Genomic DNA, 144,179 nt, shown 5'->3' with positions numbered 1-144,179 from the left:
GCATTCCTGTGGGGGTGACCTTCGTCAATCCTTCACCAGAACCCCAAAACAGCAAGACAGTGGGCAGTGCCAAGGGCTTGTACCACCGGTGCTTAGTGCAGTGAACTGTGGCTTGGCCCTGTGTCAACCAAGCCAGCAGAGCAAACCAGCACACTCGACAGGTGTGTATTCATTAACAGGATGTGCAAAAACAGGTATTTGTTGTAACAAAGAGCAGATAACATACTCTTTCTGAGTTAAGAGTATTAGCCCAGGGCCTCCCCGGTGGCGCAGCGGCTGAGCACTGGGTTGCGAAGCTGCCTGCGGCCTCTGCGGCACCGGTTCGATCCCCGGCTGCTCCCCGGCCACCAGAGGAGGGTCCCACATGGTGCGCAGACCTCTCCTGCCGCCCACTGCTCCCCTCAGCAGTGTACTTCGGTCCTTCTGCCTGCTCTGCTTCCTGCTCTGCTCTGGTGAATTCTCTCACCCTCCCGCGCTTCTGACTGTACCCAGTGCATGTATAGACCAAAAACAAACAAACAAATAAAATAAATAAATAAATAAAGACATGCCTCTATTAAAAAAAAAAAAAAGAGTATTAGCCCAAACTTCTCTGTGTTGGTGAACATTATAATTGTTCCTAATAAGTAACATTTTCCTGCAAGGGACCTTGTAGTTTCAATGTTTTTTTTTGCATCAAAATCAAATGCTTTCCTACTGTTTTTGAGCAAAATATAAACATGGAAGGTTAAATCAGGCAAATTAAAGACACTCACAAATGAAAGATTAAACATCACTAGATCTTTGAATCTATGCAGAGTAATTCTCCCATCGGCAAGTAGCTGTGGTCACACTCACCCCCGCACCTCCACTCACTGCCCCCCTGATTCCCTGTTACATCTCCCCCTTTTCTAAGCATTGTGAGAGTTTATAAAGAAACAATACCTAGTTGTAACCACTAACACTTATAACTTTTCAAGGAATTGAGCCAAAGCTATATTTGCATAGTCTCATCTAATCCTTCCACCCACCCAACTTGCTGATAATTTTATCCCCATTGTGTAAGTGAGGAAACTCAGAGGCTAATTACTCTGGGGTCACATTACTAGAAACAAGTCACATCTGAACTTGAACCCAGGGCCCTTGCAAACGGAAAACATACGCGCCTACAACCGCCATAAAAAGTACAGGACTCTTAGGATGAACAAATGCCTTGACCAAAATAAATTCGTAGAAAGACAAGACTGACCGGGAGAGTCAACAGTATGTCTTCTGTAGACCTAAAAGGCAGGTGTGTTTTTCCAGAATAGGAACGAACATGAGCCAAAGGAAATGGTCAGTTTATTTTTTGCCAGACAAGGTATTTAAGTGATGGGGTTTTTTTGTTTTTGTTTTTGTTTTCCCTTTCAGTTGTTTGCTATTTGGGCGGTCCCACCCTGGCGGGGGAGCACCAGGGACGACAGAAAGTCGAGGGCCAGCAGCTCCCCAGCAGGTCGCCTCCTCTGAGTGGCCCAGGGACCTGCCGAGAACTTCCTCTCCTGAAGCCCAACTGGAGTTAATGAAAATCCGGGGGACTCTGCTGGACTTAATTCATGGCTAAGAGCCATGAAAAAGAGGCCCATAAATCTTCTGCCCTTGAAGAAAAGGTCTGCCTTCCCAGGTTGGGATAAACAAATTGAGCATTTCAAAGCAACCTGTTAGCCACTCACCCCAATTTGCATACAAATGCCGACAAACAATCTCCCATTGTGAAATGCAGGCGAAGGATGTTGGGTTTTATTGTCCACCCACCCCTTGAAAGATTTACCCCATAACCTGCTTCACAATCAAGTGTCCGGTGGGGAAATGACCCTTGAAGTTTAACGAGCCCGGATGGATGGACTGTCCCCTTCGGGCAGCCCCCGCCGCCAGCCACCCCAACCCCTCGGCCCCCCAGAGCTTTGGCAACCTGTGAAATTGGTGGCCAGCCGCGGAGACCCCCAAGGTGACCCGGCTTCCACTCCAGCCCCATCCACGCCACCAGGTCTTGCGGGGAAAACAAGTTGTCCACTTTCCTGGCAAAGAAGTTTCCCTTTGATAATGTGGACAACAGTGCTGCTTTTAAAGAAATGGGATTTCTTTTTCCCATGCTTTATTCTGATTTTCATCAAGCACCACTGGAAGCAGGTTGACAATGGTTTGAGCCAGAATTTATGGGGAAATATAAATATATTTTTCATATATAAATTTTTTAATTTAAGTATTTTATTTTATATAATTCTTACATCTTTATTCCATGAAGAGCTGTGTGGAGATTTCTTGAACTACGAAACATAGAGCTTCCATATGATCCAGCAATTCCACTCCTAGGTATTTACCCAAAGGACACAGAAACATCAATTCCAAAGAACACCTGCACCCCTATGTTTATAGCAGCACTATTTACAATAGCTAAGCTTTGGGAACAGCCCAAATGCCCAAAAACAGATGACTGGATCAAGAAGATGTGGTACATATACACAACGGAATATTACACAGCAATCAAGAAAGATAAACACATGCAGTTTGCGGCAACATGGATGGAGCTAGAAGGGATCATGCTCAGCGAAATAAGCCAGAAAGAAAAAGAAAAATACCGGATGGTCTCACTCATAGCAGGAATTTAGAAAACCTAAATAAGAGACCAGGAAAAAGACTAATCAATACATAGTAAAAATCAAAATCAACAAGCAACTATAAACCAGAGACACAGTGCGTGGAGGGGGGTGGGGGAAAGGAAGGACAAGAGTCAAAATAAGGGGGGGGGGGGATGCAATTGTATGGGGAATATAACCAAAATGAAAATGCATATATAAATATTTTTGAATAAATAAAAGGAGTATGTGAAACTGGAAACAATATAAGGATTGGGGATTATGAATTATCACCCACAGGCAAATTTTATGTTTTAATCTTACCTTCTGTTATTTCAAGTTATCTATGTGTAAGTAATCTTAAGAAAAATACATAGTATAATGGAAGAAACATACATAAAAATCTAAATTATCAGACTTTAAATAGATGCATACAAGTCATTTTAGTTTTACAGCAAAAGGTAATCTTTTAATAAAGATGCTAAGCATTTGTGGGGGTAGATCATTTATAGCTTTTGGTATGATCTTGAATGAAAGATACAACAAGCTATTTGTTGCTTTTATTATAGCCTCTGGTCAGAGATTCATTTGTGGGTAAAGAAAGGAATTTGCCAAAGTTACCCTAATGTGGGTAGGAGAAGCTATTAAACGTGAAATACTTAACCTGCTGATTTCAGGTTCTTTACCTTTTGGACAAACAAAACTCTCAGTAACAAAACTCTCAGTAACTTCTTACCTCCTTAGAGAAATATTTGTTGAAAAGTTGGTATATTTTAAAATACCTAAAGTGAAAGCACAACTACAAAAATGAAAGTTTTAATGATCCACTTCTCCGTGAGAATTCATTAGCTGAGAGACTGCACCAATCTAGAAGGTGGGCTGAGGCATTTGACCTTAGCAATGCTTCATTAATTTTCAGACCCAACTGAAACTGGGTCTCCTCAACTCCCTTCACTAGAAACTTATTTTCCTGTAAGCTTCCCATATAAAAATTATAATTGTGTAAAAAATTCAGTTCAGGATAGAGGGACAAACAAGAAAGACAAGCTTTGTGTGTTGACTGACCATCTGAGGACAGATACCTGATGACAGGGCCTTAATCTGTCCTTCATCTCATTCACACATTTGGTTGGATTATTGAAAAGGTGCAAAGGTTATTTACTGATCCTAGTTCCTCCCTACTGGGAATTCAGCTAAATCCCTAAATCCAGGTGAGAAATACCCCATTTTACAAAGACAGCTATGAATTCAAGTCATGGTCTCAGAACCACATTCACTAAATTTAGCTGGGGGTGCAGGAGTGGGCACAGATAAAGGCTTCAATGTGAATTTGTAACACTTCAAAAGTGAGGAACTAAGGTGTGGTGTTTTTCCACTGTCCTCATCAGTTCCCCAGGGAAATTCCAAAGGGAAGAGCAGAGGGATAAAGAGCTTTGTGTATTTCTCTTGTTTTTAACTGCTAAGACAATTTTTGTTCCATTAGGTTGTAATGTGAGATCGTTCAGAGTGAATTTACACAACAGCGCCTGACTTTATTAATTCATCACGGCTAACTGAGTCTTCACATGTCTAAGGACAAATTGCTGACTTCTCACAAAATCCAGCATCTATTTTCCTACTGTCTTAAAAATTGCTAAATGTACGCTCATTCCAGGATTATGGACTATTTAGCTAGCACGGCACATACATATACATATGGCATGCACTTTCACTTGTCAGCTAAACTTTCCTAAACTCTATGCAGCTTTAGTCCAACAATAATGAAATCTGTAAAATATAGGTAGCTTCACACAATTTAAAATAGCCCCTGAGGTTAAGATGCAGCACTATGAAGCTATACGCAGCCACTGCAGCACAAGTTCGATCCCTCGCCAGCCAGGGAGATACCCACATGGTGCAGCAGACCTCCCTTGTCTTGCCAGGTACTGCCCTCAGCAGTGTATTTCAGTCGGTCTGTCTGTCTGTTCCCTGCTCTGTCTCTGGTGTATCCTCTCACCTCCCACACCGCTGGCCTGTATCCCAGTTCTTGTGTGCATAAATAAATAAATCTTTGGGAAAAAAAGTCCCCAAAAATGCCTTGAGAGCGTGTCTAACTGCTTACCCAGAGTATTCCCAAGACTGCTAATCAGTGCCTTTCCAGTTTGCAGAAATATGGCTAGTAGGCCTCCCCTGTTAACAAACAGTGCAACACTCTACAGAGCATATCCACTAGAAAATCTAGTTTGCTGCCTTGCTGGAAGGAAAAAAAAACCTCTCTGGTTAAACTCAGCTGTGTTACCTCCCCAATTCTATCTTCAAATTACCAGAATGGCAGACAAAGTAAATCACACAACTACCCTCTAAAACTATGCAGGGTTAGTAGATTAGCAAGAATGTGTTTAGAGTATACAATAAAAATTAAAAGTCAACATTTGAAAGAGCATTAAATTTCCTCATTTCGTTGAATCTCAAGTTCTCAGATCAACAATCTGCCTTTTAAGGCAGAGTGAGGGCAACATTGACAGGAGGAATTGAATGTAGTGAAGAGTGAGCTGGTGTCAGGAGCAGTTATTTTTTCCACTATAACTGTGACCTGCAGTTCAAGGAACACCATTAACTTCATTGAGGAGAATGAAGAGGATTATTCACAAACTAGAAACCCCTTCCCAGATTCACAAAATCTCCAAAAACTGTTGTGGAACTCTTTGTAACACCTGGGGCTTACAAATTGTAACTGACAGCACAATGTACCCATCAGACAGACACAAACTGAACGAACAATTCTGAAAAATTATCTGTCTTCAAACTTGGCTCTTTTGATGTCCTTGATGAATAAACTGAAACTCTAAGAAAACTTTTCTGCCGAAGACCAAAAAGACAACATAGGCACATAAAATTAAAATATTATCTTCAGTGGCCATCTAGATTATTAAAAAGGAAACAATTATAAACCAACATAATTAATTGATAGGCAACAAAAGCAATATACTGAAAACAAATACTAAAAATGCTAAATCAGTCTGCAGGTGACTGAAGGGCCTGCAAATCTCAAATACGGAAAGATCTGAAATACTGAAGTCAAGGAGAAATGCCCACTCTCTGTATATGAAGCACAAGTTTCAAATTTTGAAACTTCAGCTCAGTCTAGGGTCTTGTGAAGATGAATAGGAATGGTTAATATACCTCCTCACAATAATCTTATAAATTGTCATTATTGGGATCTCCCTGGTGGGGCGAGGGGATAAGCACAGCACTGCAAAGTTATCTGCAGCCTCTGCAGCAAGAGTTTGATCCCCACTGGCCAGGGAGCTAACCCACTTGGCGAAGCAGACCTCTCCTGTCTCGCCCGCTGCTCCCCTCAGCACTGTATTTCATCAGTCTACCTGTTCTGCTCCCCACTCTGTCTAAGGTGAATCCTCTCACCCCCCGCACCTCTGGCCTGTGCCCCAGTTCTCGTATGCATAAATAAATCTTTAAAAAAATTATCATTATTGCCCCCATTTTCCAGGTAACAAAACTGAGTATCTAAGGACATAAGTAATGTGGTCAAGTTCAGACAGCTGCAAGGGACAAGGCAGCATTTGAACTCAGGCTTTGAGACTCCAAAGTACCCTTGCCAACCACCTACATGGGCTGGGCCTCATCACACTGTGAACTTTTGGAGGTTTGAAGTTATTTGGACTAGGAGACAGAGAAGAGGACCAATTAAAGCTTATAAAGGAAAAAAGCTGTCCTGGCCCCAAAAAGGCTAGTTACAAACTCATGATACTAGATGCCACTGCTTTTAAGCTTTTAGCCTATAATCAACCCATATTGAAACCAGATTTATGACTCTTCAGAGGAGAGCTTTGTGATTTTCTAAAGCAGACATGTTTGGTATTTTAGAAGGTCAAACCCCCTATGGTGCAGTGTTTTTAATAAAATCAATTCAGCAGAAATTAGAGACACGCCAGTCAATTTCTAGGAAGTCTCTGAGCCATACAAAATAAGGGGGGAAAAGAACATAAAAGACATAACCATGTACAGATCAATTTTTTCAAAAGGGGTGGAATGTAAGGGGTGTAGATACAGAAACATCGTGGCAAAACAAATTTGGTCCCATTTGTCTCCAGTTTGGGCAAATTTCCACTGAGGAAGAAAAATTACTTTTTGGGGGGTGTTCTATGTCAATGTTAAACCGGGGCTGTTCCTGGTTAACCCAACCTTGTACTGACACCTCAACGAAATAGTAAACATCTCTAGGAGGGAAAAACAAATAAACCAGTCATCACCATTCTTAGGTCACCCAATCAGGTAGGTTTCATGGAGTGTCCTTTATCTCTGCTCTGGGCGACTTCACTTTGAGAGGCAAGCAAAAGTAGAATCTGTCTATTTAGCTTTAGTAAAAATACCTGTGTTTTCATGGATAGGTCCGGTTATATGCAGATCTGACTCTAAGACCGGTGGCAAGGACATGGCAAGGTCATGTGCGCGTACTGCCTGAATGCGGGGACAAGGGGAAAGGCTGTTATTAAAAGACACAGACTCAATCTATTACCTGGCTAGAGCTTGAGCCCCAGAAAACCCAGTCTGACCAGAGCTGGTCCAGTGGCACCAGCCCCACTGAACAGAGAGGCGTCAACAGCCTCATGAATTTACAGTATAAAGCAGCAGCAGGTTAGACACTTTGCTTCCAACTTCCATTCAGTTCCTGTGATTCTAGAACTTGCCCTGATTCAAGCCTTTCCTGAAGACTGGAGTTTACAGATTTCCAAGTGTTTCAAGGCCTATGGCTTTAAATGGCTTCGTTGCTTTATTTCTCAATGAGTTGCAGAGTTGTTAATTAACTGGTATTTGGAAAAATTGGGGTGAACAGAATAAAAACCAGGCAGGAAAATTAACTACAGAGTTGATATAAACACTGTCTACTTAACTGATGCTGTACATGAAACAAGAATGTAGAAGGAACAAGAAATCTTTTGAGTCTTATAGTGCAAAATGACTAACTTGCTCTAGAGTTAGAAAGTGGAGGTGAGTGTGGAAATTTCACCAACTAGTGATGTTCATCAATTATTTGTCAACTATAGTAATTTTTTGACTCCCTCAAAAATCGACACACATCAAACTTAACACCTTTTATAAATCATGTCATGCATATAAGCACTGTTGATCTCAAAAAGCACAATACAAATGTGTCATTTATTGAAATGCATATTTATTCCATAGCCTAATTTGTCTGGGGCTGTGGTCTATTAATTATTAAATAATCTAAGTATTCATTTTTAGACCAGCCGTTTCAACTCAGAGTCTTCCATAAACTTGGCCAATATATCTGTCTTAAGGGATCCAAATTATGCTTATCAGAAAATAACCAAATTTAAAAAAAAAAAAGTTCTAACATTCATTAAGGAAAATCCCATACTCAGATATGCAGGCAATAGGTTAATTTTTAAGCAAAAGTTTGAAATATACAAAAGAATTGAGATAAAAAAAAAAAAACCCTACATGGCAAATTATTCTCACATTTAAGATAACAAACACCCATTTGGGAAGGAAATACACAAATGTGACATCGGTTTAAATTCAGGCTGGGCAGTCCTGCTAGAGCTCTGCAGGAGTGGAGGCACTGTCACTGGACAGATTAGGGGTTGAGAGTTAGTGTTCTATTTGGTTGTGTTAATAAAAGGATCATTTGGGGAGGACACCTCGTAGCCCTGTGTTATTTAAATCTCAATTGGCATATAATGTTACTACTGACAACACTTCTAAAGCTTGAGAAATTTAAAAAAAAAAAAAGTATAACACTGTATTAAGTGAGGAAGGTTTGAAAACCAGGAGCATGGTACAGAAAAGTTTGGCTAATTTTTGGTCCAAAATATTTCATTTGGTTTGAGACAGACTAAACTGTTGATGAATCAATCAACAGCAAAAGTAGACAGTGACTAATTTGAGCTATACAAAAAGTTTCATATAGTACGTCTTTTTTGGTGGAGGTAGACACATTTAGAAAAGTATTCCAGGGCAAAGGGATCAAGGTGATAAATACTACCTTTGCTAAGGCAACTTCAGAAATGGACAGATCCTATCTGACCTGGTATAAATAAGTTTAAGATTTCTCTTAGATGAAAGCAAAAACTGGAATTATCCTAACCAAAAATGTAATACACTGAATGACTGGCAATACACATTCAGAGACTCTCCACACTGTAGAAAATTACACATGTGCATTATAATAAACAAGATCTCAACCTTATTTTTTTTTTAAATCAAGCCCAACCTATAGTTGAGAAGCGACTGTGAGCAACAGATCATCGTTTGTGTAGTTAACAGGTCGTCTCTTACACTTCCCTCTCAGCTTTTAATTTATGACAAGACGCCGCTAAATTTCAGACAAAATATATATATATTTTTAAATCTTTACAATAAATCAAGATGTAGGAGCTTACATAGAGCATGTTTTAGTTTATTTAAGTACTCGGTTCCAGCTCCCTCAGATGTAAATAACCCTGGTAACAATGTGTACATAGTCTTTGCTTTGCTTTTTATAATTTTACCGCAAATAATACATTTGACTGTATGTAAGTCTGTGCAAATAATCCTTCAGAAGAAATATCCAAAATTCTGTTTGCAGAGGTCATTCTATCTCTCAAAGATGATTACATGAGTTTGTTTTTCTTCAGATAAAGTGCTCCTGTCCAGCAGAACTCAAAGACCTTCAAGCGTCCAAAAGTTCAATTCAGATAAGACCCGGTCATACAAATTCCAGCTTCCCGTGCCCACTGTACATGCCCCAGTGAACCAGCGAGAGGATCTTATCGTTGCTGAGGTCTGCTTGTCTCATTTTATCACAGGTCAGACAGCAGTTCTCATGCCCACTCACGGGCACCATGCATTCCAAGTCTAACTTTGCAACCTGCCCCTTTTTAGAATGGTGTCCATGAAAGCTGTAGTGCAAACGTGAAAGCATCTGTTGCCGCTGATCCTGCAGCCTCTTGTTTTCACTTCGCAGCATCCTCAAGGCTAACATAATAAGCAACACTAAAATCAGCCCTCCGGCGATGGGGACAGCAATCACTGCCGCCCGGAACCACAGCTCTTTGGAAGAAGTCAGCTCCTGCACTTTGGTGATGAGGTTTCTGCTACCATCTTGCTGGTATCGGTTTCCTTGTCCTACAGGAGGCACAAACAGAACGATCAAACTCTCCGATCGGTAGATAGTCACAATTATCTATCTATTTTAAACAAGGCAACCCCATGTTTTAAAAGCTTGCAATTAAATCAACAATACTCAGAAATAAATATTGCAAAAGGATTCAAAGAAGCTTACAAAAACGTTTGTTTACAGACTGTCATTACTGAGTAGTAATGGCCTTTTAATATCTTCAAAATGTTGAAAAAGCAAGCAAAACCTATTATGTAGACAGACATCTAATGCTCAAGCAGACATAAAAGCTACTCAATAGTGATGCATCTTTGCATCCAGCCATGCTTCTCCCTCTGGTGTCTCTAATTACATTAACAACAAAATCAATAGCAGACATACAAAGTCACGGCTGTCACAATCCTATAGATCGGGCAAGCATGTGGTCTAGAAAGGGCTTCTACCTACCTGAGGCCTCCCCCTTGGGGGGAGAGAGAACATCATGCAGGCCCCTGTAATTGCACATATCTTCATGACAGCATTCCACTGTGGGCATGGCGGTGCCAGAGTGGTTTTGCGCCTGTTTGGCTTGGCAGATGTCAGCTGTGCTTGCAAGAGAGTCTAGGCAGCCATGGGTGAGTGGGGAATTTGTGTTCTGAGGATCTAGAAGTCTGGAGAAGCAGGCGCTGAGCTCGGATTTACACATGTAGCCGGTCGCCACACAGTGGGCAGCATCACAGTAGCATCTGATTTCACCTGAAAACAATGAGAAACTGAGTCAACTCTGCTGCAGAGACCAGGTAATGCATTGACTCAAGCAATTACTAAAACAAGTTCGAAAGCACCATCTTTTAGACACAATTCAGCTGAGTGCTGGCCACGTTGGTCCTTGCAGCCTGGGAAAGTCCTTCCTGCAGTGTGTGCTTTCAATCGAGCGCAATACAGTTTTAGAATCTTAATCTCAGCAGCAAAGAATCAAAGTTTGATTTAGATTTCTGAGGAATCAGAGTAAGCAAGAATAATGCTGTTGGTTTTTGAAGGAAAATCATCATCGACATAATTTCTCCCATCACCAGGCAAATGATATTATTTATTCATTTTAATCCGACATAACCATACAACATAAAAATGCTAGGCTTTTGATTTTGTCAGTATAAATATTTGATCGGAACTACTGAATTGTTTACTACCTGGAAGGGCTGTGCCAAGATTTAAGAGCTTTAGCTAACACCTTATAAAGTTATTAACTAGAAACACAACAATCTAGAAATTGCTCCAGTCAGGAGGTTTTAAAACTATGAAACTGGGCAGCTATTTGCAACCTCTCTAGAAAAGGCAAACTTTGCCTATAAAGATCTTTTCATGCAGAGGAGCTTTTAGTCAGTATATTGTAAAACAGGAACTAGGCAGTTTACAATTAGTGGTTTGCTTGCCAAAGTCAATTTCTTTCAGCCCAAATGGAAAGTCATAAAACTGAAGGCAGGGGAGGGGGGTGTAAAATTGCAAGGCTAACTTCCCCTCCCCCTAACCCTCCAGTCTTACATGTAATTCAACATGGGGTCTAAAAGGGGAAACACTGAAACTGAAAATCCTCTGCTGGTTGAATGAAAAATCCTTAAGGAAACCTCAAATTTTTCTACAGGAAGTGATTAAAAGTTTCCTTTATAAAATGTATTTTGCGAGTTGCAAGTCACTGTTAACATGTTGTCGCAACAGGAGATCTGAGGCTTTTAACATCAATTTCTCCTTGATACACCCTGGGTCTCGGAGTTATCACCAATAGGCAATCTTAACCCCATGGACTCAGGTCATTGTCACATGTCACACTAAGGCTGCTGCCGATTGAACAAATGCACACACTTCTTCCCAGCTCCCCCACCCTGGAGTTCTGTCTAGTTCTGAAGTCTTGCAGAAATTAAACCCCGGGGACTGATGCTTTGCAAACCTCCTCCCAACTTCACCTTTCCTCCCCCTCTCTCTGAAGGCCTCACTAAGGCGTCTCATTTAATTATCTGTCCAAATTCCAGACCACTGTATGGTATGCTCAGTTTTCACAGGCTAAGGCTTCAGCTATAGAGGAAAAAAAACACCAGCCAACTAAACACAGATCTTTGCAACCCAGTTTAACCATCCCAAACAGGAGGTCTTCTCCCTCATCTGCACTCCCTATCCTGGGTTTGGGCTCTAGTCCCCCAGGGCCGGTCTCCTTCAAGTCAGAACCTTGCTTCAGAGCGCCTTCTTGCCTCTCTCCACGCTCACTGGATTTGTCTCATAAAGCTCACCGGTCTCCTGTGGGGATGACTACATGTCCCTACTCTGACAAATCCCATATACAGATTTCAAATAGAAGTAAAACAGATTAAAAGTCCATTTTGATCCTATTAGCCTCCAACCTGGTACAAAAAAAAGAAAACTGAATACAAGTAAAATACTGCGTAAATGTTTATGAGAACCTATTTAAAAATACTGTATTTTCAATGACCTAAAACAGTCTAATAAAATTTTGACAGGTAACTAGGCAAGTTCTAACAACTTTTTTTTTTTAATTGGAGCCACATTTTCACAAGGAGAATGGACTTTTGTATTACTGTATTAAAACTATATTTCTGTCGTTTCATAAAGTCTCTTCCTGTGGCATGCAAAAGGCCAGCGAGGGGACTGGTATTTTGAAACAGCGAACAATGCGCTTCTGTTTCCCCCCTTTCTTGTTACTGTATGTAGTGATTAAACAAAAATGTCTGCTTTAGTCAAGATGGCTACAGGAGAGTCTGCTGGCTTCTTTTAAAGCTTTTGAAGTCCGCAGCAGTCAGAAATCTCTGATCCCCTAATTATATCATTATCAGGCACATAGTTTCGGTATCTGTGACTTCATGTCAGCCCAGTCCCTCCCAGTTCTGCTGGCCTTTGATAGGGCCAGGAGGCTCCCCTCTGCAGGCTGCGAGGGCTGTTATTTAGGGTTAATTACACCCTTCCTTCCAAAATAAATAAATACTGTAGCACATCATCCTTGCTGGGCTAGCTTTATCCTTTAACCTCATGCCTGCTACATGGCAATTAGAGAAAAGTGGGGGGGTACCGAAGCTAAATAACGCTTCCTATTAAAAAAAAAAAAAAATCTGTTCTCAGAGCAGCAGAGTTCATGGTTGGGGGCTGGCGGGTAGAGGGGGTAGAACCTTGAAATCTACTGGGAGTTTGGTATTTTTCCGACCTAAAGGGTGAATGCCTGCGGGGGAAAAGAGACAACTAACCGCTGCTTTTTTTTTTTTTTTTTTCCCCTGACTAGTGTTTGTAAAGTGAAGGGAGTGAGAAATGGGACCAGACACAGAACCTGTTCCCTCCAGCAGTGGAGAAGCAACACAACACCCTCCCCCGCGCTGAGATACACACCTGAAACCCCTGCACCCTCTGGGAGACTCACCTGCTGGCGCCAAAGACACTCACAGACACACACAGAGACACGGACTCACACAGACACACAAAAACACACAGACGCACACGGGCAGAGCCATACAGCGCACACGCGCGCGCGCGCGCACACACACACACACACACACACACACGCACGCTCGTGCACAGCCCAATCGGGGCACGAGTCTGCGGCTCCGCGGGCCGCCCCGGGGAGGGGAGGCCGGCGGGGAGAGGCTTCCGCCGCGAGCGCTCGGAAGTTCACTGGAGACAGACTTGCAAAAACATTTTGACAACCGCTTGCCCCGAGGTCTGACTCCTCTGCGCGCCGCGCCGCGCCGGGCCCGGGACACCCGAGGGGGCGGCCGCCCAGCCTCCCGCGCGCCTTCTAAGAACTGCAAGTTATAGCGACCTGCGGGCTCCGGCGCGGGGGGAGCCCTCGCCCGCGCGCACAGAGCCTCGGCGGCGGCTGCCCCGGGAGCCCCGCGCGCCCCTCCCCGCGGAGCCCGGCGGGCACCCACCTTTGGTGAGCAGCACAGCCATGGCGCAGAGCTCGAGCTGCAGCCAGATGAAGATGTAGCTGGAATGGCGATCCATTGACGCCCCCACGGCCGCGGCGCCCTGGCCGGCTCCCGGGGACGCGGCGCGGCAGCAGCCTACGGCTCCCGGGGCGCGCGGCGCATGGGGGCTCCCGGGGGCCGGGGCGTCAGCGAGCGGGCGGGGGGCCGCGCGGCGGCCGGCGCATGGGGCGCGCGCCCGAGAGCCACGGACGCGGGCGGCCCGGCCCGGCTCCGCCACCCCCGGGGCTTCGCTCCGCGCCGAGCGCAGGCCGGGGTGGGAAGGCTCAGGCTGCGCCCCTCGGCCGGCTCTCCGCGAAGGCAGACGCCCCGGAGCACGCGCGGACACCCGCCGCCGCCGCCGCCGCCGGGAGCTCCCGCCTGCGCCCGCCCAGGCCGGCCCCGGCCCCGCGCCGTAAATAGCGCCCCGCGCGGGGAGCCGGCCCCGCCCCGCCGCCCCGCCCCGCCCCGCCCCGCCGCGCCGCCGCCGCGCGATTGGCTGCCGCTTCCCGGCCCGCAGCCCCTGCAGCCAGGGGCGGGCCCGACGCCGACGGGGCGGGCCCGGCTCCGGCTCCGGCTCCGGCTCCCAGCCCGCCGGCCGGCGGCGGCTCGGGCCGGGCCACTGCTGGGGCCCGCGCTCCCCCTCGCGGAGACCCGCGTGTCCGTGACCTTCAGTGGGTCGAGCCCGGGCTCTGCGTCTGTCTCTGGCGCGCGCCTCCGGGAACTCGGCCACGGCCCAGCGTCCCAGCCTGTGGCTTTTTTGGCCACCCCGAAACACGGAAGACCCCCCGCCACGCTGCGCGCTTTGGGAGCCGCTGGCACGAGCGGCGGCCCCCCGGGGTGCACAGAAGGCGGGGCCGCCCCTGCCCGGCTCCGCTGGCTCGCTGTGGCCGAGAAGAGGGTCCAGTCGGGAGCCTGGAAGGGGGGCGGCGGGGTGCTGGGGCGGCTTTGGGCTTTCTTCCCTCTCCCCTACCCCCAGCACATCCGCCTCGAGCCGCCCGCCCCGTGATCAATAAAGCCCAGACAGACAGACTGTTGATCTGTAGGAGCCGCTAAGTTCTCCTGGGTAGACAAGGGACGCGTAGCCAGCTAGAGACACTTAAGGAAAATTAGCAAATCCAAAAGCACCCGGCGCCAGTGAGACGACACAGGCCAAGACTGACACTCAATTAACTACCCCGCCCCCCACCCCCAAACAATCGCGGGCAAACACACTGGCTGACCCTGATCAATATCAGCCCAGCAGTTATCTTCTCCCTGAGATGCTAATTCATTTATTAGGACTTGCGGGGCTTGCAACCCCCAACGCACCCAAGGGCCGTCCTGCGGGGCTTGCTGTTTTATTCGTTTATTTATTCATTCATTCACTTACTTACTTAGGAGTATTTAAAATACTTATCGAGGGAATGCTCGCCCTCCCCGCAAAACCTGAGATTAACAAAGGTCAATCATTTGCAAAATTTCCTTTTAGGATTAGCCAACATTTCCCTATTTGATAAAAAGTCAAAAGGGTACAACAAAAAAAGGAAAGGCACGTTCAATGCTTAGAACTAGAGTGCAGAGTGATCCTTAAGGGGGAAATGTGTGTCTGGGGAACTGAGAAATCAGGCGAACCTTGTAATTGAAAGTTGTTGAAGGTCCGCAGAGCTGTAGGATGTAGTTACATACATCCTTTGAAAAATATTTATATGCAGAAAATATAGAATGATTTCATAAACTGATGCTCTCATCATTACTGCACCATGCACATTTGCATCTGAAGGGGGGTGGGGACAAACCCAGCAATTTGAAAAGGAAATTAAACTCGTTTAGGACTAGGGGTAAAGAGGGCTGGGCAGACAGCTAAGAGAAGGAGTGTGATTAGAACTTCCTGACATCTAATTCTTTGACAAGTTAACAGTTCTAAGAGATTCATGCAGACAATGGCATTGATGTAATGATACACTCTCTTAACTCTAGAGAGTCAATTATTAGCTAAAAGAAAACTTTTAGAATAGATTCATTCAACTATTTTGCAGTGCCCACAGCATGCCAGGCTCACATGACTGGGGTTATACAAATGTCACCACCTGAAGTGAATCACAAACAATGGGGTTGGATGATGATAGAGATTTATGTGCCCTTTGTTATGATGCATAAAAAAGTCCAGGAAAGTAGTTGGTAAGTTCTCTTGGAAGCAGTGGCGTAGAGCTTGACTCTCAGAGAGTAAAGGGCATTGGAGGGGGACCATTGCAATCACTGAGAATTACAGGAACTCAGGCAGAAAATCCACGGATGGGGGTTTGGGAGGCAGGGAAATGGGTGTGTAGATGGGATCGCAAACAATTCTTTGTTGCTAGAGCATAAACTGAGGAAGCAAGGCAGAGATGCAACAGAAAATAACTACATTTACCTGTGATGCAGATAATTAATAGGAGAGCACTTAGGGAAATGTGCTCATGAAAGTTGTATATCATACACACTTTCTGTGTGTCTTTCTAGTCCAGTTCAGAGAAGCCTGTCCCCTTGTTATAGAGCAGCCCCGATATTAAACGGGTTCCTGGCTGTGGGTCCTCACCCGCGCGCTTTAAAGGGACTTATGAATACTCTACTACAGACACACACAAAAGGTTAATAAAAGGTTTATTTACAAGAGGAAAGGAAATAAGGAAAATGTACAACTCAGGGAGAAAATAGGGAAATAAAGTCTTTAATGCGTCCTACCCGATCCGACGACCTGGAAATCCAAAGTCACTCTCAGAGCTGGCCAGACAGCTGGCGGAGAGCCAAAAATGGGGGGCCCTCCAAAGCCCACGTGTCTGCCTTTTATATCCACCTGGCTGCTTAACCCCACCCTCAGGTCCCAGCCACCTTCCCTTTGGTGGTGATGGGATTTGGAGTTCCCAGTGTTTTTGACTTTGACCTAGGGTGGGGGTGGAGTCCACAAAGCCTGTATGGAATTAGCTTTGGGACAGCCTTTTCCCCCTAACACCCTTTCAATGTGCAGGTATTAGCAGTCAGACTAGGGGAGTCTGTCCCTATGCCCCATGTTGGGCCAACCAGGTTCTCCCTTCTGGATCTTTGGACAGAGCTTCCCATCAGTCTCTAGAGATCGCTGTCTGAGAGACATACAAATTCAGAGTCTGCCTATCTATAAAGAGAGAAATGACAAAGGTGTGCAGAATGGCAAAGATGTAAGGCAAAATGAATTCTAGCCACTCGACATCACCGCCTGTGCCTAGGTTGCATATTAAGGTTAACTCAGTAACCTTAATAAGTTTCCCTTTTCTCTTATTTCTTTTAATTTTAACCCAAAGTGTCCAACTAAGATACTTGTATTTTACTGAGTTAATACTGGCTTTTATTCTTCTGGGATATATACTTTTTTGTTGTTGCAAACTTAACTCAGAATAAGAACTTGTGATTCATTCATTTTTCAGACAATTTCAACTTTTAAAATTATTATTCATTTGATGGGCAGACTTTTTATTTTCATTTTTTAAAAAGATTTATTTATTTATGCATACAAGAACTGGGGTACAGGCCAGAAGCACGGGAGGGTGAGAGGATTCACCAGAGACAGAGTGGGGAACAGAACAGGCAGATTGACTGAAATACACTGCTGAGGGGAGCAGAGGGCGTGTCAGAGAAGTCTATGGCGCCATGTGGGTAGCTCCCCCTGGCTGGGGATTAAACTCATGCTTCAGTGGCTGCAGACAGCTTCATAGTGCTGTGTCTTAACCCCTTGTGCCACCAGGGAGGTCCCTAGGCAGACTTTTGAAATGGCTAGAAATTAGTTTTAAGACACACAGGCCTGCACTTTTACCTAATCATGTTTGAGCAAACATGGACTTCTCAATTAAGTGAATGTATTTCAATCCATGTGCAAAATCAAAATTATTTTAGGAATTATATGGCAATTATGAAGCTATATCAATAGTTAAGAGATAGGCAATAATTTTAATTCTATTCAAGATGCTTTAGGAAATTGCTTTTTTACAGAATTTTATTTGCACTACATTCATAATTGTTATTACTTTCCTACATGTAGGTTGATGAGAACTGAGGGAAATAGTAAATAGTAAACTTCCAAATTTAAATTAAAAAATAAAATTAATAACTAAAGTTACTCTTAGGAAGGGAATTTTAGAAGTATAAACTCAGAACTAGCTATCAGAACTGAACCTAAGGGCCTCCCTGGTGGCGCAAGTGCTTAAGAGGCAACCTATGAAGCTATCAGCAGCCACTGCAGCACGAGTTCGATTCCCACCCAGGGAGCCACCCACATGGTGCAGCAGACTTCTCCTGACTCACCTGCTGCTCCCCTAGCAGAGTATTTCAGTCAATCTGCCTGTTCTGTTCCCCACTCTGTCTCTGGTGGATCTTCTCACCCTCCGCACCTTCTGGCCTGTACCCCAGTTCTTGTATGCATAAATAAATAAATCTTTAAATATAGATATATTAATTTCATAGGTTCAGTTTTTTTTTAAGGTTTATTTATTTTATGCATACAAGAACTGGAGTATAGGCCAGAGGTGCGGGTGGTGAGAGGATTCACCAGAGACAGAGTGGGGAACAGAACAGGCAGACTGAAACACAATGCTGAGGGAAGCAGCCGGTGAGTCAGGAGAGGTCTTCCTCCCCATGTGGGTTTCTCGCTTGCCTGCTGGGGATCGAACTAGGGCTGCAGAGGCTGCGGATAGCTACATAGTGCGGTGCTTAACACCCGGGAGGCCCCGAAATGAAAATATTTAAAGGTAAATTTTTATTTTATTACCTCTAATGGTTTATTCATAGACATATATGTATGTGTGTATAGGGTCACAGCATATTACTATGATACATTGTTATAATTATCCTACTCCATAGAATAGCTTTTTTTAAAAAAATTTGTAAATAACAACAACCGAAGAAAAAAAAGGACTTTTATGTCCCAACCCATTTTATAATTAAGCTGTAAATACTCAATTTCTGCTTACTAAAATAATGCCAGGGCCTCCCCGGTGGCGCAGCAGGTTGAGCCCAGCGCTGGGAAGTTGTCCGCAGCCTCCGCAGTGCTGGTTCAATCAATCCCTGCCGGCCAACAAGAATCCCACATGGCGCAGCAGACCTCTCCTGTCTCACCTGCTGCTCCCCTCAGCAGTGTATTTCAGTCCTTCTGCCTGTTCTGCTCCCCACTCTGTCTCTGGTGAATCCTCTCACCCTCCCGTGCCTCTGGCCTGTACCCCAGCTCTTGTATAAAAATAAATAATTAAAAAAATAAAATAAAATAAAATAATGCCATTTCCCAGAGTTATATGTGATCTCCATTTTCAGCAATACCTTTCACAATGCAGATGCACAATAACTGTTAATTCATTTTGTTCAGAGAAGAGCCGTTGTGTTCAAGTTCCTGGCTAGCACATAAACAACCACTGCAGCCTAGTGATAGGATCTGACATTTCTTCCTGTTATATAAATCTTCTACCTACTAACAATCCACACAGATTAGGTAACACTTTGAATTCCCAGCAGCAGCTTTTTAAAAAAGTTGTTTGTTTTCAGTGTAAAGAGTTCACATTTAAACTTTACTTTCATTGGAACAAGAGGAAAGGTGAGCGATTAACCCAACCCAAAGAAATGGTTGTCTAGTGATATATTTTCTCTTTTTTCCTCCAAAATGGAAAAGGAAATAAAGACTCAGAACCCAGACTGCAGAACCCAGAAGGGAGTGTAATAGAACCTAAAATGAAAGGAAGTCAAGCTCATATTCCAAATTGCCCATCCTCCCACAGACCAGCAAAAATACTATGGACTCTTAGGAAAAAAACGTAGAGTATCTGTTAAGTTGAGGTTTCTTAAGAATTTTTAAAGCAACTAAGTTTAAAATGTAGAAAATTTCCCTTGTGCTGATGTTAACACCAAGATTTCATTTCTATAGTTAAGTCTGTAAAACTTTTATTTTTTAAAAAAGATTTATTTTTTTATTTATACAATAGCTGGGGTACAGGCCAGAGGTGCAGGGAGGGTGAGAGGACTCACCAGAGATAGAGTGGGGACCAGAACAGGCAGACAGACCAAAAGTTCTGCTGAGGGGAGCAGTGGGCGAGACAGGAGAGGTCTGCTGCGCCATGTGGGAATCTCCCTGGCCAGCCGGGAATTGAACCTGTGCTCCAGAAGCTGCAGACAGCTTCACAGTGCAGCGCCACGGGGGAGGCCCAAGTCTGTAAAACTTTTAGAAATTATTCAATAACTTCCTGGTTTTGCTTACCTGCTGCCAAATAGCCAGTGTGATTGCTTTTGCTTTTGTACCTAAAGTGGTAAATTAATCTTTTAAAACTGAGAAATTACCTTAAACAAATTCCTTTCTCAAGTTCATCCTTAACCCCGAATGCTAGTTCAGTAATGCAATAAATAGTATTTTGAGTTCTATTTCTTAGCTAACAATGTTGGGCTGTGTTTTCCAAGGCTTGAAAAAAATGAGCACAGGAGCCTCCCTGGTGGTACAAAGGGTTAAGCGTCAGCACTAGGAAGCTACCAGCAGCTACTGCAGCACAAGCTATCCCTGGCCAGGGAGCTTCCCACATGACACAGCAGACCTCTCCTGTCACCCACTGCTCCCCTCAGCAGTGTATTTCAGTCAGTCTGCCTGTTTTGTTCCCCACTCTGTCTCTGGTGAATATCCTCTCACCTCCCATACCCCCCTGTACCTCTGGCCTACACCCCTGCTCTCGTATGCATAAATAAATAAATATTTTTTTAAAAAAGAGTGCATATAAACCATTGAAATTCAGTAAGTTTCATATTTTTATTGAACAACCAACATTTAATTTCTTGCTTAAAATTGCTTGAAGTGGTGTATCTTTCCCCATAGCCCAATATTGACCTGAGTATTCCAGTGGTCTGCCTCTATCCATTCTTCTTCCTTTCATGGCCCAATAATGACTTACTAAGCCATTCTCTTATGGTAGTGGATATTCCAACTAGAATGTCACTGACAAAACAAAATGAGGTGGAACTTTGCAGTGGAAAGTTTTCTTTTGCAGTGGAACTTTGAAGTTCCTTCAATTTGCCATCATTTTTTTTTTTTTGTTACTGCCATTGTTTTTATTTCATAGTAATTTTGGAGAGAATAGCTACAGAGTAGTTATCATTTACAAAATATCAAGATACACATTAATTTGACATGTAGATTCAGTCCACTAAATGAAATGCCAGATGAATGACCTTATCTTCTAATACATAATGTATTTCAATAAAATTTATTCTATGGACAGAGATTGTGAAGAGAGCTACAGAGTTGCACTGAAAACATCAGTGACAGAATTCTTGTCCTTACCCTTGACATTATTTTATTGAATTACTTTTTATTGAGGTAACATTGTTTTACAATATTGTATATGTTTTAGGGATATAGGTTCATACCTCTTCAAATGTATATTAACACACCACACCTACCACAAAAGCACCCATAATCCCACATCAGAGTTCATTTGTCACCATTACATCTGAGCCCCTCACCCCACACCCTTCCCACTCTGGCACCAAATTTCTAGCTTATTTTGGTGTAATTTTGTCTGTTTCTTTGTTGTTGTTGTTTGTAGTCCACATATGATTGAAAAGACCCAGTGTTTGACTTTCTCCTTCTGATTTATTTTGCTAATTATAATCCCTTTGCCCTGTTTTTGCAAATGGCAAGATTTCATCCCTCCTTATAGCTGAGTAGTGTTCCATTGTGTATACATGCCATCGCTTCTTTATCTACCCATCTGTCACTGGGTACTTAGGTTGTTTTCATAACTTGGCTGTTATAAATAGTGCTGCCTTGAACATAGGAGCTTATTTTGATATTAAGGGAAGAAGTTAAAATGCATTTTCCCATATTCAATAATTTTGCTCTGTTTTATCTGGTCACCCAACAAACTTTTGTTCTGTTGTGAGTTCATTTAAGCACAAATAATCCTCTACTGTCTAAACGCTTATCATAATGTAGCATCATTTATCTACATTGTTAGCCTACCATTTCAAAGATATCATTTAAAATACGCACAGTTATAGTACATTGCTCAGTCAGACTTGTTTAATTAAAAGGAAGAGTGACCTGCTTAAGATTAATTAATTTAGGAGAATTTCTTGTGCAGATGCAATGGGTTTATTGTAAGGATACAACTAACGGGTAATTTATAATCATTGTTTATCATCCTAGAAAAACAGCCTTCCTAGAACTGAAAACTAGAAGATTTAGGTCTCTTTTTCTGAAGGTGGTCTTTGCGCCTTACCTGTCTGACATTACCACTCATCAAAGTTATAGGACAGGGGGCTTTCCCTGGTGACGCAGGTGGTTGAGCGTGCCGCGCTGTGAAGCTGTCCGCAGCCTCTGCAGCGCCAGTTCGATCCCAGTCAGCCAGTGAGGGTCCCACATGGCACAGCAGACCTCTCCTGCCTCGCCCGCTGCTCCCCTCAGCAGTGTATTTTGTCAGTCTGCCTGTTCTGTTCCCCGCTTTGTCTCTGGTGAATCCTCTCACCCTCCTGCGAATCTGGCCTATCCCGGTTCTTGTATAAATAAATAAATAAATAAATAAATCTTTCAAAAAATGTTATAGGACAAGAAGAATATGTGGAAATGGTTAATGCCATAAAGCATGTCACCTACAAGAAAAATATTCATGTGTGGAATTACGATCAGCCCTTTAAATTGCTTAGTGTATGTGAGTTCAGCACTTGAGTTTTACTGTTATCCAAAATAAATTTTTTTTTTAAATGTAATATATCTACCATTGTCCTTCTGTTTCATTTCTTATTGTGGGAATCTTTTTTTTTTTTAAGATTTATTTATTTATTATTTATATAAGCACTGGGTACAGTCAGATGCGGGGGAGGGCGAGAGAATTCACCAGAGCCAGAGCGGGGAGCAGAACAGGCAGAAGGACCGAAGTACACTGCTGAGGGGAGCAGCGGGCAGCAGGAGAGGTCTGCGCACCATGTGGTACCCTCCTCTGGTGGCCGGGGAGCAGCCGGGGATCGAACCGGCGTTGCAGAGGCTGACAGGCAGCTTCGCAACCCAGTGCTCAACCGCTGCGCCACCGGGGAGGCCCCAAAATAAAATTTACATAACCAAAAGATAACAGCCCATCTCATACAGATTAAAGACTCAGAACCTTTCCAGAGTCAACTAAGAATTCACAGGTTATTTTATTTTATTTTAATTTTTTAAAGATTTATTTATTTATGCATATAAGAACTGGGGTACAGGCCAGAGGTACGGGGGGTGAGAGGATTCACCAGAGACAGAGTGGGGAACAGAACAGGCAGACTGACTGAAATACACTGCTGAGGGGAGCAGCAGGTGAGTCAGGAGAGGTCTGCTGCACAATGTGGGTGGCTCCTTGGCCGGCTGGGGATTGAACTCATGCTGCAGAGGCTGTCGATAGCTTCACAGTGCTATGCTTAACCCCTTGCACTACCAGGGAGGCCCTCACAGATTATTTTAAATAAAATAAAAATCTTGAATAGCCTTTCTTTGTAGTCATCTATGGCAACTGAAAGGGTTTTCTCTGTTTGTTTTTTAAAGATTTATTTATTTAAGCATATAAGAACTGGGGTACAAACCAGAGATGTGGGGGTTGAGAGGATTCACCAGAGACAGAGTGGGGAACAGAACAGGCAAGACTGAAATACACTGCTGAGGGTATTATAGGACAGCCCCGATATTGAACGGGTTCCTGGACATCCTTTTCCCCCTAACAAGGGGAGCAGCAGGAAAGACAGGAGAGGTCTGCTGCGCCATGTGGGTATCTCCCTGGCCAGGGATGGAATTCATGCTGCAGTGGCTGTGGGCAGCTTCACAGGTTGCGTCTTAACCCCTTGCGCCACCAGGGAGGCCCTAAAAGGATTTTTTTTTTTTGGTATCAATTTCCTGAGAAAAATCATTATTTGGGTAAATAATTATCTGTCTTTCCACTTGTAGTTTGACTATAGATGTCTAAAATCTCTGCCCATCTCTAAGCAAATGACATTGTTTGCCCGTCTATATGTAATATCTGAGCAAATTTTATCAACTTTGCAACCAAAAAGTCAAAGTAGCCACTTGCCTACTCAGACTTCCACCCTCTTTGCTCCACACACACCACTTAGGTGTGCCTCATGAAATCACAGCAGTACAAAAAGAGATCTCCAAAGAAGCAGCATCGTTTACATGGTTATTTAACTTTTCTCTCTGGCTCCCCAAGGAGACTCTAAACCCGTAAAGACCAGAAATCATCTCTATCGTTCTTTCTCTTCCCTTTGATGCCTTTCACATTGTTGCCCTGGATAACTTTTATTTTTAATGAATATATGTCCATAAGCGAATTTTGAATGTAAAAGAAACAACTTTGTAGATGAGGAAATTTTCCTTAGAAACAAAGAGTTTAATCAAATTACTTTTTAAAATCATCTGAATATGTTTGTGGTAGCTTCAGGACTTCCTAGGTGGTGTCAGGATTTTCTTCTCCCTGGAGCTGAAGATTTGAAGCACAAACGATGCCTTTGCCAATCCAGCCTGGGCAGGGTGATACTATCTCTCTAAACACCGCATGAGTCTTGCCAGCAAAAGTCTGCTTGCATGACTAGTGATAGTGCAAGAATCAGCCAAGACAAATTGGTCAGCTAACTTATTATGCAAGACATTTAGCTGCTCACAAGGAACCATTTCCTTCATTTCTCTAGTCTTCTGGGAAATAGAAGTACCTTCCACCCTGTAACAGGATTCCCTTAGATTACCCATCTCAGACTCAGTAGCATTTTTCAGAGAAGAATGATGTTGATTACTCACTGCCAGAGGGAAGTATTTCCCAATAAAATCCTGACTGATTATGGATGCACTTGCCATGAACCGTACTTGTGACTCATACTCTTGAATCTTGGATCAGTAAGATTACCAGAGTTCCCTGCCCTCAAAATGCTTATTATGCTACCACCCTTCTTTTAAGCCACTGCCTAACTTTTAACTAAGCTTTTTAGAAAGCAGAGGGAAGAGGATGCCATCATTTCCTTTTTTTTCCCTGGTTCTTTGAGCAATTCTGCGAACACCTTTGGCTTTTCTAGAAATAGGTGAGTTCAGGACCTTGATGGATGCGGAGTATCCAAAGAAAGTGTCTGTTATAATTTTGTGAGCGGTCATATCTTGAGATCCAACCTTCCCAAGTCTTTTTTGTGTCCATCATGCAGAAGTCCTGCAACATCAGGGAATAAATCAACAGATCCTGGAAGTTTCAGGAAAGTTAACTCCCAGCTCCACACACACAAAAACAAAACCAAACCAACAAACAAAAAACAGCCTCTGGGGCCTCCCGGGTGGCGCAGAGGTTGAGCGCTGGGTTTGTTATAGGACAGGGACCACCCTGTTACAGGTTGAGAAGCTACCCACAGCCTCTGTAGCACCGGTTCGATCCCTGGCTGCCAGCAAGGGGCCCGCATGGCGCACAGACCTCCAGACCTCTCCTGCTGCTCGCTGCTCCCTCAGCAGTGTACTTCGTCAGTCTACCTGTTCTGCTCTCCGCTCTGGCTCTCTGGTGAATTCTCTCACCCTCCCGCGCTTCTGACTGTACCCAGTGCTTGTATAAATAAATAAATAAATAAATAAATAAATAAATAAATAAATAAATCTTAAAAAAAAAAAAAACCAGCCTCCGGGTTTAATGAGATGGAAGCAGAGGCACCTGGAGCTACTAAGTATGAAATAAATGCTCATGCAGGCCTAAGTTTCCCTTGGAATTAGAAAAAGCAGCAGCTCCATTTCGACCAATCAACGATCTATCCCTGTCTTTCCAGGCGGGCCTGGGCGGGAGAAGCCCCCGAAGACCAGACGGGGAGGGAACGAGGCCGCCAGGGGCGGACAAAGGCAGAGCTGGGCCGAGAGCGGGGGAGCGCGCGAGCGAGGCAGAGAAATACTGAGAACAAGCAAGGGAGCCCTGCGGGCGTGGGGCGGGGAGGCAAACGCTGGAGAGAGGCACCAATTACTATAATTGAGGGTAATGGTGCCCAGGCGCCGAGGCGCTCCGCTCTGCTTTCCATCATTCAGCCCCAACCCAGGCGCGCCCGCGCCCGGCCCCGCCCCTCGCCCCGGCCCCGCCCCTCGCCCCGGCCCCGCCCATCGCCCAGGCCCCGCCCATCGCCCAGGCCCCGCCCCCATCGGCGCCGGGGCCGCCCCGGTCGCCAACAGCAAGTTCAGGTGCTCGCCGGGCTCACCTGCCCGGCTGCCCCGGCATTTCTCCGCTCCGCCCGCCGTCTTCCCCTCCATCGCTTGTGACACTGACGAGCTCCACAGTAAAACACGGGCGAGGCAAACACTCCAGTCTTGACAGATTCCCTCCAGGCTGGGGCACGGCGAGGTGGAGACCACGCTGTCCCCATCCGGGGGCCTAGCGCCCCTGCCCTGTTCAGGCTTTGGTTCTCAGTCCCATCATTACCCCTTTTCCTTTCCCCCTTCGTTTACAGAACTTCAATACAAGCCGCGGAGCCTCAGGGGACTGGATGAATGGACTAGACAGAAGAGAGCTTTATTATTGTTTAACTTCTGACCAAAATGAGATCCCAGAATCTTTTCAGAGGCCAAGGGCGAGAGAGCGGCCACTGACGGACACTCTACTAGTGCAGACACAATGCCTAGGAAGCTACATAGTAGGAGAGTGAGGAGTGTTTTTAAATCCACTATTGTGGTTTTCTGCTCTGATGACAAAAGTAATGCATCATTGCAGAAAACATGGAAAGTACAGAATGAAGTGTGAAACTTCTGTGCTGGGTCGGGTGTAGCTTCTAGTCCAGATCCCCTGGTGCCACCAAACAGCCAAGATGGGGGTGGTTCCCTGTGCTGGGTGCCAACATTAGCTTGGGGCTCAGGCACTCAACAGTGTGTGATTTTAGCCAAACATCTTTAAATGTCTCTAGATATGTTTCATCACCTATAAGATGACTTGTAGAACAACCTCTCAATAATTCTATGAATGACACAGAATGTCTCCATGATTACACAGTGTCTAATGCAGAATAATTCTGTGAAAGTCCTCAAAAGTGAAGTGAGAGTCCAAAGTGAAGCTAATACAACTGGCCTTAGCTTCTCCATCAAGTCAAATGCAGTGGAGTCCCTGCTTTTCAAGAAAAGAAAACGTTTAAAAACTTTTTCAGAGGTGCTGTCCCTGAAAGACATGCAAATAATAACACAAGTGCTTGATAGGGCGATTCAGTGTCAATACACATTAAAAAGTCCAGCACAAAATGATTATTCTACTGAAAACAGCACTTGTCAGACCATTCTAGAATGTTGAGCCCACGGAGTGGCAGTGTGGCATCTTAAAAAGGTCTTGGATGAAACAGCTATCCAGTGGTAAAAGCATTTCATGCCACTTTTAACAACAAACGTGAAGGAAGGACTTTGAATAATTCAGATTCTTTTTTGAAAGGACACTTGCTTCAAAATTATGTTTTCAGGGATCATTTCTATCGTTCGTTACTGGACAAGTTTTTCTGAACGTGCAGAGGCAGAGAGATTTGTCCTGAGCATGATACCGGCTGAGTGTTGCTTCTGCAATTTCTCTGCCATGGATGTGGCTTCCGCTCTTCCTTTGGAACAGTAGGAGGGAGAGAAAGCAGTCTGAGTGGCTGCTGAAAAAAATAAAAATAAAGGAGGCTTCTTCTATCACTGCAGAGGGTGCAGCGATAATCAGTGTTGCCAGTTCAAAAGGATTAAAATAAGGACGGACTTCCCAGCGCAATTGCTGTCTGGAGACAAGCGCCCACCTGCAAAGGCTGTGGCGGCCAGGAAGTCCTGCGACAGGCATGGGAACTAATTGTGGGAGCGACGGACACTTTAAAGTCCCCCTCAATGCTGAGACACTATCATTACAGCTCCAGCTTCTGGTTATCATTTCCTTTAATATTATAGGTGACAATGCCATGTAATTTTCAAAAGCAGAGAAAACGCTGGCTCTGGAACTCATCTGCAGAGTTAGGACCTCAGGGTCAACCCAGACCCAGACTCTTTGAGGCCAAATGATGTCCAGCTGAGGGCAGAAGGGAAAACAGGCTTTCAGAACAGGCTACATACCCTGGAGCTGCAGTGACTTTTGCAAGGGGAGAATGTTTTCTAATTCACACACCAAAATGACTAGTGTGGGCCATTGCCCCTCCTGTGACCTGTGGCTTACTCACCTAGCAGCACTAGTCCGTGGGTAGGAGTGAGAGCTGGGGCCGGCAAGAGCAGGTGGCCCACATGGAGACAGCAGGTAACCGAGATCTTAACTCAGGCTTGGGTTCCCTACAAGACCAAGGAGAAATTTCTCCAAACCATTTTAAGCTGTTAAGATTCTCCCCGACCTGTACTGCATGTTACCAAAAGGTACTTCCTTTTTGTCTTTTCTGAAAGGCGTCTTAATACCTTACGTCCATCTTCTTTCCATGGACAACTGGACAGATTTAACTTTCTATGGGAATAAAGGCAACTCCTGCTTGGTAGGCTCAGAAATCATTTCATATCATGTCATAATTTCAGACCCAAAGAGGCAGGGGAAAGAGGAGGAAGAGACCCCCAGCCAGTTCCCTAACCATTTTCACTTCTTTGTTAAGTACCCCTTGAAGTGCACCTGGAAGTGGACTCCCCAGAACCAGGAACAGAATCTCATCACCCAGCCTGGCTGTCCTTCTCTTGAAAGCACTGTCCTCCCTGTAAATTTCTCCAAATGTCTTGTACTTTACACAACCTGGAAACAAGAGTAGAAACAGGAAGTGCTGGGAGTAGGGCCTCTGTTCCAAGGCCTCAGACCCGGTTTTATCACACCTGTGAGTTGTTACACATGCATCGTTAAAGTTCTTTAACTTACAGTTCATTCTCTAGAGAATAACCACGTTTAAAAAACAAACAAACAAACATCAGGGCAGCCCTTTTTCCTAAGTCAACACTGCAGCTCTCACATCAATTACCACTCCTAATTTCTAAGGGATAAAATGCATTACTCTTTGCAGCCCCGAGCTCTCTCCACTTTCAGGGTGTCACCACTGCCACCCGGAGGGAGCGGCCCTTTGGCTTGTCTCTCTCGCCCTCGTGTGGTGATCCGGAAGCAGCACGCACCTGGGAAGACAGAGCAGTGGCTGTTTGCTGTGGATGCACGACGCCAAGGAAAATTTAGATTCAGTACTTTAATGACCGTGTCCCCATGTCATGGGGTGACCTCAGTAAGAGGACTGTGAACCTTGTTCCCAGAATCTTTTTAGAGTTTCAGACAATAATGAACAAGTTCTTCTCTGTGCGTAAGGCCAGGGGAAGGTGGAGGTGGGGGCAGTCAGGCTGTGGAGCACAACAGTGGCCGTTGTTCTAAATAAAGCGCTCTTGCCTGAGACTGTGTCACCCGTGGCGCACCAGGGCTTCTCCCAGAGAGGTGCTCATCTGCGGGGGGTGAGAGGGGCCCTGATTTGTCCCTTGGTTTTGAATCTTCTTGAAGGGAAACCTGTTAACAGAACCACCACAGGGCTTCGCCCCTGATCTCTCCTTTCTAAATGTGTGTGGTGTTTCTTCAAATCCACAGTCTGTTTTGACAGACTTCAGCTTTAAAAAGCAAACAAGCAGAAAGCCTCCAAACAGATAAATTATTTTTTTAAAGATTTATTTATGCATGCAAGAAACGGGGTACAGGCCAGAGGTGTGGGGTGGTGAGAGGATTCACCAAAGATAGAGTGGGGAGCAGAACAGGCAGACTGACTGAAATACCCTGCTGAGGGGAGCAGTGGGTGGCAGGAGAGGTCTGCTGCGCCATGTGTGTAGCTCCCTGGCTGGGGATCGAACTTGTGCTGCAGTGGCTGCAGTTAGCTTCATAGTGCTGTGCTTAACCCCTTGCACCAACAGGGAGGCCCCCAAACAGATACATTAAACAAAGATCCCCTTTCTTCCTGATCCACATAGCACCAAATGGGTGGGTGACTGACATACTCCTTGAACATGGCAGCACCCTGTCTGTCTGGTCTGGGGCTGGACACACACACACACACACACACTCATGTGACATGATGATCTGACTCTTATCCAGGTCAAGATCAAAGCTGAGAAACTAACAGGCTAAGTCAGCCCCCCACTCCATGTGAGCTTCGAGTCTAGACTGATCAAATGAATCAAACAGCTTCTCTGTGCACTAAGAGCTACGTGAGGCTGCGTCAGTCACTCTTTAAATTAAATCACAGTATGATTACATCTGTCTCTGGCTTTTCAACCCAGAAGAGATTGAGTGGCTCTCCCAGGGTCACGCCGGTGGCGCTGAGACGCTGGGTTCAGTGCATTATCTTTCTGGTCCAGATCACAGATGAGAATCTGTGGAGGGTCGTCACATTCACTGGTAGATAGCGGCGGGTTTCTTCTCGAACAGGGACATGAAAAGAAAGTCTCTTGGAGCTAAGATTTCTTGGAAATATTTTGGCAATTTTTAAAAAAGATTTTATTTATGCATACAAGAACTGGGGTACAGGTCAGAGGTGCAGAGGGTGAGAGGATCCACCAGAGACAGAGTGGGGAGCAGAACAGGCAGACTGACTGAAATACACTGCTGAGGGGAGCAGCGGGCGAGTCAAGAGAGGTCTGCTGCACCCTGTGGGTAACTCCCTCGCTGGGGATGGAACTTGTGCTGCAGAGGCTGGCGCTAGCTTGATAGCGCTTTAACCCCTGCGCCACCAGGGGCCCCCCCATTTTGGCGATTTTGTAAGGTAAAATGACCTGTTGATAAGTGGAAAGATTTGAGGGAGAGGGGAGAAAGAGAGACAGAGACAGAGACACAGAGACAGAGAGATTACTGCTGAGGATAAGGGCTGTTTATAAGTTTATGGAATCGCCCACACTCTGAGACATCTCCTGGTTGCTACGAGCATGAAGATTTCTGGGAATGAGTTTTTGGGTCATTCTGGGATTGACACTTGTGTTGCAGGAAGCAGCTGCCCAGGTAGCTGGCGGTGATTGTGTCCCCAACATTTGATCTGCAGGCTCCTTCTCCCAGTGCCCAGCCTGCTCTTGTGGAAAATGCTCTAGTGAATGTCCTGATCCTGAGGGTCAGGGGTCGCTGGGTACATAAATAGGAGTCACAGCCTACACCGACTAGGATCCTCACACCGGTCAGGGAAATGGCTTTCCCAGAAGGGACACAGCAGGGCTCCTGAGGCTCATACCAGGTTCCATTTTGAAGACCAGGGATGGGAAACCCACTAATCACAAAGAAGTTGGAGAGAATTTTGCCTTCTGGTGGAACAAGAAATGTAGCCGAGACTTCCTTCCCGTGGGGAGTTGCCCTCTGGGCTGGAGGTATGCAGGTCTACAAAAACCCAGCTACTCCAACTGACCTTGCCGCTCCAGGCTGTACCTCTTTCTCTGAGTAGCAGCTGCCTGGTGCCTCGTGATCTGGATAGAGGAGAAGCCGCGGGCCACAGGAGAAGAGCCCTGGACTGAGAGTCACCTTGACACCAACTCTGGGCTGGGTTTGCATCACGCCTCACTTAGCCTCTTGGGGTTGCAGAATTCTCAGCTACAAAATGAGGCAACCTGAAAAACGGGCTCCTCAAATCTCACCTGGTTCTAGAATTCTAAGCTGTTTTTGTACTGCTTGTCCATATTGTAGGAGGAGAAGCCAAGTGTTAAAGGCGGCCCTTGTTCTTGGTGTCTGCAAAGGCTCCAAAGACCTAGGCAGTGGTTCTCAAACTCGAAACAGATTCAGCATCATCTGGGGAGCTTGTTAAAGTACTTCAATGGCCTCCACCTCCAGAGTGTCTACTCAGTAGGTCAGATGTGGGGCCTGGGTATTTGCATTTTAATAAGTTCCTATGTGGTGGTGCTGACACTGATTGGGGACCACAATTTGAGAACCTTTGGCCTGTCCCCAAAGGACATTCCGAGATGTAGCCAGAGATTATAAACCTGCTCTGCTGGCAAGAGACAGACACCTGGACCTGGGTTTCTAGATAACCCATTTCCCAGGGCTAGCCTCATGGAAGAGCGTACCTGATAACCAATATTCACCTAGCACTTTAGAGTTTTCAAAGAGCTTTGCCTTCTTTGTCTGTTGGAATCAGTCCCCAGCGTGTGGGAAGGGAAGACAATATTACCCTCAGCTTTGGAGGTGTGGGTTGCTGCTCCCACTGAGAGATCTTTGCTCAGCATCGCACAGCTGAGAAGCAGGGAGGGGGCATCGGTCCTTCCCTGGGTCATCTGAGACTTCTATGTCCTTCCTTCTTCTCCAAGCCGCCCCTCAGAATACTCTTCAAGGTAATTTCTTATTGTTTCTAAGCAAATAATTATTGGGGGCATGCTAATTAGGTATCATTTTCATACACGCAAGGCCATAGTATTCAGAAAGCCATCTTCTCTGGCTTGTTATAACCCAGTAGAAACATGAGCTGGAAGCTGTAAGTCTTGCCTTGGAAGGTGGCTTTCAAACAGGCTAGTGAAATCATGAATTAATTTGTACTGTATTTCAGTCATCATCATTAGTGGTATAAAATATTTTTCCGCACTGTCCAATATACGAGTGAAGGGCTCCCTGAAGAAGATTGTCAAAAGCGAAGTTCAATACTTAGTTCTCATTTTTTATTTTTACTTTTTTTTAAAGATTTATTTATTTATGCATGCAAGAACTGGGGTACAGACCAGAGGTGTGGGGAGGGCGGTGAGAGGATTCACCAGAGACAGAGTGGGGAATAGAACAGACAGATCAACTGAAATACACTGCTGAGGGGAGCAGCAGGTGAGTCAGGAGAGGTCTGCTGCACCATGTGGGTAGCTCCCTGGCCGGGGATCGAACTCGAGCTGCAGTGGCTGCGGACAGCTTCATAGTGCTGCGTCTTAACTCCTGTGCTACCAGGGAGGCCCCTCATTTTTGATTTTTAAAATCTCTGGTCACTTTTTTGATTCCTTTCTGTCTTCAGTTAGTACATTAGCAGCAAGTCCCAGGAGCTGGCTGGCGGACAGGTGGTATAAAGTGACAGCTGCCAGCAGATGGGAGAGGCCAGCCTCTGCGCCACCCCTTCAGAATCAACAAGGGGGAGCTTCCAAATGATGTGATCTAGGTGCAGTGTCAGGCGTACTCACCTCCAACCTCCTAAGTTTAAATTGAGATGTTTTAGACTCACTGCCCCCCCATTCCCTGGGTTGGGACTGACAACACACAGGTAACCCAAAAGAGCCAGTGCCGGGGCGCACACAGCATCTGCTCAGGTGGTACAGGGTCTGCACTCCTGTGAGAGCCTCCCTTTTAGTTCATCACCGCAGGAGAGAGGAGGCCAGCTCAGGGGCGATCATGACCAGTGCCCTAAGGCACTTCCATGACACCAGATAAAGTCCTCCCCCCAAGCACACAGTCTGTTTTACAAAGGATAACAGCACTTGCTGTCCTACCCAGAGCTGACCTTTGAACACACTCAAAAATGAATAAACACAAAAGAGGTCGGTTATCACAAGGTTCCATTTCTCTCAAAGTAACAAAAGTCACAACATGGTGTGGAAGCCTGACATCCTCCCTGTTCCTCCCCCGCTGCAGCCTCCTTACTAATGGCCTTATGAGCTCAGCCTGGAATGTCAACTTGAACTTTAGCATTTATGGCTCAACCAACTAGAACTCAGTTTAACCATACTTTTTTTATTTGATTGAGTGTTTCAATTTACTATGTATTTCCTGAGGAGGCCCTTGGGTTAAAACAACATGATCTAATGCAATGAAAACCAACAAAAAATACATTCTTTACTTCCAGTAGCTCAAGGCCAATTGAATCTACCCAAAGCATACTTTAGCAGTGTTAATCAGCCTTAACACTAGATGGTTTTTTCTCCCCTTTTCTTTGGGCCCACATATTCAATTCAGAAGCCCCTCCGTCTTCTGATGGCCTATCAGTATACACAATTTCAGGATTAAGCAAGCATCCCCAGGAATGAAAATGTAGTGTTAACAGTGAGTGCCCGAGGAAGTTCCAGACTAATTTTGAGGCAGATCAGGATAAGGAGAAAAGCAGTTTAGTGCTCAACAATTAATTCTACTTCTATCATCCCTGTAGAGAGTGCAGGGTATAAGAACTTTAGAATATTCTTGAGGACACAGAACCATGAAGGGGACAGGGAAGAAGCTGGTACTTACTTGGACTTTAAAGCAAGGACAGTACTCCGTGGATAACGAGGAAAAGGATGTGCTGGTAAATGGAACCACATAACGAAGGCAGGTGGATGTTAAGCAGGCACAGCACAGGGCACTCAGCAAGTACTAACAGGCATCCGCTGGGTGCCAGGAGCTGGGCTGGAGGCCGGGATTCATCCAGGAACACAAATATCTGTTGGAGGGGCCTCCTGGTGGCACAGGGAGCACAGCTCTGTGAAGCTGGCCACAGCCACTGCAGCACGAGTTCGATCCTCAGCCAGGGAGGAACCCACATGGCGCAGCAGACCTCTCCTGTCTCGCCTGCTGCTCCCCTCAGCTGTGTATTTCAGTCAGTCTGCCTGTTCCACTCCCCGCTCTGGCTCTGGTGAATCCTCTCACCCTCCTGCACCTCTGGCTTATACCCCAGCTCTTGTATGCATAAATAAATAAATCTTTAAAAACAACAACAACAACAAATACCTGCTGGAGCTTACATTGTTGTGAAGGGTGACAGATACAGAAATGTGCCAAATAGTAATACTTGCTGTAAAGAAAAGAGCCCAGAAGTGGGACCGGAATTCCTGAGTCACCAAATTGCTCCTTAAGATTGAATGACCAAGATTTGGCTCTTTGATAAAGTGATTATCTTAGCAAGACCTGGAGAAGTCGAGAGGGTAAGTCATAGAGCTCTGCAGGGGAAGAGTTTCTAGGCAGAAGGGACAGCGAAGGTTTAGACCTTGAGGCAGAACCATGTGCAGAGAAAGCAGGCATTGCCAACAGGGAAGCATCATCCTAAGCAGATGGAAATTCATTCTGGAGAATGAAAAAATCTTACTCTTGTACAAAAATATACACAGTAGATAAACATACATGGTATGTGGATGGCATTAGAATTTCATGGGGAGTAGAAAAAGGTGCTTAAAAGGCATCATCCCCTGTGAGGCAATAATTTAAAAAGTTGAGAGCCACTAAGAGGAGTGGTAAAAGGTCCAACCCAGAGGACTTGAAATGTCCAGATACAATTCATTCCAAGGTGATTGAGCACCACTATTTTATGAATCAAAAATTAGAAGGCTCCCATCAAGTGACTGGAGCTACAGCTCTGAGGCCCAGGCTGCCCAGTCCTGCTCTCAACACATGGGAGCTGCCCAACTACCGACACTGTCCCACAACACCCAGGTATGGGTGGAAACTTGCTTGGCTAGAGCCCAGGCAGAAGGTTTTCAGGAGGATAAAGCCGCCAGCGCCTCCGTGGTGGAGCCAAATGATCATGATAATAGCAACCGCCTCAGGTGCTGTGCTACGGGCTCCTCTGCGTGCCGCATGCGCCCTCCCAGCAGTGTCCCCAGGATCCAGCAAAAGTGACCTTCCAGGGTCTCAGCGAGGGTTCGAGGTAAGTCACCCCTGAAGGGGAACAACCTGGGTTTGAATTCGGTGGATCAGACTTCCAAGAGGGCGCTCTGCATATCCCTGCAAAAGAAGTATGTTCATTAAAATAAGCTCCGTTGTTGCCCGCTGCCTTCCCAGTTCTTTGGGAGTCTGCTTGCAGCGCTGACGTTTACTTTGAAAGCGAACCCTTCTCGGGTCCCAGCCCTAAGTATCGGGGAGCTTCCCCCGAGTTTGCATTTTCTGGCCGCATGTAGCCCAACAGCGCCACCTGGTGTCGGAAGTGGGTGGCACAGCCCGGGACGAGCCCCGTGGCCTCGCCGCCGGGGAGCCGTCTGGCTGCGGCTCCACGTGATTTTTTTCTGACTGCATCTGTTGTAACAGAAAGATTGAGGTCCAGATTATGACCTTTGAGGCTGCTGGCCTGTTTTCCCCGTTTTTGAATATTTACTGTTTCTACGCCAATTTGTTTTATTTTGTTGTATTTTTATATTCCCCATACAATTGCAACCCCCTTATTTTGACCCCAATCCCTCCCCATAGAGTGTCTCTGGTTCATAATTGTTTGTTGATTTCGATTTTTTCTTTCCTATAGTTATTCTTTTTCCTGGTCCCTTATTTAGGTTTTCTAGATTCCTGCTATGAGTGAGACCATCCGGTATTTTTCTTTTTCTTTCTTTTTCGCTGAGCATGATCCCTTCCAGCGCCATCCATGTTGCTGCAAATTGCATGTGTTTATCTTTTTTGGATGCTGAGTAATATTCCATGGTGTATATGTACCACATCTTCTTGATCCAGTCATCTATTTTTGGGCATTTGGGTTGTTTCCATAGTTTAGCTATTGTAAATAGTGCTGCTATAAACATAGGGGTGCAGGTGCTCTTTGGAATTGATGTTTCTGTGTCCTTTGCGTAAATACCTAGGAGTGGAGTTGCTGGATCATAAGGAAGCTCCATCTTTAGTAGGTTGAGGAATCTCCACACAGCTTTCCATAGTGGTTGGACCAGTTTGCACTCCCACCAGCAGTGCAGGAGAGTTCCTTTTTCTCCACAACCACCCCAACATTTGTTGTTGCTAGTTTTTTTAATATGTGCCATTCTTACTGGTGTGAGATGGTATCTCATGGTAGTTTTGATTTGCATTTCCCTGATTACAAGTGATGTTGAACATTTTTTCATATGCCTGCTGGCCATTTGCATTTCCTCTTCAGAGAAGTTTCTTTTTAGCTCTTCTGCCCATTTTTTGACTGGATTATTTTCTTTGTTTTTGTTGAGTCTCATCAACTCCTTGTAGATTTTTGTGATCAGTCCTTTATCATTAGTGTTGTGCACAAAATTTTTCTTCCAGTCTGTGGGGTTTTGGTTATTGTCTCTTTTGCTGTGCAGAAGCTCTTTAATTTGATGTAGACCCAGCTGTTTATCTTTGCCTTCACTATCACTGCTTTGGGTTCTACGCCAATTTGAAATGTATCCTTTACCACATCATAAGTTCCTATTTTTATCTTCCCTCTTTTCTGGACTATTCTGTTCTGTTATCTTGCTTACTATTACGCAATTTGTGTGTTTTATGTAGTGTTAATGTATAAAATATATGTAACATTATAGTGCTATGCATTAAGATGTGTTTAAGATACCACCCATGAGCCTTTAAAAAAGGATTTTTCTAATACTATGTGCATTTATTTTTCCAGATCAACATAGGTAGCATTCCAGCAAACGCCAGTCAAAAAATCTTGTTGGTACTTTCTTGGAACTATATTGAATATATTGAGGACTTTGACACTTTTTAAAATATTGAGTTTTCCAATCAAGAACATGCATGTTTTCTATCTAAACCATATTCTATATCCCACAGAAAAAATTTAAATATTTTTCACACAAACCCTATACACGTCTTTTTTTTGCCAGCTTTAGTGAAAATAATTGACACCGATATTGTAAAAATTTTGTTACAGAGCAACCCCAATATAAAACGGGTTGCCTTATGGTGGGTCCTCACCCATATACTTAAAGGAGACTTAAACTGTAGGCACACACAAAGGGTTAATCAAAGGTTTATTTACAAGCAAAGGGGAAATGAGGAAATGAATAACTCAGGGAGAAAAAAAAGGGAGATAAATTTGTAAATGTGTCCTACCAGTTCCGCTGTGAGTCCCAAATGACCCATAGAGAGCTGGCTAAAAGCCCAGTGCTGCCTGGCCAAGAACACGAGCCCCACTCACATGGCTGGTTAAATATCTTAAACAGAAAACATGGCTGCTTAACTCTGCCCTCAAGTCCGGTCAACCCTCCCTTTGGTGGTCATGGGATTTGTAGTTCCCAGTGTCTTAATGCAGTGGGGGTGAAGTCCACAAAGCCTGTATGGAGTTTGCTCAGGACATCCTTCCCCCTTAACAGTTTCACTATGTAATGTGAGGTTTTTATACATATATATTGTAAAACTGTTATCATAACTAAATTAGTTAACATCACTTCACATAAGTAACATTTTTTTTTGTAGTAAGAATATTTACTGTCTTAGCAGCTTTTAGCTAAACACTGGAATATTGTTAATTACAGTCACTGGCTGTGCTATAGACCCTCAGTACTTACTCTTCTTATAGCTGGAAGTTAACCCTTAGACCAATGTCTCCCTTTTTCACCACCCAGCCCCTGATAACCATTGTCTGTTTCTATGAGTTACATGTTTCAGATTCCACATATGAGATCAGACAGTATTTGTCTTTCTCAATCTGGCTTATTTCATTTGGCATAATACCCTCAACTTTCACTCATGTTGCTGCAAATGACAGGATCTTCTCCCTTTTCATGGCTGAATAATATTCTGATTTATATATGCCACCTTTTCCTTATCCATTCCTGTGGTTCCGTGTTCTGTCTATTGTGAATAATGCTGCAATGAACATGGGGTAGAGCTTGCTTCTGCTGCTCCTCTCGCTCCTTACGTGGTCATTTGTTGCAGACTTGGGACCTCTTGTGAAGTGGCAGCTGAGGACACTCTTTATCTGGCTGAAGAAAAACCTAAGGAAGGAGTCTGGACTGAGAGCAATGATCATATTCAGTTGATCATATTCAGTCAGGGTGGTTCTGTGGTAGAGTTTAAGATCAGGTTTGTGTGTCTTAGTAATGGGAGCCTCTTGTGAACAAGAAGGTTTGTCAATGAGGCAGATTAGATTGTAATTTGACAGGCAGTCAATAAATGAACAGACACACCTGAATAGTTGGAGATGGAGGATCAAGATACAATCGACCAGTTCCCGCAGCAGACAGGAGGTATCTACTAAAAAAGGAACCTGCAACTTTACTTCAGATCTGTGTCCTTCCAGACCAAGAAGGCAGTTTTAATTAGACAGATGCAGTTTGGTTCCACCACATCCTGCCTACTGCAGTGTAGTTTTCTCTGTGCTTTCATTTTCCCCTTCCCCCAATTCCTTTTTTGAACATAAGCTACCTGCTATGTGTGCAGGAGCGCATTTCACTTAAACTAAATGGCCAATGGTATGTCCTGCTTGACATCAGATGCAAATGGAATGAGGGAAATGTTGTTTCTGTGAAAATATCCCCTTTCTCCATGAGAAGATGGCCCTTCAGCTCTTCTTCTTTTATTTCAGGAAGTTATTTTGCTCTCAATGTTTAATGACAACCAAAGAATAATAAAATTCTCACATACCTTGTAAAAGAGGTGGAGAGGTGCAGATATCTCTTCAAGATACTGATTTCGTCTTTCCTTCAGATAGATGCCCAGAAATGGGATTGCTGGATCAAGTGGTAGATCTATTTTCAAATTTTTGAGGAACTTCCATTTTGCTTTCCATAGTGGCTGCACCAATTCACACCCCCCAGAAACAGTGCACAAGGGTCCCCTTCTCTCCACATCCTCACCAACAGGCATTATCTCTTGCCTTTTTGATGAGTCATTCTGAAAGCTGTGTGGTGACAGCTCATGGGGTTTTCATTTGCACTTCCTTGCTGATGAATGTCGAAGAGCACTTTTTCATGTGATTCTTGGGCAGTTTGTGTCTTCTTTGGAAATATGTCAGTTCAGAGCCTTGATCCATTCTTTTATTTATTTTTTAAAGACATTTATTTATTTATGCATACAAGAACAGGGGTACAGGCCAGAGGTATAGGGGGTGAGAGGATTCACCAGAGACAGAGTGGGGAGCAGAACAGGAGGATCTACTGAAATACACTGCTGAGGGGAGCAGCTGGTGAGACAGGAAAAGTCTGCTGTGCCATGTGGGTCACCTCCAGTGCTGCGGATTACTTCATAGTGCTGCGTCTTAAACCCTTACACCACCAGGGAGGCCTTGATCCATTCTTTTAAAGAATGGATTTTTCTTTCTTTTTCCTTTTTTTTGCTATTGCATTGTTTGAATTCCTTATATATTTTGGATATAAACTTCTTGTCTGCTATATGGTTTGCAAATAACTTCTCCAATCCCATAGGTTGTCTTTTCCTTGTTGATTCTTTTGCTGTGCAGGGTTTTTTTTGTTTTGCTTTGTTTTGTTTTGTTTTGTTTCCTAGCCAGACCATCTATTCCACAAATAGTGGTTGAAATCATTAAGAGGAATTGGATGCTGGGCCTCCCCGGTGGCGCAGTGGTTGAGCGCTGGGTTGCGAAGCTGCCCGCAGCCTCTGCACCGCTGGTTCGATCCCCGGCTGCTCCCCGGCCACCGGTGGAGGGTCCCACAGGGCGTGCAGACCTCTCCTGCCGCCCGCTGCTCTCCTCAGCAGTGTGCTTCGGTCCTTCTGCCTGCTCTGCTCCCCGCTCTGGCTCTGGTGAATTCTCTCACCCTCCCGCGCTTCTGACTGTACCCCGTGCATGTATAAACAAAACAAACAAATAAATTAAATTAAATTATATTTAAAAAAAAAAAAAAGATGAATTGGATGCTGCCCCAGCTACCCTCAGGGTTGTGTTGTTCCTGCACAGAATCTATGTCTAAATCTGTGGTTTGCCGTTTTTAGGTGCCTCATTTCATTGGTTCTGGGGCTTCTATCCCTCGTCCCTGGCACTCATTAATTATCTTTGCTCTTCTGCTTGGGGTAACGTTTGCTCCTGGTCAGTTGGGAAAGAGGAGCCCTCAGCACCCCAGTGCACACGTAGCCCTATTGATGCACATTCCAAGTGACAATGATCGTTGTCATCTTGCTTTTGTGATTAGAACAAAGAGAGCCACTTCCACTGCATCCACAGGAAAATTTTAGATTGATCTAGTGCCACCTGTGAATTTTTGCTTTTGTTACGGTGTCAAATTCAAAAAGGCCAATGTCAAGGAGCTTTCCCCACATTGTCTTGTAGTTATTTTACAGTTTCAGGTCTTATGTTTAAGTCTTTCATTCATTTCAAGTTAATTTTTGTGAGAAGTTTAAAATAGAGGTTCGATTTCATTATTTTGCATGTGTATATGCAGCTTTCCCAGCTCCATTTACTAGATTATATTAAACTTCATTGCAATAGTAGATGAAATCTTTGCTTCTATTTTTTATGTGACCAAGCTATTGTTTTCATGCTAACCGTATAATGAGCCCTCTCACTGACTGCTGTTTTTTTGTTTCCTTCTTTATTTACTGATACACATCGCTGAAAATAGTAATAATTTCCCCCTCCTCCTTTCCATTCTTTGTAGTTTCTTTTTCCTGTCTAAGTGCATTGGTATTTTCCAAATTGTACTGAAAATAAAAGCGCTGAAAGTTTGTTGTTCTTGAATTTTCTGGGCCTGCTTCTAGTCCTCTGTCATTCCAGAGGTATATGTTGTGCTTCGTGTGACTGCCTTGTACCCAGGTCTCAGCTCAAAGGTCTTGTCTCCAAAGAGGCTTTTCCTAAATGCATAATCTAAAATCCCTCAGCCCCACTCCCTGTCTCTATTTTATGTTTTTGTTTTATTTTCTTCACAGCAATTACTTCTCTATTTATTGTGCATTATGTAATGCATTGCTGACTTTTTGTGCATTTACTTTTCAGATTTTGTTATCATTTAAATTTAAGCTACACTCGAGCAAAAACTGGATGTGTCTAGTAGAGTCCTTTCTAGTTCCTGATCAAAGAACATTGTACCTCCCCACTAAAAAAGAACTATACTCATGTAGCACATTTCCCATCATTCTGACCATTATAACCAACGGTACTTTTGCTATGATTCTCCATTTCTATATATTTAAAAACTAACAGTAGAAGCACAATGCATTTTCTTAGGACTTTGTAGATAAGTGCTCTGCTGTCTTGTCAGGAAATGCTGTTCATTTTGGCATACTCTCTCCCCTCGTTCTGATATTGGGGTCAACAGTTGTGCTAGTTATTTGCTTGTTTGTTCTCAGATTCATTTTTCTCCCTTTTCTTTTTTTTTTTTTAATAATGTGCTCATTTTTTTTTTTATATATAGAGGCATGCTTTATTTATTTATTTTGTTTGTTTGTTTTGTTTATACATGCACTGGGTACAGTCAGAAGCGCGGGAGGGTGAGAGAATTCACCAGAGCCAGAGCGGGGAGCAGAGCAGGCAGAAGGACCGAGGTACCCTGCTGAGGGGAGCAGCGGGCGGCAGGAGAGGTCTGCGCGCCATGTGGGACCCTCCTCCGGAGGCCGGGGAGCAGCCGGGGATCGAACCGGCACCGCAGAGGTTGCGGGCAGCTTCGCAACCGAGCGCTCAACCGCTGCGCCACCGGGGAGGCCCCATTTTTCTCCCTTTTCTTCCCTTCTCGGTATTGCAGGGCACGTTCCAGCCATTGCTTTTGTTAGTTCTGTCAGTGTGGGCAGAACCCTTAGGAGAAGACAGAAAACCTGTCCCTCCCTCTCTGCCAGATGGCATCGTCGTCAGTGGCTTGGTCTCTGCCCCGAATCTAGATCCCCCCCATGGAGCCCCTCTGTCCAGATTCCCATTTCTCCCGTTTCCTCCCATCAGGCCTGTCTTGGTTCCTCCACCAGTTTCACATTCTCTCCTCTTGAAATACCTATGGTGATTTCCACTTCCTGACTGGATCCTAACTCAGGATGATTTCGATGCAAAATTTTTATCTTCCCTTCTCTCTGGCCATTTCCTTTCAAAGATCATTGAAGAGATCTTTGCCTCTTTCATTGTTTTGATGTTTGCGGAATAGTATTTTGGATTTTCCTGTTTGTTCAGAATCGGGGGTTATTTCATAGGTATCTAACACTGCAATTCCTTTATCAGAATCTTAGTTATCGTTGAACGCCAGTACTTGTCAAACAGGTACAGAAAGGGAGGCTGTGACTATGCACTGGCATTAAAGAAAAAATTACAGCTCTTGCCAAACATGGCTATTATTTTATCAGTTTAAGCTTTAGGTTATAAAGACATCATGGCATCAAGATTTGAAAAGGTGACATTAGGGCAAGAGGTTACTTGAAGTTTTAGTCACCGCTCAAGCTTGTATTTTTAAAATTTTGAAAACATTGTTTAAACATTAAATACGTGTTTGCGCAGTCATATTTAAAATGTATACTATACTTCATTCCTTCATGCAAAACTGTATGTCCAGGACCCACTCTGTGCTAATTTGTTTCTAGGTGATGGGGATATACAATACTCAAAAATCATTGTCCTTGCAGTCTGCCTTAGTCATCCAAGGTAACATCCAAGGCAGTCATCCAGTCTGCCTTAGTCATCAACTAAATAGGGTAAGAGAGGGCCTCCCCGGTGGCGCGGCGCTTGAGTGCTGGGCTGCGAAGCTGCCTGCAGCCTCTGCAGCGCCGGTTCGATCCCCGGCTGCCGGCAAGGGTCCCACATGGCACACAGACCTCTCCTGCCGTGCCCGCTGCTCCCCTCAGCAGTGTACTTCGTCAGTCTGCCTGTTCTGCATCCTGCTCTGGCTCTGGTGAATTCTCTCACCCTCCTGCACTTCTGACTGTACCCAGTGCTTGTATAAATAATCTTTAAAAAAAAAAAAATAGGGTAAGAAAACCGACCCTCTCTCCCTCTCTCTCTCTCACACACACACACACACACACACACACGTTGATCAAATTGGGCAAGAGGCATAAAAAAAATGCTGTCCAAAAGATATATAGCAGGGCCAAGTGCCTGTCCAATCTTGATCTGCCCATGCACCACAAAAGCTGGGAGTTCTCACATCCCATCCACCGCCTTTAGAATAGATACATGTAGCACAAATGCTCAGTAACACATCTTAGAATGTTACTCTTGAGTGCTTCCTGCCTACAAAATCCCTGTCCTAAAAGGCCTGGTTGGATGTCAAGGTACCATCTGAACCAAAGAGATGGACTGATTTATGTCTACTTTGTAAAGCCAGGACACAGCCTAGTCCTGCTGGCCCATTTCCCTGAGCTCATCTCATCAGAAGTAGCATCCTGCTTTTTTTTTTTTTTTTTTTATAGAGGCATGCTTTATTTATTTGTTTGCTGGTTTGTTTGTTTGTTTTTGTTTATACATGCACTGGGTACAGTCAGAAGTGCGTGAGGGCGAGAGAATTCACCAGAGCCAGAGCGGGGAGCAGAGCAGGCAGAAGGACCGAAGTACACTGCTGAGGGGAGCAGCGGGCGGCAGGAGAGGTCTGCACGCCATGTGGGACCCTCCTCCGGTGGCCGGGGAGCAGCCGGGGATCGAACCGGCGCCGCAGAGGCCGCGGGCAGCTTCGCAACCCAGCGCTCAACCGCTGCGCCACCGGGGAGGCCCCAGCATCCTGCTTCTTAATGACTTATTTACCTAGTACTAAAATGTCTTCACAAAAGGACAATTATCAGTAATACTTAAACTTGCTTCCTAGAAAGATATACTGATTGTTAGGTTTTGACAACCAGTTGTAAATTGCAATTATTTTAAGTTATTCCCTTCCTGTCTCCCAAGGTGAGAGGACCAAACCCAGAACTTCAAAGAAAACTAAGGAATAGCAAAAGTGGTCTTTAGTTAGGTGGTAAGACAAAAGCTTCTTGAGTTCTCATTGAGATTTGAATGGGGAGCAAGCTGTGCAAGTCTCTTGAGGAGAGCGCTCAGTAGAGAAAATGCAAAACCCCTAATAGTCCAGGGAGCCAGGTAGAAACTGGTAAAGGGCCTTGGTATTTGAGGGCTTGAACATGCAGCTTTTGATTTTGTTCTGAATGTGAAATGGCTGCATTAGAAACATGATGCAATTTACATCTTACTGACTATATGGAGAATAGATTGTATGTAGAAATTGTGGTATGAAGTTGTATGAGTAAGTGGGTGGGTTCAAAAATCATCGTGGATTGGAGTAATAAACAGATAGTGAAAGCTCACAGAGGCAAAATACATTTTGAAGGCAGAGCTTGCGGTCTTAAGGATTAATTTATATAGAGAAAAAAGTAATTCCTGAGTCTCAGCTTAATGGGGAAACAATGGTGTCAGTTACTGAAAATGGGAAGACTGGAATACAGGCTAATTGGACTGTAAATTGGAATTTCTCCTTTTTAGAGAGCTTGCTATGTTAAGGCAATTATCTAAACTATTATTGGAAGTTCAGGGAAGAAAGGACCGGAGGGAATTTAGAAAAAATTACTTAAAAGTCTGGGTTTTCTCAAAACTAAGGGCCTGGATGAGATCTAGCAGGCAGACTGCACTCTACAGCACCCCCAAAATTTGGAAGTCTGGGAAGAAGAGGTATGGCAAATTAGAACAGGACCTAAAGAACTCTATCCCAACTCTAAGCCAGAGTTTTCATTGCAATAATGCAATTAAGATGATCATAGTGAGACAACAGAGAAAAAATGGCTATAAAATTTTTAGCTGGACTCTGGTTTCCTTACTCAATTGCATTAATTATGCACTCTGAAGGTTTCTGAAGTTCTGAAATAATTGCACAATATAGTCAAAACATATTTATTACTTTTAAGTGTCATTTTGTACACTCCAGTACAAATACAAGAATATAGCCATATTTACAGGTATTGAAAAGAAATCTGTATATTCAAACCCCACATCTAAATACAGTAGCTTTAGTTCTGAACTACAATAGTTTGCAGTGGAATTACTTTGCACCCTGTGCCCTGCCCCCTCCCCGTGGAAATCCCTAGAAGCTAAGGTTGTGTTTTAACAGAACAATAGATTGCTTTTGAAATGGGTTAACATGGGTTAACAATTCACTCTGCAATATTGTAAGCCCTCCTTTCCAAGATCTTACAAGTTTGAAACAAAATTTAGAAGATAAACCATTTGACTATTAAAAGCACATTTTTAAAACGGGTTGAGCATGGAGTTATAGCCCAAGTTTCAAAATTCAGTCAAACTGGTTTAAACAGAAAGCAAAGGGGAAAAAAAACGGTAGGCAAGCTGGTTCTTTAGGGTAGACTTTCTAACAGACCCATCTTCACAAAATACATTTTATTACAGTATCCTGGTTTTAAGGTTTGAATATAAGACTTAAAGTCTCTTTTAAAACAAATACAAAAAATAAAGCCCCTGAGGTTTCCTAGGGACAATTTGTATTCATTTTTTAATTATCTGAACCAAGGTGCCCACCAAAATGAGATACATGTCATGGCAATCGGCCAACTAGGTAAGAGAACTGTTTTGGATATTATATCATGCCTCTTTAAATAAATATCCCTGGCTACCTAAAAGTTTAGTAGCTGGACACCGTATCTGTATTAAAGTGCACTACAGAATAAGTGAATCAAATATTGTAAAAATATTTTCCACAAAAATTTTAATTTTCTGTTTAAAAATTCAAGAAATTTCAAATTAGGCATCTTCTCTATATATGTGGACGATTATTTAAGTATGTAAACATTTTTTTAAAGTAAAGGAGTAAGGTGACATAGAGCAATAAACTATTAGCAAATCAAATCCAAGTTTACCTTAAATCACAAGTCAAGTTGCCATCTGATTAGGAAACATTTGCCTACTACATAACAAATCGCTCACTTCTTTCCAGGAAACATACAGGACCACAGCAGTAAGGGTTCTCACTTAACACAGCTTGTCAGAATTTCATTTACATGCACTAATCAACTCCAGCAAATGTTTGTTAACAATTTCACATAGGAACATTTCATGATGCTATAATTAATGACGTCTTTTCTTACATTTTAAAAGTATTTTCAAGTTACAATTAAAAAAATCAATTTCCAGTAGATTTTAATACCTTTTAATTACACTGGAACATTGTTGTATTTTAGAAAATATTGCCCATACTATTGCTTACAGTTTGTGTTTAAAAATTTATTGAAAAGTCTGTGTGTTATCTTTTATATTTTAAATGATTAAAGCATAAGAGCAACTTCAAAATTTTAGTATCCCAGAGTGTAATAATATCAACGTCTAACATCACAAAATAAGCCCTTGGTGCTGGCAGTTCTGAAAAGCAAATGAATACATCTGCCTCAACAGAAAACAAGTCTCTAAATTGAGTAAGATTTTGAAATTAAAAGATTTTAATGCATAAAGAAACCCTTGTGATTTGATATAATACTGGCAGTGTCATGTTTTTTGGCCATGAGACCAATATTTTAGCAATGAAAAAAAAAAGCCAAGGTAATTTTATAGTAGCAATAGTTTCTTTTTTTATTTTAATATACTTTAGGAAACAATATACAAAGCTGAGCTTTCCCACCATTCCAGATAACAGCAGGAAGCTCCAATTACACAAATTTAGCGTTTTGTGATGGCTAAGAACAGCAGTCAGCACCAGACTTGAACAGTTAGCTACAACACAAACATCCTTCAAAATGAAATGTCATAATAGCAAGACAGGTAAACCAGGATTTAACAAATGACAACCACTTGGGAAATGACTTAATCATTCTTGTTGAATTTCATATTTCATTAAATATCTTATAAACAATTTCCTGTTACTATGCTTTAAACAAAACCTCCCTTAAGGAATTACTTCAATTAAGTGTAAATATTCAACAAGAATAGTTCTGATAAAGAATCCCCAGGTAGTTAAAATTCTAATAATATGCACTGACCGAAGGAAAGGAAAAATAACAATTTTTGTTTGTTTTAACATGTTTATTCCAACAGGTACAATTCACATCTGACTAGCCTCGTTTCCTTTCTTCCCACCCACAACCATTTTCATTGGGCCATTTCCATATATTTGAGCAATCAATGTACTTTCAGCACACATGCCCAGCAGTACTTTTAAGTCCATTCTTACAGGGTGCAAATGGATTTCAATAATTTATACAAACAAGTGGGTTATGCTCAATCACTGCAATTTTCAGCTACTGTACACAGGAATGAAAAGGTTATAGAAAAGTGCCATAGCAACAGTGCCTTAAGAAAGGAGAAAAAGAGGAGCCTTAAAAAATGGATAAAATCAGATCAAGGATTTCAGAGGGAAATGGAACACATGGGATATGGAAAACATTTTTCTGCAAAACAAATGGAGAAGCACTGCTCTTGATCAGGTGCAAGTGTGGAAACAGTTGTTTCATGATATTTTGTACACTGCCCATATGGTTCAAAATCGTATCCTTAGACACAGATCGCCTGGCGCTTGCACTGAATTTTTGAAAATGCAAGATTTCTGAATGATAAATTAACCCCCCCAAATTTTTTTTAAAAAAGCTAATTTTGCAGACAGGTTTACATGTAAAAGGCTAGGTATTTAGCCACCTCAGCATTGATTAGTTTTGGATGTCTAAGCTCTGTTACACATGGCTTCCCATGGCTTCACTCTACAAAACATATTTACAACGTGAAGAATACATCTACAAGAAATCTACATTTCAAGGGTTTTACAAATCAATCTTGTATCTTTCCCCTGAATTGACTCTTACAGATCCCGTCCCCTCGTCATTTCCTTTGCCCAGCTTAACGGTCCAAAGTCTACTTTAAATGCAGCTCAAAAATGTTAAGATTGGGCAACAGATTTACAGTTCCTGTACTCAAAACCATGTGCAATTATTCACATCTTCACACCATGAAGGAGTTCTGATTTTTTAGCTTTTCGAGTTCCTTAATTTGTTGTCTCAAAAACAGTATCCTGAAAAATAAAAGAAGGGATCAGAACTGGTATGTTCAAATAAATGTCACAGAAAAACCAATACTTGACTAGTTAAGACTAGGTTACTAGTAACATAATTACTAGTTAAAACTAAATTAATTAAAAATGAATTAGTCTATAGTTAAGACAAAATAACCACTGAATATGATACATATTGAAGTACTAAGGTAACAAAAGTTAGAATGTTTAACAATTTCTCAATAATTTGAATATAAAAAACGATTTAAAATGTTCACTGCCTTTGAAAAAGGCAGTGGATGGCAGTAGATATTAAACATGAAATAAACCATATTACAAGTTTTCTGGGCCAGAGTTAACTAGGTGCAAGAGGAACAATTTTCGATATAAATATTGGTTTACATCGTGCCAAATCAAAGTCCCATGGACATGTATTATTTAAACTGAAAGCAAAATCAGTACTCTTCTGACCCCTTCTCTCCCATGAATGACAATACTTATCACCTGTACCAGTGACTCCTGCATAATCATGCACTGGGCTTAATATCTCACGATTTATACTTGCAGTAAGCTGCACTAAGAATAGTGCAATTTCCTAAAAGTCAAATCATCTGTCAGGAAAGCCAAAAAGTAAGTTTTATGTCTGCTAGAATTACTGCCAGACGAAAAAATCCCAGGCAATATTCTAAAGTATCTCCGCAGAGTTTAGTAACTGAAAGGTTAGATGAAAACTCAACTTTTCCAAGTTTACTATAAACCCCAACTTAGTATTCACTAAATATTTATGGTTTCCTAACAAGATTAACAATATCCCTGACCAAGTAATTTATACAGAAAGTCATTGAAAGTTTGTCCTCAACTCTGCAATAGGTTTTTTAAGACATCTATACAATTAATTGGGATACAGAGATCCCATTTGAGTGGAATAGAGGACTACAAATGAGACATTAAGAGCTTAGGTGAAAACAATTAAGAAAACAAGATACATGATTAAACTTGCTGAATAACTGAATTCTCACTGTAATTTCCAAGGGAATCTACTGGTGATACAGACAAATTAAGCAGTAATCTGAAATTTCAAGTTAAAGAAGTACCCTAGTAATAAAGAGAGTGCTACCATCAAGAAGGGACCTTTAAAATTAGCAGTCAACATTTCACTTTTTAAAAATAATTTATTACCATAACCATATAAAGTTATAACCTAAGGGGTAAAAGTCTAATGAATCATTTATCATAGGTTAAGAGAAAAAATTTAGGATATCAGTACCATGTCACCATGTAATTAAATTATGAAAACAGCCACAGTATTATGGACTGTATCAAAGTTAACTTTAAATTTCAGAAATTAAAATTTATGTTCCTTAAGTTCATTAGGATATTTAATACTAAAAAACAAAAATTTCAGGGAAAAATTTACCTTTGCTCTCGCAAAGTTGCTTGAATTTCACATACTCGGACTAAAGATCTTAAATTTTTTAATTCAGTACAAATTTCTGACATGTGAACACTTCCCATGTTATGGGCTTCTTCTCGCAATCTTGAAGCCTATAATTAAAGAAGTGAAAAGCACATTAAACCTATCATGTTCACATACAAAAAATTAAACATTAAACTTCTGAGGACTTTATCAAGATTACAGAATAATTCTTTTTCCTTTAATTCACAAAAATGGAGCCTCCCCTGTGGCACAGCGGTTGAGCACTGGGTTGTGAAGCTGCCCGCAGCCTCTGCAGTGCCGGTTCGATCCCCGACTGCTCCCTGGCTGCTCCCCGGCCACCGGAGGAGGGTCCCACATGGCGCGCAGACCTCTCCTGCCGCCCGCTGCTCCCCTCAGCAGTGTGCTTCGGTCCTTCTGCCTGCTCTGCTCCCTGCTCTGGCTCTGGTGAATTCTCTCACCCTCCCGCGCTTCTGACTGTACCCAGTGCTTTTATTTATAAACAAACCAAACAAACAAACAAACAAACAAATAAATAAATCTTAAAAAAAAAAAAATCACAAAAATGCTGGTGAACCTTAGGAGGAATTGTTTCTAATAGTAGAAGGTATTTATTTCAAGATTTGCCTCCAGGTCGATTAAGAAAACAGTTATCTCCAATTTCCAGATAGTAGAACACTAGAAGGACTCATGATTTGCAGTTAAATAAAATAAGCTGAGTTAGCCAAAGCCCAAGTTCAGGTATACAGTGGCATAAGGTTTCACTGCATTCCTGTATGATGAGATACACGACACATTTCAGTGAACATAAACTTAACGTTTCAGATGGTCATTTATCTGATAAATGGGAGATGTTAATGGCAGTAATCTAATTGTTCTAAGGTTCCTCATCCCAAAGCAAAAGTATTTTCTAACTTCTAATTTCTCTTCTAGTGGGAACGTCATGAGATTAACAGTACTAACAGATTCTGAAGCTATCAGAGTGGCTGAATAAGTAGAAAAAACACACTGGCTATGAGTCACATCATTGCATTAAACACACCCTGAAATTATCTATTTGGTTTTAAGGCCTCTTTGGTAAAATGGGAAAGCATCATCTATACTGGTTAGCAATTTTAAGAGGAGAAAATAAACATTAAGCACTGAGAACATAGCTATGTGTGAAAAATGGTAGGTAATATTAAAACCACAGGTACAATTCACAGTAAGTATAAACCAAATATTTAAAAAAAAGACTATAATCTAATTAGATATTAGTTATTGTAAAAGTGGTCCAGATGAGATTTTCTACTAGGTAAAACATCTGCCTGTGACTCCTGCCACACACCTGTTTCTCCGCATGATCTGCAGGCCATCCTTGAACATGTTTTATGAGATTTTCATTGAAGTGTGCTGCTAGCGTAGGTGTTAATGAACATGTTGGTCGGGCAGATGAATTCTGTGGTACAACTGTTGCATTTGATACATTACTACTAGAAGTATGATTTGGACCAGGTGATGGACTTCTCTGGCTGCTGGAAAAGAAAACAAAATTGAATGTGTAGTATTTTCCAAAGTAGTTTCTTAAGCAGCCTAGAAATTATCAATACCTTCCCTTAAAGACATCCAAATGCCCAAAGAAAATGCTATTTTTAACATCAAACGAACAGAATTTAAAATCCAAAGATTATAATGTATTTCTTAAAACACCTGTGGGGGTAAAAAGAATTCTTTTAGCACTATTTAAAATAACACTGGCCTCCAAACTTGACAAACCTGATTACACAAATAAACAAAAGAAATGGTCAGTTTTTAAGTTGCAGATAAAAGACACACTTGGATACTGTAACTTAACTACATTTAGATAAAGAGAGGGAAAAAATTATCTCTCTCCAACATATGAACAAAGTGTTAAATCAAAGGGTAAATAATGTGTGAAGGAAGCAAAATACTGATCGGCATGAATGAGTCTAGTGGCAAAATAAGACCAAAAAAGGAACAGTCTGAGAGTGCTGATCTCAGATGTACGGTTTGGGTAGGTTTCAGCTGGTTTTCTACCTGCTTTAGCAGATTTGGCTCTGAATATTTGTTTAGTTATTACCAAAAGCTAAATCTCCCAAAGGATGAAAAGTTGTCATCACTGAGAATACTTATATAAATAAAATACTTTAGACTCTAAAAACAATTAAAAAAAAAAAAAGAATTTCCTAAGAAAATTCTGTGCAGTGACAACACTGCTGGAGTAAGTAGACAGCTTCCCAAGGTGATTATTTTGAAGGGAACGATTCTCATTTGGATGTATAAGTCCTGGAATGTTTGTTTAGAAAACAAAAGGAACAACAGTTGAACTATTTTCCCATCTCACAACATGAAATAAAAATTAGGAAAATCAATCAATCAATCAATCACTTTTGCTACAAAAGTGACAACAAAATACATCTCAACCTATTGATGAGCAATCTATCAGGGTCTGAACTGAAGTTATTAGAAAAGCCTGAAACATGTCAGTGGTTAGTTTAAGATGAGATTTTTGACATTCAAATCTAAAACTGCTATGAGGTTAAAAATAATGTGATTTGGGAGCCACCCTGGTGGTGCAGGGATTATTAAGGCTCAGCTCTATCAAGCTGTTGTGACTCACTGAGATCCATCCCCCACCAGGGAGCTGACCCACATGACCCCATGGACCTCTCCTCTCTTGCTCACTGCTCCCTCAGCAGTGTATTTCAACAGATCCACCTGTTGTTTCTTGTTCTGTCTCTGGTGAATCCTTTCATGCCCCCTCCCTCCCAAACTCTGGCCCACACCCCAATTCTTATATGCATAAATAAAAAAAAAGTCTTTTAAAAAATATAATTTTCCATAAATAAAGTATGAAAAAAATCACACACCCTCTACATAGATCACATACCAGGACATGCGACCAAGACACATCACATTCCACTATGTAAAGAGCCACTTTCTTCAAAATAATCCAGGTTTTACCTCTAGAGACAATGAACTACTTGTTGTAAGAACTGCATATATAATTTATATAACCATAAAAATAATCAACTTACTTTGAACGTTGAAGACTTCGAGGAGAGACAGGTTCGTGACCTTGTTGCTTGTCAGCAGTTACAGGCTGCTGTGTGGATGACTGTGAAACTGGTCCTTGCTTAACTACTGGAGTACTAACCTGAAATGTCAAAATCTGGTGAGATTAAGATTTCCATCTCATAGGCACACAGCAGCAAATCTAGATAAAGGCCAAAGTTCTACCAATGAAACTTTCCCATGAGTCCTATTTTTTAGTGATTTTTAAGATAACAAGAGTTAGTTCTAATTCTGTTACAGAAAATTAGTATTAGTAATAGACATGTTTGACTATGTAAATTATTTTTAGGTCCCCAAATCCACACTCCCCTTAAACACTGAAAGACTGTATCTTAAACCTAAAGAGTAAAGAGATGAGTCAAATGAGTTGTCAAACGTTGTACAGTTAGAAGAGAATCAAGGTTTGAAAGTTAGATTTAAACATGGCCCAAGCCCAAAAAATCACTTTCTTGGCACACCAGCCTAAGTGATTGGTTCTCTTGATTTTCAGCCCAATTTCTTTCCAATACACTATAATGCCTCTTCTGATTTACTCTTACCACATTGTACAAATACAGCTGTTTAATTTTCAACCACATATGGACAGAATATACAGCCTGGTCTAATAAGAGATGAGCTCTGACCCATACAAAATTAAGCTTAAGTGGTCTTTAAAGAGATGTTAATGTTACCCTATAGAGATAGACCAAGAGGTCCATGATGCCAGTGAGGATACATATACTGTTTATATTCAAGTGTCACACAGAGAAAACAAGCAGTTCTAAATATAAGCCCTAAATTAAGGCACAAAGGCAGCAAGCTACCTGTGATTAAGTCACATCCTCCAGCAGCAGTTTTTTAGGGATGTGCATGAAGGAGTTGGGAGATGACTAATACTCTCTCAAACACATGTGGACTGCACTGCTACTGCTGAATACTAGGCGCCAACCAGTTCTTTCATAAAGAATATTTTCACAAGGTCTCCATAAGACCAACTAGTTTTAAAATGTAAAAAAAACCCTGATAACCATCTCTTAAGGCATCGGAAACGCTAATTCTGTAACTATAAAACCAACATTACCACTTATTTCACTTTTAGTTATCATTTTTGGTATCCTCAAAAGTTTTAAGAGTAAGGTCTCTTGCTGAAAATCACGTATTAATTCTTATCCCATCAAAACATAGGCAAACTAATGAACTGAATAACAAACTCTAACAAACTGTTACTTAGAATTCAAACAAAAAAATCAACCTAGATTGTAACCATAAAATATGTATAAATAGTCAAAGTAGGGAAGGGTAAGCAAAAAAGAACTAAAAGCTGCCTACCATTGATTTCAAGCCATGCTTCAATGCCTTTTTAAACTTCACCTTATGGTTTTATTAAAGAATTCTTGGAAGAAAAGCTTGACACAGTCATTGTTTCACAATAACTTGCAAAGCAGTCCCTTCTACATTTACCATTAAGAATTTAAAAAGAAAAAATGCAGAATTTGTATGTACTGACTTCCCCAATCTGTTTTTTGCTGGTGGTATGCTACAAAACAATGATGATTAAAACTGGGGCTTATTAATGAATTTGTGGCTAAAATTCAAGCGATACGATACAAAATTTGAGCTCAACAGTGTTGAGGTCCTGTTCATATTCCAGTAAGAATAGACCATCAATTTTGTAGCTGCCCTGAGGAGTCATTCATGTAAGATTCTGCGCAAACATAAATAGTCGAGTTTAGTAAAATGGGTTCTGGGTTTAAAAAACAAAACAAAACAAAACAAAAAACCTAGACTTCAAATTCTGACTCCAAAACAAAAGCTAGATTTAACCAAAGATTTGATTTTCTTAACTATTAAATGAGGCAAATAATTGATTTCCAGGATATGAAAGTTAAATGTAATGCATATATAAACTCTTAGCACAGAAACTGATTTGTGAAGTAGAAATATGGGGAAAAGTCACTGGAAAACATTCTCTCATGTTTTAGAGTCTGAAAACTCCACACATTATGATAATTAGTGCTCTTTTTTATTCAGCTATCCATGTTATAAATCCCAAAGCCAGTAAAAAGAACAGAATTAAATGCATAAAAGTAGCACAGATGCAATGCTCTTCTCCATCTCACAATTACCTGAGAGATTCTAACCTGCATCTATCCTCACATACCTATCATTCACTCCATACTACTATCTCATTGCTCAAAGAGGGTTTTTTTCTACAATACAGATTCTAAAACATATTCAACTTGCTTTTCCTAAATGTTTTCTAAAAGTGGCTTCTTTTCGAAATTTCCCTCAAAGGTGACATACCTTTGGCTGTGATGAAACAGGAGGAGTACTAATCAAAGGTTTGATAGGGACTGTGTTAGTTTGAGGTGTGCTTATTCTTGGAGACACATATGATCTTGGGGATGATGCATCAGACGTTAAAGACATTGGAGACTGATTAGATGGTTGAGCTGTAGAAAAGTGAAGGAATTAATTTCAAATAAACCCAAAATCTTTTAAATATATGTGGGAGAGACTGGGGCATTTCTCCACATGCTCCATGTACTCCCCTACCAGAAACATTTATCTGAATAAGTCTGAGATAAGAACCTGAGATAGTCACTGGGGCACACTGACTAAATGTGCTGTGTGTTAGAGATAAGCATATCCAGTGAGGCAATCTCTATGTAAACCTGAACCTATTCTCATATGGAAGGCACCCTTGTTTTCTTGTTATTCTAATTTTAGGCCTGGTTATTCCCTCCAGTCTCCTGCCTCCTCAGGCTAACCAGAGGCTTTTAAAAGTCTTTTTACTTTTACACTTTCACATTTCACACTAGTATATCTCTATCAGCTTTAATTGGCCTAGTCTAACAATGACCCCTCATTTCCCATTTGCTCTTAATGTGTTTCTTTCCACTGGATGCCTTCAGGGAGAAGAGAGATAATCAATTCAAGGCAGGATTTGAGCATCTCCATATCCTCAGGTAAACTCCTATCTGACATCAACCTAAACCAAACAAATTATATTCAATGCCTCACAATGACTGAGGGTATGTCAGACTTTACTTTCACAGCTCTTGAGTAAAACATCTCATTAACTACTAAAATTCTGAATTAAATATGTACCCTATTACGGACTAGACAGTAACACTGAAAATGTCAGAGCAGGCATACATCTAAAAGGAAGTGGTAAATAAAAATATTATTGTATATATTTAAAAAAAAAACAGAAATAAATTATAGCTAATCTCGTCAAAAACTTGAAAAAAGATAGTAATTTAAAAAATCAAGATACAATTTTGGCGATATATCCAACAGTATAAATACCTTGTGTGGAAAGCTGAGCAGCTTGAGAAATCAGAGAAGTTATGTTGAAAGCAGATGGTCCAGCAGTAAGAAATTTATGAATTATAGACTGCAATGAGGCTTGTGTCACAGCTGCTGTAAGAACTAAAAACATAGCGTATCTTAAATTCCAATAAAAACTAAGGCATATGTGGCAACTATAACAACTTGAAAACTCCAGAAAAAACCTGGAGTATTTCAAAAGAGGACTATATGTAATGGGCCTACAGATTTGAAATTATCTCAAGCAGAGCAAAATAAATTTAACAGGTATATGACAAAGGAAAACAGAAGTTTCCTTTATACTAAAATTATGGTGTTCAGTTAAAAAAAATACCTCCATTAGACTTTCGAAAAACATTTAAATAGTGTCCATTAGGATTTCCAATTAATCTAGAAACCTATCCATGTATAGGTAAAATGCTCAGTGTATTACCTGGAATTAAATGGATAATGATAGCTCATTCATGTAATTACTTTTTATATAGCTGACAACTCAAATCCTACATAGCAACACAACTCCCCAACAATCTTTTTTAAATGGGTATTTAAAAGTTGGTGAGCACCTCCCTGGTGGCCTAGGAGTTAAGTCTCAGCACTATCACCACAAGGTCCCCAGCCAAGGGGGCTAAACCACATGGCGCAGCAGACCTCTCCTGACTCGCCCGCTGCTCCTCTCGGCAGTGTATTTCAGTCAGTCTGCCTGTTCTGTTCCCCACTCTGTCTCTGGTGAATCCTCTTACCCCTGCACTTCTGGCCTACATCCCAGTTCTTCGCAAAAATAAATACAATCTAAAATAAATAAATAAATAAATAAATAAATAAATAAATAAATAGGCATATCATCTCTTATTATTTTTGGGGTGTTATTCCTTTCTTCAAATTGCTTTAAAAGCCCTACTTTGCCTAGTAAAACATTTACCTAGCACACACAAAAAAGGTATGAGTAGCTTTGAAAATAAAACTAAAATACAGGAAAGGTGAGGACAATAAAAACAGAACACTAATGATCATCTGGCCTCAGAAGCCAAGAACTTTACACTTATACTATTAAAATAGCATTATGTGAAAATACACACAAACAGATGTTCTAAAGAGAAAACTTCATAATGCTCTTAGGACTTAATGTTTCAATCTAAATGGTTTGCAAATTAAAACTGTTAACTTTTATTAAGACTTCTATAAGGTTGGTGCGTAAAAATACTTTAGCAGCATACTGAAAAGCAAAGTTGGAAGTAACAAAGCAATTAACCAAGAAAAATAGCAAAATGTTATCCATCATTTGCATTCTCAAATTTTCGTCAAGCATTGAAAGAACTGAGTGAATTTCTGCTCTTCCAAGTAGTAATAATTCATTCACATACAGACTTTTGGAAATAAGCCAGAAACCAAATACTGCGTGTTTTTATCAATTTTTTTTAAATTATTTTATTTATGCATACATGAGCTGGGGTGAAGGCCGGGGGGGGGGGAGAAGGGGGGGTACAGTGAGAGGATTCAGAGACAAGAGTGCAGAGCAGAACAAGCAGACTGACTGAAATACACTGCTGAGGGGAGCAGCGGGCAGGAGAGGTCTGCTCCGCCATGTGGGTCAGCAGCCTGCTGCAGTGGCTACCGACAGCATCACAGTGCTGAGACCCCTTGTGCCACCAGAGAGGCCCCATGTTTTCACCAATTTTAATAAATACTTTGTTTCTACTTCAAAATACCATATATATATAAAGCAGACAGAACAGCTTATCTCTAGGTACATAGCAAGTCTGGAAATTACACAGGAAATCCAACTATCATTAACTCAATTACAAAACCAAGTCTTAAACTTTGGAGGATGTAACATTCTGATTTTGAAGTTCAAAAGTTCCAAAGCAAAGTTCAATTTGAAATGAAACCAAAAACATGCAAATTAAATTAAAAAAATTGTTAGTATAAAAACTTACCTTCATTTATTTTGGATATATCCACATTAGAATTATTAAGTTGCAGTGTGGCTTGCAAAGCAGGAAGCAACTGTCTAAGAAGATTTGGGTCCTGAAGTAATGGAGGTATTGGTGACTGTGGAACAGGAGAAACAGGGATCGCTGAAGCAGATGTTGGAGGTGCAGATGTGGGATTCAGCCCAGACGCAGAAGACGTGGAAGGAGTTGTGCAATGTGATACAGATTTGTCTCCTGATGTAGATTCTAAATAAAAAGATTATAATAGGGCTGAAAAAATTTTCTTGAGTAGAGGTGACTGAAACCAACATCAGACAAGCAACATCCATATGCCAGGTACTTAACAGAAGTAGTCTCACTGATTTTTTACAAGGTAACAGTTGGAAAGGTGCTCAGTAAATATTTCAGTGACTAGGAAGAGACATTTTTTTTTTAAGATTTATTTATTTATTTGTATGTTTATTTATACAAGCATTGGGTACAGTCAGAAGCGCGGGAGGGTGAGAGAATTCACCAGAGCGGGGAGCAGAGCAGGCAGAAGGACCGAAGTACACTGCTGAGGGGAGCAGCGGGCGGCAGGAGAGGCCTGCGCACCATGTGGGATCCTCCTCTGGTGGCCGGGGAGCAGCCGGGGATCGAACTGGCGCCGCAGAGGCCACGGGCAGCTTCGCAACCCAGCGCTCAACCGCTGCGCCACCGGGGATGCCCGGAAGAGACATTTTTGTATCCCAATTTCATAGGTAAGAAAACCGAACAAGACAAACTATGAAACTTGTTAGAGTTATAAAACCTAGTCTGTTTCTGCAAGTACTTTGCTATAAATTAGAGTGTTATTTCAAACCAGTATGTATACTAACTACACCTTCTAACAAGCTTCCTTTAGGATATAGGGGCAACATAGTTCTCCAATGCTTAACTTGAATGTCTGATAAAGTAAAATGGAAAATGTTTATGAGTACAATTACAACCTACCTCAATATGACAATGGCCTTCATACAAATCAGGATAAAGCCATGGTGAAGAGAATTACGTACTTCCCTTTTAAAATTAAATGTATAAGGCAGGGACTCCCTGGTGGCACAGGGGTTAAAGACTGCTATCAAGGTGCGCAGACCTCTCCTGCCACCCGCTGCTCCCCTCAGCAGTGTACTTCGCTCCTTCTGCCTGCTCTGCTCCCTGCTCTGGTTCTGGTGAATTCTCTCACCCTCCCGCGCTTCTGACTGTACCCAGTGCATGTACAAACAAACAAACAAATAAATAAATAAAAATACATGCCTCTTTAAAAAAAAAAAAAAAAAAGACTGCTATCAAGCTATCGCAGGGAGCGACCCACAGGGCACGTGCAGCAGACCTCTCCTGTCTCACCTGCTGCTCCCCTCAGCAGTGTATTTCAGTCAGTCTGCCTGTTCTACACTCCACTCTGTCTCTGGTGAATCTTCTCAACCCCCACACCTCTGGCCTGTACCCCAGTTCTTGTGTGCATAAATAAATCTTTAATAAATAAATAAATAAATAAATAAATGTACCAGGCAGTGGGCTATCCCTATTTGTGTCATTAATAGCAAAACTACCACCATCACCAAAAAAACACACAGACTGACAAAAGACACCCATAAAACCCTACCATCTTTTTTTAGAGAGGAAAATTGTGTAAAATATACACGAAAAATTATTAGAAAGTCGTCATTACAAATATAAACCCAATAAAACTTCCATCATAAAATCTCCATAGCAGGGCCTCCCCTGGTGGCACAGCGGTTGAGCACTGGGCTGCGAAGCTGCCCGCAGCCTCTGCAGCGCCAGTTGGATCCCTGGCCACCGACGAGTGTCCCACATGGTGCAACAGACCTCTCCTGCCACAGCCACTGCTCCCCTCAGCAGTGTCCTTCGGTCCTTCTGCCTGTTCTGTTCCCCGCTCTGATTCTGGTGAATTCTCTCACCCTCCCACGCTTCTGACTGTACCCAGTGCTTGTATACATAAATAAATAAAATCTTAAAAAAAAAAAAAAAATCTCAATAGCATTTTTGGTGGCACATGTCCAGCTGATTTTTAACTTACTTGAAAGAGGCATGAACCTGTATTAAGCACAAAATTCTTAGGGTAAAAAAAGAAAACACAACTTAAATTGTGTTTTGAAACTTAAAATTTAAACCAAAACCAATTAAAGGTAGATTAAACATGTATGTCTACCTTTAGAAGCAGCAGAGGAAAACAGCAAGATGTTTTTGACATCAGAATGCAGAAATTTGTAAAAAATAAACAAATAAATAAATAAATCACATCCAAAGTATCAATAGAAAGAAAGTATCAATAACCAAAGAAAGTATCAATAACCAAAGCACAAAGTATTTTAAGAAACTTCTATTAAGCAAAAAAGAAACTACACAGTAGAAAAATGAACAACAAAAGATGTGAAATGATTAATCATGATTGTATGGAATGAAACAAGTTCTGTATTTTTACTTCCTGTGTGAACTTTAAGCACTTATATCCCTGAAATAATCTTTACTCTTTTTATGTTGCTTTTACTGTGAGGTAAAAGCTTCTCCTGTGTGAGGTATTTTCAAATTTGTTTTGGTGCTACTAAATCTATCCACAGATTTGAAAAATTAACAGACTTGAAAATTCTCCAGATGTTGTCCTTCAGTGGAAGGAAAACACCTCAAAATAGGAAAATGATATATATTATCATAAATAAAATTAGAAAAAACTAAGCATCTGTAACTTCTAACTATAAGTGGTTTTTTTTTAACTCTCAGGATAATTTCCTTTTGTGACATGATTATAGAGTAACAACCAGCTGATACTACTTAAGAAACCCTTGAGTTCAGTGCCCTCTCTAAAAAAGGTCAGAATCGATTAAAAGGCTTGATTTTGGATATTAGTTCTCAACAGAATGCTTACCATCCTCCAGTACTTGGAAGATGACCAAGTGTATGCAGAACTTGTGGCTAATTCTGGCATCCTTGCCAGTTATGAAAAAATAAGATTAGAGAATTGCCGAAGTTCCTTTTCAATTTGAAAAACAGAAAACAAAATTTCCAGGTAGCATAGTGTTTTTAAACCATTTTCAAGTCATTTCATTCATCAACACTTCCAAAATATGTAACATGTCAAAATTTTTTCTCCTATACAAACTAAACATTTGACGTAATTTTACCTGGAGGAACAATTCTTTCCCCATTATACCCCTTTGGCCCTTTCTCCCTCCCCCCTCCTTAACCTCAGAGCCTTTATTTTTTTTGGTAAAAAGCATTTTGCTTTATCTAATTACCACTATATAAACATCCCTCTCATATTTGTCTTTATCATTCTGATTTGCTTTGCTACATGTAATTCCCTTGAACACCTTCCATTTTGTTGTAACTTGGCAACATTCTTTCTTTCCTTGTGGCAGAATACTACTTTGTTGTGTGAATAAAGCACATATTCTTAATCCAATCCTCTTATCAGTGGGGATGTCCTAGCTATTATAATAATAATGCTGTAAAGTCAGCTACATGCCTAATTGACAATAACTCATTGAGTTTATTAATTAATATAAAAAGCTATCCTGAAAGGTGTTCCACCATGGAACACCATTTTATTTAAAAAAAAAAAAAAAAAAAAAAGAGTGGATGCCCACCTCTGGGTTTAGAGTACCCTAATACAGTTCTATCAATATTACCCAACATTTTCTAGAGTATGACTTGGTTTTCTTCTTCCTATCAGAATATGAACTCCCTCAGGAGAGAAACTCTGTGGTATTTATACCTTGGTGCCAATAAAGGACTTGGCATCAAGACAGTATCAACATGTATTTGTTGAGTGATGTCTCCACAAAATATAGGCCCAGATAAATGCACATGTGCTCTCATCCTCAGCCTCTAGATACAATCTCCATAATTAACAAAGCAGATAATGAACACCGTGCTTTATATTATTTTCATAAAGCAGAGTAACACTATATAGTCTTAGAGACAAATGTATTTCATCCGCAATTATTTTAAGTAACTTCATAAAATACAACTGTGTATTACACCAAAGACAACAAAACTACTATTTAGAACAAGTAAACAATTACTGAGGGTGTTTTTACAGATATTTTAATTAACATTTTTATTTATCTGAAATCTTTTAATCCGGAATGTTTATCTGTGAGGATGTGAAGCTAATTTAACATGTCTATACAAATTTGTCAAATAAAAAATGTGGATCTTTGAAAATAGCTGATGGCAAGAAATTAATTTTTAGAGAATAAATGTTGTTTTGAGTTACAAAGGCATTTCAACAGGTCTGCTTTTCAAGATTATCAGCCTCAATGAAGGGCAATGAGTGCTCTGATATTAGGTGTGGTGTGGTGGCATACACAGAAGGAGGGGAAAACCCATTACCTCCAAATCATACAGTGTTGTAAATCAGTGTTACATTAATTAAAAAGAATTAAAAAAAAAAAGATTAGTAGCTTCTTGTCTCATTCCTTAAATGCCAACTTTCCCAAGTTCAAGAGGCTTTTCAAAATCAGTCTCTGGCAACTGAGTGGTTATTTACTTTTGGCTCTAGCATTTTGATTTTTTATAATAAGGATATTGAGGAATCCCTTCCTACACTATTTTAAACTTAAGGAACTAGGTGACTTTTCCATATGATACTTCTATAATTTCTATTCCTCTTCCACTCTAAGTAATCACAATAAGTACATAACCCTTTGGTTTTAATTGAAATTATATATGTGTGTTTTGATAAAATCTTTTTCTCTCCCTTTATGCTTGCTTATTCATTTGTATTTCCAAATTTTACCAGCAGGGGGAGTAACCTACCAAAGACTAGACTTCACATAGAAATGTTACTAATTTAACTTTCTAAGGTTTAAAGTACTATCACTTCTCTTTTCTAATTATAGCTACCCTGTCAAAACATGCAAGGAAACATAAACCAAAGTCAGAACTTATTTCTAAGCTACATTTTTCTGATATGCCAAATAACTCCTTTCTGATCTACAATAAATATAAGATACTGCGCTTTGTAGAAGTAGTTGTATAATTTGCTATGATGATCCTGTGACAACACTAAGCAGTCCATGTGAGCAAAGCTCAACTTACCACTGCAACAAGGGCTAACTGCTTGTTCTATTTTGTAGTTGGGATATTATAAGGGAGAGAGAGTACAACATGGAGAAATATAAAGTATACACTGTAGCAGAAAAAAATAATGTACCTAGGTGACAACACCTGGTATAGAATCTGTAACTTTTCATGAATATTTAAAATTATGTTAACTGTCCAGAACTTTTTCTATGCATTTACAAACATACATACACAAATACGGTGTTACTACAAAGATATATTTTTGCAAATTGCTTTTTTTAATCAAGAAAATATTTATTAGTATAAATAGAATATTTTAAGACTTTCAACAGATTTTACTAAAGCAACCTCTACAATAATAGCACTAATTCACATCCACCAACTGTTTCCCCATATTCAACTTTTACAATGTCACTAAAATCTCATTTCAATCTTAATTTCTAATATGTAATGATAATCTTTCTCTTCAGTTTTAGACTGATAAAAAATTAACCATTTATAAGCATACAATTTATTGGGATTAAGTACATTCACTGTTACACGACTACCACTGTCACCATCTCCAGCAGTCTTATACCTTTCCAAACTGAAACTTTACACCCAATTAAATAGCAGTTCTCCATCCCTCCATTCCCTAATAACCACTATTCTTTTCTGTCTCTCGGAATCTGCCCATTCTAGCTACCCCTTGTAAGTAGAATCAGACAATTATTTGTCATTTTGTGTCTGGCTTATTTCACTTAGCAATAAGGTTTTCAAGATTGATTCATGTTGCAGATTTATCAGAAGTTCATTTCTTTTTAAGGATAAGTAGCACTGCATGAAGATATGTATCATGTTCTGTTTATCCTTCATCTGTTGATGGGACACTTGGATTGTTTCCACCTTTTGGCCATTATGATAATGCTGCTATGAACAGCGTGTCTGATTCTCTGGCTTTCTGTTCTTTTGGTTATTTATCTAGACTGGTAGGTTCTATGGTTCATTTTGTTTAAGTTTTTTAGGGAACTGCTTAAGTATGCTACACAGGAGCTGAATGATTTTACACTTCTCCCAGCAATGTTAAAAGGGCTCCAATTTCTCTATATCCACCTGTTATTTTCCATTGCTGTTGTTTCTATAATAGAAATCCCAGGGGATGTTAAGCTGGTATTTCATTTTGGGTTTGATTTGCTTTCCATGAGGACTAATAATGCTGAACATCTCTTCATGTGCTAATTCACTGTTAGAAAATCTTCAGAAAAATGTCTGTTCAAGTCCTTTGTGCTTTTCTGTCCTGGACTGTTGCATTTTGTTGAGCTAGAACTTCTATATATTTTGGATGCTAATTCCTTATCAGATATGATTTACAAATACTTCCTCCCATTCTGTGGGTTGTCTTTTCACTGTCTTAAGTATCCGCAGATGCACAAGTTTTTCATTGATGAATTCCAATTTATCTATTTTTTATTTTGTTGCCTCTGCTTTTAGTCTTACATTCAAGAAATCACTACCAAATCCAGTGTTATGAAAACTTTCCTATTTTCTTTGAGTCTTGTAATTACAGCTTTTAAAATATGTCTTTGATCTATTTTGAGTTAATGTTTTTAACTGCAATAAGACAAAGCTGGTGATTTTAAATTCCCTTCTCTAACTGCATGTTCATATCCCTTGCTCATTTTTTCTAAGGACTGTCTTTCATATTGCTTTATATGATTTGGTATTTGTCTGTCAACCTTTATTTATTGTACCTCTCTCACAGAAATTTTAAATGTCTTATGTAGTCAAATTAATCAACTTTCTAAAAGGTACATGTGCTTTGAATTTTGGTAAAAAAAGGCCTTTCCCACCCTTCAAATTATAAATTCAAATATTTTCCTAATATTCCTTCATCTAGTTATTTCCCCAACTCACAGTTCAAAATACCATCTTTATTAAGTGGACTGAAATTTAGTTTTAAACTTTTTTGAATCTTCTAAAAAAAAAAATCATCTAAGACTACCGAACCAGCAAGAGTACTATGTGCATATTAGACATGCTAATCTTCTGAGAGCCGCTTGAAGTCACTGAATAGGAAGGTGTGCTCTTTGTGGCTACTTTTAGTTTTAAAACTGACTTAGGGGCCTCCCTGGTGGTGCAAGGGGTTAAAGCACCACACTATGAAGCAATCCGCAGCCTCAGCAGCATGAGTTCGATCCCCAGCCAGCCAGGGAGCAACCCACATGGCGAAGCAGACATCTCGTCTCGTCCGCTGAAATACAGCAGTGTATTTCAGTCGGTCTGCCTGTTCTCTTCCCACTTTGTATCTGTTGAATCCTCTCACCCCCCACATCTCTGGCCTGCACCCCACCTCTTGTATGCATAAATAAATAAATCTTAAAAAAAAAACCCTGACTTTAGGCTATCAAATCATAAGTCTAAATTACTAAGAAATCTGTTGATTAAAGGCTAAAAACTCTGATTGGCAAAAGCAAAAAAACAAGGACCCACATCTATTTTGTCATTTTACAAATCTGAAAGGGATGGCAGAGTTATTAGTCAGTTAGAATGGTCACTGAGGCGGCCAAGTAAGAAAACCAATTTAGATTTTTAGCACAGTAAGAGTTTCACTCTGTAACTTTGTTATATAGTTGTCCAATTGGCAAGTATTCTTGCCAATAGATACTCAAATATTATCCTAAAGGGGCACTTGATCCTCTTGCTTTGCCCGAACACCAGAAATGTTCTCTACAAAACCCAGGAGAGTTTCACCTTTTCTCCACACTGTACCTCAAGCAAACACAGAACTCTTTGAGTTCATCTTAGGTTCCTTTTCTCAAAAGACACATTGGTATTAAACAGATTAAATCTATTGCTGGTATCCTTTAATTAGATGTACAACACATATAACATTCTTCTTTTTCTCCAAATACATTTTTAAAACCATGACAAGTATAGGTACTTCCCCAACCATCAAGACATTCATTACCATTTTTTCAGTTATTTACCCATCCACAACAAATACTTACTGACAGCCTATTATCTGCCAAGCATTAGGGATAGAGCAGTGGTTACAAAAGACAAAGATCCTGAGCTTTTCTATCTGTATCTGTAATACAACAGCATACTGTTGATGACATCCTTAGATATAGCTCAATCACACTACGAACCCTAAGCATCAACCTCTTAATATAATTTGTTAAGGAAAATTCAAACAAGGAAATCAGTATGTTGATGGGAAGAGTCAATAGAAGTTCAATTTAAATAACATAAATGTCTCCGAAGAGAAAAATGTCATTCAAATTAAAGAACACAGAGTTAGACTAACTATAAAACAATCTGAAAAGATTCAAACTATTAAGCAATTCCACAGTAACTATGTTTCTTTCAGTTAAAAATTACTACAAATAAAATTTTTACATAAGACTTGTCATTAGCAAACATTGTTTAAATTTGATCACCAATGACTTGTTAGGAATTTTGAGATAGTAAAATCGAAATTAATAATCACACATGGCTTTACAGATAGAACAAAGATTTTGAAAAAGCTGCCTTTCCAATTATGAGGGACAATATCTTGCCTTAAAATGTTGTTTTAAGGAATAAACTAATATAGAATAAAACTTAGTACAAAACTCTGAACAAAACTTGGTACAGTTAATTTTTAATTCTGTTAAGTTTGTCAAGAATACTTCTTGAAGCATAAACCAGATTTGGAGAGTTGCCTTACTATTAAAGAATACTGAGTTTAACACTAAAGGGACAGAGAAAAAAACCTGAAAGAACATAAAGTGCTCTAGGAATTTTAAGTTTGCAACAAATGCGTTACAGGGAATGCAAGAGTGCAACGTTGGCGATCAAGTCAGTAAGACAAATTGCAACCAGAATGTTAAAATTCCTACTATAATCTTACTAAACTGATGTAATCTAACATGTATGATCTTTTATCCTTTGGATAATGGAAAACCATTAGAGGTTTTACTTAAGCAAGGAAGCGACACAATATGATCTAAATTTTATGAAGACAGTATTAAGTGAATCGACTAGGTAGATAAAAGCAGAGCAATAATCAGAATTTATTTCACAGGAGATGATCCAAGTTTCAATAACGGCAGTGACAATAAGAAGAAAAATAATATACACAAATAACATAGAGGAGAATGCAAGATTTGTAAAAGGGTGATTAAGGGTAGGTGTGTAAGATCACTAAGAACAAGGAAAAGTTGGGGGGATGGTGTTGTCAATTACTGAGAAATAAATTGCAGGAAAAGAACTGGGACATACTGCTTTCTGAGGAAATATAGCCAAGTACTAAGTGCTTATAGAAATTTTTTTTTTAAAGATTTATTCTATTTTATTTATACAAGCACTGGGCACAGTCAGAAGCACGGGAGGGCGAGAGGACCCACCAGAGCCAGAGTGGGGAGCAGAAAAGGCAGACTGATGAAACACACTGCTGAGGGGAGCAGTGGGCGGCAGGAGAGGTCTGCGCGCCATGTGGGACCCTCGCCTGGTGGCCGGGGATCGAACCAGCGCTGCAAAGGCTGCGGGCAGCCATGCAACCCAGCACTCAACCGCTGCACCACTGGGGCGGCGCAGTGCTTATAGAAATTAAGTAGACGTGTGAGTTAGAAATAAAGATCTGGGCATCAACTGTGCAGACAAAGTAATCACAAAGGAAAAAAAAAAGGATAAAGAATAAAATAAGAAAAAAAGACTAAAACATTAGTATAAAGCATTACTAGTTTAAAGGCTAAACAAAAATGATATTTAAGGGGCAAGAAAAGAACTAGGATACTGGAGATTAGTGGCATCCCGGAAGCCAAAAAAGGAAAAAATTTCAAAAAGGAAGAACTAAGAAGTGTTAAATGAATGAAAGATAAAAGAAGATAAAGACTTTTTAAAGAGCCATAGGATTTTTAACTGATAGCATTTTCAAATAAAGTTGTCTATGATGAACTGAAAATCCTTTAGAGAGTACATCTTTTAGAAAGTACTATGGTATTAACAAGTACTGCATTAATTCAGATTTCACCTCTTGAAAATTTTCTTCGTACATTTACCTCTGCATCAGGCAAATGATTTCTACATAAAACATCTAGGAATTTGACAATCCTTAGAACAACTTGTTTAATGTATTATGTACTACATGATAAAAGTATGTGGCTTTTGGGCCTCCCCGGTGGCGCAGCAGTTGAGCGCTGGGTTGCAAAGCTGCCCGCAGCCCCTGCAGTGCTGGTTCGATCCCTGGCTGCTCCCCGGCCACTGGAGGAGGGTTCCACATGGCGCGCAGACCTCTCCTGCCGCCCGCTGCTCCCCTCAGCAGTGTACTTCGGGCCTTCTGCCTGCTCTGCTCCCCGCTCTGGTGAATTCTCTCACCCTCCCGCGCTTCTGATTGTACCCAGTGCTTGTATGTATAAATAAATAAATAAATCTTTAAAAAAAAAAAAAAAAAAGTACTGGCTTAGCAAGATGTAAAATGCTACAAAGGAAATTCAAATAACATGAGAAAAAACTAGAAGCAAAAGAATAATAAGAGAAAAAACTAGAAGCAAAAGAAATCCAATTATATGAACCCTTTGTCAACAAATTAAATCAATGTGAAATAATGAATGACAATAGAACAAAAGTTTAAAAGGTTCATCAGGCCCTTGTAGCATCTCCTAAACCCACAGGGCATTTATAAATTCCTGAACACTTAAAGCTGAAGATTAACAAGTCAGTCTACCCATGACAATTTGTTTACTTATTACTTTTTAATTTTAGTTTCTTATGAAGTATATATTTGGGACTGAGTAGTCTATGGTAAAATGTTTATTTCATCCCTCTGCCTACATCGTGTCATCTCCCAATTATTTGTTTTAATTTTTTTCTAACCCTCTTGAACAGGTAACATAGTTGTCAACACTGAGTTGATTAAATACAATTTGGGTTGCAAAGTTTAATTTCTACTCCTCAGACTTAAGTTCTAATTCAAGACTTTGAAATTGCTTATCTTGTGGCCCACAAGTCAGTTTTCTAATTGACAAGTTAACACCAAAAGTTGGGAGCAAAAGTCATAGGTCTACCTGGTGGCCTAGAGGTTACCTCTCAGAGCTATCACCCCCACAGAGGCGAAGTTAGATCCCAGGCCAGGGAACTAAAAAAAACCACATGGCTCAGCAGACCTCTCCTGTCTCACCCACTGCTCCCCTCAGCCGTGTATTTCAGTAGATCCGCCTGTTCTGCTCCCCACTCTCTGGTGAATCCTCTCACTCCTCACCTCCAACCCCGCAACACCTCTAGCCTATGCACCCCAGTTCTTCTACACTTAAAAAAAAAAAAAATTGCATGTTACGTAAAATGACAAGTTTAAAAATGTCCCTTCATGTTTAAATTTTAATTAATAGAAAACTGAGACAATTTCTAAACTAAACCATCAAGACAATAATCACAAAACCAAAGATGGTACAGATATAAAGGGATAGTCACTTGACCCTGATATGTTAATCCAAACCATTTAAATTTGCTATATATTAAGCACTTGACTTCAAATTGTCAAAGCCAAAAAACAGTTCTGAGGTTTCATAATTAAAAATTAAAGAAAGAGCAAAATATGGCCAACTCTGCAGTAACATTCTAAAAGTCTTTTAAAAGAATTTATAATTCTTATTTAAGCTACAGGAAATAATGTAATATAATAATAAAAAAAAAAACTCAGACACTATAGTTCAACGTGCAGCATCTAGTAATAATGGCATACCTTTTCTTTCTGTTTTCTGTGCAGGGACAGAAGATGTGGGTGTAGGCAGTTTTGATAAAGTAGATGCTCCATTAGCATCAAAAGATTTCTTTGGCTGGTGATCAGACTGTAGCGTAAATGGACTAGAAGGAACAGTGCCTGGGGTAGCAGTTGGATGAACCACTGGTTTGATGGGGTGCTGTACTGGCGTAGAACTACTGTGAGTCTCTGCTCTTGGCAGTCTGTAGTCTCTGTCATTGTGTCTGCTTGTTTGAGACAAAATATTCTGTGGGAGCAAACTACTGGCATCACTGGAATGCTTGTCTTCCACTTTAGTTCACAGTTCGAAAAAAGAGATGTTGGAATGACGGAAGGGGGAAGAAAAAAGATTAAGTTAGAATCCTGTCTTTAACACCAGCTAATTTAGCAACATACTGTACTTATATTTTTTTATGAAACTGCAAGCCCAGTTAGTTAGTGTCTGCAGTTTTGCTACTAGAATATACAAATAATGGAGAGGAGTTTCAGCTCAACTATAAATATTAATCTATATTCAGATTTCAAAGTGAGCTACTTGTTTGGGGGGTAATTTTTAGAAACACACCATAGTTCAAACAAAACATTAAAAAAAATCACTATATGGAGTTATAACATTTTAAATAAAAAGATTAAAAATATTTTAAGAGTAGAAAAAGTAAATGGCTCATTCTCTTAAAATATGGACCATAAGTTCTAGTATGACTGAATTATCTTTCCACAGTGGTTCAACTGCAAAGGAATTTAAGAGTGATCAGCCTGATTTTTTCCTGAATACTCAAGTAGCTAATTAGTGGGCTCTAAAAATAGTTTGTACCAGGGCTTAAAATGACCTCCTTTTAGGATGGATGAATTATGATGAACTGTGCATCTGATAAGCAAATCAACTGGTATTTTAAATAATGGTAACAAGAGTTCTCCATAAAATCAAGTTATAGATAATACTATCTGAAAATAGAAATCCTACATCACAGCATAGTCAGAAAAATGTACTTGCTATTAAGTTACATTAAAAACAGATCTTCCAATTTAAAGCCACATAAGTATTTTAAACTCAGCATTACTAAAATCACTATATTCAATATACTTCTACAAGACTACAAAGGAAGGAAAACTTCAACAATACCACCAACTTAATATTCATCTTATTTCTAACCTCAATTACAACACTCTAACAAGTAACTAAAAAATTAATGCAACCACTAAGTAGGAAACATCTTAAGGTTCAAGCACCCAATGTGTGAGGGTAATGTTAGCAAAGGCTGTCCTCTGTTGAAAGCTTTTTTTTCCCCCTCCAAATTCATGGTTCTCCTGAGCATAGAGACCAAGAAAGCACCAAAAAGGATGCTTAAACTGCAAGGCAGTTTCAAGCTGCTTCATGTTGCACCAAACAAAGGGTACTAGGTACTACCACAGTTTTTAATATCAAACACAAGGCATTTTGACTTAATAACTTAATAAATGAAATTCAGTGCCATAAATTACACATGAGAAAAATAGACTGAGCTATCAAGAGAATACAAATGTCTATTGATACTAATCAGGAAACGATCAATTTGTGTGCACATAAAGCAAGTTTTTAAGAGTTTCTTCCCGGAAAAAAAATTACTATAATAGAAATCTTTAGGGATATAGCTAATAAAAACACCATGCTCAATTTCCCCCAATCCCTGTCACCTGGTTATCTAGAATCTTTATCTCCTTGACCAAGAAAATTCCTTTCAGCTCCTTTTCACTAGTCAAAATATACCAAGTAAGCATATCTGGATGAAAATTAAAGATGACGTTTTTACCTTAAAAAAAAAAAAATTGACAAAAAACCAAAATAAACTATAGCAGCATGATAGCAACTGAGAAACTTACAGCTGCAATCACTCATAACTCTAGACAAACCATGTAAGTTTTGATTCTGCTGCACCCCTCCGCCGCAACATAAACATTTAGCAAATTATCTGTAGTCATTTTTGGTTTGTCACAACTGGGGAGAGGGAAGGTGTGTAACTGACATCTGGTATGTAGAGGCAAGGCATGGTGGTCTACATTCTACAAGGCAGGACAGCATCCCACAACAAAAACCTAACCCTATATTATTTTTTTATTGTTGAGAAAATCCAAATTATGGTTTCTCTAATCATAGAGCAATCACACTCTGAAGCAGATCAAAAATGACCAAACAAAACTAATACCAACAATATCAAATTAGAAATTGTACTCAAACAAATCTTTGATGTTAGGTGTGGATAACATTATTTGCTACATGTTTTTATTATTGCAAAAAAACCAAACATGCTCTAAAATCAATCTTTCTACCTTTATTTCTTGTCATGTATCTTCCCAGTCTTCCATGCCTGCCCCCCGCAACCCCCACTTGCATAGGTGTCTCTCCCTCCCTCCCCCTCTCTTGCGTGTGCAAGACACACACACACACACACACACACACTCTCTCTCTCTCTCTCTCTCTCTCTCTCTCTCTCTCTCTCTCTCTCTCTCTCTCTCTCTCCAAAGCTTTAAATCTTACCAGGCATGAACACCAACATACTGTAAATAAGGGAAAACTCTACAAACATCTTTCCGGATAAACAAAATTAAGCACTTAAATGGCTTAATGACTTTATTACTACCACACGAAGTATAGCTCGGTGACCAATTTTACAAAGGCAATATAGCCAAGGTCCTTTTCCAAATGTTACTTAAAATTCAAAACAGAGTGATATATGACATTCAGTACACAACGTCTGTACTGTGAGCCATCATATGTATATCTAAGTAATTAGCTAAATGGGCAAAGATAATATTCATAACATTGTTTACGGTAGGAAAAGAGTGGTACCCACTCAAGCACTCATGGATAAATTGGATTATTTATAAATGAGGGCATACCAAAAAATGGAATACCAAGCAGTCAAGATAACAAATGTAGAATTATAAGCTAACATGGAACATATTATTTCTAATATTACTGAACAGAAGAAAAGTTTGAAAAGTTATAATCCCATTTTGGGTGTAAAATACATACACGTGTGATTTTTGTACATTTATATGGAGATAGAAAAATTTCATGTCCTCAAATGTTCCTGTGCCCTAACAGCAAAAACTTTTCCCTGTGATTTGTCAATAACATATATGCCTTACTTTTGAAATCCAGAACAAAAAAATCTTTCATTTTGCAAAGGAAAGGCTGCGCACAGATAAATCACTAAAAAATATAAAGTAATTATTTCCTTAAAAAGGAACAGTTTCACTTCTGTCAACTTTTTTTATCAAATCGCTACTACTCCAATTCATTTACTCTACCATGAGGAAGGCTACTTTGGAAAGAATAAAGCAGATGTATGAGGTAATCTGATCTTTTATCCTCTCTGGGAACCCTCATTCACTAAGTGGAGAAGCCTAGCTTGGAAACGAGAACACACGCTCACTTTTACAACATATGCCACTCTTTCCCAAGCCCAACTCCCACTCCCCAAGTTGCTGCAAAGGCTCACAGAGTGCTACCTATTTAGCCCTTTATTTTATTTTTATTAGTGAAATGGTACTGTAACCCAAGTCCTTTGTCCCAAAACACAACATTCATAATTTAACTTCAGAACTTTTTATTTTCTAAGAACGGAATACAATTTTTCTGATATAAAAAATTAAATGTTCCAAGGAAAATTATCTTAAACATTTGAGTCTTACAGAAATGACAACACTATTTTTTCCATCTTAAATTGCCCCCATCAAAACAATTAACATCCTTTGCTGAGACTAAATACATCCCCTACTTGTCTGTTTTGCGTTTTAGAACGTTTCAAACACTTAAGTCTAAGAATTCCCAAAAACACATCTAGAATTCTTCTCAAAATTTCAAAATCTGATAAAGAGCCTAAGAACTTTATATGGCATTCAAATTTTATTCCAAGCATGGGAACCCACTGGGAACACAATACCTTTAGTAATAGTTTCAAGTTCAATTTTAATTTAACAAACAAGTGTATATTACCCATATTGTCCCACCTGGACAAAATCTGGCCTTAAAACAACATAAAGGTATGCTTACAGTCTGAATTATAGATGAAGACCACCTTAGAATATAAAGGCGTAAGTTTTCCAGTAATTCAGTATGGATATGTTATACAGATTGCAGTGAAGTTAATCTCTAAATATGAGGATAACAAGCTTCTCACTGGTAACACAAAACACCAATAAATACTTGGACATTATTGTGTGTGTGGCTATCATTCAATTGTTAGATTGAAACCCAGTGCGTTTTCTAAGGGATTTGAACATTCAGTTTAATAGGACAGAATTGGGGATGGGTGTGTGTGTGTGTGTGTGTTTTTAATCAACCCAAAAGTGTGATTTTTTTTTTTTTTTAACCAACTCATCTGCACTACACCTATTATAGGAAGGGATGAATACATGTGCAATACATCACTTTTCAGAAACAAAATGACAGAATAGGGGACAGTCAATATTAAAATAAACCTTTAGTTTTCTATTTACTTTAGTTTACATATAAATGGCTATAACCATGTAAAGTATATAAATTACAGGACGAATCAAATATTATACTGTTTCAGAGAAAAAAATTAATACTTACTTCCACTGGCAAATCCACTAGTGGCTGTTGCTTGCATCACCTCTCTTCTGTAATCTCTGTCTTTTGGGAAGCTATTAACTGCCATCTTGTTTGCTTCTTTTTGTCTCTGTTCTCTAAAAATAAGAAAAAATTTCAAAAAATCGTAAAAGTTACATCAAGTACAGTAAATCTACATATAATACTTTTGGCCAAACACTTAACAGAATGGCATATAGAAAATAAGTATACACAGTCATTAATATTATTAGCTGGTGTGGGAGATGAGATATTTTTATGCTATTAACTCCACAAACAAAATTGTGCATTCTGAAAATATAGTTTACATATATAAAGGGAACATATTTCCCTGTAAGAATTATAAAGACTGTGTTATAAAGAAGATGCACAAATGTAGATATACTAATTTTTCACAAGGCCCTTATAGACAACAGTTCATTTGTCCAAGTTTTTTTTTTTTTTAAGGAGAAATTATGAAAAACACAGAAAATGGGCCAACCACCGCAATTAAAAAACAGAGTGATGAGTATCACTATAAGGAATAAAGAATATACAGAATGTTTAACTACCTTTCAAGCCATTCTTTTGGTTTTTCCCATTGTGAAACTTCTGTTCGACAGTTGTAGTAGTATTTTTTCCCAGAAGAGCTAATATGCTCAGACCAGTCATCTGCAGAATCATAAGGCTTAAAAACATTTTTAATAATTAGAAAATGTTAATACTATTTAATCACTTGATATGAAATACCAGGAATGTCAAAGTATACATATGGGAAAAGACTTATATGTTATCAAAGGTGCCCTAATCAAGGATGTAAAATATCTGCATAGCGTATTTTAGGAGACCTTCAAAGATAACAATGAAATAACCCTATAAAATGTCAAATTAAACAGATTAATAAACAGTAGTTTATTAGGCACAGGAAGAAAAAAATGAAATTAACAACGACTTTATATAAGAGCATGATTAAAGCTCTCATTATCGTAACTTTAATAGCTGAAATGCAGTCACATGGGGAGGAGCAGGGAACTTACTCTCAACTAACTGGTTTGAGGACATGAGAACGCATCAGCTCTAAACTCTTTAGGGCACTAAAATAATCACATATAGTATAACAGAGAACATCCTGCATGTATTTACTGCTAGTTGGTGGAAAAAAGCACAAAAAGTTTTTACAAAGACAAAGCTATTTAAAAGCTGAGAATCTGGGGCCTCCCCTGGTGGCGCAAAGGTTGAACGCTGGGCTGCGGGGCTGCCCGCAGCCTCTGCAGCACCGGTTCATTCCCTGGCTGCCAGCGAGGGTCCCACAAAAAAACAAAAACAAAAACAAAAAAATACCTGAGAATCTGTTTTACCTTCAAAGTCCTTGAGATGGCCAAGTATTAAACAGAATTTTGTTTCACATTGTAATATTTAAGATCAGGGGCATCACTCATTTTCCAGGAATTAAAACTGGTCTTTCAAAAGTTTTCAGGTAGAGTGCCTTGTAGGTATTTTATAGGCACTATAAAATTATAATGAAATTAGGAAAGTCAGGGGCCTCCCCAGTGGCGCAGTGGTTGAGCGCTGGGTTGCAAAGCTGCCCGCAGCCTCTGCAGCACCGGTTCGATCCCCGGCTGCTCCCCGGCCACTGTAGGAGGGTCCCACATGGCGCGCAGACCTCTCCCGCAGCCCGCTGCTCCCCTCATCAGTGTGCTTCGGTCCTTCTGCCTGCTCTGCTCCCTGCTCTGGCTCTGGTGAATTCTCTCACCCTCCCGCGCTTCTGACTGTACCCAATGCTTGTATAAATAAATAAAAAATAAATCTTAAAAAAAAAAAAAAAAGGAAAGAAATTAGGAAAGTCAGAATGGCCTAGTTTTCATTGAACTGATTTCAGAAAGTAAAGTTTTACATGCCCACATGGGCCACAAGAAATCTGGTAGAATCTTAAGTATACTTCTCGATAAATTTCTTTACTATTTTTTCAAAGGAGTTCATGCTACATTTTGGCAGGCTATCCTTCTGGGTTCATCATGTCTATGGAATGGAACTCTTATGCCCCGCCTGTTTTAATTTTACCAAGTATGGAACAAGCTGAGAACTCACAGGCAGTCCTCAGGTGACAAAACTAATCAGTGGTAGAAGAAAACATTAAAATCCGTATTTCCACTAAATCAACACCAAATCTGGAAGTGACATAATAATTGTGAGGGCAGCTGAACAAATATTGCCGGTTTGTCCATATATGTTCTCATGTTTATGTTTCAAAATAATGACAGTATCAGAAATTAGTCATATGCTGTCAAACCTCTACAACCAGTGGAGAGTTAATTCTCAATCTTCCTAGCTTACTACAGTAGGCTGCACCAAGTTGCAGGTACCCAGTAACAGAAGGTCAAATTTTAAAAGTTCTCCACTACCCACTAAACCCAAATTAATAGGCAAACTGAGTTGTTCTACAAATGTTTCCGGAAGATTTGGTTTACTTTGCAAGTACTTATACGGGATTACTGGTTTGGTATGAAGAGGTGGAGACTGGAGGTAGGTGGACAGAAGACAACAGAGTAGATCAGAGTGGTCTAGAACTATACGTTTCTAAAGTGATGACTTGTGAACAGCTGGTATTATCTGTCCTGGAGGAGATAAGCTGCTTTGCATCAAAATATTTATCAATACACTGCTTCTTCCTTTTACCAAAAGTCTTGCTTAAAAAGAAATATTCAGCTCAACTAAACAGTGTATTTAATAACACTTCTGGCACACCCAACCAATGTGTCCCCTGTACAACCTGTCTCTTGCCCCTGCCACCCGTTTTACTGAAGTGTAACTGACAAATACAACTAAGATATTTCAAGTGTACATCATTTTTCACTAAGAAACATACAAAACTAAATCAAAACACAGCCTAGAATCCAGACTGTGGTATTGAGGATACCAGAGAAGAAGCGTGGGAATTAAAGAGGGGAGGAGGTCTAATGGATTATGGTGGACAAAATTATGGGTGTTTTGGTGGCTGGGTGTGGGTATGGTAAGATACAGTTGAAGAAGTACTTCTAAATTATATACAGTGGTATAAACCGTTACACCTCAATAAAAATACAATTAAAACAAAGTGTACACTGTTATTTTCTATGCACATACATTGTGATAGAATTATACCCATCTGCTGTAGCTAATTACCAGATCTACTACCTCACTTTTTCATGGAGGCAGACCAAGAACATTTAAATTCTACTTTCTTAGTAAATTTCAATTACATAATACAGTGTAATCAACAATCATCACTATGTTATATATTAGAGCCTTATTAAATCTCTTGGTTTTAAAAAGTATTTAACGATAAGAGTATTTAAAGAAAAGAACTGAACAAAGGGCCTGGAAAACATTTAAAGTTTTCTAAATTAGGCTTGATGTGGTTGCTAATAAATGCTCTAAGGCAGCAGTTCACCAAACGTTGTCCAGGAACACCTCAATATCATTTCACAAGATCTAACTATTTTCATAATAATACTCAGACAACTTTCTGGTTTTCTTTTGCACTCTACCACAAGAACACAGTAGGGTCTGCCTAGAGATTGTATAGGTCACTTGGTACGGTGACTAAATGCAGAGCAGATACCAAATTCAAAGTGTCATCTTCTACTCAGTCAAGCATTAAAAAGATGTTCAGGAGCCTCCCTGGTGGTGCAAGGGCTGTTAAGACGCAACCTATGAAGTTGTCTGCAGCCACTGCAATATGAATTCGATCTCCAGCCAGCCAGGGAGCAACCCACATCGTCCACTGCTCCCCTCAGCAGTGTATTTCAGTCAGTCTGCCTGTTCTGTTCCCCACTCTGTCTCTGGTGAATCCTCTCACCCCCCACACCTCTGACCTGTACCCCAGGCTTTTGTATGAATAAATCAGTCTTTAAAAAAAAAAAATGTTCAATGACTTTTAGAAAGTTATTTTTCATAAAAATTTACTAAGTTGACATGTAAAGGGGTTTACAACTGATTTTTAAATGAGTTACGTGTTTTTCAATTTATCAGTCCCTATTTTTTGTATGGTGAATATTAATAGTCATAAACAAAAAACTCCATTTTCATGAATGTAGATGGATCTTGAGAACAAAACAAATGAAAATGACTGCTCTGAAAGAACAGCACTGGGAGTTACTGAATTGTAGTAGCTCCCTTTCTTAAAAAGTCTCTCCTCTCTCATTCAAGTTCCCACTCATCCAAGCTAAGCTATGAAATGCAACAGTTAATTTTAGAATTAACTTATGAGTTGTCAATAAAGGATAGTTTATTAAATAACATCAAAGACAGCATTTACTGTAACAAAGAATTTCCTAAGTATTCTGGTAAATTTCTTTTTTAAGTAGAGTATCTTCAGGTGAAAGCAGTTAACACAGAACAGGTCATGAGCCTCAAACAAAACAGTTCCAAATATGCATAAGGTATTTAGTTGATATTGACAAGAAGCATTTTGATATGAATGCAAAGTCATCTAGGATTGAATCTAAACTGTTTTCCAACTAATCAAATTTGGTGAAGGAAGATTCAAATTATGTCCTTAAAGAGGAATACTTTTTCCCCTCTAAATGGAGAAATTGAGAACTATGGATAACTAATGTATAGCAGTCTACACAGTCTACATCCTATAAAGATTTAGATTAGGAAGGATGAGGCATTCAACAAGCTTTTCCTAAATACTTACATGGACGAAGCACTGTGTAATGAAACATTACAACGAATGTTTATCAAAGAAGTTAGCAGGGAATTACATGAAATAGTATAATAGTATAATACATAATAAAGTAAGAAATTTTCATTTTGACTTGCAACATTAGAAACTCTGTAGATAGAACTGTAAATAATACTGTTCACGATTTTCAAAGACAGGTTTAAAACTTAAAAACCCCAAAGAGGGAAAATAACATATCTTTAAAACTATTCCATATTTTAACCTGAATTAAAATAGTATGTCAATGCGTTAACTGATATTCACTTGTTTCCTTAGTTTTTCATTATGAATATATTATATGAAGATTAATTTTATGCTTTACTTGCTCCTCAAAAACTTGCTTTAGAAGTGACTTTAAGGCAAAGAAAAAGTCAGTTTGCAATAAAACTTCAGAAATATTTAAATGTCAACTTTTGGGGTAAGGTTTGAATTTACAGTCTGGAAATGACAAGTGCCATGCCCAATGGGTATAATGAAAGAGACCACTGCTCCAAGGTTAATTACACAGCTATAGTTGAAATCTACCCAAAGGGGAATCATGACTATGAAAATACCTAACATGTATTTCCATTATAGTAATGATCTTTCCATTTCCACTCACATAATGAAATCCCCTAGCCATCACCCCCTTTTTAATTTGGGTCTTATCTGACGCCTGTTACTCATTCTTTCTGATTTCACTATGTTAATCCACTTCTTGAAAATGCAAATAATTTTGTTCTCCTTGAATAAGAAAATTTTTTTTTTAACCAAAACAATGTCCACATGGGCTTCCACTATCCTAAAAGCAAACAAATGGCAATAAACTGTCAGTGATATAGAAGTTTAGTGCTACTTTGTAAATTAATGGACCCACTTTACACAATAGATTCATTCTAAAATCCTAATTATTTGTCTTATTGACAATGACTCAGCACAATAGTTTGATAACACCTGTTAAGATTTATCAAGCTGTTGTCAGCCTCAATAGAAACACTTCTCTACTCAGTTCTATGGTGCTAGGAGAGGGACAATGCAAATTACGCTGTATTTAGCCAATTGGCTTTGTTAGTTTATGCCAATAGTAAGCATTAGGGGGCCTCCTTGGAGGCCTAGGAGCACTGTCACCATAATGGCCCAAGCACTGTCACCATAATGGCCCACCAAGGCAGCCTTAGTTTGACACCCCCCTACCAGGGAGCTAAGCCACATATGGCACAACAGACCTCTCCTATCTTGCCTGCTATTCCCCTCAGCAGTGTATTTCAGTAATTCTGCCTGTTATGCTCCTACCCTCCCCAATCTCTGGTGAATCCTCTCACCTCTCCATACCTCTGGCATACACCCAAGCTCTTCTACGCAAAAATAAGTAAATAAAATTTAAAAAAGCACTAGAGGACAGTCCGAGAGGCAGAAGAAAGAAGTCTAGTAGTCAAGTCACAGTTGGTTCCAGTTTCTAACTGTTATCTCCCCCAAACCAGAACTAGCTTCGACAAACCACTTCAAAGTACTAACACCAGTTCTTGCAGGGCTCATCCTCTCAGTTCTTAGGTTCCGGTAACTCCTACCTCTTCCTTTTCATTCTCCTTCAGCCCAATGGGGTGACTGCTAAATATATGCTAAATATATGTTACCTCACTGATCCTTTTTAGTCCTCAATATCTGTAATATCTAATTTATTATTGCCTGTGTCATTTTCTGTTATAAAAAAATAACTACCATGAACTCTATTTTCCTAAGTAGACCCAGACTAATATGAAACTATTCTAAATTTGCTTTTATGAAAATATCATTACTGTCTCAATTTTCTATGGAAATGAACTATCCACACTGTTTTAACAAGGGAGAAGAAATAATAAACCCTAAGGGTCTTTCAATACCAATGACATCACCCAAACATCAAGACAAAAATCTACGGGATTCAACTACACTTCTACAGCCTTCTAAGGTATACATTCTCCCTGTAACCTGTTTTCCACACCAATATCTAATCATTTTTTTTTGAATTTCAAATATGCTGTTACTTCCTTGATTACAGTTAAAGGTCTCACTTAGCATTGTCGATGGGTTCTTCGAAACGGATTTAAGCAAAACTACATGTAATGAGGGCCTCCCTGGTGGCGCAGTGGTTGAGCGCTGGGTTGTGATGCTGCCTGCAGCTTCTGCAACGCCGGTTTGATCCCCGGCCACCAGGCGAGGGTCCCACATGGCGCGCAGACCTCTCCTGCCGCCCGCTGCTCCCCTCAGCAGTGTACTTTGTCAGTCAGTCTGCCTGCTCTGCTCTGCTCTGCTCTCCGCTCTGCCTCTGGTGAATTCTCTCGCCCTCCCACACTTCTGACTGCACCCAGTGCTTGTATAAATAAATAAAATAAAATCTTAAAACAACAACAACAACAAAAAAAAACCTACATGTAATGAAAGGAGTTCCTCAAATACTGATGTCTATTATACTATAGATGAGGGGGAAAAACAATCCTAGTAACATTTTTCAAAGACATGCTGTATATTCTCCAGTCACCTCCCAAGGTCTTGACATAAAACTCAAGATTCCTTAAACAAGATACATTAACTCTTTATGATCTGGCCCCTACTTATTTGCTGTAATCTTAGTTCTTACCATGCTTCCACACTATAAAAAAATCCTTGTAGTTCTCCAAGCATGCCAGGCTATTTCTCACATCTATGCATTTTAAGTGGAGTTCCTTTGCATGCTACACATAAACCTCTTCAACTAGCACAGTTATATGTAATCTGTTAAGCAGCATTGCTTGTACTTTCATATCATCCACACCCAATTTAGCAGTCCCCCCGAAAGTGCTCACAAAGCAACTTTAACATGCACTGTTCTGTTTACTTTTTTGTTTCTAATCATGTCCAAAAGTTCCTTTAAGATTGAACTAAGTTCCTTTAATATTAAATTTACAACTCAGCATATATGTGGCAAACTGAAACTTTATTGTGTTTTTGCTGAATGTATTGGAAATTCAACCTTGACTTAAAAAAAATCTGAATTTGTTGATTAATAATGACATCTTTTTAGAAATATGTAAAATCCCTTATTGAATTTCATGCCCTTGAAGCATAGGGACTTTTATATCACTAGTATCTAATAGAGAATCACATCAGATGCTCAACAAGTAAATGCTATAAAAATGCATATGATGAACAGAGAATGAATTCAAGTTAAACTACTTTAACTAGTCTCAAAATCTGAAGTTCTGTGTATCTCAGATGCTGTAGCAGTAAAATTTTGCTCTATAGGGCCTCCTTGGTGACACAAGGGTAAGTCACAGCACTATGAAACTGTCTGCAGCCACCGTAGCACGAGTTCGATCCCCTGGCCGGCCAGGGAGCAACCCACATGGCGCAGCAGACCTCTCCTGACTTGCCCGCTGCTCCTCTCAGCAGTGTACTTCGGTCAATCTGCCTGTTTGTTCCCCACTCTGTCTCTGATGAATCTTCTCACTCCCCACATCTCTGGCCAGTACCCCAGCTCTTGTATGCATAAATAAATCTTAAAAAAAATTTTTTTTGCTCTATACAGGAATGCTGATAAAATGCCAAGATGCCGTCTTCTGACCACCTCACTACTATCAACAAGGTTTAAGCTCATTAGTTCAAATACATTAAGAAAGTATCAACTTTAAAAATTCATTAGATTTTACAATGATGTCTCTTCTTTGTAATATATTCAACTGCCCCTCACCCCAAACAAACACCAAAACCAAAATTAGGTATGTTTATATACTTACTGCATCTGAAGTTTTGCTTGGATTATTGCTTGGATTAGAAGAATGTGAATTTGAACTATGAAGAGCACTGTGGTTGTGTGAATTTTCTTGTGGAGAGTAACTGGTCCCTTAAAAATAAAACAAGCAAAGTGAATTACAAATAAGTTGTCTTTTACATTTTATGTGTTTCTCTCATAACACAGACCATTATATATCCCCCAATCATCATTTTTTATTATGATTTATATAAGCATCAGGAATAAATACATGTTCACTCACATAAAGTATTTGTGAGCCTAACAGATGTGTCTTAAAACACACTATATACTACACGGCTGATATCCTATGGAACAATCTTATGGGCAAAACGTCATCTCCATTATTTCTGGCAGTTTTATAATAAAAATTTTATTAGGAAAAGACAACATAGAAAACGGCACAAAAACTCTGTTAAGAGCTGTACATCACAATTACCCTATTTTTACCCATTGATTTTCAATTCCTTAAATAATCCCCACAACTTGCTTTTTAAGTTTTTGGTCAATATTTTCAATGAAAAGTTATCAAGTTGTCAAAAGTCTCAGCAAAGGTACTCCCTTCAAGATGATGATGGCATTAAGTCTCCTAATAACAATTAACTCCGCCTTGAAATTGCTGAAGTAACTCATGAATAACCTACACATCTCAGGGGTCATCAGAGATGATCGCTTTTACTGTTTTAAGTAAAGTCAAGGTATAAAACTCCATAGTTGTGGGCCTCCCTGGTGGCGCAAGGAGTTAAGCTGTCCACATCCCAGGCCAGGGAGCTACCCACATGGCGCAGCAGACCTCTCCTGTTTCTCCCACTGCTCCCCTCAGCAGTGTATTTCACTTAATCTGCCTGTTCTGTTGCCCACTCTGCCTCTGGTGAATCCTCTCACCCCCACAGTTCTGGCCTGTACACCAGTTCTGGTATGCATAAATAAATAAATCTTTAAAAAAAAAATCCATAGTTGCAAAACCACTTTTATTAGTAATACAAAAAGTTTTACCACAAGTCTAATTCTTAGTATTTTTTTAAATTTATTTTTTAAAACAATATTTGCTTCCCCCCACCCCTCCAGACTGAGTCCCCATAGAAATTTCCTTCCCCAACGCACCCGTGCCCCATCACCACAGTCCCCTGTGCTCCTCCCTGCCTCCCTCTGATCCCTCTCCCTCTTCCTCTCCTGCAGTATGTCTCTGATTTATAATTGTCTGCTTTTGCTTTGCTGTGTTTTGTAGTTTTTGTTTTTTTTTTAAACACTGATGTCTTATTTGGTTTCCCTAGAGTCCTGTTATAAGTGAAACCATCCGATATTTTTCTTTTTCCTTCTGGCTTATTTCACTGAGCGTAATTCCTTTTAGCTCGATCCACGTTGCTGCGAACGGCATGAGTTTATCTTTTTTGATTGCTGAATAATATTCCACTGTGTATATATACCACATCTTGATCCAGTCCTCTATTTTTGGGCTAATTCTTAGCATTTAAATTTCATTTCACAAGTTACTTTTCAGCGACAAGTATCTTTTTTTCCCCCAACTCTTTTTTTTTAAACTGAGCTGACAATGGTGTAGAGATCACACTATGATGAACAAACACTGAAAGTGTGAGGAACTTAAATGGTCCAGTGGTTCAAGGATTAGGGGTCATAACCAGAGTCGGTAGAGGAGAAATGAGTCAAAAATTTAACTATTTCATAAACTTACACTGATAAGAGAAAGCTGATTTATGACAAATGAGGTAAAAGCAAGCAATGGAGAAAAAGGAAACTCTCTTCAACAAATGGTGTTGGGCAGTCATATGCAAAAAGATGAAACAAAACCACTATCTTACATCATTTACAAAAATCAATTCAAAATGGAATACAGAAAACAAAAAACAAACCAAAAAAAAAAAAAAAAACCCAAAACAAAATGGAATACAGACTTAGATATAAGACCTGAAACCGTAACACATACAAGAATACATAGGGAAAACACTCTACAACCATGACTTCAGTGATGTCTTCAATGACTCAACTTCATCAGCAAGGCTAATGAAAGCTAAACAAACAACAAATTGGCCTATGTCAAACTAAAAAGCTCCTGCACAGTGAAAGAAATTCATTAAGAGGAAAAGATATCCTACAGAGTGGGATAAAACAGCCAACTTACAGTAACTTCCTAAGTGCCCAAGGACAGAAAACAAAGATGTGGTAAATACACACAATGGAATTCGACTCAGTATAAAGAGGAAACAAAAAAAAGATGGAATCTTGCCATTTGGGACAAACAGATGAAACTGGTGAGGATTAAACTAAATGTAGTTAGGAGAAAAACAAATACTGGATGTCTAAATATAAAGAAACAAAACAGGAACAGAAAAAAAAAAAAAAAAAACCAAACCACCACTGGACTCTTGACTGCTGAACTGAGGCTCCAAGAGGGGGGGTGTGAGCAGAAAATGGAGGGGGTGCAATGAATTGTGGTGGAAGATTCACTGGTGCTTTGTGGAGGACACAGTAACATACATTTGAAGAAGTGGGAACCTATATTCCTATAACACATACTTTCAGGTTTTAAAGAAAATCTTACCAAGATCTTTGCAGAAATCTTTATTTTTCAGATAGAAAACTCATAATAGGTTTTAACAAAAGAATTTTTTTTAACATCTGCATGGCCTACCAGAATAACACATTTATATACCATGAATTGAGAAGTCCATGGAAATGAACATAAATGTCAGCAATAATGGAGTAAAGACCAATCTCACTGACTAAAATGAACCCAAGTAATCTATCAAGAAGCCTGAATTACATGCCCTATCTGACACTTATTTGCATCCATCTTGAGTAAGATGTTCCTTGCTTATTATCTACAAAATAAAAACGTCAACATTGATTTCTTAAAATACACAAAACTGCTATAGATAAGTAAATTAGGGATGAGGTTTAATGATTTCTCTTGAGGTTAAGATCTAAAAATTCTCTCTACTGTGGTGCTATTCCTAATATCAGTAAAAACACAAATATTGACAAACACTCCAATTAAATAAGCTTTTACCTCTGAAGGAATGGTATGTCTTCCACCAGCCTGATAGAACTTATCAGACAGCTTTTAGGTCTAGTAGATATGTTTTCAGAGGACGTGACATCATAATTACAAACTACAACCAAAAGTATCAAGGCAGACTAGTCAAAGATGACAGAAAACTGGACCAGTTATTAAGAAGGAAATCATTCTCTGAGGCAGAAACTTGTTGAATAGGGACTGAATACCACATTCTATGGAAAGGTTTACCTAAGTCCACTTAAAAAGCTAAGGAACGGAGGAACAAGATAAAGATATTTTAGTATAAGGCTAAGCATAAACTGACTTTATTAAACAGAATCCAAAACTGAGAAAAAGGTTTTATAGATAGTGTGGTATGGTAAGCAATGTCTTTACAGATTCCAGACTGAATGAAGGATAAACTTAATAAATCAAGGCAGGGCAAATTTGCCCCTGAATGACATGACTATAATAAGCTACACAAAATTAAATCTCTGTAAAGAAAGATACAATTAAAATTATCTTCCAAAGCACTCAGGGAGGTGGAGCTCTCATCTGAGACTAAATTTCTCCACAGTTCTTTCCAAAAATGAAGTAGCAAGTCAACAGAAAAGCATAGTGGGCACAACCTCCCCAGGGTCAGTCAGCTATACCTACAGAAAGTGCTACAATGCAAAATTTCTTGGAAGTCTTCTATTTTACCTTAAAAACTCACACGAATTTTTGTATCCTATTCTATAATGAATTTATGTTTCTGGATAAGAACACAAGTTTTTTAAATTAGTAGTATAATGCAAAGTCTAAAACTGAAATGCAATTGGTGGATGTAACATGTTCAAGAAAGTAAAGCCAAGCATAAAACTTGAACTCAGTATTGCAATGCCAAATTCAGTGATTGATCAACCACATGCTTAAAGGGGGAAAGGAGAAATAGTGCAGGCGCTTCTGTTTAGCCCAACCAAGAATATAAGTTGTTTACATGCTCCAGTGACCTTTACGCTCTGTATATTATCAAGAACAAGTCTCACTCCTTGGAAAAAAAAAAATCTCCTAAGGTAGTATTCCACCATAAATAGGTTAAAACTGGTTGAGGATGATATACATTTAAACCTTGAGAAGTTAGGCAAGTATTACATGCTTCTAAGAAAGGATTATTACCGAGAATTACTTGGTAAGGGGGCAAAGGGAAGAATAATAGGGTTTCTATATTCAGGCCCACAATTTGAAGAATCTAAAGGTACACAAAGTTTTCCTTCCTGTGCTCACCTAAAGGCAGGTGTGAATGAGATATATAGCTTGTTAGAGATGCTAATATTAGACTGAAGTCCAAGGATTAGCAAACTACAACTTTCTCAGTGCATGTTTTTAAAATAAAGTTATCAGAACACAGCCACAGCCAACCATGTAAATGTCTACTTGAAACTCTTAATTATGACAATAACTGTGTGGCCTACAACACTAAATTATTATCCAGCCCTTAAGAAAAAGTCCACCAAGTCCTGAATTAGACATTACTCTGAGATGAGTAAATAATACAATTCCAGATAACTTTTTCCCTGAATCGCCAACATTTAAAAAGACAGAATAATATGTACTTGGCATTCTCTAAAACTTTACAAGCTAGATCCTGAAAGGTGAGAATACAGCCTCCAGAATGGATGAAAATGGAACCCTCAAAGAATACTCTGGGGAATGGGCAAAAAATTAGCAAAATATAACAACTGTCACAGCAAGAAATGGACATTAAGCAATGAGACATCTCATTTGGAAATGGGAACTTGAATATTAAAGGGATGTGTATACAGATAGCTCTAATGGCCAAACAAGCTGGCAAATGCAGCTTTTCAAAGGGTAGAACAATAGTCATTTACTCTGCTAAGAGGCAAAATATTATGGTTATTTGTTATTGTTGTTATTATTTAGAACATGATAACCACTAGAATTCACTACTAGATCCTTAGTCTTTGAGATTAAGTAATTGCCTTTTCCAAATATCTAGAAGAACAAGGAAGGTATACCTGTAACACTAAAGATATCAAGGTTATCTACCACTCCAAACTGCTCTCCAAACTAATAAAAGTTAATAGCAGGACTAAGTTTCAGCAATGGACCTCAAACTTCAATATATTAGAAAATGTGCAGTTCAAGGTTGAATCTCACAGAGATTCTGATTCAGAATATATAGAAAAGACTGAATTTCTAATAAGCATTCCCAAGGTGGTACTGGTGTGGTCAGTACCCAGGCCACACTATTGTTCTCCAGTCTAAAATTGCACATTTGCAACTTGGGTCTTCTGTGGGCTGAAGAAACCCCTCCATTACCAATCCCAGCTACATGGGTATAATGTGCCATAGTCTGGTTGTCAGGTAGGGGGTTCAGGTCAGTGTATGACTGGCCCATGAGTCTGCACTTCCTCTTTAAGGCAGGGAGCTCAGACTGTGACTGTACCTGTACTACCACAGCCCTCACACAAGGACATGTCATGCTGAGTGGTCAGCAGTCTAGAAACTATCTGATCTTGTTAAGCGCAGGGCCCCAAATGCAGGGGTAAGGGGCCAGTGTGGGTCGGAGCCTGCCGATTGGCTAAGAGGGTGGGCTTTAAAGCTTCCCTGAAGGCTAAGGTCCCACAGCCATGTCCCACAGCTGAGCCCATGGATACTAACTACCATATCTATGGAGGTCTTCTGTGCCATGAAACCCAACTGGCTCAATGGGGAGCAGGACCACCATCAACGGTGGTAGTTGAGGAGGCTGGTGGGGAGAGTGTGCAACACTGCAGTTGCTGGCCACTTGGGGACATGGTGGTGGCAGTGAAACCTGCTAACCTGAGTTTGAGAAAGCAACTATTCACACTTTATTACAAATGTTTTATTTCCTCCCTCCTCCTATTCCAGAACCAGGGACGACAAACATTAAAAAATAAGATTTCACAAAGTCATATCTGTAATGAGAGTATCTGCTATAACATTAAGTATCTTCCTGAAAAACCTTGACTTCCATAAAACTGTACACTGAAATAAGTTTTATGGTTATGGTGCAAAAGTAAGTAGGAACAAACCACTAAAAAATATACAACTTTATTATAACCAGACAACTAACAAAAACTTGAGTAGCACAGGCAAGGAGCTTAGCATAACAACAGGCTGCTGCAGGGGATATTAAAAAAAAAAAAAAAAAAAGGATAGAAATTTGGCTTGCTGGGAAACAATTTCCCATGGAAATGAAGTTCTGAGCAATGATGAGGTTACAGTTAAAATGGACAGGAGAAAGCAGAACTAGCACAGAGAGCCATGCAAGCCTAGGGGCAAAGAGCTGTATTTTCTTTAGGGACCTTGCTTGTGTCATAGCTGGTTGAGGATCTTTTCCTATATGAAGGTTAACCTTTTCCTGCTATTCTGATTCTCCTTGCCTAGAGAAAACATTCATGCATGAATCAACTTCAGTTTATAATTAACCAACTGTATGAGAGTTAACCAGGAGTAAAAAGCAAAAATTGTAGCTAACCAGACTATGTCTCTGGGGGAAGGAGTAAGAGATGGGAGGCTTGCATCTGACAACCCTCTGTAGTTGAATTACTCCCCTTAGACCTGCGCTAGCCAAAGACAGTCACTAGCCACAAAAAGTTCATCTAAATTGAGATTTGCTGTATGTGTAAATGTGTAAAATGCACAGAGTTCAAAGACTTAGTAAAAAAGAATGTAAAATACAGCATATTAGTATTTTTATATTGATTATGTATTTTTGACATATTAACGACTAGTAAATTTACAATTGCATGCTTGGCTTACTGGACAGCACTACTCTATATAAAAGTGCTCAGTGACATCTAGTGAAAGGGGGCCAGAGATGCCTAACTCTGCAGAGTACATTTTCCAAAGAGCTATCCTATCCCATGCCTGAAAAAACCTACTTATATTTAACTGAGCCTATAACCTAATCCTCTTACTATAATATCCTGAATATAATTGCTATGAAAACTGCATCGCAGAGTACTGGTTTTGTTTTGACCTTTTACCAGGATGTTCACCACTTGGAAAAAAAATCTCATCATCAGGGCCTCCCCGGTGGTGCAGCGGTTGAGCCCTGGGTTGCGAAGCTGCCCGCAGCCTCTGCAGTGCCGGTTCGATCCCCAGCCACCGCGTGAGGGTCCCACATGGCACGCAGAACTCTCCTGCCGCCCGCTGCTCCCCTCAGCAGTGTATTTCGTTAGTCTGTCTGTTCTGCTCCCTGCTCTGGCTCTGGTGAATTCTCTCACCCTCCCACGCTTCTGACTGTACCCAGTGCTTGTATAAATAAATAAATATATAGCTTAAAAAAAAAATTCACCCTTAAAAAAAAATCTCATCATCAACAATTACACCATATGTACACTTCTATCTATTACACCAAGGAGATTCCTTTAAAGAGTTAGGATCCAAAATTATCAAAGCAGCAGAGATAAATGTAAGCAGCTCTCATTTTCATAACTAAAGCTTGTTTAAAAAAAAAAAAACCCACAGTACTGCTTACATGATGATTGTAATTGCTGACCTCCCCCTTAGAAGTATTAAGATGTTTCAACTTGTGCTTTTGTAGACACAATCTTCTGTTTTAGTAGAGGCACTGACTTCAATTAAGAATTTTAAGAGTACTGCTATCCTATATGTCTATCCTAAATGAATATGCTAAATATTTTTAGCAGTTACATCAGTTATTTTGTAGAATTATGTATTACATTATATCTTTTGGAGCTAACCCATATCTTTGGTACTCGGCACATATTATTTAAGTACAGGCTAGGCATGGAGATTGTAAAAAATATTTAAGGGAAGGTACACATGCAAAAGAATGAAGTTGAGTGAAACCCCTTCCTCACAGCATACACAAAAACTAATTCAAAATCAGTCACAGACTGATTTTACCACTGCAAAGTGGTAAAACTCTGACAAGAATACATAGGTATAAATCACCACCAAAAGTAGAAGCTAATAAATTGGACTTTGTCAAAATCAGAAACTTTTGTATTTCAGAGGACACCATCAAGAATGTGAGAAGACAATCCAGAGTGGGAGAATATATTTGCAAATCATATGTAGAAGACTTTTATCTGTTCTATTAATAGGAATTCTTACAACTCTTAGAAAGGAGAAATACCTGAATTTTTAAAACGAGTCAAAGATCTGAACAAACATCTATCTCTCCAAAGACATACAAATGGCAAAATGTACATGAAAATATGCCCAATAACATTAAGCCACTAGGGAAATACAAATCAAAAGTTGCAACATGATACCATTTGACACCCATCAGACCAGCTATAATAAAAAAGATGAACTATAACAAATGTTGGTGAGGATGCACAAAAGAGGGAACCCCATACACACTGCTGCCATGAATGTAAATTACTCATTGCTTTGGCAAATAGTGTGGCAGGTCCTGAGAAGGTCACTTTTGTCCATATGATCCAGTTCTATTTCTTGGTATACATCCAGGAGAAATGAAAACAAATGTATACACAAGTTCAAAGCACATTATCCTTAAGAGTCAAAAGATGGGAACAAATCAAATATCCATTAGTTAACAGATGAATAAACCATGGTACACGGAATTTTTTTTCAACAGTACAAAGCCCTCAAAAATAATATGCTAAATGAAGTCACTCACGAAAGAGCACAAAAGATTCAGTTTATGTGAACACCTCTAACAGGCAAATTTAAAGAGACAGAAAATACTTCAATGGTTGCCTAAGGCTAGGGGCACAGAGGGTGGTTTGGGATAGCTATAGGAATTTTTTGGAAAGACAGGTGATAAAATTGTCTAAAATTGCAGTAATAGCCATACAACTGTGAATACAACAGCAACTACTTAATTTACAATTTAAATTGTAAGCAAAGTATACAAGAATAAAACTATATCACAACACAAAAAACCTACCATAACTTATTCTTAATCATCTCAAATGCTAATCCCATGAAATGCTTTGTATAAAAAATGTTACATGATCATATAAGTCTGGAAAAAACCTGTATGATGATATTCTCTTACTGAAAATGTAAACACCCTTTATTATATAATCCATTTACAGGAAGTGTCCAGAATAGGAGTATCAGACAAAAGCTCAGTGGTTGGGGAATGGGGAGTTGAGGTAAAGAAACAAGAGTTTAAAGTATGGGCTGATGAGGAGGTGGAATATTGTAACTACATGGTACGTGAACTATGGGTCAATTTTTAAAAATAGCAGTATAAAATATTATTAAAGGGTTTGGAGGCTGGGTCTAACCTGTGACCAATCAAGCTATCTGACTTCTGTGGTTACCATCACTGTCAAATAAGGCTTGGGTGTCCATGTATGATTGCAAACATCACAACCACATCTGAAATGCTATCCTTATGAATATGAATGTTACTAACCTCTTTGACCCATGCCATGACTTTTCACCAAGGGATGAGTGAAAATTTTGCAATTAAGATTTTTATCCTTCCTTTAAGTGGCACTCGGTGAGGACTATATTAACAAAATAACCATAGATGTCTACATGGTAGCAGGTGAACTATGGGGACTACATCTGAGAGGAGAAACCAATTACTGTACAAAAAATGAAAAACAATATAAGAAAACAGAAAAAAACAACACAAAAAAGCATAGAGTATTCTAATCGCCTAACCCAAGATCTAGAGGAGGATACTCCTATTTGTTTAGAAAAATGATCAAAACACGATCCTTGACTCTTTAGTGATCTTAGGTTTGATTCAGATCCACACAGAGCAGTCAGTTATCATTACAGGGCTATGTAGAATTATTCCAGGAGTAAAATCTCTCTGTTCTTACAGACTCCAGTAGAAACTCACTGGGCTTCATCCAGTGAACCTACCTCCTGTCCCATTTTAATACTCATTCTAACTCAGCTCTGGCATTCATTCTCATCTCCATTTCAAACACTCTCCAAGGAATAGTCAAAACAATAATTTGAATATGTTTGGACTTTTAATGAGTATGGAAGTGGCCTCCACTTACCTTTCAGTCTCAGCAAGCAGCTCTGAGCACCTTGCTCCCTACACTTCAGTTACCCTGGCCTCTTTTATTCTTTGAATACACCTAGTTCTTTCTACCCCTACATCCTTCAAAATCCTATCGTCTCTCCTCTGTCTTCTAACCACTGCCTCCCCATTTTATTGTCTTCAAGTCTCAGAATAAATGATACATCCTCAAAAAAAAGCCTTCCCTGACCCCAATCTAAAATAAAACCCTATCACAGTACACGTCTCTCCGTAAGAGTTATTTTTATGCACTGTAATCAGATTACATTCCACATTGCCCCCTGTGTTTTTAAGAAAAAGTTTATCAAGTAATCATAAGATACTAAAAGACTGAGTAGGAAACATTAGACAACTTGTACTCAAGTCAATCTGCTTTTACCATAAGATTGCAATAACTGTTTTTATCTGATATTTAAAGATAAAGAACAAGTATCAATATTATAACCAAAAGCTATAGAAAAATATCAGGAAAGACTATATCCTACAGGCTTTTTCCACATGCGCATATAGCACTCAAACAAGGAATCATAAGCTTTACAAATGGGTTTTTTTCTATTTAATATCCAGGAACATCTTCCCAAATCAGTAAGGCTAGTTCTACACAATCATTTTTAATGGCAACAATATACTCCACATTGTATGCATATATCATAATATGTAATCAGAGGAACAGTAATGTTCTCTATGTATGACTTAGTAGGTGCTGGAATTTCCAACCCATATAAAAATGAAATTAGTAATACCCAACACTGACAATAACCATGTAAAAGTTATCTTAGGACACTATTTGTAAACTTATTTCTAAAGTCATTAATTTAACAATTGGAATGATAAATGTATTTTAGCAAATAGCATTAAATGATTCAGACAGCATGAAAATTATGTTGAAAGCAGATATTCAGCAAGATGACAGCATAAGAATGTTTTCATACTTGCCCTCTATAAAATCTACCTAATTAAAAAAAAAAAGGAAATTTAATCAACTCCAACAAGGGTATAGTCCCAACCAATGGTACTGGTACTGACAAATAGTTTCAAAAGAAAATTATTCCACACCAAGTGTAGAAAAACACTAAAAAGTATATAGATATATATCCAGTTCCTTCCTCTAAACAGAGGATCCCAACATCCTCTGTCAGGATACATATTTTGAAAACCGTGGCACACAGCAGAGATAGACGGGAAGGGCTGTTTGGTTCAATAAGTTGACCTTTTTTGGGCCTCCCTGGTGGCACAAGGGGTTAAAACGCAACCTATGAAGCTGTCTGCAGTCACTGCAGCAAGAGTTCAGCCAGGGAGCTGCGCACAAGGTGCAGCAGACCTCTCATGACTCACCCACTGCTCCCCTCAGCAGCGTATTTCAGTCAATCTGTCTGTTCTGTTCCCCACTCTCGGTGAATTCTCTCACCCCCCACAACTCTGGCCTGTACCACAGTTCTTGTCTGCATAAATAAATCTATCTTTAAAAAAAAAAAAAATAAGTTGACTTTTTGGGCCCTTAATTAAGCAAAGAACTACCTGAACCAGAGGAGAGCCCTGTGACTCTTAAATCTTTGCCTGCACCTTCAGATGTAATCTCTGCATTGAGATCACAAATACAGCGTTTGCTCAGAGAAAACATAATGAACTGCTGGTAATCCCCACATTACCAGCTCCTAAGAGACACCTTCCACATCTCTTCCCTCTCCTGGACTTAGATAAGACCACTAACTTCTAAGGTTACAACTGAAATAGTGTCAGGAGAAGAAGAAACAGAATCAAAGAGACAGTAATCACAATTACGTACACACATGCATGCACATACGCTATATGTATATATAAAAAATATTACATACATGTATTTAAAAAGCCCAACAGGTAACTTTGCTCAAGGCATATATATACAGAAACCAACCCACAGTGTTGCAAAAATCAAAGTGGGGGTGTATATAAACATAAACGGGTGTAAAAATATTCTGAAAGCAATCCCAGGACATCAGTAACTTTTTAAACAAATGCTGTACTGTTCTATCTCAAAATGTCAATTGAACACAAATTCTATGACACAACAACAAAAATGAGGTAAGAAGATACAAAAGTGGATGGAGGGAGGTGGAAGATCAAGAACTTAAGAAAAATTTGAGATCATCAAAGAACCAAAAACCTTATTAGAATAAAAGAATCAACACTGCTGAAAGCAAAGTCACCATAACACAGAATTGAGAAACATCATTGCATATTCAGGACAAAAGGACAAAGATCAAAGCACAAAGATTAACACGCCAGACATGAAAGAAGAAAACTTCAACATATACATAACATTTATCAACATCTAAAACTGGAGGTCGTAAAGAAGAGAACAGAAAACAAAGACAACATTCTAGAGTATAACAAAAGATAGCTTTCATGAAATAAACATCTCAATCTGGAGAGTGATAATAAAACTGGCACATATCCTCATGTTCTCATTTTAAGCAGAAAGAATTCTTAAAGCATCCAGGCAGCAGAATTATGTCACTTTAAAAGCAAAAAAGGGTGGACTTCAGACTTACATAGCATGACCTTCATGACCCATAGCAACACTAAATGCTAAACGACATGTAATGATGTTTTGTAAGAGAAAAAGGATTTGACCCGGAAATTATTTTTTCAACTAACATGACATTCATAAGTAGCAACAATAGTAAAGAATTCAAAATTTAACATATTTAAGAATTAAAAATTAAAGCACTCATAACTTGGAAGGATGGAACAAACAGATGAATATAATGGTAAGGTAAATCAAAATAAATTAACCAATGGAGAAGCTCCACGATATGAAAGGTAGTTTACCCAGAAAAGTTGCTTGTATTATTTTCTGAGAACATTTTCTGGTACATTTACTACCACTCCACATCAGATACAAGTATTAAAACACTAAATTAGTATCCAGTAATTAAAGTTGCTTCCTTAAGAAATTTCAGTATAATGAAAAATTTGTGTAATGACCTGCAGAAGAATGATTTTTTTGAGAGATGACAATAGATGAAGAATCAATACTGGCAGCAATAATAAGCTATAATAGTTTAATGGTTGATGATAATATGCAAAGATTCTTCTGCTTTAGTTATTAAAAAGTTGTAACTTACCCTATGATTCCAGCAAACATACCATACAACACTACCTGGCCATTCGTAGTCACATTAATCTACTCAGGGTAAGATTGCAAGTGAATACCACCACAGTCAAAGCACAAGACAGATGATCGCAATTCCTTGTGCTACTTTCTATAGGCACAGCCACCCTTTACCTTTCCATTCTTCCCTAACTCCCCACAACCACTAATTTGTTCTTAATCTAATTTTGACATTTCTAAAATGTATACAAATGAAATCTCAGTGTGTAACCTTTGGAGACTGGTATTTTTCCAGTCAGCATGATTTCCTTAAGAACAAAGAAAACATCTATCAATAATGTGTTTTCACTAGATCACCTAGAAGGAGGTACCTCGGTTTTCTTTTTTTACACCCAAGGATATTTGGGTTGTTTATAGTTTTTGGTTACTATCAATACAGCTGTACATTTGTGAACAGGCTTCAATGTGACATAACTTCATGTCTTTGTTATAAATGCCTAGGAGTACTAATAGCTAAAATCATGGGATAGGTTGGCTGCTTAACTTTTTAATGAGATCAGGATAGGATAGGGTCAATGGATTGTGTAAATGTCAATTTCCTGGTTGTTACAGAATATACTACAGTAATGGCAAGACATTACCTTTGCAGCAAACTAAATAAAGGTTATCTGGATCTCTTTGTAGAATTTTTTTTTTTTTTTACTAAGGTATGTAAAGCTACCATTAGCTCAAAAAGAAAAAAAAATTTTTTTTTCTTTTAAGATTAACCAGCTAAAATCAAATAGCTGGGACATAAACCCACGTGACTCCCTGCTCCTTCTAGTGCTAGCAAGTACTAGAGATGTGGTTTTGCGCTCTCACTGCCCATAATAAAGTCAGGTCTTGCTAAGTGTTTGTTGTCCCTCACTAAATTTCCATTAATGTATGTTAGTCACTCCAAATTCACCTAACCTCCGCTTTTCTCTGATTTTTCTTTCAGTTCTGTCATGAGGACGTAAGCATCCAAAACTTCTCCAAAACAATCATTCTGCCTTCTAGAAATACCACCATTTTCAATCACGTCAATGAACTACAATTTCTGTTCCTATTGTTCTTGCTCCTTGATCCCCCCCCCCCGCCTTTTTAAACACTTTGGATGTGGTAATACTTCAAAAAACAGTCAAATGTTTACTTAATTCCTAGTGGAATTAAGTGGCGCAAGGGGTTAAGCACCGCACCATGAAGCAATCTGCAGCCTCTGCAACCAACACAAGTTCAATCCCCGCCAGCCAGAGACAAACCCAGAGGGCGAAGCAGACCTCTCCTGTCTCGCCCACTGCTCCCCTCAGCAGTGTATTTCAGTCAGTCTGCCTGCTCTGTTCCCTACTCTGTCTCTGGTGAATCCTCTCACCCTCCGCATCTCTGGCCTGTACCCCAGCTCTTGTATGCATAAATAAATAAATCTTAAAAAAAAGTTTACTTAATTCCATTAGAAATATAGTAGAGTTTCTTGTGTGTTGCTATCATTAAAGTGCCCATAAATCTGAAAAGGTTAACCCAAGAGGTGTAAGATATTTCATGTCAAGATACCAACCCTGTTTTCTTCCCGAATGTCCCAGATCACTATCACTGAGCATGGCTATAAAACAAAAATGAAGATATGAATACTAAATATTACTAAACATCCCAAGTATAAGAAAAGAAACTGAAAAGAGTGACGCTGAAAGATTCTCCATGTATAAATCCAAGTATTTTTACTCAAACTGGTAGAATTAAAAAGAGAGCAAATCAGAACCACCAGCACAAAATACATTATCAGGTACATAGGCTGGGGGGTTTAGCAGGAGCGTTATTCCATGTTATCCTCAAGCAAATCTTAGTAAAAGTAGCTCTTTTACAGTTCAAGAAATTGAGGAAAAATTTCAACAACAAGTCCAAAGCTATAGAGTTAACAAGACAAACTACTATGTGCATGGACAGTATACATCAGACCAAAAAATGATGCTGTTAAGTGGTCAAATCAATCACTACTAGAATCAGATTTTTTGTTAATGTCATTGCCCTTCAGGAACCAGAGGGGAAAAATAATTCAGAACATCTATTAGAAAACAGAACTCATTTCAAGTGTCTGCTGCATACTGTCTATGAGAATCAGCTCCTGTCTCTCTGCAACATATCCCTGCCCTTTTATCCCAAACCACCCTTCAAAAGATTCTTATTCTGAGCCTCCCCTGGTGGCTCAGCGGTTGAGCGTTGGGCTGCGAAGCTGCCCGCTGCCCGCAGCCTCTGCAGCGCTGGTTCGATCCCCGGCTGCCAGCGAGGGTCCCACATGGCGCGACAGACCTCTCCTGCCCTGCCCGCTGCTCCTCTCAGCAGTGTATTTCATCACTCTGCCTGTTCTGCTCCCCGCTCTGGCTCTGGTGAATTCTCTCACCCTCCCGCGCTTCTGCCTGTACCCAGTGCTTGTATAAATCTTAAAAAACAAAACAAAACAAAAAAAGATTCTTATTCAATAATTCAGAAATGAGAGACATAATATTTTGCCCACCATTCAACTGAATTAAAGAAACTTTAAAGTTATGTAATCTTTGTTCTTCTTGTTTTAAAACACCTTTTGAAAGTGAACTTTGTTTCTGCAGTTAAATTTTTTGTTACACAAAAATCTATAAACACAAAATCAAAGCTGAACAAATACTTGGCAATGACAAACAACAAAATCAGGCCAATTCTGGAGCTGGAAGGGGAAGCGATACAGAGTATTACCTTACCCTAGTGTTTTTTTAACTGACATCAATTCATGTTAGCAGAAAATATTTTGAAAATATTTATTTGAAAAAAACTTTTTTTTTCATTTTTTTCAAAATGAAATCTTACTGGAAAGATATAGAAAACAGATGAAAAGAAAACTGGTCTCACCTCACTGCTCCTAACAGTGGCCTTGCAAGTACTTTTACACTACACACAGCACTAAAGGCTGAAGTCTGAGAGCAGTAGAGACCCATTTAACAACTATAGTTTCAAATAAATCTTCCTATGTTTAACTTAAAAGCGTTGCTGCAGATCTCTCCAACTATAATTAAGTGGCAAATAATCAGTATATACACTGTAACAGTAATAAGTTGCCTTCTTACTTATTATCAATTAAATGTTAATGCTCAAATCTAAAGCCAACCCTTTAATTTGTACATTAAGTCTCAATACAGCTCCAGCAAGTGCCCCTCTACAATTTTTTCACTCTACTGAACTGTTTCCATCTGTATACAACATGCTTCAGTAGCTCCAGTCTTTAAAAAAAAAACAAAACCCTTTCCTTTAACACACAACCTATCCTCTCCAGCTCTCTTTCATCGCAAAACTACTCTATAATTTTTGTTATACTCACGCTCCACTTATTCACTTCCTGGTTACCAACTCTCTTAAATCCACTGCAATCAGAAGTATTTTCCCAAAGCCACTGAAACTGCTCTAAAGGTTAATGTTCTTTGGGTCACCAGTACTCAGATTATTCAATCAACTGATAGAACTAGACAAGTAGTCACTTATTCTGTAAACACGTTTTTTTCACTTAGCTTCTAGGACATACCTTCTCTCTGGGTTTTCTACCTATTCCACTGGCTCCTCCCCCTCAATCTCTTTTGCTGAAACCTTGATTTCTAAGTATCAAAGTACCACAGATCAATCCTCAGCTATCTCTTTCTTTACTCTCTGAAGGAGTGGGCAAATTTCCTGCTGATCAAATCTGACCACACCCATGCCTTTACACAATATCTAGGGCTACCATGTGTACTACACATTGGCAAGAGTTGAGTATTTACAAGACTCACCATGGCTGCAAAGGCAACATGTTATCTAGTCCTTTACTGTTAGCCTGTAGACCCTTGATGCTTACTCATTTTTTCAGTCTGGATGAAATATTACATAATTTAGTCTCATGATTTTTTTTTTTTAAAGATTTATTTTTATTTATACAAGAGCTGGGGTACAGGCCAGAGTCATGGGAGGGTGCTCTCAGAGCAAGGAGCAGAACAGGAAGATGGACCAAAAGCACTGCTGAGGGAAGCAGCGGGCAAGGCAGGAGAGGTCTGCCTCACCATGTGGGATTCTCCCTGGCCGGCCAGGAATCGAACTGGCGCTGCGGAGGCTGCAGACAGCTTCACAGCGCTGCGCTCAACCCGCTCCGCCACCAGGGAGGCCCGTCTCATGATTTTAAATGCACTTTATCTGCTGAAGACACCGGACAATATCTTCCTTAGACTTCAGGCACACATCTGTACACTCAACATCTGGTGCCTAAATAGGATCCTCAGATGTAAGACAGTCCCCAAACGAAACTTCTGATTCTTGTTATGTACCAAACCTTTTGTTCTATAGTGTTCATCTCAATAAATGACAAATTCAGCTTACAAAAACTAAACATTTTATTTTAATATTGTAAAATCACACTCCCCCTTAATATTTTCTTATCTTTTTACAGATGTTGAAAATGCATTAAATTATACCTATCAGCTTAATTAGTTGATTATTACAGGTAGTTACACTATTTTCTAAAATATAAGTATGAGGTATAACTACCTGCTTTTATTAAAGACTTTAAGTTAAATAAACTTGACTTAAGCAGTCTTTTCAGAAATGTAACCAAAGTATACAATTACCAGTATCAGATGTTTAGGGCAAATGCCATCTTAAAAGTGTTACATGTTAAATGGATTAAAGCATTTAACAGACCAACAACTGCCACAGGCAGGAAAACAGCCCATGTCAACCCATTCACATCCAGGTTAACAAATGAGTGCTAACGTAAAACAGCTCACCTTATCATAACCGATACCTAAAATTTTTTGATGCAACCAAAGCAGTAAATGAGACATCTCCTCAGAAAACAGAGGTTTGGAAAAATCTTTACTATACTGCACATATATTTCCATGGTCTCAATCAAAGGGTATTTCTCAAAGTTCTCTAGTGCAATCCCTAGTGCCAAAATGTCACTTGTCGTGAGTATTACTGACAACTAACTCCAAATAGATTATACTCAGTGCCAAAATACTTGTCCCCCAAGCCCCCCAATAAAGAGAAGGCTACTTCTCCAAACTTAAAGGCCCCACGGCCCCATAGCATCCAAGTTTTCAGTTATTTTTTTTTTAAAGTTTTAAATAAAAATTAATTTTTCTAAGGTTTGTAATGAATGTCTACTCCAGACTTTGTGCTACTAAGGGATTAGTGGGATTCTTAGTTCCTCTATTCCATTACAACTCCGGCACAAAACAGTAGTTGTCAAACATTCTTGTGAGCCACAGGACTTAAAAAAAGTGTATTTTAAAAAGTGCAGTGCAGACTTCCAGGTCTTATCACCCAGAGGCTGATGATTCCACCGTACCTAAGAAGAACTGAAAGGCATTATTAAACACCCCAAGTAATTCTGAAGGAGCAAGTGGCACATGAACTATACTTTGAGAAACAATATTACATGGTTCTGACCATGAGGGTGTGTGTGTGTGGGGTGGGGGGGCAGCAGGGAGACAAAGTCAGCCAATTTCTCTGAAATTTACTAAAGTGTTTGTTGATTATAAAAAGAAAATCTCTACAAGCCCAAAATACCTGAAATAGATTTATTCTTTCAGATTAGCTATCGAAGGAATGATTTATGAGGAACAAAGCATTTGAACAAGCTGCTGCTGTTCAAAATGGTAAGAACTACAAATGTCATGCAATCCTTCTGACTGTGCCATTTCAAATTATTTAATATATTATTATTACTCTCTTAGTAGTTATTCTAAATCACACATTTTATGTATCGTTTTCAAGCCACCTAACTGATAAAAGCGGAGATATCTGATAAAAAGGCGGAGCAAATGAGACGCAATGTGCCTGAAATGATCAAGGAACTTCAAGGAGGTCAGTGTGGCTAAAATTCAGCAAATGTCTAGAGACCTAAGATCAGAGAGGTAACATGGGGAGTAACAAATTACACAGGGTCTGCAGACCACTCGAAGGACATGGGCTTTGAGCACAGGAATAATTTAATATGATTACGTCATTGAAAATACACTGAAGAGGGCCTCCCTGGTGGTGCAGGGGGTTAGGCACCGCACTATGAAGAAACCCGCAGACTCTGCAGCACGAGTTCGATCCCCGGCCGGCCAAGGAGCAACCCACATGCTGCAGCAGACCTCTCCTGTCTTGCCCGCTGCTCCCCTCAGCAGTGTATTTCAGTCAGTCTGCCTGTTCTGTTCCCCGCTCTGTCTCTGGTGAATCCTCTCCCCCTTACCCCCTCAATATCTCTGGCCTGTGCCCCAGCTCTTGTATGCATAAATAAATCTTTTTTTTTTAAAGATTTATTTATTTATTTATACAAGCACTGGGTACAGTCAGAAACGCAGGAAGGTGAGAGAATTCACCAGAGCCAGAGCGGGGAGCAGAGCAGGCAGAAGGACCGAAGTACACTGCTGAGGGGAGCAGAGGGCGGCAGGAGAGGTCTGCGCGCCATGTGGGACCCTCCTCCGGTGGCCGGGGATCGAACCATGCTGCAGAGGCTGCGGGCAGCTTCGCAACCGAGCGCTCAACCGCTGCGCCACCGGGGAGGCCCTGCATAAATAAATCTTAAAAAAAAAAAAAAAAATACACTGAAGAGTTGGAAGGCAGGAAAAGCAGAAAGATCATTTAGGAGCCTCAACATTGGGTTGAGCACTGGAAGGTTGTAGTTTCTACTTAACAATATGCGGGAGACTGCAATAAGCAGGTGTGAGTGGGGGAAGAGGAACTCAGTTTGGGACACCACAAATTCATCACCATAATGAGTGTTGCATGTGGGAACAGATGTGCTAGCTAGTCTAAACTGAGGGGTAGGAGAGTAAAGGAAGTAACTCCCAAATGGAAGCCTGAATAAAAAGAAGGAATTAACGAAGCAAAAGAGGCTGGAGGAGAGTGTGTTCTAGAAGGAAACAGCATGAGCGAAGCCCCCTAGCATGCCCCCCAAGTCCGAAGCACAAAGGATAGAAAGAGATATAACTAGCTGCACTTCATCTTAAGAGCAGTGGGAATATGCTGAAAGATGTTTACATAAAGAATGAGCAAAATGCTTTTCTTAAAAAGCGGGTCTGACTGGAGTGCAAAGGAGGAGCTATGGAAAGGCAGCCGGCAAGGGCTCTGCTCTAGTGAGGGGAGAAGCTCATGGTCTGAGCGAGAAAAACAAAGTTACGATTCAAAAGCTATGTCAGAGATTCAAAAGCTATGTAAGAGATCCAACAAATGCATGTAGGGGATAAGGGAGATTAACTGCATTAAGAGTCAAGAACCAAGGAAGGAAACAAGGATACAGGGAACTGAGGGCTCATAAAAGCAGTAAGTGGACAACCAGAATGTTTCACCCAAACCTCAATGGATCATTGCAGCCCACAGCTACAAAAACTTGTAACATTACAAGTATTTTCCCATTCTGAATTATTTGCATTAAAAATTTCATTTTCGCCAAATAGAAGCATAAAAATTATCAAATTACTAACACCCTACTTACGTACTTTAAAACACAAAGAATACATAAGAATTTCTGGAGTATGAAATCAGTAATCTCCCATTTGGGGGAAGGGGGATCGGAAACTGGTATTTGACCACAGATCAAGTTTAAAATGTTTAATACTCAGCATTTTGAGTCACAATGAATACAAATATAATATTTGGTGGATAGCTGAAGACTTAATCAAGTGGAAGTTTACTGACAAATGGTACAAACCAACCACTTTGTATATAAACAAAACTGATCTTTACAGTTCATACAGGAAATAAAACCTTAGGATTCTGATTTTTCAGTCATGAAAATTGTGGATCTTATTTCTCAATTTAAACTTAATAAATGCAGAGAAAATGACCACACTTGTTTTATCCTTTAAAAATCTTTTTTTTTTTTAAAAAAAAAAGATTTTTATTTATTTATGCATGAAAGAGCTGGGGCACAGGCCAGAGATGCTGAGGGTGGGGAGAGGGGGTGATGGTGAGAGGAGTCACCAGAGACAGAGTGGGGAACAGAACAGGCAGACTGACTGAAATACACTGCTGAGGGGAGCAGCGGGCCAGACAGGAGAGGTCTGGCTTAGCAGTAAAAATCTTAAATGAATATTGATAGGAAATATTTCAAAGGTCACACAGAAAAGAAACCAAACATTCTATACTACACTTCTAGCAGGGAGTTGTAGTTACCATGGAATGGAAGGACATACGACAAATATATGAAAGCACGCACACATAAAATCAGAAGGTTCTCATCTGGAACACACCTCAAGCCATTTATTTGGAAAGGATCTTGGAGATAATCAAGTTCAACCTTGTTGAGAAAAGGGAAATAATTTTTTACTTAAACTATCAGAGTTATATGATTTGCCCTGGATAAAAAGCCGTTAACTAGCAAAACAAATATTACAACATTCACATCAAGGCTGGTGCTCTTCCCGTTTTACTTTTTCTCACCTTAATTCTTGTTACCAATAACCTGTCTCTACATTTGCTTCAATGATGTCTATAAAAAATAAAAGCAAACAAGCAAAAATAAATGAGATTACACCAAATTAAAATGAAGACACTCTACAGAATGGAAAATATTTGCACATCATACATCTGACAAGGGGTTAATTTCCAAGATCTACAAAGAACTCATACAAGTCAACAAGAAGACTGAATAACCTAACCCCTCTCGCCCCCCCCCCAAAAGCCCCTCATGACTTAGCACCAGGGAAGCAAATCAAAACCACAAAATACCACTTTGCACACCCGTGAGAATGCTCCTTATGAAAAATATCTGTAACAGGTGTTGGTGAGGAGCGCGTGGTTAAAAAGGAACCCCTGTACAGTGATAGTGCCCGTAGGAATGTAGACAGGTCCAACCACTATTGAGAACAGTATGCAGGTTTCTCAAAATAGTAAAAGGAGACCACAACCACATGATCCAGGAATTTCACTCCTAGGTATCTACCTGAAGAATACAAAAACACTAAATCAAAGGGACGCATGTACTCCGATGTTTATTGCAGCACTAATTGCAACCTAAGCGCCCAAGCCCAGATGAATGGATAAAGAATACGGTACCACCATGGACAGATGGTGTGGCATGCACAACACGGATGGAAATGGAGAAAATTATGCTAAGTAAAGTAAGTCAGAGAGAGACAAGTATTAGATGATTTCATTCATATGGAATATGAAGAAACAAAACAATGAAACAGACAAAACGAAACCAAAACAAACCCTGGAAATCTGACTGCATGACTGAGACCACCAGAAGGGCAGGGTGGAGGAGAGGGTAGAGAGTAAGTTGGGGAGGGATTTCCAACTGTGGTGGAGGAATATGGGTGCTCTGGCAGAGGGTGTGTGTGGTAACATCCATTTGAAGACGTGTAAACCTATTATCTCTAAATTATATACAGTGTTGTTAATCGACACACCTCAATAAATGCAACTAAAAAACATTTTAAACAAAAAACAATCTATCTGCATACCATCCTAAAAGATACAAATACCCAAACACAAAAAGGAACTTTCTTAGAGACAATTAGAATCCAGTCACTATTCAGACTTTTCACTTTATGGCTCAACATTTTCATTTTGTAGATTTTAAATTTTATTTGATAAGTTTTCCTTAACATGATGCTTTGAAATGTGTACTAATAACCCAAAGGGCAATAAAGGCCTTCTGAAATAACACTGCACACAAAATACAACTTTTTACATACGTGCCCCTGCCTTCCTCCATTGATAGCAAGCCTAATGACAGTGAAAGGATTACAGAGGGGTAGTGTGTATTAGGTCATACAGAAGAGAGTGAATGGATAAACAAACAAAAACTTAAGTACCAATGACCAGCAAGCTAAATCTCTCTTCCTAATCTTGATCGACTCTGCATCTATATAGAGGAAAATCCATCATATATTCCACCCCAATACCTACAAAAATTTATCAGTGTTTTGTTAAAAAAAAAAAAAACCAGAAGATAACAAACTAGAACATTGAGGTGGGGGAAAGAAAAAATGGAAAGGTGAAAAATAACATGATTTAAAAAAAAATGAAACATCTCACACAAAAAAGAAGAATCCTTTTAAAGTACTACTTACCTTTAAGAGGCTCCAATGTCAATTCTCAAAACATCTACTACTCTTTGAGAAAACCATTTCTGAGTCTATTATTGACTCAAATAACATAATTCTTTGAATCATTAAAGATGGGTTGACTATTTAAACAATAATTCAATTAAATTACTGGAAATAAGGCTGAAAGCCAAGGTGGCTAACACCATTTCAGATCAAAATAAAACCAAAATGAGATAGAGAAATTAAGAATAATCTACCACTGTAGCTCTTGGATTTTCAACAAGTTTTAAATGCAGCCCTGAAAGACGAAGTCATTGCTAAACTAGAATACCTCACATACTTTCCATGAATTTACTCTTAAAAGTAAGTTTTTCTTTCAAAATGCCTAAGCGCAACCAAGTTATAGCTGCATTTTTCCCCCCAAGCCAAAATGATCTCCAGTTAACATTACATTCATTTTTAGGAATAACATCACAACACAATGAATCACTAAAAATAATTAGAGGAGTGATTCTCAAGGGTGATGGAAATAAAGCACCGCATGTGAGAATTTCCAGGGAAATTCTTAATTTCACTAAGTTCAAAAAACCTTACTGTTATATTTGGAAAAGAGACTAACACCACCACCACCAGTTATTCTTCTTAATAAACTAGAAGTCTAGCTAAAATCTCTTTAGCTAGTGGGATATGAATTTAAGACTGAGAAACGATGACTCACGAAAAGTAAAAAACTAGTAAAAATGATTGAATTTAAAACATAATTTTACTTTTTCCAAATTACATATATTACAGGATTATAATAAAGCAAGTGATACTAGTCTACCAGTCAAGGCTACTTACAGGATTGGTAATGTGTTGGAAATATATTGCCAATAACGTACATTATTTTTAAAAATTCTGTAACTCATTGTTTATATATTTTCCTGGAAGTCAGAATTAAAGTCGGAATTGTTTGCTTCCTTCATAAACAGTAAAAAGCAACTTCAACCAATACAGAGATTCTAGTAAATGAATAAATTCTTATCTTACTGTTAACTATACCTACAATTAACATTCAATTGAAATTAATTTTCTGACATGTCAAATAGCATGCAAGACATTTATTTCACATTACTGACCAGTGATAAAATAAAACTGCATTGTGTCAGACCCTAATACAGTAAAAATTATAAGTGTCTTCTGAGGGCTCACAGTATAGCAGGTAAAATCATGTATGTGAACAATCACAATTCACTGTGAAAGGAATCAACAGAAATAGGTTTAAGAAAGACTTCATACAACTGATATCTTGAAGAATTAAAGAGATTCGTGGGGGTGTGGGGAGGGAAAGGTGGTATAGGAGTAGAGGGAAAACAGTTTTGACCAAGGAAACATAAGAAGACAAGTGTTTGATATTCTAAGACTGGTTAAGTGGTTTCATATGCCTGTGGCATAGAGAAGAGAGAATAGTTGAGCAAAAAGAAGCTTGGGCTCCTGGAAATGCAGAATCAAAAAAGTTTTAATTCCTCAAGTTTTCAAGGTGTATTTGTAAGCCAAAAATATCAATTAAAGTCAAGTAAAATGTGAAAGGTTTTCAGCCAGAAAGCTGGCATGAATATAACAGTGTTTTCATTTTCGTGTCCTCTGTGTACACCAGATATGAAGATTTCTCAGAAAATTATATAAGGAAGTAGGTGGAAAACATTCAGATAATTATGTTGTCAATGCAACAGTGAAAACCTATAAAATTTAGGCTTTAACAGTTAACAAAGAGAATGTTTTAAAATGTTTTGCTGAGCAGGAATAAAGAAGAGGTCTGTTGAAAGGATATTGGAGTAATTAAATCCATTTTAGGAAGTTATCTATGGATGATCATATGGAACACACCTCTTGTGGATGAAGATGTGCAGACCTGGCAATCAAAGGACAGGATTTGAAGAATGAGAAGCAACAAGGACAGAAGTCCTCAGGGAGTACTAACTTTTCAGGGACAGATACATGAGACTATGAAATTGAAACAATAGCACAGAAAGGAAAACCAACATTATGAAATATCAAATAACTCTAAATACAAAAGGAGAAATCACTTCAAGGGAATTAAGTTAAAGAATGAAAGGTTTCTTGGTTCGAGGAGCGTGTTCCTAGATCCAGTGAGGAAACCAGTAACCATTTAAGAAAATCACTAACCAACTTGCTTTCCAATTTCAATCTCATGTACTTTATACATTCAACATGGAAGTGGATTCCCAGTCTCCAGCCCCCAACCCTTCACCTGGGGGGTGGGGGGAGAATGGGGAGAGAGATGCAATTCTGAGTTTACTTCCTGTCTCTAGACTTTCTTTACATTTCAAAAATCTGTACATAGGGGCAATATATACTTATATTTATAGCACATAATATGTAATGGAAAGCAACGCAAGTAAAATGTGAAAGGTTTTCAGCGTACTTGGTAACCAAGATAATTAGTAACTGCAAAAAAAAAAAAAAAAAAGGTATCTCAGTAGTAAATAGGTAAGAAGCTTAACAGCAAAACAGCAAATAGCTACATTTAAATTAACCGGAGAACTTGAATTTCTTAGTTTGTCTAACTACATTATAAATGTCCAATTGGCAGAAGTGGTTACCATATCTGACGGCTCATACACTGAATATTTTTAACTATACAAACATTCTGTTGCACAGTATAGCTCACCCAGTATCTCATTTACAAATAATTACAAACAGCAAACACCCAAGGAACTCACTAACAAGAGCCACACCAAACTCAAACAGAAAAACTGAGGAAAGGTACTTGAGATAGAAAAACTGAAAATATACTGAAAAATCTCATTTTCTATTGAATCAGATTCATAAAATTACAAGATGTCCAAAGGGGGGGAAAAAAAAAAGTACAGGAAGTCCAAAATAAAGCCTTCAGTAAGTAGATGGAATGAAGCCCACCTTTTAGTATAATCAGTGCACTGGAAGAAGATGCCAGGGTATTAGGTATTCTCACTCAAAACAGTATTCAAATATCTACTATTTACCAGGTGAAATAAGTAGAACAGAACCAAAAGACATCGAGGAAAGGAGTCAAAAACAATTTTAAAATGAGGGGGAAGGTACCAGGAAGAGGAGTGGGGTGGGGCGACGTTTTCTACCAGCTACTAACTTCAAGAAAAAAGACCTACCCGTAACATCCTTGCAAAAAGAGAGATTTAAAAATATACAGAGCACCTTTCAAGATGGATGGTAGGAGAGTAAAGCAAGAGACACGTCCACCATAATACCTGTAAGAACTAGGTCGATCACACTTCTCACCAATGAACAATCATCATCAGGATTTCTAATAGTTATGTATTACCTAATTAAAAAACTTGTTCTAATAAATCTGAAGAAGAAGAAATCAAAAAAAACATCCCTTTTGTTATTGAAACAAAAAAAATCAAATATTTGGGAATAAATCTAACAAAAGAGGTAAAGGACCTATACAAAGAAAACTATAAAACACTGTTAAAAGAAATAGAAGAAGACACAAAGAAATGGAGAGACATCCCCTGCTCATGGATTGGAAGAATAAATATTATTAAAATGGCCATCCTACCGAAAGCAATATACAGATTCAATGCTATTCCAATCAAAATTTCAATGTCATTCTTCAAAGAAATAGAACAATTATTGATGAAATTCATATGGAATCACAAAAAACCCCGAATAGCCAAAGCTCTCCTGAAAAAAAAAGGGAATGGAGGCATCACACTCCCAGACTTCAAACTATACTACAAAGCCATAATCATCAAAACTGCATGGTATTGGAACAAGAACAGACATACAGACCAATGGAATCGAATAGAAAATCCAGAAATAAACCCACAGATTTATGGTCAACTAATCTTTGACAAAGGAGCAAAGAATATGCATTGGAGCAAAGAAAGTTTGTTCAATAAATGGTGCTGGGAAAACTGGGTCACTACATGCAAAAGAATGAAGCTTGACCACTACCTCACACCATACACAAAAATCAACTCAAAATGGATTAAAGAACTAGACATAAGACCTGAAACCATAAAATATATAGAAGGAAATATAGGCGAAACACTACGTGATTTGCACATCAAAGACATCTTTACAGACACATCACCCAAAGCAGTGATAGTGAAGGCAAAGATAAACAGCTGGGACTACATCAAATTAAAGAGCTTCTGCACAGCAAAAGAGACAATAACAAAAACAAAGAGAAACCCCACCAACTGGGAGAACATTTTTGCACCCAACACTAATGATAAAGGACTGATCACAAAAATCTGCAAAGAGCTGGTGAGACTCAACAACAACAAAGAAAAGAATCCAGTCAAAAAATGGGCAGAAGAGCTAAAAAGAAACTTCTCTGAAGAGGAAATGCAAATGGCCAACAGGCATATGAAAAAATGTTCAACATCACTTGTCATCAGGGAAATGCAAATCAAAACTACCATGAGATACCATCTTACACCAGTGAGAATGGCACATATTAAAAAAACTAGCAACAACAAATGTTGGCGAGGGTGTGGAGAAAAAGGAACTCTTCTGCACTGTTGGTGGGAGTGCAAACTGGTCCAACCACTGTGGAAAGCTGTGTGGAGATTTCTGGACCTACTAAACATAGAGCTTCCATATGATCCAGCAATTCCACTCCTAGGTATTTACCCAAAGGACACAGAAACATCAATTCCAAAGAACACCTGCACCCCTATGTTTATAGCAGCACTGTTTACAATAGCTAAGCTTTGGAAACAACCCAAATGCCCAAAAATAGATGACTGGATCAAGAAGATGTGGTACATATACACCATGGAATATTACTCAGCATTCAAAAAAGATAAACACATGCAATTTGCAGCAACATGGATGGCGCTGGAAGGGATCATGCTCAGCGAAATAAGCCAAAAAGAAAAAGAAAAATACCGGATGGTCTCACTCATAGCAGGAATCTAGAAAACGTAAATAAGGGACCAGGAAAATGAATATAAGAAAGTGAAAATCAAAATCAACAAAAAACTATGAACCAGAGACACTTTTAGGGGGGCGGGAGGGGAGGGATTGGGGTCAGAATGGGGGGCTGCAATTGTATGGGGAATATAACAATAAAATTTATTAAAAAAAAAAAAAACAACTTGTTCTGACAGAGATCAATGTACCTAAGAGAAAAGTATTTCAATTACAATACTTAACAATAATGAACGAAATATTCTAAAATAAGCAAAACTCAATTCCTAAAGGCGAATGAAATTCAAATTTAGCAAAAGAAAGTCAGTATTTTTTTTTTTTAAAGTATTTTTTTTTTTTTATAGAGGCATGTTTTATTTATTTATTTGTTTGTTTCTTTGTTTATACATGCACTGGGTACAGTCAGAAGCACGGGAGGGTGAGAGAATTCACCAGAGCCAGAGTGGGGAGCAGAGCAGGCAGAAGGACCGAAGTACACTGCTGAGGGGAGCAGCGGGCGGCAGGAGAGGTCTGCGCGCCATGTGGGACCCTCCTCCGGTGGCCGGGGAGCAGCCGGGGATCGAACCGGCACCGCAGAGGTCGCCGGCAGCTTCGCAACCAGCGCTCAACCGCTGCGCCACCGGGGAGGCCCGAAAGTCAGTATTTTTGAGTAGTGATTTACAAAATCCATTTAGATTTTTAAAACACATTTCTAAATACTGAAATCACAGGTAGGCTTGAATGAAAATGAAATCATTCTATCACTGCATCAAAATGTATGCAGTAACAACCAAGCAGCAAAGTATAGAAAATGTACATGTTTAAATGTTATCACTAATTATTCCACTGAAGAATTTAGGTCCAAAAAAAGAATCCGATAAAAACCTCAGGTAAATGAAGTAAAAAAGAATTGTTTCTTTAAAAATACCAATCAAATGAGTTTGCTTCTTAAAAATGGAGGGTATCGGAGGCACAAAAAAGAGCTAAACTTGACAGATTTAATTATAAATTTTGTTTCGCACTGATAAATTATCTAATAAAATAATAATCAATGAGAAGGGAAAAGAAATCAACAGCCATAGGGAAAATGGGAAAAGTCAAAGTTATGACTCAATAAAGGCAACAAACCACCAGAAATTTTAAAGTAAAACTCAACCACATTTTTCAGAAGCAAGTAATTCCTATCTTATTTAAACTAAGAAAAGGTTTTTTTCCGTTTCAACATCAAGAAATCTATTATAATTTATTACATTAATGAACTAAGAAAAACCGTATGACCATCTTTCTTAATCACAGGGGGAAAAGCGTAAGAATCAACATTTATGCCTGACAAACACTCCTGGCAAAATAGGAAAAGGAAGAAAGTGCCTTAACTTGGCAAATATCTACTAGAAAACTCAACGAAATATTCCTAAAGTGAAAGCTCTACAACTATGGCCACTGAAGTCAGGAACAAGGATGCCCATCTCTGGCAAAAAGCTTCCACTTTAAAAAAAAAAGGGGGGGGGGGGCGCGAGAGGGAATTGTCCAAGCAAGAAACAGAAATACGCCCTAGATATTCTGTTAAGATCAAGACTTGTCCTGACAAGAAGCAGAATGTGCTATATATAGACTTATAACTTAGGTTTTTGATAAATGATGATTTTCTAACCCATGGAAACAGCAATTTCATATGCTCTGCACCATAATTTTACTATGGTGAGGAGCTGCTGTAGAAACATGCACTCTCTACCTTTCATAAATGTCACCCTTCTTACTTTAATAAGGTAGGAACCTTGATCATGTTTCCATTGTTATGAAAGTTTGTATTCTCTTCGGATACTTACTGATCTTATTAATAAAATTTAATAAACCTTTCTGTTTTTAAAATAGAAAACGTAAGATATTTTTAACTCAATCCATTCCACATTACCAAAGTAATTTTGAAATGGTTCCCATGTAGCAAAATTCCTAACAAGATTGTAACAGCAATAAAGAGGTCATCCAGTAACAGACATAAGACCAAACTCCCCATCCTCCATACCACCCCCTTTCTTTGGGATTCCCCCATGTTATGGGATTCAAGCTTGTTTCAACATTTCTAATCATTCTGATAGTAGAGTCTGTTGTTCCCTCAAAATACTCACATCAAAAAAAGACACTTCTCCCAAGAAGATACGCAAATGGCTAACAGGCATATGAAGAAATGTACATCACTTATTATCAGGGAAATGCAAATCAAAACCACAATGTGATACCACTTCACACCATATTAAATTAGAAACAACAAATGCTGGAGAGGATGTGGTAAGAAAGGAAGCTTCTTGACACCACTGTAAACTAGTCCAGCCACTATGGAAAGCTGTGTAGAGGTTCCTCTAAACACTAAAAATGGATCTATCATATGACCCAGTGATTCCATTCCTAGGAATCTACCCAAAGAGAACAAAAACACTAATCTGAAAGGTAACCTGTAGTCTATTTACAACAGCCAAGATAAGGAAACAACTTAAATGCCCCAAAACATGTGAGTAGATCAAGAAGATGTGGTACATCTGAGGCACACAGCAGGGATAATGGAAAGGGGTCAAAATGGGAGGGAAGAGCATAAAGGACGGGGGGGAAAGAGTAACAGGTGCAAAGGTCGTAGGAGAACTACAGAGACTACAGCTGGAGGGAGAAATCAAGTATGTCCAAAAATTAACAATGATGTAAGAAAAAATGAAAATATTTCTATCAAGAGCAATTCTCTTTAAATTCCAACATCTTAATATGAAGCCTAATCACTTCAAATGCACAATAGTACCTGCACTGTATGGTTTTATGTGACCAAAGTTCAGCTAATATACCCTAAATCAAGATTCAAAAGGAGAATTTCAAAGCCTAAAATGCAAAATGTACTAGTGCAAGGACATAAAAATGAAAACTACTAATAGTGTATCCCAAACTGTCCTAATAAATGATGCTAATACCATAAGTATTCAATAAAAATTCAAGAAAATCACATTAAATTTAAGTTACAAGTAATAGCACCCAGTAGTTCTTCTGCCCTAGACTGATCACACTTAATTTTCATGTACTATTTTACAACGAAAATGTCAATTAACTAATATACTAAATTAAGCAATAAAATGAATCTTTCAATTCTCTGTGTTGGTACTAAATACAGCATCACCATTTAAATACCAAAATGAGTGCTACATTTTGAAACCCGTTCTTCCCAAGAACCAAGAACATCACTTCATTATGCATTAGTATCGGACTGTCACCTACTCCTTGTCAAGGTCAAAGAAAAAGGACCCAAATAAGATCAACCCCTTTGTTCTACTTTTCCAAAATAATCAACAGTGGCATTCAACTTAGATAAAAGCAAACTATCATAATTACACAAAAACACAAAATATAATTGTAATTATATAATTTTACAAAGTATAGCCTTGCAACTTAAGCCTTACTGTTCTTTATAATGAGACTCAGATAGCTGTGCATACAGCACTAAATACAACAGCTTCAAACCCTGATAAGGAGCCAATGGATAGCAGGTACCAGACGAAACCAGACGAACTCACCACAGAAAAGGCTTCCGGCAACAGACTTCCCAACAGTCTTTCACACTGTGTTCCAACTTCCACGGCTTTTCTCCATTTGTAATGAATGTTTTCGAGCACATTTTTATGTACTTGAAAGACTACAAAATTATCCTTCACAAACCATGAAATTAATATTAATTAACATTAATAACTTATCCTCATTCTAGCCAAAATTATTCAAAATCTTACTAGTAGAACATTTGGACACCAGAAAGAACTGGTTATATGAGTTACCAGTTATATGACTACAGGTCAGAATCTCTCAGAAGACATCAAACAATTCAGATGCAAAGATTAAAATGAAAGACTAGCATTATCTAAATACATCAACCATCCTCATCTTAAATTTCTTTTTAAACACAATCATGCCTAAGAGTCAATTTTAAGAAAACTGTTTGCTGACATGTGAAGTCAGCCAGAGTATACCATACTCTGGTGAAGTATTTTTCAAACAGACAAAAAAATGCAACGAGGTTTACCACTGAACTTTCTCAGAAGAGCCTGGTGGCTTGGGGAGAGGCTGGAGATAGTGCCCGAGACAGTTAAGGCAACAGCAGTGGCTCCAGATACTGCCCACATTATTCTTACTGGCTTTTTCAGTTGCTAATACTGGTTAGAAACTTCTCTACTGTTTGGCAGTAGCTCTACTCTGAGACATAAGGGATCCTTGACACAGGACGGTAAATTAACGATTTAAAATTTAATTGTGTATCTGTGGATCAGCAAGCAAGCTGACAGAGGAAAACAATTCTTTAAAACTCAACACATACATTAACTTTGCAAATAACCACTCTTTCAGATTCCTATCTGAACTACCATGAATCAGTGCAACAGGGGACAGAAACAAGAAAACTTAAATTTTTAATTAACACTTTTAATTTAGTACTTACAAATTGAAGATCTTGGCAAAGTACACACAAGAGGAGGAGAAAGAACTAACTCTGAACTGGACAAAAAAAGAATGTGAATTCAAGGTAATTTAGAGGGCATCAAGGAACAGGAATTTTTAAAAGCTTCTCAGGTAATTCTAAGACGCAGTCAAACTTGAGGAAATTGCCCTAAAACCTGTGTGTGTGTGCTTGAATCCATCTATACTAAAAATATCTGAAATGCAAAGTCCTGGGTGTGAGTGGAACCAAGTTAGAACTGCCCTGCAGACCCCCTCATGTGGCTCTCTCCTTAGATTCCTCAGTTGGCAATTAAAATACCTAACATTTTCTGTCCTAACTCAGAAGGGAGCACCAGCTTGAGCACCTAGGGTTGCTGATCTGACCCTCTTAACCAGTCAAAAGAGTAAAGGTAAACTAATGGGTGACAATTCAGGTAAATTTAAATGCTTTAGAAGTATTTCAAAATACCTAACTTAACCCCAAAATTAACACAGTGGAGACAAAAACTCGGATTAGTGATTAAGGATAACTCACTTGTATTACAGTCCAGATTCAACAATCCCCTCAGATTGATATTGTCACAATGGTCTGTAGAATATTCTATAAATGTTAACTACAAGCCCCCTGCTCCCAAAAAGGTTAACACAACATGAAGTCATTTTAATAAAAATTCTGGAAAGGTTATTTATATAATCATTCTATTATTAAACTCATGATTAACTCCAAATAATACGATCTGAGGCAATTCTATTTTCCCCCTTTCTCTGTACTTCCTATTTTTTTCTATTAACAAACTTTTTACTAACAAAGAGAAAGTAGTTCAAGGATCCATTTACTCCAACCTGATCTTGCAGAAATATGATATTTCAGAAATAAGTCATATAAAAAATTTTCTTCAGAGAACCAGGAATGGGTAAAGTTAGATAGACCAAGAGTGATCACATTCTCCAAAACAGTGCTGTCCACTTTAGTAGCCACTAACCTTATTTGCCGCTAACGTGTGTGGCAAATAGGCACATGAAATGTGGCTAAACTGAAATAAGCTATAAATGCAAAATACTGGATTTCAAAGATGCTGGCACCAAAAAGTTGTTATAAAATGCCTTATTAATTAACAGTTCTTAAAATATCAAATACATTGAAATATTTTGGATACACTAGGTTATATAGACTAAAACTAACTTAGCTTCTTTTTAATTTTGCTACTAGAAAACTACATACGTATTGCATTTTCCTTTTCATTTCCATTGGACAGTGCTGCTTAAGAATCTTGTTACTCATGTACAGTCAGCAACAAGGACACCAACTGGGATCTTGTTAAAAAGGCAAACCTTTGGCTCCACCCCTCTCCCCCACCCCAAATCACTGAACTATGTATTTTAACAAGATCCCAAGGTGGTTAGTATGCACACTCCAGTTTGAGAAGCACAGTCCCCAAAAAGCACAGTCTCATTTCCCTTAAATCACAGTGACAACCCCAATATTCTTTTATCTACTTGTTTATTTGCTACAGTGTGTTAAGCACTGCTCTAGGCAGTAAGATACAGGGGGGTAAATTTGTTAAAAAAAAAAAAAAAAAGTAAACTCATTCCCTGTTCTGGTGGAATTTTTTTTCCACAGAAGACAAGCAAACAAACTAAAATAAGGCAACCCTGCTGTAACACTTGTTATAAACACAAATTTGCTTGCAGGCTTTTGAGATATCAGAAAACTGAACATAACACATATCTCCCACTTTCTTATGAGCAATTTCATCTGTGAAAACCACTAGTAGCATCCAGCTGAACAGGAACTTACGAAGAACACAAGCATACACACCTCAAACATCTATCATCTACTTCAGTTCATCGTATGAGTTATGTATGAGTCAAACCCATCCACAATGGTGTTACAACTTTCAGGTTATTTCATAATAACTCACAAACTACAGCCCTCCGTAAGTTAACTTCAGATCTATCAAGGCAAGTATCATGTACAATGGACTGTCAATATATTCCTTAACTATGTAATAATATAACAATATTTACAGTATTTAAGTTCCTCTATTTTTAAAATGTGTCATTGACAGTGTTTTTTAATGCTTTGCCCCAGCCACATTTTTCCTAAGTCTTGTGGTGCAATTTTGCATAGGAAGGTGACTTCCAGGAACACGTCATGTTTCAGCAGAATGACTTCACATAAATGACATTAGGTCATTTTAAGTACAGAGCGTGAAGAGAGACAGACATGATAGTGACGGGTATTTCAGATTGATCAGGATGCAGGAGGGAAGGCCTCTATGACAGGGTGACATTTCAGCAGACATGTTATTGAAGTGAGTATGCACCAGGAGGACACAGACAGATGGAACATCCCAGAAAGGAGCATAACTTCAAAACCTTGAAACAAGAACAAATTTCTTACAGTAGAGCCAGGATAAAGAGCAGTAGAAAAAAGGGGAAGGGTAGCAGGTGAAGAGTAGAAAGACAAAGACACTAAATTATATTGGGTCTTTTACAGGCCATGGTTAAGTAAAGAATCACTGGAGGGTTTTGAGCATGAGAGTGATGTTAGCTGGCATTTTAACTGGATCACTCGTGGCTACTGTATGGCGAATACTGAGCCAAAACTGAAGCAAGAAAGGAAGCAGACACCATTTGGAAGGCTACTGCAAAGTCTGGACAAGGGCTGGCACACTGTTGGCACAGTGCTGTATTCTAAGTACTATGAAGTAGTTATATCTGGATTAATTTGAAGGTATTCTATATAGCAAAGAAACTTGCCTTCCAGTTTCAACAGGAGGATGTTAAATACTTTAATTTTCACCAGTGAAATAGGAATAATTCTAATCAGCCTATTTCAAAGTGTTGTAATGGAATCAGATGAGAAATAATGTAAAGAGGCTATGAAAATTATGAAGTGTAACAGGATATACTTTCAAACCCTAAATAATTGGTTTGGAAGTGATTAGATTGCCAAATAGTATCCCTGTACTTAGTATACAGTCCCCAAAGCAGAATTCAGTTACAGATGCGGTCCCAACTACGGAATCCTCATAAAAATGCCCCAGTTCATTGTTACCGTCACTGTTGACAGCATAACAAAATGATACACTACCTACACTAAAATCAAGCTGCACAAGAATAAGACAATAGATAGATACTTAACAGAAACAACCTAGAATACAGACTTCCTATAAAATTTAAACAGAAAATCCTAAGTATTTTACACCCAGAACTTTAAATACATTTTGCACAACTGAAAAATTTAACTGACTTAAAGGACCAAAGTGAACATTCCAAAAATAATCTGATTGTGAAGTTATTATCCCATCATAAATATATAACCATCTTTACAGATGACAATAATGTTACAATGCGATCACAAGATAAATGATGCAGTAAGTGTTCAAATAAAACCCCAAGTACTTAGAGCATAGGTATTTTCTAAAATTAAGTAAAATACCACTGAAGAGTTGAAATTATAAGACTGCTAATGTGCCAAACTTATTCTATTTCTCCTGAAATGGAATAAATGTTTCCTGTGGTCTTTTTTAACTTCCTATAGATACCCAATAAAAACATAACTTGCCTAGTTTCCATCTTACTATAAAGTACAGGTCAATAAAATAGGTAGTAATCTATAATTCGACAGGGGAAAAAAAAAAAACAACTTAACATTAGGCAGTGGTATTGAAATCGACCTATTAGCAAACTTTTGATCCTGTATGAAATTTTCAAATTTCTTTGAAAACTACTTTCAACAGGAGCACTTAATTTGAGATAAATGACTCCTTAAGTCAAATGTAGGCAGATTTTCACATTAAAACTTTTGAAAACACTATCTGACAATGTGATAACTTAGTCTAGAACTATATTGTATCATATATAGTTGTATCAGTGTCAATGTCCTAGTTTTGATATTGTACTATAATTAGGTAAGATGTAACCATTAGGGCAAGTTGGGTGAAAATTTTTGAGAATAGAAGCCAAATCACCTTAAAACTAATTTGTGCATCCACCAAATACTGTTTCAACGTGCCTAAATGTTTCAGGTCTGACAGTGTATACGCTATACCTGAGTAGACTAAACTTTCCCTCATTTGTGAAACTAAAAAGGGATATTATCCCAGTCTACCTACTTTCTGAGGTCAACATGAGGATCAAATAAGACTGTTCGTTTTTTATAGTACTTTCTAACATTACAAATGCAAAGCATATCCTCATTTTACTCAAACCTGAGTTATCTGAATCAAACCATAGATAGAGCACTGTTGCACAAGTATCAGTCTGTATTATCCTATATTCAACTATTACTAACATTATTTAGAAACTACGAAAATACCAATTATCCCAAAATGGTGACGACTGAACAGTTCCTTCAAATGTCATAGTAATTTTGTTTGGAAATCAGGTAAAAAAAAGATTTCCGAATTACTTCAGACAAGGCAAAATGAAAAAAATAAGATAAAAAACTTTCACTATAAACCTTAAAATCTTTAAAAACAATGAGGACCTTTCCATTAAGGACAATTTTCTTCTAGACTCAAAAGATATTTACTCAAAAGCTATAAAGGTCCACTAAGTCCAACAAATCAAGGATTTTTTTTTTTCAGTTAACCAATTAAGCTCTCGCTCCAAAAAAGATGTTTCTAATAAGTATTCCAAATATGTCTTATAACAAGTTTCTCACAGATAATTCTGAAAAGAGAAAAATGGCACAACCCCCAAGAGGCTGAAATTTTGTGGAGCAGTTTTACAGAATAAAGTAAAAATACCTTTCATTCCTAAACACATGTGCCCAATTGACATGTGGAACAAGGGAGTTATAGCGACACTGAACAGTTAGCTGAAGTCCAAGAATAAAACTTCTGACTCCCCCAAAACTGAGTAACATTAACAGCCATTAACACATATTTTCTATGTTAGACTGTATTCTTAAGTACAAGCTAAAGAAAACAAAATGTTAAGAAAAATCATGGGAAAATACATTTATAGGGCCTCCCTGGTGGCTCAAGGGGTTAAGACACAACCTATGAAGCTATCCGTAGTCACTGCTGCATGAGTTTGATCCCCTGGCGCAGCAGACCTCTCCTGTCTCGTCCATTGCTCCCCTCAGCAGTATATTTCAGTCAGTCTGCCTGTTCTGTTCCCCACTGTCTCTGGGGAAGTCTCTCACCGCCCCCCCACACCTCTGGCCTGTACCCCAGTTCTTGTACGCATAAACAGATAAATCTTAAAAAAAAAAGCAATGTAAAAAAAATTTAAAAAGAAAAGAAAATACATTTATAGTATTGTACTATCAATATATTTGAAACAGTAAGCTTACTTTGTCTGTTTACAAGAAAACTGGCCTAAGTGGACCCAGACAATTCAAACTTGTGTTGTTTAAGGGTCAACTGTACTAACATCGCTCTTAAGTTTCTTGCTAAAATTACAACTTAGAACCAGTTTTCAAGACAACTAATTTTAACCAAATGGAAAGCATTTTAAAATTCCATTAAAAAAAAAAAAAAAAAAACAAATTCAACCTGTATTGACTGTATATATGCTTCTGACATTCAGATGTCAGCTATATCTTGCAAAACATATATCAGCTATAAAAAAGAAAGCTAATGATTATACCTCAAGATTGTGCCTTAAAAATTTTTAAACAAATGATTGTTTTACACAGATCACAGATTAAATAAAAACAATTTATTTCATCAAGTTAAAGAACCTATTCTGTAAGTTAGATTCTCACATAACTTCCCATGATTTGTAATAGTCTACATTTCCCTTAACAAATCCTAAGGGATATCTCTAATTTTATGTACTCACTATATTGAGGCATGTCCAGCTAAAGAGGGACAATCCTTCTCAATCCTTTCCTTACATTTTATAGCATATGAAGACCTTTTATACATTACTTCTGAACTGGCACTTTCATGGAAATCCAAGGTAGCATGAAAGGAAATCAATTATCGAAAAAAAAAAAAAAATGCCAGCTTTTTGGACAGATGCCAATAATGCCCAATCTTGAATACAAATCTTACAAATACTCCATTTGCTTAACTTGCTTTGTAAAATGCAAGTTACAAATTACAGCACATAGGCTATTAAATTATTAGATATTTTCAATCTAAATTTCTAAAAAAAAAAGTTAAATTAGTTCAATAAATATAGCATCCTGTTCTTAGATTGTTAGTTATATTGTACATGTTAAGAACACATATATCCCAACTCGCCTGCATTTAACTTTGGATAATAGTTCTGATTTTATATATATATATATATATGAGTACTTTCTAAATCTTAATTCCTACTGAAGAAAAATCTACTGAATACATAAGTCTCTACATGCACTTTAAAAAGCTTAGCATTAAACACATATTAGCAATAAAAGAAAACACCTGGGTCAAGTATTAAAGAATGAAAGAACCACTATGTCACACAAAAGACGGAATTATATCAAAGATGCACACAGGACTCTAGAATGGAGAGCTCATATTTCATGGTATTGCATTCTCACATAATATAAAGGATAAGGCAGACAGGTATATTAGATTTGGAACAGAACTTGAGTTATTACGTTCACAGTAGTTAAAAGGTACCAAAGGAAGGCAAGCAAGTAATTAAGAAGCAAATTTTAAAGTGTGGTTGTAACTTAAATGATTCTGAATACAAAGTTTCTTACTAGTGGAACTAAGGCGGCATCAGCAGGCACACATAAAGAGGAAAACAAAAGCCAACATGAGGGATCTAGAGTTCTCACAGAAATAAAATTAAAATCAAAATGAAGAAAAAAGGAATACAGAAAAAGTGAGCAGTTAAACACCACTAGCTTTCAAGAGTAACACCTTTAAGAATAGCTTTAAAAACCAGGATCACATCTTCTATCTTTACTTCCAGGAACACCACACAATTGCTGACCCAGTGGACTCCCAATGTTTGTTGAATGAATTAGCAAAGGATTATTCCTGAGATCATTTCACCTGCAAAAGAATTTACCCAGCATGGTTCACTGTAAATATATGAAAGCATTTATTTACAGAAGGAAATCCTAGCGCACCAAAACTGAATTCTTTCTCAATTTGCAGATACAGTTTAACTTAGTAAGCACTAAAAGAGAACCTGAGATACTAATGAATGAGGGGAGATGCGGAGCTACATCGTATTTTGTCACAATCACCAAAGTTTTAAAAACAGAGTACAAAAATAAGAGCTAACACTTGACAAACACAATAGAAGCGTGCTCGGTAACATTGTAACACTATGGAAAATTTACCCACAAAATTGCAATCAATAATTAAAATAATCTTGCTGCCAAAGAACTTCTAACACTTTCATAATCATACCCACCTGCTACTGTGACTCACAAAAATGTTTTCTCTGCACAAGCATAAAGCTACAACTATGTTCAACAGAGAACTCTATTCCTCCCATGCACTAAATCAAGTAAATCATTCCAACTCAATGCAATCCTCTGACCATTAATTTCCTCAACCAAGTAGTTTTATAGAAGCCAATGTTTCTTAATTATCTGATCAAATAAGTAATGCTGATTTCTATCCTACAAGGCCACAGAGAGGACCATAAGATGAAGGGTATTTTTTTAAAGTAAGTAAAGTACTGAGAAGCTAGTTGACATTCAGAGGCAGAAAGTCACAGGGTTCTCTCTCGAGTTTCCTCAGAAGCTCATCAAAGTGCAATTAATATTAAATATTTTATCCCAAATGTTATCTATAAGATCTCACAGTGCAAACAATACGGATGTCTTAATTTTATTCCCCAATGCATGCTGTAGACAAAAAAATCTAGTATTTTGGTAAACTTGGGACGATTAGTGTTAGAAAACAGTTGTTTATTTACTTTGTGTCAGCCTCATGCCAAAGAGCTTGAAGGATTACATTAATACACAAAGCAAATGAGGCTATTAAAAAGTCAAATATTTAAATGAACACAGTAGTTACATTAATGAAAGCCTACAGAATATGGAAATTAAAATTTTAAATGTTCACAACAGTAACCCAAAAGGAATTACAAATGGTTCTGTAACCTGTGAACTGTATCAATAACACTACTAAGTTTTTAAACTCATTTTTACCATTAGGAAATACATGAAAGCTTTAAATTATTCAAACACAATAAAGATCTCAAAATAAATCAAGTCAAACAAATGGAATCTACTTGAAAATGTTAACTATCTTTCTTGGGAGAAAAAAAAAAAAAAGAAGTCCAGTATTTCTCTTATTCTTAATAAGGCATGTGGCAGACTATATTCATAAATACATTCTCTCTGGTCAGCTACCTGACTCCAATTTTAGATGCTCAAGTCAGCACCTTATTTGTACAGCAACTTGTTTAGTAATGAAATGAATGGATAGAAATAAAATATTGATGACCTAACCACATGGTCAAATCCCCAAACTGGAAATACTACCAACACCTATTGTTTTATATACAGATCTTGATTAAAAACAAACATATTATGTAAATAAACAAAATGTGAACATTTCAACAACAAAAAAGCTACTCACCACCATCCCTCTCTCTAATTCTGTGAATATGCACATTTTTGGCCTTATTGTGACCTGTGCTGTCACTATATTTGTTCTCAGGACTATCAGATCTCCGCAACATTTTATTTGGTGGTGAAGGATCTGCGGCGTCTCGCATTTTTTCATGTCTGTGATCACCACTACTGGGGTGACTCTTCGATGAATACTTAAGTGCCTGCAAGACATCACCCCCCCAAAAAAACAGAAGAAGAATTGAAACTTAAAAGTTCAATTACTTTTATCATAACTAAGGATGTATTGATTTTATTAAGTTTATAAATTTATATCAACAAAATTAAAATTTCCATTTTCAATTATTCCTTTAAGTTATTCAGACACGAGCTAAAGGACTAATAATCATCATAAAGCTCCAGATACAAATGACATGTTTAAAACGGGGGAAAAAAATCTCCAGTAAGTACCTTAAAAAAAAAAATAAAGCCAAGAAATTAAACACCTTTGTACATTAATTCCTCGATAAGCTTTTCTGGAAATTAAAAAGTTTAAAGACAAGTAGAGAAACTAAATACTACATAATGTATTTTCACTGTACAAATGACACACAGACACAAGCATAAATAACAATCATGTTTCAAACCTACAAACCCAAAGTGTCAGTTTCTCCAATTCTTTGATATTTAATAAAGCGTTTCATATTTAACTATTCTTGCAGACGTGTAAAACAATTTTAAGGCATAATGGTCTATACATCTGACATTATGGAATTCTCTCAAAAAATGGTTTAGTTATTGTAACATATATTTAAGACAACCATGATATAGCAGTCTCTTATAATGTGTAATTCTGTTTTAAAGGGGCAGACTCAATAGGATTGAATCGCTTTCATATCCAAATGTAGGGAACAAAGTCTTACACATGGGGGAGTTAGGGTTTTAACTTCTGCTTTAACTCAGCAAGCTAGTAACAACAATCAGCTCTAACAATCAGCTCAACAATCAGCCTTTAAGTGATCTAATGTAACAGCTAATTACTTTTCGTGTCATCTCAGTTAGCAAACATTTATGATTTCCCCCCTGAAAACAGGACCCACTTGCATCATCTTATTTTTTAAAACTGCAAACTACAGTAATCAAAATGATTGCGGTAGAGCCATATCCATTAAAATGAGCTCTCCAGGTATCCGAAGACTTCAATTCTTGCAGAAACAAAAGCACCTTCACGAAGGCAATTGCTTACACCAAAAAAATAATTAAAATGTTGAGGAGAGGTGGCTGAAAAACACATTTAAAAGTTGCCAATCAATTAGCTGTTTCTCCCCAGGCCCTTCCTCTAACGTTAGTATTTTTTACGCTAACTTTCAGCCTCCCAGAACAATTACTACGGTTCAGAAGTCACCTAGCACCTTATCCCAACGACTCCTGAGACCCAAATAATCGAGTCAGGTCCGTCTTGGCGGAGAATATTTTTTTTTTTCCCCTTTTCCTAAAAAGAAGCCCGGGCTTGGCGCAGCCACCCGTCAAAGCAAGTCACTGGACACCGCCGGCGAGCGCGACCCGAGCCACACGCCGCCCCGGGGGCCCGCGGGCCCGGCCCGGAGCTGTGGCCCCGAAGGGCCTGCAGCGGCTCGCGAAGCCTGCGCTCGAGTAGCAGCAGCAGTTCCTCCCTCCCCTCCGCCCGTCACTCCCCCGCCGCGGCCGCGGCCGGTACCTGGTAAGGCTGCGAGTCCCCCCTCCGGTCGTGACAGCTGAAAAACAGGAAGAGACGGCGACATAAGGCACCTCGGGGGGAGGAGGAGCGCGCGCCCCCGGCCCTCCCGCGGGGGCCCCTCCACCCGCGCGGGCGGCGGCGCCCCGAGCACACGGCCCGGGCGGCCCGAGGGCGCCGCGGCCCGAGGCCGGCCCCGCGCCCGCGCCCGCCCCCGCCCGCGCCCGGCCTCGCCGCCCGCGCGGCCTCGCCGCCTCCCCGGCCCGATCGGGATCGGGGTTAACAACAAAAATGGCGGCCCGGCCAGCGCCAGATAAGGAGGAACGGCCCCCCCGCCGCCGCCCCCCGCCCCCCGCCCCCGCGGCGGCCCGGCCCGAAACGAAAAGACGATTTACCCATCACTGAGTCTCTGCTGTTTCCGCGCATACATTACCATCAATGCCCGGCCGAGAGCGTGTGTCGGGGGGGAGAGCGGCCGCGAGGGGCGGGCGGGCGGCGCGCGGGCGGCGGCGGGCGGGCGGGCGGGCGGCGGCGCCGGCACCCGGGCCCGGCGCGCCCTCGGCGGCTCACAGCACCTCCCCGTTACTGGCGCCGGCGCGCCCGGGCCATCGCCCTCCGTCCGCACCTCGCGCGCTCGCGGCCCGGGCAGCGGCGCCAACTGCAAGGCGGCAGCGGCGAGCCGGGGGGAGGGGGCGAGGAGACGCGTCCGGCCCGGCCCCGCGGAGAGCGACCGACTCCTCCGCCTCCTCTGCCTCCCGCTCCGCCGCCTCTTCCCTCCTCCCCCCGCCGCCGCCGCTGCCTGTTCCTTCGCCTCCTCCTGCCGCCGCCGCCGCCGCCGCCGCCGCTGGTGCCGCCGCTGCCGCTCCACCAACTACATCCGGGCAACTCGGACGCCGCGGCCTTCGGGAAACCTCGGCCGTTTCCGCCGCGCCCCTCCTCTCCCTCCCTCGGCCGGCCTCCCCGCCCCGCGCAGCGCCGGAACGCCGCCTTCGGCAAACCTCGGCTCGGCCCGGCCTTCCTCTTCCTCTGAGGCCTGGCTCGCCGGCGGGCGGCCCGTCCGCTCTTTCCGGTCGCCGCTGCTCGTCCCCACGCGCACGCCCGGCCACCGCCGTTCCAGTTTAGGGCGACTTCGGCTCGGGGACCCGCTCGAGGCTGGTCCCGGGGGCCCCCTGGGGCGCGGGGAGGGAGCCGCCTGCGGGAGGAGGACGGTGGGGCGCGCGCGGAGCCATCGCGGACTAAATACGGGCGGCGCCGCCGCTGCGCGTGCGCCCGGAGGCGCGGGGGTGGGGGCGCCCTCGGGCGCGCTCTCCGGCCGGCGCCCCCGCCCCTCCGGGCGCTGACGGGGTGGTCGGAAGCCCCCGAGGTCGGCACCGGCGGACGGTTGGCGGCGACGGAAGCCGCCCGCGGGGAGGGGAGCGAGGCCCGCGCCCCGGCGCCGGAACCCGGGCCCGGGCGGCTGCGCGCGGCCGGACGCCGAGAGCCGCGAGCGGGCGCGGCCGGGGCCCCGGGAGCTCGCCCGGCGCGCTCAGCCGTAAGTCACACCCTGCGGCGTGCGGGGCGCGCCCGGGCCCGGCCGGGAGGGCCGCGGGGTGGGACGCGGCCGGCCCGGGCCCGGCGGCACCTTCCGAGGCAGGGAGCGCCCCGGGGCCGCGCCCGAGAGGACGGGGCTGCAGCTGGCGGGGGCCGGGGGCCGGAGCCGTCTCAGCCTTTTCAAATAGTTTCCACCCCAGCCGGCCTTCCTGCCCTCTCCTGTTCTGTGTTTACCGTGTGTCCCTGGTTCCTCTCTCCCCGGAACGGCCTTGGGGGTAGGAAGCGCGCGTGGATGCCCCGCGTGTGGCCTGGGCACGCCGCGGGAGCCTCCGGTTGCCCCGCGTGTTTTGTATGTTGCGGCGCAGTAGCCACCTTGGCCTGGTCAGGTATGCCGAGAAGTTAAGCTTTGCTTTAGGATGGTGGTTTGTTATAGGGCAGCTCCGATATTGATGCTGGCGATTCTTTTCCTGCTCTGATCTCCTCTAAGGGACATGTTAAAGGAAGGGATAGTAACAGACATGAAGATACAGCTACTTACATAGGGGGAAAGGCAGACAGGAAACAAACCACAAGAAACAAGATCAGTCCCCAAAAATAACTGATTTGGAATTCAAGTTACTTAAGGAGATGGAATGATGTGGGGTAAAGACCTTGAAACACAACCTAATGGGAAACAAAGTTTTATTACAAATCTCATAACATCCACCTGCTATACGTTAAGATTATTGCTGTTTGTGAGAAAGCAGTAACAGCCTCCTCATGCCCACTTAAGCGGTCAATAAGAAAAAACTGCCAATGACTGAAAGGAGAAAAAGATTTCCTGTGCAATTCCTAGTTTACTGTAACAAATACACTGAAGGCAGGAGACATGAGATTAGAAAACTTTAAACTGCGAAAGCTTTAAAACTGGCAGCAAAAATGTATTGCTAATGTAGTGTGATAATTTAATGTCTGCAGAAATTTATATATACCATTTGATCAAAAGGATCAGAACAGGCAATGTATGGTCATGCATAATTCAGATTCCATGTTTGCAAATTTGCCTAATCATTTAGATTTTTTGTAACCTCAAAATCAATATGCAAAACATTCATGGAGGAGGAGGGGCTTTAACTTACCTAACACATTCCAGGCTGAAGCTAAGGTCACACTGCTCTCATACGGTAAGCACATGTGCTTTCCACCTTATACAGTATGTTTTTCACACTTTTGTGATTTTATTAGTGATTTTGGTGTTTTAAGTGCGCACCAGTCATAATGCTAAGGTGCTGTCTTGTATTCCTAAGCACCAGAAGGCTGTAGTGTTCTTTTCCTAGATAGTTTACGTGTCTAGATAATGTACGTTTCCTAGCTAGGCTTATCTTTAGTACTTTTTGTAATGGTGAGTTCATTGTCAATGAATCGACAGTACATATTAAATGTGTCTAAACCTGTTACACTGGCATCTTCACAAAAAGGAGTACCTCAACACAGTGAATGGGCATTCTTTTCCATGCCACATTTACATGCAGCTGCCATGGACTACAAGTCCAGTATACCATGTTGGGGAGCTACTGGGAACTAGGGGCAGAGCTGCATTTCCCTGTGTAACTTGGAAGTCGGGCAGACCTGAATCGCCTTGCTTCTTCAGCTCAACTTGCACCCTGGTATTGTTGGGGCAGAGACCCTTGGAGGAGACATGGGTGAGATACCTGGGGGAAGGCTGCTCTCCTGGTCGGAGACCATAGCAGCATTGCCAGACTTCATGGTGGATTACTTGGTACATTTTGAATTCCTGCTCTTCTTTTGTCTAGCTCTCAAGGGCTGTCTTACCCTCCTGTGGCTCCCTGACATAAGGTGCCTTAGACTTGTGGGAAACTTTCATGTCTCTGCATCTGCTTCAGGCAGACCCTGTTGAGGTGGAATTTGTCCACTAGGGGATGGGTAATTTGGAGAGTTTTATTGGGAAATTGTTATTAAGAATATCTTTTCTTCTCTATGCACACTAGAGATCTTTCATGCTAAGAATCTCCTCACTCTCCTCAAACCGATCTCCCTTCTTTTACTTAACTACCCTTTCCTCTCAGCGGTAGATAGCAATACTCCTTCCTAAACTGAAGCCACCACATGGAAATTTCTTCCAGTTGCAAATATGCGTATCTGTCTACATTCAACTTATCCTACTTAATCAATTTTTGAGTATCTGTTATGTGCTTCTGATACATCAATAAATAATACAAACCAAAATCTACCCATTGGGAGCTTATATTCTAGTGGATAAAGACAGATATAAAATAAGTGATAGGTAGTTTAGAAAGTAGTAAGTGCTGTAGAGAAGTGGAGGGTCATAGAAAGTACCCAGATTAAGGAATGATAATTTAAATTTATCATTGAGCAGGTTGGATAGATAATGAGAGCCTGGATATTGAGGAGCAAGAGCAAAGGTCCTAAAGCTGTAGTGTGCTTGGTATGTTCATGAACAATAAGGAAAGCTGTGTGGGTGGAATGTAGTGACTGAGGAGCAAGGATTAGAAAGTGAGGCCAAGTAGGTTAAAGGAGAAAGTGGAATAGATTATGAAGGATCTAATAGGCCAGTATATAAAAAGGTTGGATTTTATTCTACAGGAAAGGAGAAGGCATTGGAGAGTTACGAGCAGAGAAGTGACACTGGCTAATGTGCGGAGAATAGCCTGTATCACAAGGAAGGAAGTAGGGACAGTAATTATTATGCTATTGCCTTGTCCTAAGGTCACGGTTTCAAAACAGGAGTTAAGTCTCCTCTGTAAGACCAGTTTCTTCATAAACTTTCCTTCCACCTCTCAGTTACTTAATATTACAAGTCATCCCTTTTTCAAAGTCTGCCTTTCTTTTGGAACATTTCCATTAGTTTTTATTTATTTTTTTAGTTTTAAAGATTTATTTATTTAATTATTTAGACAAGCACTGGGTACAGTCAGAAGCGCGGGAGGGTGAGAGAATTCACCAGAGCCAGAGCAGGGAGCAGAGCAGGCAGAAGGACCGAAGTACACTGCTGAGGGGAGCAGCGGGCGGCAGGAGAGGTCTGCACGCCATGTGGGACCCTCCTGCAGTGGCTGGGGAGCAGCCGGGGATCGAACCGGCACTGCAGAGGCTGCTGGCAGCTTCACAACCCAGCGTTCAACTGCTGCGCCACCGGGGAGGCCCTCCATTAGTTTTTAAATATCTGACTCCTATGTCCAAAAACAAACCAAAGCAAAACCCCAATTACCCTAGTTACTGCTTTGTCACATTCCTCACTTTAGTCAAACTTCTAGTAAGATATCTCTGGCACCTCACTGGTTTTATTCTTTGCTGCTCTATTCATATTATAGGTCACTGTAGACTGACATCAGCCTCTATAACAACACCAAAATAGATTTTCCTAAAGCAGTACAGGAGGTATTGATGATTCTGCAGGAGGCATCTGAAAACATAGAGCAATATTTTTTGGTTCTGATTAGTATATTCTTGACTGTGGTTTGAAGGTGAGGGGTCCACCTGGTGGTTAGCTGTTGGAGGTCAATGATATTTCACACTCTGCAACGTGTAGGACAATCCCTCACATTTAAGAATTGTCTTGCTCAAAATAACCAGTATCATCCCACTGAAAAATACTCTTAAGGTCACACATGAGCTCTGTGTACACTGTGTTCACTAACACTTTTTCAAACTACTTGATCTTCGAATATTTGCTATTAATAGCTACTCTTTTTGTTATCCTTCTTTTGGATTCTGTAACACATCACATTCCTCATTTTCTTGCTACCTTTCCTTCCCACCACTTCTCATTCCTTTGGGCAGATTCATCCTCTGTTCCACTACCAAATGTTAACATCTTCAAGAATCAGTCCTGTGGAGGTGACATCAGCAATGATGGCAAGTAAGAAACTCCAAGGGCCTGTACCTCCATATAAAAAGCAAAGAAATTGACAAAAACTACCAGAATCAAGTATATGTGAACACTGGAAACCAGACATTTACAGAAACTAATAATTCTTCTAAATATATGCTCAAGAAAACTGAAAATAGTTATTCAAACAAAAACTTTTACATGAATGTTTATAAACAAATAATCAAAAAGTGGAAGTAACCCAAATATCCATTCACAGATGAATAGAAAAACAAATTATAGTATATTAGCCATACAACAAAATAATGTTCAGCCATAAGTAGGATGCCGTATGATAGATAATTTAACCTGCATAGAACTTGAAAAACAAGCTAAGTAAAATCAGGCAGATATAAAAAGCTGCATGAATGTTATCCCATTTATGTGAAATGTCTAGAATAGGCAAACCCACTGATAAAGCAAATTAGTACTTGTCGGGACTAGGGAGTGGTAAAATTGGGGAATTCTTGCTTAATGGGTATGGGTGTTCTTTTGTTGAAAATTTTCAAATGTAGATGGTGGTGATGGTTGCAAACATGAATGTACTGGAAGTTACTGAATTATACATTAAAATGATGAATTTTATGTTATGACATTTACCTCCATTAAAAAAAAAAAAGAACCAGTCTCTCTCCTCACTTTTCTTTCTAGGCACTCTTACCCTCTCCTGTGGCTTCTGTGTATAGTTACCACCTATACACTGATGACTCACTAATTTTATTTCTAGCCCAGATCTTTTATCTGAGTTGCAGGCCTGACTATCCAGCTGCTTACCTTACCTAACATCATACGTATGCTCCCAATGCAACCAGGAAACATTAGAAACCGAGCTCATTACTTTGCCTTTCAAACTGGGTCGTCTTTGAATGCATCCTATCAGCAAAGACTAAAAATAGTTCACACTTACTGAGGATTTATCATGCATTAGGGCTGAAATAAGTGTTTTACACTTACTAATGTGTAACTCTCACAAGAACCTAACTTATTTCTGCATTTTTTGCAGTGAGAAAATTGAAAGGTAAAATAACTTGTTGATATCATACCTTATAATTTAGACTAACTTTCTATAAAGTCATCCTGACTTCTCCAAGCCTTGTGTTTGTTTTTTTTTTTTAAGATTTTTTTTTTAATTAATTTATTTATCCAAGCACTGGGTAGTCAGAAGCGCGGGAGGGTGAGAGAATTCACCAGAGCCAGACCTGGGAACAGAACAGGCAGACTGACAAAATACACTGCTGAGGGGAGTAGAGGGCATGGCAGGAGAGGTCTGCGCGCCATGTGGGACCCTTGCCAGTGGCCACGGATCGAACCAGCACTGAAGAGGCTGCAGGCAGCTTCGCAGCCCAGCGCTCAACCTCTGCGCCACCAGGGGAGACCCTCCAAGCCATGTGTTCTTAATGACACCATCCTTTACATTTTGATCAAAACCTAGAAGTCATTCCTTGTTACTTTTCTCCTTTATGAGTCATACCCAGTTCATCATTAAGTCCTATTGATTTGATGTCCTAAATGTTCCTTCCAGAGCCTTTCCTCTGTACTATCACCAACCATCTTTTGACTACACAGTGATGTCCTAACTGATCTCTCCATATTCATGAGGACCTAATGAAAAATAATTATAAATGTACAGACACAACACAAAGATACTGTTGATTGCATTCTAGACCACCACAATAAAATGAATATTGCAATAAAGCCAGTCACATGAAGTGTTTGGTTTCCTAGTACATATAAAAGTTAGGTTTATGCTGTACTGTGCTAAGTGTGAAACAGCTTTTCGTAAAAATGTATATTTACCTGAATTAAATGTGACAGAGAGATGAAGGTGAGCACACGCTGTTGGGAAAATAGAACCAAGTAGACTTGCTTGACTCAAAGCTGCCACAAACCTTCAATTTATACAAACACAATAACCTGAGAAGTGCAATAAAACGAAACACACCTGTAATTTTGTGTCTTACAAATAGGAAATCCATGTTGTCTTGGGCCCACAGAGCATTTCCAAATATGAGTCAAATTTGATCACATAGAAAACTGAATTTCAAAAAGTAGAAATCATAAAATCTTTTAAGATCACAATGTGGCACCACTTCCTGCACAGTGCGGCTTCTTCCAGGCCTCTGGGCTGAAGAACCCTTTTTTCAGAGATATTCTTCAGTCACTAGAAGGAGGGAATCCGGGGCTGAGCTCAACTTTGATATTAGTGGCCACCACATCTTTGAAAATCCAGACAAACGGAGTAACCAACTAGAATTATCCCAAGTCCATCAACTCTTGGGTCTTTGTGGGAGACCTCAGCGCTGGGGTGAAGAAGTTGAATGTGAAGACCATCGTCTCCCAGTATGGTCATGTGGCCCCCTGTTTTCTGCACAAAGGCTATGTCTTTGTCCTGTAAGCCAACAAGCATCACAGCCAGGCAGCTGTCCTGAGAGAAAATGGCTGGATGCTGACTGGGTAGACCCTGGACGTCAACATAGCTAGAGAGCCCAACCCTTGGGTCTCAAGGAGCTGAAGAGTAGCACCTACCATGTACAGGCTCTTCTACTATCCAGGGCCATCTGTCACCAGTGCCAGTCCCCCAGGGCAGTCCCTGTGTAGCGACCTCAGGTCACAGCTCTGTTGGTTGGTATGTCAAAGTTACCGTACCTGTCAAGTCCTTTGCCCTGCCACAGCCATTCAGCCAGCTCTGCCAGGATCAAGTTAGAGAGCAATGAGCTGCAGGCCATCAAGACAGTTGACACAGATTAAGTCCAGCATCGATACTGTGCTGAGCCACTTGGAGATCACCCAGGAGCAAAATGCAAGAAGGGTGACTATGTGTGGTCAGTCATTATCAGGCTTTTCTGCTCTCCTGCCATTAACATTAATGATGGATCCCTGCGGTCCTGAATGCACGCCTCATGGCGGACACCTGGTGTGGGATGTGGGCATACATAGGTGGATACACCTGAGCTGAGACTCGACTTATAAGGGTGGCATCACAGGGAACCCGCAGAATGAAAGAGAACAAGCAGAAGAAAGCAGAGAACGAGAAAGAGCAGCAGAATGAGAGAACGCCAGAGACCAGAAAGAGTGAAGATTCGCCGGGGGCTGGGAGGCCTGCCAGCCTCCCACCCCGCTTTACCCCTGCCTGTCATGTACCTGGTAAATGCACAATAAAAGCCTTTACCCCTGCCTGTCATGTACCTGGTAAATGCACAATAAAAGCCTGAAAAACCACGGAGGGCTCCAGCACTCTTACCTGTCTGCTTTGATCATAGAGATCCTGCAATGAGCCATTCCTGCCCCTACACGGTAGCAATAGGGGTGGCAGCAGCCTGAAACCAGTCCCTCAAGAGGACACCACTTCTGAGGCAGGCACACCCTAGGGAGAAGCACAGGCTGATGAGGAGGAACTGCTGACCCCCAGTGAGGAGAAGCTAGAGCACGGCCAGGACACATACAGGCGATGGTGCCTTGCAGAATGCAACCTGATAGGAACGACGGTCACCAGCAGGAGAAGGGTGTGCACTTCCTCAAGCTAGCACCCACCCCTGGATGCCACCCCCAGCAGGGCCCAGAGGAGAGCCGGCAGCCGGCACCTCCTTTCCTGTGTACCCCACCTAGTGCCACATCCTCTGCAGGTGGAGTTACTGGCCTTCCTCACCCATGTATCCTTCCTGTGGGCACTGCCCAGGACAGAGCATAGGGATTTTCCCACACTCTGTCTCCCTTCCACGGGACACTCCAGATTTGGGGGGAGGCAGGGTTTCTGTAGGTTGGGCAAGGTGGGCCATAGAGAGGGGACTCAGACAAAAAATTGGATCCCACCCTGCAAAACAGTAATCTCAATGTGATAGGTCCTAAAATCAGCAAGGGTTACCCTTTATTTTTTTGATGGTTTTAGCTTCTGATTCATTGCCAGTCTCCAAGACTCCTGCCTGAAATTCTTGGTGATTTAATATACACATTGATACACTTTCTGATGCCTTAATCCCCATCTCCTTGATCACTTCTTTTCCCTTGAGCCTTTCCCCTGAGCATTCCCTAAGGAAAAGTACTTATTACCACTAACTGCAAACCTCCTGTTATCTTAATTCCATGCATCTGCCTTTTATGTCTCCTGTCTTCCCAGATAACCTCTGGGTCCTTGGTTCCCAAGAATTCTTAAAACTCATTGGAATTTTACAGTATTTTTCTTAGTACTACTCTTCATCCTTTTCACCCCTCACCCTGTTCAAATCCAGTTAATCGTTGATCACTCTCTTGAATAGTCCCTTACTTTCAATTAATCATATTTTACCTGGCAAAACCATAACTTTAATCAGTGTTCTCCTATCCCATTCTTGCCCCATCTAGCTGAACACAGCTGGAATAAAAACACAAAGAGCATTAAGAGATCTGTCTCAACTCTGAATTTATGAACACAAACCTCAAGAGATCCCAAAATGGTATCAGGCAATCAAACACGTTTGATGCAAGTTTTTTTACTCCCCCTTTCTCTTACACAATGATTTATACCGTCTCCTCTTCAAATATACAGCACGTTCTACTCCCAATCTCACCCCCAGTCATAACTTTTCCTACTTCCTGGAGAAAATTGAAGCAACCGGAAGAGAACTACCATCGCATCTGTCTACCTTTCAATATCCAAACTCATACACCCCGCTTTCCAGCCCATTACTGTACAAAAGCTCTGCCTGCTCCCCACGCTCTTATTTAATATGAGCCTCTCTGCTTATGTGCTTAGATCAGGAACTAGCAAACTACAATCTGTGGACCAAATTCTATTCTTTTTTTCATATAGCCAATGACTGAAGAATGGTTTTTATATTTTCAAATGGTTGCGGGGGGGGGGGTGGAGAATATACAGTAGACACTGTGTGTGGCCTGCAAGACCTAAAATATTCACTGACCCTAGCCAGAAAGAGTTCTGCTGATTCCAGCACTAGATCCTAATCTCTCTCACCTATGCAATGATGCTGATTCAACAGTTCTTCCCTCTCCCTTATGTTAGCAGTTTTTGCCTCCATAGTAGATTTTTCCCTCCATCATGCAAGTATTCTCTTACTTGCATTTTTAGAAAGTACAAAACTTCCCCCACCCCATTACTGTCCCATTTCTCTGCTCCCCTTCACAACACAGAAATGAAGTCTATAATTGTCTCAAACTCCTCCCCTCCACTTGAACCTATTTAAGTTTCACCCCATTATCAAAACTACACTTGCCAAGGTCACGAATACCCTCCACGTGATAATTCCAGTGGTTAATCTTTCACCTTAATATCATTTTACCTAAATGCTACATTTGACCTAGTGCATCATACTTTCTTCACTTAATTTCTGGGGCACCACATTTTGTTTTCTCTCTACAGCCCTGGTGTCTCCTGTACTGCTCTGATGCCTCTCCCTGGTCTCGCATTAGACACAGAGTTTAGTCCTCACTCACTACAGACTGGTGAGCTTATCTAGTTTCATGATTTTGAAAACCATCTGTTTGCTGACAACTTCCAAATTTATATCTAGCCTTGATTTCACTCCTGAAATCAAACTTCCTTTATCTAGCTGCCTGCTCAGCATCTCCATTTGGACGTCACTGGACATCTGAAATTTAACATCCCAGACTAAATTCCTAATCTTCACATCTGAACCTGGTCAGTAGTCATCCTCATCTCACTGATGCTGACTCCATACTTCATTTTACTAAAGCTAAGTGCCATCCTGATTTCCCTCTTTTACATCCACTCTATCAAGAAATCCAGCTGGCTCTACCTTTTAAATAAACCCAGAGCCTGAACACTTCCAGGTCCTATACCACCACCACCCTATGAAAGCTACTGTCTTCCCTCACTTGGACTACTACTCAGTTGCTTACTACTTGAGCTCTCTGGTTCTACCTTGCTACCTATAGCCTATGCTTAACATAACCACCAGTGATGCCTTTAAAATGTCAGATTGTGTCACTCAGATGCTCAGAATTCCTCAGAGGCTCCCTGTTTCACTTAATGTGAAATTAAAGTCACAACAGTGGCCTACAAAAGCCCTATGTGAACTGGTCCTTCTTACCTCTCTGACCTTATCTCCAATTCTTCACCCTTGCTTGCTCCAGCATGCTGCTACTTGAGGGCTTTGGCACAACCCATTTAATGTGCATTCTTCAGCTATATATCCACTTGGCTAGCCCCCACACCCCCCAAGTCATGCTCAAATTTCACCTCTTTGGGCCTAATTTGATCACCATATTTAGAAGTGCAACCCCTCCTCCTGCATCCAGGATTCCCTTGTTCTGTTAAAATTTACTTGTAACACATCACCTTCTAACATGCTGTATAATTTACTTACTATGTTTACAGGTTATTGTCTATCTCTTGCCCACTAGCATAAGCTCCATAGGATAGGATTCTTTATCTCTTTATCTCTTGCTCGCTGATATATCCCAAATATGTGGCTCATAGTTGATAATAAATACCTGATGAATAAACAATGATTCAAAAAACAAATAAAAACCTATTTACTAATGCATTAAACAGTCTACTACACAATTATTGCATCATAGCAGAAGTCAAAATTGAGACTACAAATTGTATGAATAAATCCTAAACCCAGATGAAAAATAATTTTAAAGGAACATAATGTCAAACCTAATACTCCTTACTGTGGTCAGAGTTCTGACATAATCTTTCTAACATCTTCTCCTGAATCCATTTTAGCAAAACTACTAGGCCTAGTCTCCACAGGTTGTTACATTTAAACAGCTGTTTTCAGGCCTCCCTGGTGGCGCAGGCCGTTGAGCGCGGCACTGTGAAGCTGTCTGCAACCTCTGCAGTGCCGGTTCGATCCCTGCCGGCCTCAGAGTAACCCACATGGCGAGCAGACCTCTCCTGTCTCTCCCGCTGCTCCCCTCAGCAGTGTATCTCAGTCAGTCTCCCTGTTCTGTTCCCCGCTCTGTCTCTGGTGAATCCTCTCACCCTCCTGCGCATCTGGTCTGTACCCCGGCTCTTTGCATCGACACCATCTTAGACCCAGGACCCACGGTTGTTTCCTATTGAAGGAAGATACCAGAATTCCCCCATTGCTTCCTCCCTAAACTGTTAGCTTGTATGGATGAGCCATGCACAAACTTACAGACACATGTGACATGTCCCGTGGACACCTGGTATTAGTGCCCTTATATAAGCTTTTACTCTCTAATTAAATTTTAAGCCTTAGCAGGCTATAAAAACATTCCTGTCAAGGGTGCGAGGCATGGATCCTGCCTAGACCTAAAGTCTTGGCCACCTAAGTGGCGTTAACAAACATTTAAATGTGAATAATGGATATGCCTCCTTTGTTCATCAACTCAAATTACCTTCTCAGTGTGGAGAAATGTACGCGTTCCCACAGCCACACACCAGGGAACAATTAGAACACAAATTCTGTTTTAACAAGCCTCCAAGTGATTCTGATACCCGTGACTGCTTAAGAAATAATGCATTAGGTTCAGGGAGTTTATTTCTTACTGAACTCTCCTTCCAAGACCCAGGTGGAGGAATAGAGCCAGAATCAAACACTGTCTGGCTTAGGGAGATGAATTTAATGGACCGGACAAGTTTAGTAAATACTCATTTGGCTCATGTTAGCCATTACAAAATTTTCTTTAATTCTTGATTGTAGCGGCAGGAATGGGCACAGAGCAGGTTCTCTATGACCCGAGCAGACGGGGTAAAGGAGGAGAGAGTCCTGGAGCCCTCAGTGGCTTTTCAGGCTTTTATTGGGATTTACTGGGTACATGGCTGGTAGGGGTGCTGGGGTGCCATGAGGCTGGCAGGCCTCCCAGCCCCAAGCAAGTCTTCAATCTTTCTGGGCTCTCCGGTGTTCTCTGGTGGCATTGTTCTCTGCTCCTCTCGTGGTTCTTCCATTCGTTCTGCTTCTGCTGGTGTCCCCATGATGCTGCCCTTATAAGCCCAGTCTCTCTGCCCAGGTATATCCCATCTACGCATGCCCACACCCTACTCCGGGTGCCCGCCATCAGGCATGCATTCAGGACCACAGGGATCCATCATCAGTCCTAATGGTGGGAGGGCAGAAAAGCCTGATACTTTTTTACCTTACCCTACATTGATGCTCTTGGTTTACCATGTAAACTTGTAAACTTCGAGTACCTTAATTTCTTTCTTTCTTTCTTTTTTAAAGAGTTATTTATATATATGAGAACTGGGGTACAGGCCAGAGGTGTGGAGGGTGAGAGGATTCACCAGAGTGGGGAGCAGAACAGGCAGATCCACTGAAACACACTGCTGAGGGGAGCAGCGGGTGAGTGAGGAGAAGTCTGCTGTGCCATGTGGGTCACCTCCCTGGCCTGGGCTTCACTGGCTGTGAATAACTTCACCCCTTGCACCACCAAGGAGGCCCAATTTCTGCTTTTCAAGATGAAACAAGACACAAATATTGTGAAGAAAATTTACAAATCCCTGGCTTATAACCATGAAGGAAAATAAGAGATTTGACACTTACAAATTTAAAACTTCTTCATGATGAAAAATGCATCCCAAATAAAATTAAAAGAAAAATTATGGATTTGAAAAAAAGAATTGCAGTACATAAAGAACTGGGAAGTTAATATGTGTACTGTAAAAAGCTCCTAAAATCAGTAATAAGACAAGCAACTCAGTAGGAAAGTAGATGAAATCTATTAATTGATGAGTCAGAGGAAGAAATACAAATATTTGGCTGATATACATACCCAAAATGTTCACATATAAACTAAGAAAATAAAATAGTAATGAACTTCCAGTTTAAAGTGTATATTGAATACCTGTATACACCTTTCTTTTAAGATTCCATTTTATTTTACTGATTTCATAATTATATACTCTTATTTTTATTACCTTATTATCTTCATCTTACAGATAAGAAAACTAGGACACAAAGTAGTTATTTAGTTGGTCAAAGTCACAAAGATGATAAAACCGCCAGAGCTCTGGCAGTTGGGCTCTAGGATCTACCCAGGAAACCACTACACAGTGACTCCTCAAAATGAATTAAAGCAGTTTTAAAGTGTGATCTAGGGGTGGTCAAGACCCTTTCAGAAGATCTATGAAGTCAAAACTTTTCATAAGAATAAAACATTTTTGGATTTTTTCCCTCCCTTTCATAAGCATGCAGCTCAGCTTTCTCACTGCATTGTTTCAAAAGACTGAATGCAACAGCAGCTCTATCTGAGAATACAGCTGAGTTTCATTAGGTCAGAGATTAAAGAAACATACAAACAGGGAAACAAAGCCACTTTCCTTTTGTTTTCATAAAAACATTTATTCTACCATGTAGTTTATGATTATCTGAAATGATTAGTAAATAAATTTTTCTGTTTTCATTTCTAGTATGGTAAGTATCAATAGGGTAAAACCCACATAAACAAAAGCTCTTTGGAGACGTCAATAATTTCTAAGGATGTAAAGGAGTTGTGAGACCCCAAAGTTTGAGAATGACCGAAATAAAAAATTATCTTCAGACAACTGGGTCACAGACGCAGAGCATATCCAGGGAGAATCTGTGACTTTCCCAGAAGAATAAAATCTTGACAACCGTTCTCTAGACTAGGGTAGTGTTTCCTGGTATAGAAAGTCATCTGAGATGACTTCTACTCCCTGGGCACAGATCTGTGTACAAGGACTAGCTGTGCATTCAACAGCACTTTCTGTTCAAAACTCCCCCAGCTTTGCTGGAGGATGTAATCTGATGCTGAGTAGGGAGAAGATGCTAACCACCAGCAAGGGGTGTCCCCATGCAAGGGACTAACTGATCTCTGTAATCAGCCATGGCTGGAAGGAACCCTTTAAAGTTTCCTTTTAAGATAAATTTACTTTTTCCAATTGAGTTGATTTAACTCTTTCTGCCATCTTGGAGGCTGTGGAGTCTGCTGGGAACAGGACTTCTAAAATAGGACTTGGAAGGCCGTGGTCCAACATCATTTTTACTGGCTATACACGGGATCTCCAGAGCCAGAAGAATCATACAGCTTTTCTTAAAATACAAGGTGCTTATGTTCAAGATCAAATTGCTATCTAGGCAAGAGATGTGCTGATGTGTACAACACAGTGAACAACACGGTGACCCCTGGTGGCAAATAAATCAGACTGGAGTCGCCTGGGGGAGAGGACACACTTGCCCATTGAGACAGTGGCATGATTCATGCCAATTTTTAAAAAAAAGATTTATGCATACAAGAGCTGTGGTACAGGCCAGAGATGCAGGGGTGAGAGGATTCACCAGAGACAGAGTAGGGGAACAGAACAGGCAGATTGACTGAAATACACTGCTGAGGGGAGCAGCAGGCTAGTCAGGAGAGGTCTGCTGCGCCATGTGGGTAGCTCCCTGCTCAGGGATTGAACTGCTGCAGTGGCTGCGGACAGCTTCATAGGTTGTGTCTTAACCCCTTCCACCACCAGGAAGGCCCCATTCATGCCAATTTTTGAAGCAATGTCCCCACCAAGGTCCTAGGACACAGAATCCATGTGCTGCTGGACCCCTCACAAATTTACATCTACTGAGAAGTCAATGAATAAAAGTGGATTTGTTCTCTTATAAAAAAAAAGAGTTGATTTAAAGAAAAGTGTTACATGTTATATGAACATGGCAATAAAGAAGTGTTAGAAAAATGTTACACATTATATGACTGTGGCAAAAAATGTTCAGTAAAGGAAGTTTGAGAAATACTGCTCTAAGGCAAATTACTTATCTACCTCGGTGGGTCTTTGATAGGGTTGTTGACATCTGAGAAAACAGGGCAACACTTGAGCTAACTCCACATCCCCACACTAAGGGGTATAAAAAGAAACAGAAACTCTGCCTTAGAGTGAAGCTCTAGGGATGGTTCACTTACAGATACATGTACACCAATATTTTAGAAGCATTATTCACAAATCCCAAAGCTGGAATCCAGCCAGGTGTCTATTGATAGATAAATGAACAGGCAAAATATGGAACATACATGCAATTGGATATTACTCAGCCTTGAAAAGGAAGGCAATTCTGGCACTTGCTGCAATAAGGAAGAACCTTGAAGATGTCATGTTAAGTGAAATAAGACAGTCATAAGTGGACAAATACTGTTCAATTCCACTTAAATGAGGTGCCTATGTATTGGAATTCATAGGGACAGAAAGCAGAATAGAGCTTACTAGGCGCTGAGGCCGGGTGCGGGTAATGGAAAGTTGTTATTTAATGGGTAAAGAGTTTCAGTAAAAAATGGCTGTAGGGCCTCCTCTGGTGGTGCAGCGGTTGAGTGCTGGGCTGCGAAGCTGCCTGCAGCCTCTTCAGCGCCAATTCAATCCCCGGCTGCCACCGGGCTAGGGTCCCACATGGCGCCCAGAACTCTCCTATAGCACCCGCTGCTCCCCTCAGCAGTGTATTTCGTCGTTCTGCCTGTTCTGTTCCCTGGTCTGGCTCTGGTGAATTCTCTCACCCTCCCATGCTTCTGACTGTACCCAGTGCTTGTATAAATAAATAAATAAATCTAAAAAAAAAAAAAATTGGCTGCAGAACAACATCCATGTTCTTAACATGACTGCAACTGTACACTCAAAAAATGGTTTGAATGGTAAAATCTATGTATAATTTACCACAATTTCAAAAACACTATGTGAGATGTGAGAAATTATCCACATCACTAAAGTATAATCTAAATCATACTACATGTGTCTTATGTAGAGGGTAATCAGGGAGACAGGAACAGATGACCCCAAGATCCCCACCCTCCCCTGCTCACAGAACCACACTATTCCGTGTCATTTGCACAACAGGGTGTACTTGTATGGATGTTTATTTACTCACAGATTAAAATTTTAGATTGATGGTACCTCGTTTCTGGGTCCCATGTTAGACTTTAATTTTCTTTTGCAACCCTGGTGAGCAGGCTGGAGCCAACAAGGAAACACTGTTGGGCCAGGAAATGACCCCAGAGCTAAGCACCAGTTACCCAGTTTACATATGAGGCAGCTCCACTTGGCCAGGGACTTAAAGTGCTACAATAAAGATCGCTCAGGCTTTTCCTACTCCAATACCTGGTTTATCCAGTCATTTTGTAATGCAAACTTTCTTCTGCAAACTCACTTTTGCAAAACAGCACAAAAACCTATAGGAATGGTAAATGATTTTTTTATTGGAAAGTTGATTCTTTTATTAGTGATCCTTTTCTTATGAATAAATGGTTTTATATTTTATAACATTAGTAACTACACCAACTAGCAACAGAGCTCCAAAAAAAAAAAAAAAAAAAAAAACAAAAACAGTTTATCACTGCTTCAAAGACTTTTACATTGTCTTTCAATTATTTCCCTCTGTCTTTGAATCAGAAAAGAGGAAAACGCTACCAGTAGTTTTGGGCAGGCGGTCCTTCTAGTCTCCAAAATTTTAGAGATTTTACAGCCATTTGTGGGTCATTGTGAAGGCAAACTTTGTATATAGGTCGAGTGTGGTGTGGAACCCTAGAGGTGTCTGACACTGCCCATTCTGATTTAAAATAGGGCTATTATAGATCCAAGTAAGCATTACCTCTGTCAACATTTTCCAAACAGACTCAAATCCTCCATCAGAACATCATAGGATCCATTTCTGCAAACCCTCCCGAACATGTATATCCAGGTATTTCATTCATAGCCTGCATTCCTGGAAGACAGATCAAGGGTATTGCAGAGTTGTAGTTTGATCCAATTTAAGATAGAATTTCTAGGTAGCCACTGCTTCATGCAGTTGTTTGAAGACAGATGATCCAAGCATGTGAGTGTCCAATATTTCCTAACTAATCAAGTTTCATTATCATTTCAGGATGCTGGGGCTTCTGTAGAAATATTCCATTTTGTTTTATGCGCTTTTTGGCCACAGCATCGGGCACATTGCAGCAGGGAACACCCGCATGCATACAGGCAAGTGCGTGTCCTTGCAGCCCAGGGACATATGACTCCATGGGCAGGGTGCCAGGCCTGTCTTAGTGTTTCACATTTGCCAGGCAGTAGGCCACTGACGGTAGTACTGAATTCTTTTCCTCTAAAATGTTGTTTGTCATTTGGCTTTCATCCTTTCTAGGATCACAAAGTCAATGCCCAGAAGAAGGCGTGTTCATCAGGTATATTAAAAAAGGGAGGGCTGGGGCCTCCCCAGTGGCGCAGTGGTTGAGCGCTGGGTTGTGAAGCTGCCCGCAGTCTCTGCAGCACCGGTTCCATCCCCGGCCACCGGAGGAGGGTCCCACATGGCTCGCAGACCTCTCCTGCCACCCGTTGCTCCCCTCAGCAGTGTACCTCAGTCCTTCTGCCTGTTCTGCTCCCCGCTCTGGCTCTGGTGAATTCTCTCAGCCTCCTGCGCTTCTGACTGTGCCCAATGCTTGTATAAATAAATAAATAAATCTTAAAAAAAAAAAAAAAAAAAGAAAGAGAGGGCTTCCCTGGTGGCGCAAAGGGTTAAGCACCACACTA

General features: G+C 40.1%; 2 protein-coding genes across 4 annotated transcripts; both read right to left on the bottom strand.

Annotated features, from left to right (window-relative positions):
* Positions 1–9,300: 9,300 nt before the first annotated feature.
* Positions 9,301–13,802, bottom strand: BAMBI (BMP and activin membrane bound inhibitor; the record flags this gene model as incomplete). The annotated part of the gene is made up of 3 exons (XM_084253127.1): positions 13,617–13,802; positions 10,159–10,446; positions 9,301–9,719 (listed from the first exon to the last, which is right to left on the bottom strand). The coding sequence occupies exons 1-3, from the start codon at positions 13,690–13,692 to the stop codon at positions 9,301–9,303; spliced, it is 783 nt and encodes a 260-aa protein (XP_084109253.1). The 5' UTR covers positions 13,693–13,802.
* Positions 13,803–47,981: 34,179 nt separating this feature from the next.
* On the bottom strand, positions 47,982–125,773 carry WAC (WW domain containing adaptor with coiled-coil; the record flags this gene model as incomplete). 3 transcript variants are annotated; one of them, XM_084253816.1, is made up of 14 exons in its annotated part: positions 47,982–48,051; positions 49,448–49,575; positions 50,793–50,979; positions 52,504–52,622; positions 54,824–54,972; positions 55,832–55,954; positions 57,787–58,029; positions 69,551–69,859; positions 74,148–74,260; positions 74,714–74,829; positions 82,581–82,687; positions 123,652–123,865; positions 125,341–125,377; positions 125,733–125,773. In XM_084253816.1, 14 exons carry the CDS (start codon positions 125,771–125,773, stop codon positions 47,982–47,984), a joined length of 1,956 nt encoding a protein of 651 aa, XP_084109942.1. The 3 variants fall into 3 exon arrangements, with proteins under 3 accessions (XP_084109942.1, XP_084109943.1, XP_084109944.1); XM_084253817.1 differs by having other exon boundaries at positions 123,652–123,847; XM_084253818.1 differs by lacking the exon at positions 69,551–69,859 and having other exon boundaries at positions 123,652–123,847.
* Positions 125,774–144,179: the final 18,406 nt, after the last annotated feature.

Source organism: Talpa europaea, assembly GCF_964194135.1.
Source record: "Talpa europaea genome assembly, chromosome: 14".
Classification (NCBI taxonomy): domain Eukaryota; kingdom Metazoa; phylum Chordata; class Mammalia; order Eulipotyphla; family Talpidae; genus Talpa; species Talpa europaea.
Note: the sequence above shows the minus strand (reverse complement) of the source record. Positions and strands in the feature narration are given on the sequence as shown.